The sequence below is a fragment of the Chiroxiphia lanceolata genome, chromosome Z (assembly GCF_009829145.1).
Source record: "Chiroxiphia lanceolata isolate bChiLan1 chromosome Z, bChiLan1.pri, whole genome shotgun sequence".
Classification (NCBI taxonomy): Eukaryota; Metazoa; Chordata; class Aves; order Passeriformes; family Pipridae; genus Chiroxiphia; species Chiroxiphia lanceolata.
Genome location: NC_045671.1, coordinates 67516562 through 67660740, shown reverse-complemented (window position 1 = coordinate 67660740; position 144179 = coordinate 67516562). Strand labels below are relative to the sequence as shown.

Genomic DNA, 144179 nt, shown 5'->3' with positions numbered 1-144179 from the left:
TTTCAGAAATATTTATTTTTCTCTCAGATTTTATTTTTATTGTTGTTTGTTTGTTTGCTTCATTTTTCTTCTCTTTGGAGTAGCTGAAAACTGTGGAAAACAGCAACAAAACTCCTGAAAAGTAAAAATACCACTGCTGTTCAAAGCCCCAAATCAAAACCTTATTGACATTTCTGAAATACTTACACTAGAAAAAAATTGTTTATATTTTCCATTGAACTTTCAGTCCAGAATGAGCACTGACAAGAAGCTGGGAATCTTTGTATCCACATATCTGACCATCTGCTCAGCTGGCACTCTTCAGATGGTCCCCATTCTTGTTCTCTCTCTGTCCCTACCATTTACATCCAGCATCACTTTTATTCCTGTGGGTTTTTTTGTCTCAGTCATCTTCTGGACCATCCAAGTTTGTCTGCTTTTTTCCCTCCACTCATTGACCTAAGGAGCACTAATGTTGCACATGTAACCTCAGACATCTTATAATCATCATTATAACTAGAGCTTTTGAACTGATTTTATTAAAATGCAACTCATACAGAGAAATGCACTTAAGATTCCCAAATCATGCCTACCTGAAGCCATGTGTGGTATCTGGCTGGTTGTGGTGTTTACAGAACAGTTTCTGTCAGTGTACCCAGAACACCCCTTCATGTTAGATTTCTGCCTCTTTAATGACATTTAGATTTGTTTTCAAAGCTTATTTATTTTCTAGACATTTCAGTTGTTCTGCCTTACATTTTAATGGCTTAATGAAAATAATAGGACCTAGTGCCATTGTGCCCTCTCTTTATGAGCATTTAGATTGTCCTTAGGGATTTCCTTTATGTAAATTACAATCTTTTTTCATTTGGCTTTTACTGCTCAATTTCTCCCTAATGAGATGAAACTTCCCCCCCCCCCCACTGCTTTGGGATATTTTTTAGCATTTTTCTCTAAAGGCTTACAATTATGTGGCTGATTCAATGACATGGAGGAAAAATCCAGAGATTCCAATTGAACAAGAGTTTTATTTCCTAAATGAGAATGCAGATCCTTTTAACTTCAGCCTGTCTTGTTCAGATTTGTGATGTTTCATAGAAATTTGAATTATGCAAGCCTTTCTCTAAAGCACTATTTCAACTATCAGTTGAAAGTAGGTAAAAAATGCCATGTGTAAATAAAGGGTGTCTTTTTCTTGCACAAAAAACACCCTTATGCTTTACCTAGTTCTAGTTACATTCTGTCCTCTACCCCTTTCTCGTATACTGTGGTATCTTTCTGGTGACACATTCAAATTCACAAAATATTCGTTACTCATATGAAAGTGCTTTTCCCATGCCTACCCTATGCAGTATGCTTTTCCCCTCAGTTTTTCACATATTTGCAGTAACCAGTGAATTAGAGAGCTGTTCTTGGGCCATTCCAGCACAGTGAAATTGATGGAGAACACTGAGCTGCTTTCATGCACTCATCCTGAGTTAGAGAGGCTGAGAGACACAGTATTTCCCTTCCTACTTGTGGTGGAGTAGTTCTCTAACCAGAGCTGGAGTTCCCTATAGAGAGAAGAAAGCATTGTGAGATGAGCTGGGTAATGCACAAGCCTCCCAATGTCTGAGGGAAGGAACAAAGCTGCTGAGGAAGCTCCAGTCAGTGACCACTTCTCAAGGAAGGATATATTTAGGAAAGCGCACTGAGCAAAGGATCTAAGGTGTCAGTTCCTGGCAGGTGATGCTCAGGGCCCTCCACAGTATGTGGGCTGGGGTAGGTGTTCAGGCAATCTTTGATTAGATTTCACGAAGAGGTGGGTGAGAAAATGGATATTCTGAAATGGCACAGAGAGCCAGTCTACATGGGAACATCAATCTTCCATGCCTGATTAGGAATCACTGGGCGGTTCTCAAATTGCATCCTGGTACAAAGGCTTGATGTCGTGCAACAGGGAAAATGGGTGAAACCACTGCAACCTTAAGCACACTGCCCATGTAACTTCTACTGTCATGTGTTTGTTCATGTTTTGGTTTCCTGTGCTTCTTACACATCGAGTCTTTCCTGTTGAGAAGGACGAAAATTGTCCCTTAAGCTGTGATCTAGCTTAGTACTGACTTCATCAGTGGCTGCCCTTCCTAATATACAGGCAGTGATGTCTTCATCTTCTCCGTATAGGTGTTTGGTGGATTCACATTTGTGAGGGCAGTGTGGAAACCATTCAGCCATGTCTGTTTGCCAAAAAAATCAGCAATATTTAATTTCTACAGAGATGGGTTCAGTTAGAAGTGTCCTGAGATATGAATGTATTTTTATTTAGGTTTGCCCTGGGATTTCAGTAATAATTATTCTTTTTATACAGCTCATGCTGCAGGAATTTGTCTTTATTATTTTTAAATATTACATACGACCAATCAGCAATCAAAAATTTTTTTCTTTCCTTGAACAGGTGGCACCAGAATCTTCTTTTTATCTGTTAGAACCAGAATCAAGTCAGTAATTAGTCTATAACCTTTTTTCCTTTTTAACGGGAGGTTTCTTTGTTTATGAATTACAGATATTCTAACAATCCCATTGTTTTAGAAATCTTACTGTAGACATTAACACTGGGAAATTGATTTTTCTTTTCTGGTCACTGCAAAGGCAACCCAGAGAGTTAATATGATACGGTGAAACAGAAAAGATAGAAAGGATGGGTATTTAATAGGAATGCCTGGGGTTGAGGAGGTATGAAGAGAGAACTACAGAAATTCATGTCTAGGCAGAAAAAATTCTGAAAATTACAAGGAAAAAAAAAGGCTACTGTATCTAGGGTTGAACAGTTCTGAATGGAAGTTAACAGCAAAGAATTATAGTCCCAATGTCATTTATTCCCATTAGTGCTAGATACATCTCAAGAAGTTCTTTCTAACACTGGCGAATGTAATGTCTCACAGAAGGCTGATATGAATAAAAATGCTCCTTTCCTTTCCATTCCTCCAGGATTACTCTCGTCAGGCATGGATATTCCTAGGAAACCAGGTGCTAGAGTGACTGTAGGGAGGGATGATTTACAAGTAGCAGTTGTCTCTCTTCCTTCCACTCCCACGGTTCTCAGGAAAGCTGCTTGCCTGAATCCTTTGTAACTCACGTCAGTCATGATAGCATGGTTCTGTGGGAGAGGCAGAACCGAGTTCCTGGCTATGGTACCTCCTTCCTGACAGATCCAGATCTAGAAGAGGATGCATGTGTACAGCCTCACATGTGATGACACAGCCTGCTAACAGCCCTCATGGAACTCGCCTGTTTGATATAGCAAGAGGCTACTTCAGTCCCAGGTCCACCTGCAGTGACTTGGCTTGCAACTATTAATATGAATCCCTCAAGTCACAGGACAGTGAAGTATCTGGAAAGAATGTTAGCAGGAAAACCACTTCCATCCTCCCATTAAAGGTATTCACCACTGTCTGGTGGCTGGGGAGTTCTTTTGCAATCACTGGAGAGCAGGTTCTCCTGTTCTTTGCAGGCAGTGATTACTGCTGTGGTCCCACAGGCCCTTCAATGAGATGCTTAAAGCCTTCCTTGCAAGCTCAGTGCCCCTGAAAGAGTTAGTTCCAACACACTACCAACACTGTGAATCTCCAAGGTATATTTGCTTGCCCGCAGGTACCCACCTCTCTCAGACAGCTGTTTTAAGATTCAGTCTCTCTACAAAGGGAGCTTAAGTGGGTAATTTGTAGCAGATATATGACTTTCAGACATCTGCATTTGAACCAGTAGAATCTTCACCTTAGGAAATCTGTAGCCAGACACTGTGCAAAGAGTATCAGGATCTTTCTCTGATTCATGGAACAGATTGAACACCGGTTTTCATCTAAAATGACTATACTTTGTTGTGGTGTTGTTATAGAACAATGCAGCTTATATCCTCATTTCCTAGGGAATTGCTGAGTCAACTAAATAATGGCTTATGGATGTTTTCTGCATCTACAAAGAAAAAAAAAAACAAATGAAACAAACAAACAAAAAAATCCCTCAAAATATGACAAAGGATTTTGGGTCCATCTCTGAAATGTATTTGACTCACTTCAGGCAAGTGAGAAAGGCATAATCAGTGGTCCCAAGTTGTTTGAAAGGTAAGAATGGCTTCTCTAATTATCTTCAGAAGGAGCACACATTTTCTGAAGATGTCTCAGAGTCATGAAAGATTATTAAGAAGAGACACACCAGAGTGCATCACAGCTGGAAATACAAATGAATTAAAAGAACTTGGGAACACCGCTCCAATGCACAAGTGTTTGAAATGGTGATTGTTGCCAATGGGATGCTGAAGATCATTGCCTAAAATAGTTACCTCTAGCCGTGGACAGTACTTGTCCTGGGATTTGAGAGGCACATCTGTATTTTGTGTTGATGGGTATGAATGAGGGTGTATCTAAAATAACATATCTAACACTGTACAGAACTACCCCAAAGAAGCTGGAGCAGGAATCAGTAGGCACCATTGGCTCAGTGCAGCACCATGGGCCAGTTTGAGTTTCACAGTAAGTACTCATGTCAGTACCATTTTTCTCTAAGGATGGGTGGATGATCAAGCTTCCTGTAGAAGAGGCAGTATTATTGATGGCAGCTCCTGGAGCTCCTTTGAAGATCAGAGTACATAAAACTTGCCACTGTGGCTTTTTTCCTTTCTTTGCACCAAAAAATTGTATTTTACTGCCTTTATTCAGATGTTATGCTTCAGTTTGAGCTGTATGCTGTAACACCAGTACCTAGGCTGTGACTTTCTGCAGCATATGTCGCATAAGAACAAAACTAAGCCTAATATGTAAAGTGTTTATTATGACTCTTATTAAGACTTAGATAGAAATCATGATAGCAAGAAACTATTCTTATACACACTCCTCTGAATTCCAGCCATTACCGGCCTGTTTGCGAAGTCATCCATATGCAAGTAGAATGCGCGGTTATGAATAGACGGGACAAACATTGTCTCTGACAGAAAAAAAAATCCCTAGAACTAAAGCCTTCTGAGTTAGCAAAAGAGAAGGAAGGGACGTGTGAAAATGCACAGTCTAATACTACTGTAGTATCTTCTGAGTACGAAAGTGCCCCATTACCAGCAATTCGTAGAGTTCTGAAAGACTGAACTAAGACTTAGCTGCTTGGAGCCATTTCCCACGCTTGCCTTCAGCATTGGAGAAGACTACAGTTCGGTGGTTATATTTTGTACTTGAGTGTGTCACTAGCATTTACTGTATCTGCATATATTCCACATGATGCCGTTAAAGATTAATTAGATTTCTGAAAATAAAGCACGCTAGGAAACAGGTGCACAAATATTGATCTCTACGCAAGGTGCAGAAAGACAACTTATTCTGGATACTCTGGTAAAACTTTTAAAGCTGTTCAGAATCCTCACAGTTCATGATGGGAATATAACATTTTTGCTTTCCATGATTGATCACAGGTTGGGGTAAGAATTAAGAAAACAAACAAAAAAACAAACAAAAACCAAACAAACAAGAAACAAGCAACCAAAAAAAGGTAGACAATTTCTGAGTATCCAGCTCTTCTTCCCAGGGAAACCTTGTGAGCGTGCTCAACCCTGGGAAATAACAGCAAAACAAAATTATGATGTGTCATTAAAGGGAAAACTAACCCCAGAAAGATTGCCTAGCAAGGACAGAGGAAGTCAGTGTCCCTGACTAACAGGTGGAGTGGCTTTGAACTGCCCTTGAAGTTCTAGCTTCTAGAAAGAACATAGTCCTATACTGGAAATGAAAGTGAAGCAGTGGAATCAGTTTTAAGAAAGGAAGTCACAAAAAGCATATGCGGATGGAACAAGGGCTTAGCCACTTGAACTTGTTTGAAAAAAATAAATATTTGTCTGAGGCAAACACAAAAGGCATATTGTTGATCATATGGCAAGCAAGGAACAGACTTTTCAGTCTTCTTTATAGGACAAGCAAATACTCTGAGGGAGAGGAAAGAAGGGAGGAAGGGAGAGAGGGATGCAGAATGTAGGCCTTCCAGGCTTTGGAAAAATGTCTTGTTTACTGAAACTTGGAACCTAAAGGCATCCTTATACTAGCTGCAAGACTAAAATTATCAATTGTATTAAAAAGTTGCACAAAGAAGCTCAATCTAGGGGAGCAGAAGTCTTGTGTCTTGCCAAATCTTATACCTCTGGACTGCTATATGACTTCGACTGGAGGCAGGTGGGGACCACTATGTCTTCTAATATTTCTTACATCCGGTATAGACAGAAAACAATCAGAGAATATTTCATTTTTCTCAAAGTATAGTGCTCCATGCTGGACACAGTACTGCAGCTGAAACCTTTTCCCCTCCCTTAGAGTGTCTACTAAATATTCCTATTAACATATCCCAAGAGAAGACCACCAGAGTCCTGATGCTCTTTGTGAGCTAGTTTCAACCTCAAAACCCCTAACATTATACTAGCCATATGGTTGCCTTTTTTCATATGTGACATTTGATTTGTTTCCCTCAAAAATATGTCACTTATCTCTGTGGCATTTCATCTTGTTGGCCTCAGGCCATCTGTCCAATTTGTAAAGATCATTTTGAATTCTGATCCAGTCCTCCTGAGTGCCCCTTTCAGTCTGTGTCATCTACAAGTCCTGTAAATGCACTTACTCTTCATCTTCCAGGTTATTAATGGAACAATTGAATAACACAAGGCATAGAACAGACCCCCATGGGAACCAATTTGCATCTCTCTCCACAAATTACAGTGAATCATCAGTAACTCCTCTGACTGTCTTCTAAAAAACAAACAGACCACCCCCCAGCCAGGTGTCTGCTCCCTAGAGAGCTCACTAGAGCCGTAGGTTCACTGTGTGCTAACAAGGAAGTTATGTGCAGGTTTACTGAAACCGATGTGTATTACATCCACTGAGTGTGCCCTTACAAGTGGGGCCAGCTACTTGATTCCTGGCAAATGCCTTTTACCTGTCTTTGTCTTCCTTTCCTCCGCAGTGAGCTTCGTTTAGTCCAAAATTCCGCGGTTTCTGGAGCTGACGTTGGAGTGATCATCTCAGAGCTCTCAAAGGTCAACTTTTCCCTTTTGCAAAAGTGGATCTGTGTTTGCCCTGTCCACAGGGCTTTGCATTTCCTCTACTACTTCTCAGAAACAGTAATCTTTATGATTATTTTGTCTGTTTCCTTCAGCACCCAAGGACAAGTTTCTTCAGACTTGCACAGTTTTCACAGTATTTTTATCCTGTTCTTTTCCTTACCCTAGTACTGTTTTTCATGCCTTGTAATGTTGTTTGGTGACAGTTCTGTGAAGATGAGAGAGAGAGAAAAAAAAAGTGCAATATTTGTTTGTATTACCCATCATTTGCTCTCTTTTCCCATGAAGTAACAGATCTGTACTTTGCTTTGAACTATTTTGTTCTTCTTGAAAAATGTTTCTCATTGCTTTCTCAGGTGTCTCATACATATTCCTCCCTGTTTATATCCTGGTATTGTAGCTTTTGAGCCTCTAGGGTAACGTTTGTAGTAAATGGTTGCACTTTTCTCCGCAACTGTGAAGATTTCCATCAGTGGAAAGGAAATTCTCCTGAAGATAGGCTACCAATAAAAATGCAGATGTGATGCTACAAAACACCAAAATGTGACAAACTGATAGGGCAAACGTTAAGTATAGTGCATAAGATCATAACTGTGTGTCTTGTAAAGTAGTAGAACAGATCTCTGAGAGGTAAGACTAGAACATACCCTCACCATTTTGCATTCTCTTCATGTTTCTGTATTACTTACTTCCCCCTGATTATCATGTGGGCTGGTATAACCAATAAGTAGATGGGAAAATAAGAGAACTTGAGGAATTTGGACAAGACACTAATTTTTCTGATGTGGTTACTCTTTCAGTATCGTGTTTCTAGGCTACAAACTCAGCTCCAGCCAGTTCACTAGGAGTAATCACACACAGTTTCTCTGTAAAGACAGTCAAATATCCTGAATGGCTCGATGACATAAGCATTTTATGTCTCTCTGAATGTGATGTTTCAGGCTAATGCATATTGCAGGCTGTGGAATTTCAAGTATAAATTGTTAATCAGAGTAACTGGAAGCATTTTAGGGCTGTGACATTGATGGAGAAGTAATATCTTCAGTTTTTCATATTAATTGAAGCAAATTAAAGACCGATCTTGTTGTTGGCCCAATGTTAAAAAGTAAACACCCACAAAGTGAAAGCGCAGATGGCTTGTAAGCCTTGTATGAGAGAACTGGCATTAATTGCAAGGCTGAGCTGGAGAAACTGTTTAAGATGCCAACTCTTCAGCAGATTTTCTTGTTGCATGATTAGGCATTACTAATAATTACAAGTCATTCACATCAAACTTGATGTGAAATAGGTTTCCACTAGCATGGTACCTAATGGGCAGAGGGATGAGTGACACTACCTGACCACTACAAGGCGCATTTCCTAGCTGTCAGCACGTCTGCAGATGCTACAGGTTCACGAAGCACCAGAAAAAATAAACTTTTCTTACCGAAGGCTTCTTGTACCATGTGCTTCCCTGTTTAGGAATTCTGGCCTAATGGCCCTGATCAGCACATACTGGTGATCAGGAATGACTGTATGTGAGAAGACTTCTTCAATCAAATCAGTTTCTGCTCATGTGAATAAGAATACGGAGACGGTGTTGTCATGTTCAGCAGGATCATGTCTGCTAATCTACAGAGCCAGCAAACTGACATTTTTATTTCTGGGGAATAAGTATGGGGATTATTCCAGATGACTCCTCTATGGATTTTCATTAAGATTCTGGTCATTTGACATCTCTGTTACAGAGTAGGCAATAGCAGAAGACATGTGTATATACTTGGCTGACTTCTGTGGCGTGCCTTAGTTGGTTTAAGCAAGTTTGGAGATACGTGCTTTTATGTAAGAAACCACTTCTCTGTAGAATCAATTTCTTTGTAGACAAGACAAGAAACTAATCATAACTGACAATCCATTAATGTTCAGAAGTAAGGATAACTGATCTACATTATGACTGAGATCATTCTCCTACACTGCTCCTTTCAATGAAGCGGTATTACGCATGGGACATCTTTTACTGCAATTGAAAATTGTTAGGAAAATACAGTATGTTTGCTAGGTAAAAATACTCTTACGTCTGAATTAGAAGAGCTTTGTCCCCATTTGACAACACTGTTTTGAACACGAAGTCAACTGCTGCTTTTTTACTGGGATCTGAGTAGTGCCCACAGGAAGCAAGAAATAGGATAAAAAGTGTTTGACACTGTCCCTCGTGATGGATGCCCTTGTCTTTAAGTTGGAGAAACCTGGATTTGATGGATGGATAAAGAACTTTGTGGATAAAGTGGTGGATAAAGAACTGGCTGGATGGCTGCACTTAGAGTTGTGGTCAACAGCTCATTGTCCAAGTGGAGAGCAGTAATAAGTTTGTCTCTCAGGGGTCAGTTCTAGGACCAGTGTCAGCAACGTGGACAGTGGGATTAGGGCACCCTCAGCAAATTCACTGACACACCAAGCTGTGTGGTGCAGCCAACATGCTGGAGGGAGGAGGTGCCAATCCAGAGGGACTTTGACAGGTCTGAGAGGTGGGCCAACGCAAACCTCATGAAGTTCAACAAGGCTAACTGCAATGTCCTACACCTTGTTCCCAGCAATCCCAAGCACACCCACAGGTTGTGTGGAGAAGTGACTGAGAGCAGCCCTGCAGAGAAGAACTTGGGGTGATGGTTGATGAAAAACTCAACACAATCCAGAGATGTGCACTGGCAGCCCAGAAAGCCAGTGGGATCCTGGGCTGCATCAAAAGGAGAGTGACCAGCAGGTTGAGGGAGGGGATTTCCCCCTCTACTCTACTCTCTGAGAATCCACCTGGAATGCATACAGTTCTGGTGCTTACAACATTAAGAAGGACCTGGCACTGTTGGAGCCAGTCCAGAGGAGGGCCACAATGTTGATAAGAGGACTGGAGCACCTTTCCTATGAAGACAGGCTGAGAAAGTTGGGACTGGTCAGCCTGAAGAAGAGAAGATTATGTGGAGACCTCACGACAACGTTCTGGCACCTGAAGTGGCCTACAAGGGAAGCCGGAGAGGGACTCTTGGTCAGGAACTGTAGTGGTAGGACAAGGAGTAATGGGTACAAACTGAAAGAAGGGAAATTTAGGTTAGATGTTACGAAGATATTCTTTACTGTGGGGGTGTTGAGATACTGGAACAAGTTGCCCAGGGAAGTTGTAGATGGCCCAGCCCTGGGGGTGTTCAAGGCCAGGCTGGGAAAAGCTGTGAGTAGTCTGGTCTAGTGGAAGTTGTCCCTGCCCGTGGCAAGGGGGTTGGGACTAGAAGATCTTTAAGGTCCCTTTCAACCCATGTGATTCTATGATTCTGAGATGGGAAACCATTCAGCTTTGCCTCAGGTAGAAGCAAAGGTACAAAGCTTCACGTCTTCTCTCCTGGAAATTCTCTTTATTGGAACAGGCTGCCTGCAGCCCTGGAGATCTCCTTAATTCCCTCCAGCATTTCTGACTACTGCTAGACTGGTGCATCTGCTTTCAGGAAGTTCCAAACTATCTGGTTTTTGTCTGGAGACAAATGAAGAATGATAGCCTGTAACTTCTGGCTCTTCTACTTAGTCTATAGGCACTTCATCTTCTCCCTTCTGTCAAAAAAAAAAGCAACCTGAGTCTCTGGTCCTGATTTTGTCTTTAGGAAGTCATAATTTTTCTGCTGTTGTGCAGAGCAAGACAAAGGACTCAGTGAAGCAAGGCTAAGGCAAATATTTTTTTTTCCTGATTGCTTCCAGTAGGACTCTCCTCTTCCTCCTCCCTACAGCCCTCAATGGTTCATGGTTTTCCCTTTTCCTTTTTTTTTTATTCCATTTCTCCTTCTTTTTTCCTCTATCAAGCCCTTAGCTACTACCAAGAATTTATGCATTCAGTCCCATTCACTCCAAAGCAATCGGATAGGAAAGTGCTAAGATGGAAAAACAGTTCTTGATGACAATATCGTAACAGAAGCAAAAAGAAATTATTCTGGAAATGTTCCCCTTTATCATATTTCTTCATAACATCTGTGAAGACAATCTTCACTCGAGGTTCCCCAAGGACAAATTTAGCAAGCATGCTTCAACAGGAAGGGAGGAAATTGAGAAGTGAACCTTGGAGTTATGGAGAGTCCTGCCTTGCAGATTAGGTCCATGGGGAACTATTAGACTATCTCAGCATCAAACTAGATGTCAGGTGTTCTTTTTATTACTGGTGAAGAAAAAATCTTACTGTAAGAAAAGTGCAGGTTTCAAGGAAGAAAAACATCTTCATGCTTAATTGACAAACTCCATTGTTTAGAAAAGAAAAAAAAAATCAAGGGAAAGGGTATGTGTAATATTTAAAACATTATTTTTAAGCTACGGGGTTTCTTCGAAGTTTGACTTTAATATCAAAAGATTGCAAAATCAAACAGAGTATTAAAGTCATTTATTTGTTTGTCAGGCTCCCCACACATCAAAATCCCAGATACCATTGGTCATAAAAGGTAGAAAAATTAAGGGGAAGCAGAACAGCCCTACAGTTCTACACTAGTTGCTTCTGCAACTGAATGAATACAGTGTTCTAGTATGAAGGGAGGCTTGCAATTCTCTGACCGAGTGCATCACACCAACATGTGCAGATGTCCAGCACTCCCTGGCTGAGTATGCTTTACCTTTCACAACAAACAGGTAGCCCCTTTTTACAGAGTTTGGGCCAGATTGTACTGGGCTATTTATGTTTGGCATTAGGAAGGCGCTTCAGAGCACTCATGTGGTAGGGGGTGCTAATAAAGCACGGTGAGCAGAGAATGTGATGCTGCAGGTGCTTTCTAAGAAAGAAGGTAAAATGGCAGGACTCTACAGACAACTTTGGACAGAGATAAAGAAAGTCACAGGGATAAATGGCTGAGAAATGTCTTGAAATACCGAATTCTGAAGGGGATGGGTCTAGAAGTATCAGTATTTCCTATAGACTGTGTTGACCTGGTTATGAAAACTTCATTAATTTTACAGCTGTTCATTTACTAGCACTAATGGAAGGCATCCATAAATACACAAAACTAAAAGGAAGTTTAGGGTTATCCTTACGAAGATATCAACAAGAAGGTAATTAAACCACCTTTAACTCAATGCTGTGCTTAAGGTAACACATAGGAAAAAAAATCAGATTCATAACTTTGCCATGAAATGGAAGAAGTGTCAGCATTTTTGAGATGGAAGAATTTGAAAACCTCAGAAATTTTAGGAATTCAGTTTTGCAGCAGAACCAGTTGTATTCCTTAGCAAAAATTTCTTCTGAATGAAAAATAGGCTTCTTCTTATGGCAAAAGTTTTCTGTTCACAACTTCAGAACTTTTTTATGCCTTTGTTTGGGGAAGAAATACGCAATCAAAAAAATTCTGACCAGGAGTAGCTTAAAAATAGCGAGATTTATTTCTTCTTCTCTTTCATACTATTAAATCAAAATGCTGTCCATGTAACTATGTCTTTTGAACGTTGTACTCCTCCTGCTAAAAGCATAGATCACCAGAATTTCCATGTCTCTTGAAGGTACAGAACAGTGAGGTCAACCAGACAGTGTGTAAATTAGCATCACATGTAAGACATAGCAAACAAGACTGTTTTCCAGCAAAAAGAACTGGTCCAAGAGAGAGAAGAGCTGACATACTTTTAATCAGGGAACAATGCCCAACGCAAGTTATATAAATAGTTTGTGATATATTGGCTAAGCAGCTGAGTCTTGCTACCTGATTGTGATAAAAATGTGTAACAATTGTGTCAATTAGACATCCATAAATCATCGGTTTTAAGCTAGATGCTGGTGGCAACAGTAGGAAACAACTGATTGGATCTCTGCAAGCAGTATCTTATTTTCTAGAAGGAGTTAAATGAAAATTAACTTGGAGCAGGCTAACGAAGTGTGTCTGTGAAGTGTGCTGTGGAACACTGTACCAGCTGAGGTACTGTGTATCAGAACAGCTTTGTAAAAAAATGACAGGTTTTTTCCTTTCTCTCATATCAATATTGATGTCCTCTCTCACACGGGAGAAGGCTCCAGTCTTCAGATCATGTGCCTTAGCAGATGTTGAGAGGGCCATTTCTGTATTGGTTTTGGTTCTTGTTCTTAATGTTCCCTGTTAATGGAACTGCTTGGAAGAAAAAGAGTATTTTCTTTTCAGCAGTAAAGAGTTAAATATCGTGTTGTTTTTTTTCAATAATGTCTTGATGTAATTAACATTTTATTTTCCTGTCAGTTTCCAGGGGGGAATTTCATTTTGCTCCGGTTTATGGGAAAAAGAAACTTTTGACTGGCAATTTTCCTCACTAAAGAGGACAGAGTAAACCCTCAAATGGCATGAAATATTTACCAAAATAAAGCTGAAATATTTACCAAAAGAACAAGAACACTCTTGATGCTGCTGCTGAAAAACTGCAACAAGCACATTCCCTTTTCATGTTCTTTCATCCTATCAGAAAACTCAGAAGGGAATGAAAAGTATTGTGGAAGAATTTTCCCTGCCTTTGATAAGCTTTTTTCTACTAACTCTAAAGTCCAGACAATTTTTTCATTCTAAAGTGAACATTTTTAATGAGTTCAAAGCATTCCAAAGATATTAATGTTTCTGGGGTAAATCTGTCAAAGTGAAAGGACCTGCCCTGGAACTTACTTTGTTGAGCTAAACCAAACTACCTGCCATGATAAACAATGCAATTATGCATGCACTTAACAGTCTTGCATCTGATTTTTTTGAGAGAGTGCAGATCCCAGTTTATTTCAGCAGAATGACTTCTCAGGAGAATACCCATCTTTTGAAAGAAATGCCACTGGAGAGTTCAGGAAATAATCTCTGGGCACCTGCTGCTTCTCATGAAGTTCTTTGACTTGCTCCATCATCCTAGAGGCCAGTTGAGGGAGACCTGAAAGGTCAATATGCCTTTGCTACAAGGTGACTTTTCTTGTCCCCAAGTTCGAGCTTCACTTAGGAAGGCACATGTGGTTGTACAGTGGTTTCGTATCTTGAGAAAAATCTACAAGTCCTTCCTTCTTGTGCTCAGCATTGCACATAACACATGCCCTTACACTGGAGTCTAGGAGATAGCCTATCCAAATGCCTTTGATATTTCAGATTTGCAAGTCCCAGGAGTATCCAAAGCAGGAATCTGGGCATGATTACCCACTGCATCTTCCTGCCTGCATGAAAACAAATGCCTAGAGCAAAGTCATTCAACAAGGACTCATCAAATCTGTGTTCTTCCACTCTGGAACTGGAAAATGAAAATAGGCTGCCCAGGAGTAAAGGAGGTTTTTTCCAAGCCACCTCTGCTTGCTCACAGATCCTCTTTAAGCAGAAGCTGCTGCAAGCAGGAAGCATGGACTGAAGCAGAGGGAAATGCGTCATAACCTTGATTTGGGGAGCAGACATCCCACTTGTCCTGCAGTGCCCCTGTTGAGCATAGCAGCATCCCTGAGATAATTTTTTTATCCAGTACAAGTGGGATTTACAAGGATAAATATCTGATGGAATCTTTTTGTGTGAGCTAATGTGATTAATTCATTTGGTTCCCTATAAAGCCTGGCACAGGTCTTCTGAGACCGACATCTTAGAGAACTCTTCCCTGTGAAATTCTGTGATGATAAGTCATTAGGGAACCAAGCAGGAACAGGTGGCAACAGCAGTTTCTGCAGCTGGGCTTCCAGAACGTTTGTGGTTAATATTATTTTGATGTAGCAGATTGTTTCTTTTTGTATATTAATTTTAAGAAATATATGGCAAACTCATCCTGATGAGTACTTTTAAAACTCTCACACCTGAGCAGTTCCAGTTCAGAAGCTGAAACTGAAGAAAGTACTTGGATTTGAAGAACAAAAAAACCATTTAGATTGCTGTCACAACCTTAGTGGGTGGCGACACACTGACATGCGTACATAACTTTGGAAGCAACATTATGGCAAGAAGGAAAATGTTACACTTCCCAAACTGACATGGAAATGATTGAAGCTCTGAAGCCTGTTAGAGCTTAATTTATCAGGGACTCCACCTTATTGTTTCCAGGGAAAAAGCAGTAGATGTTTGCTCAAGGAAGAGATCAGCATTCTGCTGCAAATCTACTTCCCTGCACTGAAAGATGAGAGCAAGCCACAACGATATTGATGTCACCAAGTTCTGAGAACTGTGTAGATGCAGTGTATTTTGGGGCACAGCTATGAAGCCAGCTCTTATTGAGAGTTTGTTTGACTTCTGTAAAGCTATCAGGAAAGGAGTGGGAAAGGTAGGATAGATAAGCCAATAGTGGGGAATTTGTCAAACAGTGAGTAAAGCACGGATTTTCTATACTCAATTCTGTCTGTCTCACTTTCAAAGTGCAGAATATGGTTTCAGTTCAAATGTTTCCAACCATAGGATTTGTCCATAGCTGGGTGCAGGTTATAAACTTAAGGTAGATCAGATCATGTTCACCTCTTCTAGGCATAGGCTCCTAGTCAGTGCTAATCAAAGCTTTCCCTATGTTTTTTCTAAAATAAAATAATAATACAAAATTACCTTTATCAGACAGTGAAAATATCCTTCCCTTTAATGGTTTTAAGACACTTTAAGCTGTTTTTCAGCTTTAACCTTTGCTTCACTACAGCTGAGTCAGAGGATTAGCATGGTGGACATTGCAGAAAACTAGATAGGTCTGCATCCCTCTTCTGGGAGAATGCTGTCCCTGCTGTGCCTTCCATAGCCTGCTTTCTCCCGGCAGGCTCATTCAGATGATTGATTGAAAATGCGTCATTCTAAAAATACATTGGTTTTTAAATCTTCTTGCAAATTCAAGATGATTTAATAGTGCAAATACATCACTGTGACAAATTTAATTAAGAAAGAAAAAAAAAAAGGCAGATTAAACCGATGTCTTTCCTAAATGATATGAAGTTACTTTTAGCCAATTAAATGATGTCAGCTTTTGCTAACCATTTTCTGGAGAATATATACAATTATAAAAAAGGCCTCTCCAAAGATAGCTCAGGACCTGCAGAAAATGTTCTCGTCTGTGCTGAAACAACACCCTTTAAACTCTAATTTAGAGCTTTAGTTTTAAAGAGTACCAGAGGACTGCTGCTGCCTCTTTGCAGGACTGCCACTACCTAAAAGTTTTCACGTGCTAAGAGTGTAGTGATTCATTGTATCCTCAGAAAGTTGTCTCAGATAGGTGAGATTACCTTGGAAATTATGTTGATCGGAATATAACAGCATGCTGTGTCGGTTTGCTTTACAAAACCTTCCTCTTCTTCCTTCTGTTGTGTGAGGAGAACTGATCACAGGTACTGCTCGAGACAGAATTGGCTCAGTCTCCACTACTTAGCCCAGCAGGAGCCCAAAACCATGTTAAACCCTCAGGAAACTAGGACTGGAGGAGGGAAAGAACAGCCCATGAGAGAAAGTGGATTTTTAGTAAGCCTCCAGGATTTACCCATGAGGAAGCAGGGCTGAAAATGGATTCAGAAAGAACCCATAGCAGATCTGAGAGCAGCAGACAGCAGGGTGAGAGCTGCTGAGGCAGGAGCTCACAGCTGTGCAGCCGAGGTAAGGCATGTAAGACTGGTATCAATCCTCCAACAGTTTATTTTTTTTTTCGGAAAGGGAGCTCTGAAAAGCAATGAACAGTCAGAATTCTTAATTGATTAGAAGCTTACAGCGAGCACTTAATAGTAGCAGGGACTAACAGTATTTTTAATCCCTATAAACTTGTTCATGTTTTTAATTCAGTTAATGCATGAAGACATGTAAAAATACTCGTCTACTGAACTCCTCCACGAATCTGTCAACACCATAAACCAAGTTTAGAAAAGCTGTAGAAGGAAATTTATCCAAGGATTACAAAGTTTGGAGATGGTTTCAGTTCTATATAATCTTACCTTAGTACCGTGTTTGCAAATTATGACACACACACGAAATTAATATTTGACACAAAAATTAAATACAAATCAATTAATTAGTAAGAGAAAAATTTCAGTAAGTTACTCTGCGTTACTAGAGATACAAGAGATTTTCTACTTCCATCTTCCCACCCCACACTCTATAGCATGGCAACTCAAGATTCTCTCTGTGCTCTGCTGTACTTAAGCTGTGTGATTCTATTCTGGTATTGTCGTTTCTTAATGTGCTGCACATTGTAATGCACAATAAGCATGCACTGCCAGAGTTTCAGCAAAAAAACTTTTTGTTGATTATGAATCTCTCTTTTTAAAAAGTCTTAATATTATTAATTACAGACCTAAATTTCGTGCTCATTCTTTTGTAAAAATCCTGTCTTCCAGCATGTAGCGCAAAGATGAGAGAATATTTCTCTAGATGTGGAAGCACCCCCTTGAGCATTATGATAGCTCTGAAAGCTTGATACCCTCATATATTTTGCATTTATAATTCCTGTAGATTTCATATGAATGTCTGAAATCCATATGCAGCCTCCTTCTGATAGTTCCTGCAGAAGAAAACTTCTTGAAGTTTCAGCTGGTTGTTTTTCCTTGCAAGAGGAATCTAATAATTAATCCATGCCATGGGATTTAAACACCCAGTTTCTATGGATTTTAGTTTGTTTTATTTTGAAATCAAATTCAGCTCTGCTTTGGCAGCTTTCTTCTTCAATGTAAATAAACATTTGTATTATGATTTATATTCTGGGAGTGTTTCATATTCCCAGGCACCTGAAACCACAGTGGTACCCAGCACCTAATCAAAACAATGTGAAATTTCTAGATTCAAGGTGAAAGTAAACAAAAAGAAGAGGTAGAGAAAAGCCACCTATATCCTAGTCTGGTGACCTAGCTCCCAGCCCACTCGTTTTCCTCCACGATAGCGACACTCCATCATTCTTCCTCTGGGATCCATTCCACCAGGACTGGAACAAGCCAGTTCTTCCCCAGGGCATGAACATTCCTCTTTCACTCCTGTACTCATTGAGTTTCTTTTGGTCTCAGCCACAGAGTGTTCTGAGAGCTGGATGAAACATCAAATGCTGAATCTTCGCTTTATTCTAATCATACCTTTTGCCAGCCAGGTCTCAAAGCCAAGAAGATGTTCATGGAACAATAAGCACTCATATCACGTTTGTCACTGTGAAAGGAGACTTTTGCAAGCAAGAACACAGTGTTGCGACATAACTTTAAGGGTTTTTTTTTGTGCTGGGATATTTTGTCTGGCATTTGTGTCTGTGTATCTATGTGTGTTTGACTGATTGCACATTCTATAGCAGCCTTTTCTTCCAGGAACTCCACAGGCCTTGTGGACTTGCTAGGCTATTTGAATAGGTCAAACTCACTCACAGCCAGCTCTGACAAGTGCTCTCATCTACAGCTTCCTATTAGCTCTGCAGTATTTATTCAGTCTTGTCCTTAGTATGAGAGGAAGGTTTTCAAGCTGCATGTGTTGCTGTGGGATTAGTTCCTCCACTGCTGCCATTAGTTATAATTGTTAGTTTCATGGAGTTCTTTGGCAGTGACAAATCCACAGTTGCCTACAGGTTTTCATCCTCAAAGATGTGACTGCAATTAAAATAAGACCTCATTTGTTGGTCTGACCTGCCGTTTTGGATTTTTTTTTTTCCTTTTTCCTGAACAGCTTAACTTTTGTCCAGACTCAGAAGTAACTGCAGTTCTTTTAAAGTACTGATGAGCTGTAATGCCATGTTTCAAAGCAATGCCTACCTCGAATGTTGTGCCCCCTCTGGACTCATTTCTGTGAAGATTGTTACTAAAATATCAGTGCTTGTGAGTGGCTTTTGCATTTATGAGTTATTTTTACACAGAGTGGACATGTTACTGTGTATTAGCCAACACTATAAGCATTACCTTTTACTGTGTGCTTGGTATGTGAGAAAGGTCTATGGCAGAGTTTAAAAAATAGTCTATTAGTTCAATTCTTACAGTTTTATATGTAACATTAGTAGAAAGCATCCTGTGCTTTACAGTTATGCCCAAACTTGAGAGAAAGCAGGTGAGTAATTGCCAAGTGGGTTGATAGATCTGATCTTTAGGGAAAAGGCAGGGGAAGCATTGCTAGCTGGGGCTTGAGTTTGCTCCTTCTCAGCTTTAGAGCATGAGTTCACAGAAAATGTGAGGGACTTCAAGGTAGGAGTAACCTTGTTATTTTGAATATCCTCATCCTGTGCCCCACCCCATCTCATATTCCTTTGCAAGACGTGTACTACTTCAAATAATGATTTTATTTTCTCTATTTTGTCTAGTTCTTCTTGCCAAAGAAGACCCAAGCTGCGCCTACTGAGTCACAGAGATATAACAGTGTATTCTCTTCTTAAAAAAACATTTCCACAGCAAACCTGACCACAAGAGGAAATTAAGAGCAGGGAACTATGGAGGGTACCCATACTCTGTGGAGTCAAGTCTCCATAGTTTACCATAGCTGTTCATCTTGTGCTTTAACCTTTCACAAAAGCTCAAGACACAGCTAGAGTTATGTTCACTGCCAACATGTCCTTGGAAGGCAATTTGTCCTTAGCACTTAGACTGCAAAAGCTAGTAGTTTCCCAGTGCTGTCTGGTCCTTCCTTTTCTTGTCTAGTCACACTGTCATTTGTACCACATTCTGGCCACGCTGCTGCCTTAGGACGGCAAGTGTTCAGCCACTAGCCTTGGTGGGATTACAGCTTCTGTTTGGCACAAGGGTGTGCTACGGTCACATGTCACCCATGGCCTGGCAGGAATGTGTTTGTCCATAAACACAAGGAATCAGTGAAGGCTGGAAACTTTTTTGAATCAGGTTGATTCTCACACAGGCACTTATGTTCTGCTCATGAAGTCATCTGGCATGACGGCTACCACTTGCAGTGGAGCTGTTGTGCGGGCAGTTTGGCACTACGTTAAGCACCCAGCAGAGGCTGTCAGTCGCAGAGAAGATAGCGGGAGATTCTCCAGAACTGTCTTAAACCAAGCTATTTGCTAGGCAAAGATATGACATCTTACATTACACTGACATCTAATAGCACTGCTAGGTCTTAGTGGTGTCCCTGAGATGGCATTCCAGTTGCTCTAACAGTAACAAAAGGTGCTCCTGCATAAATTGTTCAGGGTAACCTGAGAGCTGTCATTGCAAGGCATGATGAGGTGGAGATTTTCTTCCATTGTCAGCATCACTCTGGCCTCCACTGAGACCACAGTAGAGAGGACCTTAAGGGCCCATGTGACATATTTTAGTTAGATCCTGATGAAGGAAGTCTCATCGGAGAGGGTGAGAGAGCAACACAGTTGTGTTGAGATGATGCCTTCTCACATGATCTCAGTGCCACTCAGAGGGGCTTTGAACTGAAAGACCTGGCTTTGGATGTAGTGTATTTCTTGTTTAGACAATTCAGAGTTCTAGGCATTGGAGGGTTTTGTCAGATCAGTATCTCTGATTCCACTGGGAAATGGTAGGGAGAGGTCACTGTTTGATGAATCAATTAAAATTAATTTCCCAACAGCAAAGCCAGCTTCGGGCTCATTAATATGGGTAAATTTCTTGTCGATCTGTCATTTCTCATCACATTAATACCATCCTAAAAGCATGTAAAGCTTAGGTATAATTAATTCTCTTGAAGATGAGAGTTGTTCCTTTTTTTTCTCTCTGCAGAACATGGAGGTCTTCCTTGGAGAAGCATAAATAGTTTCTTCACTGTCAAATGCCAAAGTCTATTGGCAATAGCAAGGCAGTCTGTGAAAGATGTAAGCTTAAGTCTCTACCAATTAATGAACCAGAGCAGTGTTAGATGTCTGCAGAGACTTAGGGTAGACCACAGCCAGACATTCTCTGCCAAACAGCAACACACTGGGGAAAAGTTGATGTGCATTGTCTCCAAAAAACAACCTTACAGATGTTGGGTTTTTTTCTTACCTGAACACTCTGTGGTAACCTCACATGAAAGTGCTGCATAAGCCTGGGTGAAGCGCTCACTCTTTGGAAAGAACTGGAGCCACCCTGTGAGGGAAATATGTTTCTTAAGCCCACCACACAGGATAAAACAAGTCTTAGGCTCCTAGGCAAAATGGATGCGTTTTGCCTAACAGCATGGAAGCTCAGCAAGAGCTCAGATGTCCCATCTGAGAGAACAGATCTGTTTCAAATCTCCCTTCTTGGCTGGTTGATGCTCAGAAGCTGGGAGAAGACCCCAGGTTCTCACCAAATGTGTTGATAACCAAAGAGTCAGGATTCCATTAGGCAGATCATTGAAAAGAGTGTGGAAGGGTAGTAAGGAAGGAGGTATGGAAGCAGAAAGCAAAGTATGAAGGTACTGTATGCTGTCACTGACCTTCTTGTGTTCCAGTGACTCTTGGGGAACCTGCTGGCACAGTGTGTAGTTTCTGGAGTGATCTCTCAGAACAAACGCGGACATCAGCTTGCCAAGCTGCCCTTGAAAGCCAAGCTGAATCGTCTGCTCTGCTGCCTGAAACTTGATCTTCACCAGCTTTTTTTCTGCCTGGGAAAACCTCTAGCATGCCTGAGATGGCTGGCATGAGGGACAAGAGAACAAAGAAACTACTAATGTTACAAATTGGTAACGGTGAAGGCAGAGGTCCCAGCTCCACGTCAACAGACAGGCACAGAAGGAATGAACCCTGCAAACAACGTGGCAATGGAGATATGAGACATTTAGTGCCAGAGTGGAGCTGGTAAAAAATGTTTTCACTCATTTCTGCTCTCTTGACCCAACAGTACCGTCCTGCCACAGGAGATCTGCTGGACAGCAGGCTCCTTCTAGCAGGCCAGTACCTCTACCCTAACAGCAGGTGGTACCATATCTGAGATCCTGGATGTAGCTCAGCCTGCTTCCATGGGGAACTGTCTTCACTGGAGACTTCCAGTCTCCTGTCTGACAGTGACTACAACAAGTCACATGACTACGGGTCATCACTCACAATGAACTCTGCATTTGTTCAGCCCTAAGCATTGCTTTCCATGCTGACTGCAACCTCTCCTGGGCCCTCACTCAGAGCTACTAGTGGGAGAGAGGCAGGAAAGAGACTTGCAAAATTTTCCCTCTTCATTAATCTCTTGCATTACTTATTAATATTAAAGTCTTAAGAGTTTTATTCTTCATCTGTTTTCATTTTTTTTAAAACAAACCAAAAAGCCAAGAATTTTGTTTTCATTGTTTTTCATGGAACATCCTTGGTCTTGAGAGACTATGATAATCATAAATTTTAAACAATCCTTTTCTAACTCAAAATAGGCTTGGCTGCTGCAGCTTGAGCTTGTCAAATACACTGCTGTATCTGACCCTCTCATACAAAAATAGGGTTTGAGGGAAAAGTAAATCTCAGATGAAAAAAGTATTTCCATCCCACAGCCCTAGCAGAATTCAGCTTCTCTGTAAATACTGAAGGTTCAAGAAAGCATGGGTGTTTGACATCACACGCTCCAGCCATTTGCCTTTCTCAGATGTACTTTTACCACCTATCTCAAACAGCCCGTAAAATCTGAAGAGACAGGCTGTAACAGAGTTATCTTCAACAAGGAATATCCCAATGCAGTTACATCCTTAGTTGTTGGTGTTTTGCAGGGGTTTTCATTTGTTGGTTTGGTTTTTTTGGGGAGGGTTTTGGTTTGGGTTTTTTTTAGGGGGGGGAGTTGGTTTTTTGGTTTGATTTGGTTTGGTTTTTTTTAAAAAAGGAGGGATGGTTGGAGAGGGAGAATGAGAAATTTCGGTTGGGATTTTTTAACTGGGGATGTTGATAGTTGCCACAAACCCCCTGGGATGCCAACATAAAGAGCAGCAATGTGCCAGCACTGTTCAGTAGGCTTCACTCAAGTCCCGTTTTCAAAGAGAACTTTATTGGGCCTACATTACCCATGGTACGTCAGGAAGAAAATTAAATCAAGCCATTAAAATAGACTTAATCAGAACAAACCATGGTGAGTATCTTTGCACACAGCTTTCCATTTGGAAGTTTAATTTCTACCTTAAGTATGTGAAGGCTGGGAGCTTCCAGTAGGGCTAATCATTGCATCCCAGGATCAATGTCTGATAAATAGATCACTAATGCATCTCCATAACTGGAGTGATTTTTCACCAGAAGCACTCATGATGTGCCTGCTGATTTCTTGTCATGTTCTGCTCTGGAGAATATTTTATCTGACAAAGTGTACTTTTAAAATGGTAAAAGGTAGATTGCACCAGCGTAACCACTGAAATGTATCCTTCTATATTTTTTTTAAATAAGAAGGCAGAAACCGGTTTGAAAGAATAATTTACCTCTGTTGCAAAATGAAACCTGTCAAAATCATCTCCTTCCCTTCTTTGGTACCTGAACCTTCTCCCCAACAACACTGGTCTGATATGATTATTCTGGTTCCCTGGAGTTGGCTGTTTCTTAGGGGAACCAGTGATAAATATTTTCTTGCCCTGTCATCTTCCTCAAACATAGACCTTTCATGGAACTTAGAGCAGATGGAGAGCCTGCCCTGGAACTCACAGCCTGCAGTAGCATTAGCACGTGTTAGTTTTGGCAGTGCTGGGCTCAAAGTCCGAGTAGGTGTTACATCATGTAACATATGGGTTGATTCTCTGTGACAGCCCTGTGACTGCTTCTGTTAGCAAAAAGAACCCAAGAAAACTATATCAACATGCAGTGGTCCTAAGGAAGAGCTTTCCTAGGGGAAAGGGTATCAGCTTTTCCTATGAGATATATGGTAATATCTTTTTCTAACATGATGCAACACTTTCATGCTGAATATAACAACAGCTGATTTGTCCCTGAGCAAGTAAAATGAGGCTTAGCTGTGTGTAACTTGCCATCCAAAGAGTTTTATATATATCACAAATTCTGGATCCCGAGATACATTTGGTGTCCTTGCAAATTAGTGTTTTACCTTTTTTGTCTTAAGATCCAAACATATTCTCATTAAACCTTAGTTAGATGACTGTTTCTTTCAAAGGAGTGTTGTTTTTCTCTTCTAAGGAAAACTAACTCCTAATAGCAAAACTGATTTAAAATTTTATAATCACCTGCAGATGTCAAATCTCACCAGTGTTTTTGACAGATGAAAAAATGAGCATATCTATTCAAATAGCATCCATATTTCTCCTCTAGTCTGTTACCATTATATTTGTATACCAGCAACCATACTTTGATTTCCAAGTGTAGCCTTGTAGCAATTTCACAGGAAAGCATTGCAAACAATTTATGAAATCACTGGGGGTTTTTATTGGCTGTGATTCCATTTTAAAAGAACATCATACCATTTACCCATATCATGCAGGAAAAAGTACCAGAAAAATAACAAATTAAAATCACACTCACAAAGTTTCTACTTTAAATCATCTTCTAGTGCTGCATGCATCTGAAAGAAAGCTGGGGAGCATTTTTGCTAGAAAATGCATGGCTAAGTTGAATTTTGCTGTGTGTGAGAGAGAAAGAGAGAAAACAGGCAATTTTTTAATGACAATACTGAAACATTTTACTAACTCAGTGCATGAAGAAACAGTTATCTCGATAACATATATTCAGAACAGATACAGACAACTTTCAGATACATAAGACTTTACATTTAGATCACAACAACTAATTTCTAACAATGCTTATTCTAGCACAGTAAGCTTGGCAAAAAGATGTATTCAGCAGCATTGGTATGGTCTTTTTTGATGAAGGAGAGGGGCTGGGAAGGGTCTAAGTCAATGTATGATACTAGAAACATAGACAGAGGAACTCCAAAGTGATTTAGCATATGATCTTACATTTTGTTTTATTCATTTTAAACACAAGAGTAGCATTCATAATTAATATTGCAGTCTGATTTCATATGGCTTTCTCTAAATACAAATGTGATTTTACAAGGTCAATGGCAAACTAAATCATTTACCCTCCAAATGTGAAGGCCCTTTGACTATTTTTTACCTAACCAGTAAGGTCTTGGAGTTGTGAGGGAAAATGACTGCAGTGTCTAGCCACCAACCTTTCTGTGTAAATAAAAACCTGTTATAAAATTAAAATACCTCATTTACCTGAGATTGAACAGACCAGTGATGCAAATAAAACAATGCCATGAAAAGACAAAGAGATATTCAGAATCCAAACAATGAACCATGCTTCTCTTTGGTCTTGTTTAAGTGCTTCATCACCTGCTTGAGTGCCGAGAGGAAAACTGTTTGAGACAATTCTTCTCACTTCCATACATGAGCCAAAGGTGTCTGTGTACCTTGTTGCCAGTTCTGAGTGGGAAGGGAAATAGATGGGCAGGAGAGAGGGGAGAGTGCCTGCTCTCGAGTCTCTTCAGCATGGCTTAGGCACTTCAGGGACAGTGGAATGACTTGAGGAGAGGTCCACAACTCATGCAGCATGCCAAGAGTCACATGAGGCAAAACCAAGCAAAACCTACCCAGCACCTACGATAGATCTTCTGTCATGTTTCTAATTGAAAGGAAAGGAAAATGGGAACTACCAGCTCACACCTGGCTGAACTGTCTGCTGCCCATAGAGGAAGGTTTGCTGCAGATGTTGAGGTAAGAAGCGATGACGTGGCTGAGCTGGGAAGCTCCCATAATGGAAAAGACTCAGTAGACGCTATTTAATAAGCCACCTTCCCTTTCCCTTCTGCTCTGTGAGTCTGGCACAAGGCCTACCAGACTCAGCAGAGAGTTCCTATGGACTTCTTAAGTGTTTCAATCCAGATGTTCACACAGCTCAGGAGCTCAGCTCACAAAAGGAGTATTTTTAATGTTCTGAGCCCAGGGATAGCAGTACCTGCTTAAGAAATTGGAGTACAGGCCGCACAAGATCCTGACTTGTGGACCAGTCATTCAGTGGCACAACTGCTGCGGCAGTTAGACAAAACTGTACCAAACACTCCTCCTTTATCTCTCCTCTCCCTTTCTTCTCTAATTTCCCAACTGTCCACACATATGTGCACAAACATGCACATCAAGCTGCCAGAGAGACTGTGAAAATAATCAGTGATAGCAGTCTGCAGGGAGGATGCCAGGCAGAAAATTCTGACACTGTGTCAGGAACAGTATTTGGTGGATGAGGAAAGGAGTCAAGGATGGCGTCAGGAAAAGGTGAACAAGCAAGTGGTAGGGAAAAGCCAAAGCAAAATGGAGCAAGTTTATCCTCTTTATCTGCAAGAGTTCTCCAGCACAAGGCCAGGGGACAACATGAAGGGACACGTTTCTTTTAGCAGAGGCAGATATCTGGTTCTCCTTATGTGTTGGAGGATGCAGGCCACAGAGATTAATGAGGGCATTGCAAAAGCATTGATGTCTGTATATCAGTGTGATCTAACTCAGGATATTTAACTACCAAAAAGGGGCTGAAGCAAAGATCCAGCCTCTGCCTTGTAGCTTTCAGGGGTGCTCTGTGGTAGAGCATCAAAAGGAGCTGCTGCCTTTACGACAAAAGGAGGGTTTTCAATTCTTTGAGGTTTACTTAAATAGGCTCAGATTACTAGTTGCTGAGTTTGCATGGGGTGAGTAGGGCACTCTCCCTCGAAAATGGTAGATTGTTCAACACTGCTGTGCTATATCCAAGCACTTACTCACAGGGCGTTCTGGGTCATTAAAAGTCTTAAAAGGGAGACACTCATCTTGCTTTAAATGAAAGTTAGGATAGGAAAGGCCCACTGACATTACCCAAATGAATAAAACCTGCTATCTCTTTCTTCTGGATAGTCCTTGGCAGCCTGTACTTGAAAGACCATGTCCTATTTGCAGATCCAGCCTGAAATAAGTTGCATCTTTATCAGCTTGTTCTGACTTGTAGATCAGTCAAACTTCCTCAGAGTCCACCTTGGATTCAGCAGAAACTTACAGTCAAAATTATTTGGGAAGAAGCAAGGACTATAATACCTGAATAAGAACTGGGTGAGGAGGGAATGCTGTATGTCTTCTCTTTCGTAGCATTTTTCCCCTATTAAGAGAGATGGGGAAGGCACAGAGCTCACAAGCTCACTGCCTTAACCATGATGCAGATTTGTTTTGCTTACCTGAAAAGATGATAAATATCTTCTAAAATTTCTTATTCAGGAAAATACTGAGATGTTTGCCCAAACTCAGTTCCACTGAACCAGTGCAACAAAGAAGTTCCACTGAAGTAAAATGCTTAATTTAGGTACACAATGAAGTGTCTGAGATTGTTTCCTTTTTATTGCCAGCTAAAAGTGTGTGTTGGCTTTCAAATCTCTTCCACATATTTAGGAAATTTTTATTTTTCCCAGGACAGGGATAAGCAATGCTAGTTCCAACAGAAAAACCCTCATTTCTTTTACAAGACCATAAGACTGAGATGGCATGATCCTCTCAGAGCATCAACTACAGAGACATAGCCAAATGCAAAATTCCAGGATTAGCTCTTCAGATGACCAGCCAGATACCTGATCATGAGAATCTATGTTCAAAATAAGTCTGTCTATGTATTGAATCTATGCATGTGCTACCAAGTCAACATCTCCCATAGAATTTTATTTATCTTTTGTAGTTACTTCATACCTACAGTGCTGTACTGAGAAGCCCTCTGTACCTGTGTCTGCAAAAGGCAACAAAAAAATGGTGAGAAAGAGACTTCCTCCCAACCTATTAGCATCAAGGGATACCACACACTGCACTAATATTAATGAGCTCCTGCACAGTACTGGAGAAGCATCCTCACTTCATGCCTTTATAGCAGGCAGAGACCGAAACCTACATTTTGCCATTGGGGCAGAAAAATAAGTGACCTCCCCAAGGCAAGGCAGTAATTTAGCATGATACATATCAGGCATACCCCGAATTTCTGGATCTCCAGGGCCATAACTAACACTTGAGCCACAACACACACCCACACACTCCAGGAAGAGGTGGGCATGACACAGCCACAACAATATGCTGGAAACCCAAAAGCCCAGCCTGCAAACAAACAGTGCTGGAAATGCGAGTGTTGAATACGGTATCGGGCAGAAAGAGGAAGGTTAAACAGAGCAGCAAATGTACTTGGTCATTGGCTTCAGAGGGGCTGGGAAGGTCCTCTACCAGAGCACCATGCACTCTCCTGTGGTCTCAGCTCTCTGTATAGCAACTGTCTCACCAATTTGCTCTTTCAAGTTAAGTGTATGGCTAATTCCCAAAGCAACATGAGTCTTGCTTAGATTCTGAGGCATTTAACTTCTACAGCATCTGAGGGCAGATGACTCACTTCTTCCACAGTTCTGCATGATGTCAGCTGTGTAAGTCATGCATGATTTACTTTACAAATGATCTTTTATTTATGTCAGCAATGGAATTAAAACTGAAAAGCTCTGCTTCCATGGGATAACTGAGATATCCCTGCCAAGAGCAGATGTGGTCAACAAAAAATGGCTAGTGTGACCTAATCAACAAGAACATTATAATAATGACTAATTATTATCAAAAATAATAATTAAAAAAAGATAATTAAAAAAATTAAAGAGGCCACTGTTCATACTTAGTGAACGCTCCTTCTTGCTCTGGATGGAAATGAGATTGTTCCTTTTCTATGCTTGATGTGCAGTTGCCTTATTTAACATACATAGTACTATGGCTTATAATAAAAGTTGTGTAGTCTGCAGCTTTTTAATCTTTACATCCATTCAGAGGCATCTACTGGATGTGAGACTATGTACAAAAAAGGAATGGATAAGTCTTGGGGTGGAGGAAAGGGAAAGAGGCTGATAGAAGGGAATGGGAAGCGAAGGGACTCCTAGTGAGCAGTAGAGGGCAGAGGTGGGGAGGGCTGCATGATGGATGGCAAGATTGTAAATCCCCATTGGGCAAAAGAGAAATCCTTTGCAGTACTGTTTATGCCCATCTAACAGTCTGCAGCTATTACTTCTTGAACATGTCCTGCAGGGGCCCTGGTAGGTATTTGATGACTGTGTCTAGAATGCTCTCTTCTTCCTCCTCCTCCTCATCCCCACAGCCAGGAGGGATCGCCTTCTTTGGGCGTGTCAGACTCCCTTCAGCATTAGCTTCCAGTGCAGCCTGGGCCTCTGCTTCCTTTTCTTCCTTCTTCTTTATCCCATACTGCAGGAGAGAGATAACACATTGTCAGTCACCCACTGAACAGGATGGCTGACAAAGCCAGCCATTGCACATGGTGCCTCATATTCTCCAGTATGAGCATCACTGTTAATATTCTCATTTTGCTCTTTTACACAGACACCAAAACCCAACCTGTCCCTAAGAATAGCCCAGTGGATGGACAGCTTTCACAAGACAAGATAGTCAGCTGCTCAGATCACTCAGAAACAAGCACGTGAGAGAAACTGGGACTAGGTAGCTGTGGGCCTAGTAAAGAGAATATAAGCTCTGTGTTAAAGTTTTAGGGTGACATTCTACTGGTGTTGATCCTCCTCTCTTCACTTAACAGTCTGATGCTCAAATCCAAAGCCCAACATGATTCTGAAATTCCATCTGCAGCATTTTATAGTAAAGGTTTATGGATGTGGTAAAACTTCAGGGAAAAAATAATTATCAACGAAAGAAAGCAAACAGGACAGGACAAACAGGACTGCAGTGAAAATGACAGCTTCAGATATTTTCATGTGGAACATATGCTATACCACTTCATCCATGTTTTCTTTGTATAAGTGGGACAGAAAGAACTCTTTGTGAAAATAAACCTTCATTAGAAACTCAGCTGGCCCATACCATTTGAAGAGAAACATCCTTAAGCCTGTGAGTAGAACAGATACCTGAAATTTGCTACTCCCACTGAGAATTAAAGGCACGCCACTAAGACATTACATGAGTAACCAGAATCTCATTTTATGATTTTACATTCAAAATGCTATATTTAACAGAGAAGTAAAGATATGCATCTGTGAATCTAGGGAGAGAAAAGCTGTAATATCTCAGTTCCCACAGTGACTAGGACATCCTTTCCAATTGCTAGTTTGAACGCATGTCCAAACTAGGAAAACAATTTCTGCACAACCAAACCTCCTCAGTCAATAGTCTTCACACATTTCAGTATTTCTCAGGTTACGCTGATATTTCCGTAAGTGTTTGCACGGTTCTGAAGGTTATGGTGCTACAAAGTAAAAACAAAAAAATCCACTCAAACTGTCACGTGCAAATCTACAGGAACAAGTATACCTGCAAGCTACCCTCTATTACAGAATCATAGAATGGTTTAGATTGAAAGGTGCTTTTAAAGGCCATTTTGTCCAACCACCCTGCACTAAGCAGGGACATCTTCAACTAGATTAGGTTGCTCAGAGACCTACTCTGTTTATTCAGACCAATTCAAATTTAACAGGCTGTTCCCACTTTTTCTGATGATAAATGGAGGTTAAACTTTCTTGGTACTCTGATCATGATGCAAAGTCAGGAACTCCCCCATTTCTCAGCGCCCAGCTGTGCTGCAAAGAGGCCAGCTGCACATTTCAAGGATAATTCTGGTCCCCAGGCCCACAGCTCACAGGCTGGCAGCAACATTCTTCTGCTCAGTCTTTTTACCTTTTAACCAGCTGCCTTCATGGCTGCTTACGTCTGTTCCTGCCCTATCAGCTCCTCAGCCACCAGTGACATCAAAAGCACCCGCACAATTGCTTACAATCCTTTCATTTCGGCTACATTAGGGAGGAATTTGACCTTTGTGAGGAAGAGGAAAGGCATTCAAATTTGCTGTAGCAGCTATCAGTTTCAAAATTACTGCTTTGTAGAAGCCATTCCTTTACTTATGCCTAAATTTTAATCAAAGTACCAAATAGAATTAAGATTGTTCTTAGCACATCGGAGCTATAAACTAACTAACTTAAACCCATGCAGAGGCCAGCAAAACATTTTGCATGAATAAGCTGGAAAAGAACATCAAAAAGAAAATCAGATATTATTTGAAAAACATTAAAGAACCATGCTGGTACCATGTACCCAATATTTTCAGCTATCACTGATATGGTACTACTGAATAGACATGAAGTAGATGCTATTTTCACTACTTTTTCTCTTCATTTTTCCAATTAAAAATAGTCCAAATTGTTTACCAGTAAAGTAAAAAGTGCACTCCTGCTATCATGACTTTCTGATTTCAAAGGGCTGTTAGGTTTGACTAGAAACATTTCCTTCCAAGCATTTCCAAGCAAAGGCAATATTTTTGCTTCCTTTCTCCATCATCATTAATATTTAGGGTGACAGCCTACAAGGTTGAAGCCAGTAACTTCAAAAACACTCTAAATCAATTCTTTCAAGCCAGAATGTTCATTAGGGCCATTTGTCTTATGATTTTTGCACCTACTGGTCAGACCAGATTTCATGAGAGAGATGTTAAATGATGTCTCCATTTATACCTGGGACAAAGAAAGCATTTGATCAACCCATAGTCACAGGACTGCACACCACAGAGGAGATTAAGCACAGGACCCGCTACCATGCAGGGGGAATGGCATGCAATGCTAGACTGTGGTCAGTCTGTATGGCTGATTGATACTCACTCTCCTGCTCAAGTCACAGGTAGATGTCTCTAGGTGATCCCCAGTGTAATTTGTCTACAGACGGCACCTTCCTATGCCAGCTAGACAAGAACAGCAGTGGGGACAACAAAAATCATAGCAACACACAGGTTACTGTGCTTTCAAATTCTCCATCTCGGAACAAGTATCAGCTCAACATGTGTTGATCCTCCAGCTCATGAACTTGTTGAACAAACATCCAGGCCACGGGAAACTGTGGAGCAAAAGCAACCACTCAAGCGCTACTGTGTGCTAGGACAGAGGGAAGCTCAAAGATCACATGAAGAAATTAGCACTGTACTTGTCAGCCTGTCCTGACATGTTTTCTTAGGAAGCCCCTACTGATTGCCGTCAGAGAATTGCACAGTCCCAGATAGACAGACCTTAAATTTTACAACTTACAGCCAGTCTTATGGGGCAGCTGCGGAATCTGGTAATATATTGACTGGAAAGAACTTTCTCCCTGTAAAAGGGCATTAAGGACAAACAGATTCTACTGTTCCAGCTTACTGACACTAATGCCAAATACAGAAATTATTTTTTCGTTCCTACCTGTAGTAATGCTACAACATGTAGAAAAAAGAAATTTTCCCTAGTATATATATAACATTCAAATACAAATTTATTTTGGACATAGGTATTCTCCTTTTGGAGAAAGATGACATTACATCAAAAACAATTTAAAGGACCAGTTATGAGAATTCATCTAGACCTGGCAGTATTTTTATTTTCGTAATAAAAAAATGTAAGCTGTGATGTTTCATAAAATTGCATACTTTAGGTTTGTAATTGTTTCAGAGGAAATAAAATTATACAAGGAAAATATTAATACGCGCAAAAATTTTAAAGTAGTGTCTTCACGTGAAATCATTTAGTCAACAAAAAAATTTTAAAAATATGACTAAAAACAATCTTTCCAGTGTTCTGACTTTCCTAGGGACAGGAAATATTACATTCAAAAAAATTTGCTTCCAACAAACTTGAAGGACGAGAACAGTTTCATTTTTATCCAACACCACAAAATTTGATGTTGTATTTGTATCATGATGTTGTATTTGTACCATTGCCTACTTGGCCTGCACTCATGTATTCACGTCTTCTACCATATGCAGAATCATGGACCCAACCCAGCCAGACGCTGAAACATTTTCAATATGTATAACACCTTGCTACTCCTAAAATCGTTACTATGCTGCCACATGCAGATTGTTTTCACTGTGTACTATGTTACGGAAATACTGGCAGGAAAAGACCAGACTTACCATGCTGCCATCAACTTCCTCCCCATCTCTTTTCTTCCCTATTCCTCCTGCTTTTCACAAGAAGCCAAAGTAGGTGCCTGAACTAGAAACATGCTGGAAATTTGATCAAACTCTAATGATATTAAGAGTGTCAAGGAGCCGAGGACTGTTGAGCCAAGGGGAGCTGCAGGTAAAATGTCAACCCACCATAAATATAGTTACAATTTCCTATAACAAGCTAACCATTGCTACTAAAATGAACATATTTATCCAGCAAATATCTAGGCCACTGAATGAATGAACACTAATAACACAGTTGAGACACTTGCAGAACTAACTGCCTATCTTTGGGTCAGGTATGGAACTGGCTGCAGTATGACAGCTGTAATCAAGGTGCAGGTGAGTGGTTTTCTTTGGATCAGATTTGAAACTGCCTCCTTTGAAGCACCTGGAGAAGCTAGTGAAATACAAAAGGAGTTCTGTGGGGGACGCAAAGAAAACTCAAAGACTGTATGGTGTGATCAACAGAAGATTACTAGTGCAGAGGATCCTGGAGTCTGAGAACAAACTGCTGCCCAGATGAACGGACATTTCCACTGACAAGACAGGCAGGATGCCTCTCCTTTGACTTCCATACACTCTATGGGGATTCAAAAGACCAACAGAGTGCTGACCTTAGCAGGCTGGGTTAACCACAACACAACAACAATAACATTATGCTACTAATATTTACCATGATTGTATGCTCCTAAGATTATTATATTTACTTGCTAAGATTATTATAGTAACTCACATAATTGTATCACTATTGCCATGGTTGAACTATGATCTTTTACAATCTCTATAAACCATTAAATATCACTATGTATATACTTTATATAGTCCCAGTTTCTTTCCTCAATGAATATTTTCACTGTACGCTTTTCTTTGCTCCTAGTTATCTGTGCAAAAAGGGAATGAGAACTGGTGCTTTTGGGGCTACACACATGTCCTGCAGTACAGACTTGAAGCATCAGCTGTTGGGAACATAAAGAAGATAAACAATGGCACATTTCAGTCATTTGGGCAGAGAAAGGAACTATGTTCCCTTGGCTAACTTGACATGTTCACAACTCTAACACACAGCTCAGCTAACTTAGGGTGTGCATGCGAAGCCTACGGCACGGAGTAGGATGCACACCTTGCTAAGGCAAAGCCATGAAGGCAGAGAGAGCTGGGATTTTGTAATGGTACAGCATGTCCTAGGTGGGTCTGTCTGGCCAGCATGTTTCGTGGCTGCCAATCAAGAGTCCTCCACTATGGCTGCGTCTTGGTGATTGAAATCTGGAGATAAGCACAGAGGAACCAGGCAACACAGCTGTGCACCACCCACAGCACTACGGATTGTTCATGGACGGTTGTTTTCACTATGGCAACTGGCAACATTGCTCTTCTTTCCCTCAGGAAACAGCTTCTCCTCCCAAGGTGCTCTGAGAGCCTGAGATTGGCCTTCAGTCTATACCTCAAGAAATAAAACCACATATCAGATAACACTGAGTTTTAGTTTCTGGGAAAAGGTTAGCATTATGAATGATACTGGTTACATCTCTGTTCAGGGAGTTTTTCTTCTCAGTGATTTTGTGTAGCTGCAGGTGGTATTAAATCTATGTCTGAACAGATGTGGGATTACTATTTTATTTACTAGCTAAGGTTTGAAAGGCTAGTGAGAGATTTAAACGCTTATTCCTTATCTTGCTTAATATACTAATTATTGGAGACCTTGCCTATTCTTACACAGCCCTGTCTATTAAATTTCATTCCTATTCTAACTCTCAGTACAAAAAAACCAAAATAAAACGAGACAAAAAACCAAACCCAATCAAATAAAAAAAAAAACACACAGCAAAAAAATTTTCAGCCAGACTTGAAAGCATATGGTTAGAAAAGACACTAGGAGGGCAACACACACAATTTCACCTCAAAGGTTAACTTGACCTGAACAAATAGTTTTTCTTAGAGACTTCAGCTCATGAAGAACTCTCAGCTGCTCTGGAACTTAGCTACCCTTTACAATTAAAACACTTCTCTTCATGTCTAAGCCGATTCTTTAATAAATACCTTAAACAAAGACAAAATCTGGAAAACTGAAAAGACAGAGCTACCACAAAAAGATTTATCTTTCATGTGTCTTTTGGGGCTGTATTTATCAAGTCTGCGAAGTTCTTTTTTTCTCTTCAATTCCCAAAGAGAACATCAGCCCAATTTAGATCTTCCCATCATTAACTCATGGTATTTTCTGCCAGGAATATATGTAGGACTGAAACAAGTTGGGAGCAATAGGTAGGGTTTAGTTCCACAAATGTGAGAGTCCAGGGTACAGAAAATTACTCCCCTTTTATTTGATTTATAAAAGCCTGAAGCCTTTCTACATGATTTGTTTGGTCTCTCTGTGAGTGAACAGGTTATCAAACACATCTCTGGCTTTAAGTTTCAGGTGAAAGTGAGGCAGTTTTGATTCAGAGGCTTAGGAAAGTATTTGCCCATTGTGATGGACTGTCATCTGTTTCTGAATTTTTTCCTGATGCTACAGTATTGGTTACAGATCTTTCTGCAGTAAGAGTGCTGCTATGTGTTTGTGTGGCAACAGAAACAGCCTCTTTTTCCTCCCCTACATCTATTCCCCACAAGCCCCTGAGTTGGGGATGTGGCGGAATGAGAGAAGGGTTTTCTACACGAGGTGACAGTGCTGAAAGTCAGAGCACTGGGTACTTGGTTCTCATGACTGTTTGAAGAACAGAGCCTACTTTGATGTAGATCTGGTCCAACAATGTGCCCTGGCTTTTTTCCCACCTCAGGTCTCTTGATTTCATTTTGTGTGAAAATTTGCTCTTTTTGTTTGTTTTTCCTGGTCTACTTGTCTTTCCGAACAGCTCATTTATCCCTGGCTTGAGGGACAGGATTAGTCCCCAGAAAACTTGTGGGAAAGCCTTTTAATACATACGAAAGGAGGATACTATCTTTGTCTCTTACATTTATCCATTTCAGTGCAAGCTCTGCCATGCGCTGTTATAATTACACAGATGGTTTCACGCAACTCAGACATGCTGACCCTGGATAACCTCTGTGCTTCATAAGGAGTAATGAACAAAGAATCACAACCTGCCACATGGGCAACCATGCCATTTTCAAGCTGTGGTGGAGAATGAAAGGTATGAGAGAGAGTACTGGGTGTCTCAGTCCCTGCCACACCATGGAGGTATGTGTAGGTGTGTGGGTGTGGTGTGAGTGTAGGTGTGGGTGTTTTTTTGTCTCCACAGACCGCTGCATAGCTCTGCTGACCTTGTCCATGTGTTAGTGGAAGAGGACTGATTAATAATGGAAAGAACAAGGCAGAGTCTGGAAACTGCAGTCCTAAATTGCGTTGTTCAATTGCGTGTGAGCCAAACAGGAGCATAACTCAGGAGAGAGGTGGCAGACAGAGAGAAAGGAAGACAATAAAACTGTGGATAGAGGACACCCAAGATGCACAGGCAGGGCTATGGATATATGAGCAGCTTCTGCTTCATGCCTCATCTCTCCCGGAAAGGATGTTCCCAAACCATCTCTTCAGGGACTGTCAGAGTTTTTCAGCCAGCTTTCCAGCAGAGATCATTTGTGAAGCAGGCTTCTGTCCTTTGAGTCCTTTACCTCATCCAAGGTTCCATCTCCCCACAAGTTCCCTCTGGCTACACATGCCTTGCTACTCTGTGCTAGCTCAGGCTTTCAGCCCTTTCAAAATCACAGCAGTTCTTCATTCATGACCTATCTTGTTTCATGTCTTCCCATATCCTCTTCAGTCTTATCTCCCTTTTCCTCTCAGGCGGCTCCCATGGCAGATACATAGAGGCCTGCAATTTTCCTCTTGCACCACAAGCGCAGATCAGACGCAATGTGGACTTCAAATTACTCATCTTCATCTGCCTCCCATTAGCATCTATTTCTGGTGACACTGGGTGAATCTCGCTGTTTTCCTTCTGCCCCACGGCAACACTACTGTCTAAGAACCATGCATCTGGTTTTCGTTCTAACTAGCTGCAGGATTGCAATGCATTCCAGTTGGAATACCCAGTGATCTATGCATCCAAGAGTAGTGGCGCTCTAAGCAGTAGGTAGGAAATTTGCTTTTCTGAAGCTCCACAACAGACAGAGTGCAATATAAAGCACTGCTCTCTCTCAGAGATCTGATCAGTACTCAAGAAGCCTTGCTTCTTTACTTTCGATTGGAAACAACATGACATCTGTTCATGGCTTGCTGTTTAAGTGAAAAACAGAACTGCATCAGGTTCCTGGTTGCAGAGGCCACTCTGAATTTTCTGCAAACTCACATCAAAGGGAATCTTTCCGTTGGTCTCAATGGAGACAGGACCAGACAAACAGCTAAAAGAGGAAGATCATAAGAACACAGAATGTCTTGGGTTGGAAAGGGACCTTAAAAATCACCTTATTCTAACCCCTCCGCCATAGGCAGGGACACCTTTCAATAGACCAGGGTGCTTAGAATTCTATCCAACCTGGCATTGAAGACTTCCAGGGATGGGGCATGAACAACTCCTCTGGGCAACCTGTGCCTTACCACCCTCACAGTAAAGAATTTCTTTCTAGTTTCCAGTCTAAACTTGTCCTCTTTCTAATTATGGCCATTCTCCCTTGTTCTATGCCACAGTTAAGAACAAGATGTGGCTGGAGAAGAGGTCATATGGAGGTAGGGCAGCACTTTCCCAGGACAAACATCCTTGTTCTAGTTGCTGGAGATGAATGCAACACAGTACCACACAAGCACAGGAATGAGGCCAAGAAGTGAGCATGGACTGTAAGGGGGATCAGGACCATCCAAGACCTCCAAAGCCCTCCAACCCATTTCCAGAAAGGTGTGGAAGAACACACTGCAATGATAACTAATTTGCATAGAAAGCAAGAAGCCTGTTCAGGGCAGGGAAACCTATCTATAAAAAGGTACCCCCACTAAGCCTGGGCAGTGCTCCAGGAGCCCAGACATCCCATCAGTTGGACTGATGCTGCAACCAGGATTGGTGATTTCTTTCTTTCTTTTTCTTCTTTCTTTCTTTCTTTCTCTTTCTTTTTCTTTTTTCTTCTTTCTTTCTTGTTCGTTCTTTCTTTCTTTTTTCTTCTTTCTTTTTCTTTCTTGCTTTCTTTTTCTTTCTTTCTTTCCTTTTTCTTTCTTTTTTCTTTCTTTCTTCCTTTTTCTTTCCTTCTTTCCTCCTTTCTTTCTTCCTTCTTTCTTTCTTCCTTTTCTTCCTTCCTTCCTTCTGTTTTTTCTTCCATTCTTCCATTCTTTTCATTCTTTCTATTTTTTTTTCCATTCTATCTCTTTCTCACTCGCTCACTTGCTCACTTGCTCTTTCTTTCTTGCTCTTTCTTGCTTGCTTGCTTGCAGATTCCTGGAGAGGTCAAATTCTGCTCTTCTGACATCCAATTATAGGAGCCATGGCACCCCCTCCCTGTGTTGCCAATAAGATCATAGCCCTGAAGGCATGTATGTATCTCTAACTCCTCTCATTTCTTCCCCATGCTGCCTGTGTTTGCATAGAAGCAGATGGGAAACATGGTTTGGTTCAATCTACTACAGATGCTGACTCAGTTGAAGAAAACTGGCCATTCTGCTCACTGGTCAACTCCATGGTTTTCCCAGTCAAAAGCTTTTTTCCCATTACTACATTCAGGTGGTGTGAACAGCAGTTTGTGAACAAAGTTATTACTCTTTGGAAAACAGACACATGAATTTTTCAGAATACTCAGTAGAAAACATGTTTTCATTTTCTCTGTGTTTTCAAATATGTTAACCTTCTTCCTTTTGTATATGCAGCATCCATATTAAACAATGCCTTACAGCAATACAGTCAGCCTCAGTGAGAGGAATGACGTTTTGAAAGTTTCAGGAATGGAGATAATCAAATTACTACTCACTAGCAAAGTTTCCATCTTGTAATCAGAGAAGAATCTCCAGAGTAAGAAGAGAATATCTGACTTATGAAGAAGAGCATAGGATCAGATGCTCCACAATACTGATTTTAGGTACCTGGAGAGTTGACTGAAATCAGTGCACTGACTCATGACCACAGGGCCCAAGATAAGTACAGTATATATTGTACTCCTAAGCCTGTTAGGTCCTGTGGAAAATCTCTCCCCCAGAACCCAACCTGCACCTTCAGTTAAGAAAATCTGGGTCAGTTCTATACTTCAAAGCAGCTAAAACAGTGTAAGAAGAAAGAAAAGTTACATATTCCACAGTAACAATTACAGTTGAATTGCTCGTAGTTTTGCTCCACGATCACCAGGATGGGGTCAAGCTGCAGAAGGTTCCCATGAGACCAGAGGCATCTTCCAGTGATGCAGAGCACGTGTGCTCCTGGCCAAAGCAGGTTATGATTTCTGCTGTCTCCAAAGTCTGCATTTAGTTTTCTACAGAAGCCAACGGCAGAGACTTGGAAATGCACACATGCAGTTGCTTGTATAAGTTTAGAAGAATTTATGTCATGGCTATGTATCTGACAGCATAAATAAATCCATAGAATATATCTCTGTTTATGTGCACACTTCACAAGATCAGAACATGGAGTATAAGCTGCTCGTCCTTCTTCCTGCCTCCTGCAGTTTTTTGCTTTGCCAGGTGAAAACCTTTCTTTTAGTACAAGGCTGGCAAAATTATTTCCTCCGAACACTACAGTAATTTAGATTAGACATAACATTTCTTTTCCATAGCCTCTGTTTACCACATGTGAAAGCTCTTTTTGTTGTTGTTGCTGTTGTTGTATTTTTTGTTTGCTTTAGGGTTTTGGAGTTTATTTTTATTTTTGCATTATTTAATCTTATTTTGAAAGCTCTAGTCCAATCAGTTTGTCTCTACAAGAACCTTATACAAGGGCTTCAGTGGATAGAGAGTGGTTTACTGCAGGATAAGGAGTCTCTTTTTTTTTTTTCTTACAATGCAAAGCTTACTGGAGATGCAGATAATTGCCAAAAGAAATATCATTTGTCCTCTCCAGGGGAATAGGGAATTCATGGTTTGCTCACAAAGCTTAGAAATTATTATCCTGCTTTTCTAGGTTTATGCTTGGTAGGGTTCAGCACTTCATTGCCTTATTGATCACAAGCACTTTGGCAGACTTGAGCTTTAAGCCAGATGAAAATTCAGCCCTAAATTGCTGATACGTTTAAAGTTCAGCTCTTAGTAGATAAACTATGTGAGCTCTCTGCATCTTATCTCTTTGTAGATCCCTAGAAGCCACTAATGGTAGATTAAAAAACGAAACAGTTTCTGAGTGCCAGTTTTGTTTCTATCATGTTGCATTCATTTCTTTGTGCACATGTCAGCTCTTCCTACTATGAAAATTTAGGTTCTCCTTGGCATTTTGTAGTACACTAAAAAGTGCCCTTGCACATGTAGGAGTGTATTATCAGTAAAGAAAAGTGGCAGGTAACAGAGCTCATCACAGCAGATCAAGAAGGAACTTAGAAAGGATTTTGGAAGTGATATCCCTCTACATGATTGGAAGTATGCTCCAGCCACATTTATGTTCCCTGTAATTTACTGTAATTCAGCACTGTGAGGGACAGTCATTTAACTCTAGTCTCCTATTAGACAGTGGATTTGAGGGAAATGAAAAAGATTAAATTCTGCCTAAACAAAGTCAACAGATCATAAACACAGCTTAATTGTTACACAAACAACAACAACAAAAAAAACCAGAATAGAGCCAACTAACAGTCCCAGATATAAAAGCAGCATTCATATCGCTACTGCTGAGAATCCTGAAGACTAACCTGGAATTTAGTCTTCTACACCAACATTTAGGTATTCATCTGCAATTTTTCTCAGCTTTCTGTGAGACCAGTGTGGGAGACAACTAATTTTTATTTTGCAAACAGAGAATTTAAATAAGATTTACCCTTCTAAAGGGGCTGCAGTGAGTCTGCTCTGAAACAGAGTCATTGCTTACAATGATGCTGCACCGACATAAAACAAGTTCCTTTCCATGCCATTTTCTTAAGTTATACTGTCCTCAGTAATTCCCCTAGATCGATAGGATGAATTTTACAGGACAATAAACAGCCTCAAACTTTTCAGTAGAAGTCTTTTTCTTTCAGAAACCCATAGCAAAGTTTTCAAAGCTGACTTTGTTTAAAGCACAAGATAATGTAATTCAGCAATAGTAAGAGCTCAGAAGAGATTAGTTAGGTGATTATCTTTAGTCCTTGCTTTGAGAGTATTTAATTGTTGTCATCAATTCCGTGAGGATTCTTCTCTGTGGAATAAATCTTGCCATGCCCCATTACAGCAAGGATCTAATTAGCACACCCACCCTGCTAGTACATCTGTGGAGACCAAGGTATTGTCACAAGCTCAGAGCCGAGACTCAGTAAAATCAAAGATAGTTAATCAATTAGTTCCAAACCTTTGACATATGCTTCCCTCCGAAGTACAAAAAGTACTTTTCAATCCCATTAACTGGCAACAGAGATGAGAACTGACATCAAAATTCTTTAAAAATAGGAAGGACGCTTTTGATATCCAAAAAGAGCAAGTAGGAAATTATGAGTGTTTATTCCCTCTTTAGAGGGACATGAAAAAATGAAGGGTAAGTTACTTATTTTTCTCTAGCCCTTTTTGATCTGTCACACCAGCCTCTTCCTTATGTAATTCTAGATAGGTTTTTTGCTTTCCAAGAGACTGGGGAAGTCATGTCTGTAGTGAATGGAAGTTGACAAAGGAAAATACCTGGTTCATCTTAACAATCCAACCAAACAGCAGTAATGGTGTTACAGTGCTAGAAGGACCCACTCAGGCTATCTAGTGCTGCAAGGTTGGGTTGCTATTAAAGATATGGAGAACTGCTTTCACCTCTAAACAGCCACTGCATAAAAAAACTCAGACCATTGCAACAGCAAGCAACCAGTTTGGGCTGATGGCTCAAAACCCACACTAGAGATGAGTTGTTGACCTTTTCTCATAATTTCTCTTGACTGGTCGTGGTCAGAGAACAAATGTTTAGCATTGTCAGTGACATGAGCAGGGGCAGATCCCATGAAACTCACAACCCACATCCAGCTAAGAGCTATACAGAAAAATGGAGAGATGAACCTTGTGCAGAAGAGCTTGCTGTCTCTATTGTACATTTCTCATAGGCATGCCTTTGCTTTATGGAAACAAGACAAAGGCATTGCATCTCACTCCTACCAGCTTCAATTACTGAAGTATTGAAAGGAGCTTTTTCAAGGGAGAACAGTTACTATAATAATTTTCATAGGTTCTTGAGGTCTTTGTTGGGACATGCAGTTTTTGTTGCCCTTTCCATATGTGCAGGCCCTCATAGCAATTCAGGTATGGAACAGCTGAAGGGTTAACCTCTTTCTGCTGGGAAGCATTCACCCTCCAGACAGTGAATCAAAACAAGAGTAACAAGCCCATTTTCTTTCCCTCTTCCTTGATCTAACTGGGTGCTTTTGATACAGCAATGAATGGGATCTTTTGCAGTGGCATGTTGGGTTTTTGTTGTGTCCATGTCAGAAAGCAGCAGCTCAAAGCACTTACTTATGGGCGAACTGATACCCAGCTGTGCTCATGTTATCCTCCTCAAGCTGGGCAAATGTAGGCTGGCTCTCTATTTTAATGTTATATTGTCTGAGCATTTTGACACCACTAATGAGACTTTCAGTAGCCATGTGGGAAGGGTGAGAGGCAGGCTATAAGGGCAGAGAGAGACCTTAAATCACATCTTGTATGATATCAAGTGGCAGGGAGGGTTGGAAGAAGATACACCAGTAACTGAGCCTGCTTGTAAGTGTGACCATGCACATCAACAACATGCTCAGCTGATCATGCTGTTCTGTGCCCTGACCACTATTTAGGATCTTCCCATCATAAAATACCTGTGCATGCCCAACAAAGCCATGAACAAGTAGGAATCCTATTACTTCACAAATTTCCATCGCTTCAGGCCATTAATGAACAGTTATTCTTCAGATGTAAAAAAAGAGTAATTAAAAAGATCAATTAAGAATACACTTCACTGAGCTTTTTTTGGACCACGTGAGCTTTTTTGGATCAGCTGTTTGGGATTTTTGGCCAAAGCCTCAGCCTATCTTGGTAAAGGCCTTACTTACACAAATTGCTGCTAGGATCCGGATTCTTTTCATGTAATAGCTTTGGCTGAGAAGCTGAGAGAAAAAAAAAAATTTTCAAATTTCAATGTTTGTTGCCACAAGAGAAGTCCTGTGTCAGTGGAAGTGTGTCTTAAGTAGTAGAGTACTTAAAAAATTCCTACCATGTACCATGCACCATGCAAGTATACACAGAAGCCGCCAGCACAAATGCAGCGACACAAACAGAAACTTTGATACTGAGAGAAGAAATACTGTTGCCTTTGAGAAGTACCCAAAGGAAAGGACTTTTTGTGTGCAGAACAGAGAAGCCATCAACAAATTCACCCCAATCTAAAGCCAGGGCAGAACAAATAAATAGGAAAAACAGAAATGATGCTCTGTGTCTGAGCTGGCTCAGGAGTGAAAGGAGATGTTGTTTCATTCCCACTTAAGGACAACTCCTGGCACCATGTCAACAGGTCAAGCAAGTATATCACCCTGTGATTACCTTTCAGATCTTGCTTAGCAGATGCTGACATATGTGAATTCTGACACTTCTTGATCTTGACCTAATGTGCTTTGAGAGTGGAAATCCATCATCTGCAGGATTTTTGTCAAAGGGATTTCTAGAGTGTGGGAGGATAGGAAGTTTGCACATTGGCAAAAAAACTGTGTGCAGATTTTTAAGCTGGGCACAAGCTTCTGATTATGGAGTACTTTCAAAGAGAGTGGGAAATATGGTGTGCATTTTTTTGCTGATAGAAAATTTCCCTCTTATTTATATATTCATACATTCTGGGCATCCTTACTGGTAACAGCTTGCCTGTCACTTTCCCAATGTGGCAGCTTACTCAGCCCCAGTTCCTGCTCGTTTGACTTTGTTCTCTCCATGGAACGAAGCTAGCCCCTCCCACACATGTGCCAGGAGGAAAAAGCATGAGCCTTAGAGACATACGGTCTCTGATTTTATGAAGGCAAGAACAACCCACTGACAGCATTATAGTAGCTGGCTCTAAAAGCACCTGCTTTGCTCTCTAGATTACCCATCAATATTCCATCACACACCTGCTTCCCAGTACAGCCACTGCAAGCCTGAGGACACTGTGTTATTATTCAGTAATGTTGTGTGAAAATGTTATTTGCCTGGCTGTTCAGGCTTGTGTTTGGAAAATGACTTTTCTGGGGCACTAACTTCATCAGCCTTTAGCAGAGCAGGTGTGGGGCTCCCAAGAGAAGAAGGTGCCAGCTCATGCCAGAGGAGACAAGGCAACACTGTAGACAATGAAGGATGTAGGAAGCAGGAAGATGATTTGCTTCAATGAATTTAATTAGAAGACATTAACAATATTTTTTCCACTTTACTTCGTGGCTTTTCCTGCTGGGATATCATCTGGGAAGTATATTCAAAACAAAAAAGAAAAACTCCAGACACAACCTCCCTTTGAACCGTGCCTTAGAAGTGTTGGGCATTTCTACAGTACAAGAGACAAAGTCTAGGAAGCCACACAATAATGGGTTTATGTGTCCAAGTGCTGACAGCTGGGGTCTAAGAGGTGTGGCCTCTACGAAAAGAGTTTTGGGGCTGCCCTGTGCCAGACACAACCACCTCCAGCTCTGGAGGGAGACGTGGACTGCAAACTGGTTTAAGGCTATGATTAAGAGTAATTAGCACAATGATTCACAAGATGTTCTCCTGTTTTGGGCACTCCTCTCCACAAAGGCTTTGCAATGAATGTGTTAATAGAAGAAGCTCCTCATGAGTGAGCACTTGCTCATAGTTTGATAGTTTCAAGTTAAGCATCTGTTTTGAGCTCTTCTAGTCAGTGGTCAGCAATACATCCCCTTCTAAGGCATGCACCTGGGATATCATCCTTTGAGGTCTGCATTTCTCCCTGTTGAGTGCCGAGGAACAACTGACCACCAGCTCAGGTGGAGGCAATGAACAATTTGATAGCTAAAGCTTGATAAGACAAACTCATTTATGAACCTGGCTATCCCTAAAATGATGCCAGATATTCCCGAGGCTTCCTCCTCGTCTGAGTTTGTGTCTCTCTCACTCTGAATTGTGTGTGTACCCATTGTGAAGTTCTTTAATTTTTTTTAAAAGCAGAAACTTAACTACCTATTCTCATTCTGACTGATTCACTAAAATTAGAAAGCACCAAGGTTCTTCATTTTAATCCATCTCTCTCTCTCTCTCTCTCTCTCTCTCTTTCAACCTCCCTTCTCTTATGCATAATCAATTCCTTCTGCAGAAATGGAAACAATCTGGGAATAAATTTTGGTTCTGTTAATGAAAGCTGGTAATAGCTCCAAAATTTACTGTAACATATAACTAGTTCCAATGTGTGTTATGTCACACACTACCATTCCACAGCTAACATCTAGCACAAAGAAAAAGACTCTTTAAAAACTGAGGCCAAACTATTTTAATTTAGTGCTGATTGAATATACTTCTTGGCTTTCTCAAACATGGATTCAATTTAAATGTAGTTTCAGGACAGTGTTCCTGCAATTCTCATTTCCCTACAAGAAGACTTTTTCATTGCATACAAGACTCTAGCTCTTTTTTAAATGTGGAGCCTATGCCTTTGAGCAAACCTAAGATCAGTTTCACTAGCTCTGCTGACTAATATGAAGGACCTTCCACAGAGTTAATGGGTGCCTAGTCAGGATGATAATATTCCCCACCTGCACCTCAATTAAGAGATCATGCCCCAAAAGATAATTTCACCCTCTGCTGAATTTACATTTCCCTGAATGTACATCAGGAATAGATGAGTTCTTGTGATACCAAGGCTGATGGCCCACCTCACTAACTATCCCTCTTTCCCTGTGTCATCTACAGACCTTTTGCAGTGGTGCTGCTAAGCTGGATAGTTCCTGTCAGGAAAAGGTCAAGGAACCAGCCTGGCCTGTTTTTCTCTGCACACCCTGAGCCACAGTGCAGTAAGGGTCATCTCCCAGCAGCTCTTCTCTTTGGGTACTGGTCTGCCACCACTACTCTCCAACAATCTGAGGCCCTTCCAGGCTGACCTCTTTATGGGAATTTAAGACCCACGTCTTAAGCTTTGAGTGGCTGCAGGGCATTTAAATCTCGCCAGCCAGTTAGAGTTTTGGAGAAAATTTTCTGCTTCTGGGGAGAATTAAAATTTTGCTGCAAGAATGAAGTTGCATCAGGTATCACTTTATGATCATGGCCAGGCTTCGCGAACGAAAATTTGGGAAGGCTCTATCCATATTTGTTACAGATCACTTTATGACAGTCTGAAGAAATGCCAGCAGTTGTGTGTTGGGACAATCTGTGAAATGGAACGCTGTGTCTGTTTCTTGCAGCATAGACAGGGAAAGAACAAGTAGCAGGGCCCGACTGGAAGAGAAAGGAGCCTTTGGCAGAGTGTGTGGAGGTCCATATTTGCCAGAGTCAAGTGCAAGGATGAGAGAGCACACTGTTGGGTAAAAATATTATCCCCTCAGTATCCTTCTGGTATGTAGTATCTAGAAAACCACAGTGACTTTGTTTGTCTTCCAGACAATACATCCAAGTTTCCAAAGCTCTATCCCAGTGTCCCAAGTTCTTCCCAGTCCCACTCCCCTAGCAACAGTTTCCTTCACTGCAGAAAATTAAAATCATAACAAAGTCTTCTGCCAAGCTTTGAGCAGAGCAGTTGTGTTGTGGTTTGAACAATTGACCTATTCAGGCTCTTTTCTTTCTACCCTACAGCGTGATATAAGGCCCAGAAATATCACCTAGAGTAAGGATGAATCAGAATGAGGTTTAAGTAGAAAATATCGATTTGTAGTAAAGTGATTTCTGTGCCTACCAAAAATGGAGAGGAGAGAAGAGGGGAGGGGAGACATAGTCACCAGTGTTAACAGCCCAGACTTGCTCTCTTCTTCAGTAGTATGGATAAGTCACAGTCTGGACTTATAAAGAAAAGAAAGGAGAAAAAAACACACAGATCAAAATTTGTATCAGGAATGCAATGGCACAGAAGAACTGTAACGCTGTGTTAGATCAAGGGTCCAGTTAGATAGCCAGAAGTTGCTGCTCTGAGAAGGATTGTAAGAATTAGGGTAATATTACATGATCCTGTCTCTGACAACTACTTTCAACCATCAACAATTTAGGGACATCATGAAACTAAGTTTGCATTTCGGTCACCACATTTAGTTCTCCATATGTGATGTTTCTTCTTTTCTAATCCTGTTATATTTTTCATTCCAAGTCTGTTGAAAGACTTCAGACATGATGCTTGAAAATGGATGCAGCCTGCACATAGACCACTGCAACACACCTGAAACTGTGACAAGGATTTCATAAGCCCTGCAAAATCTTACATCCCTTCTCTTTCTGTGGTAGACATCTCTTACTAGGCCTCTCTGTGAGAATTTGCTGAGACAGATGCATACATTAGTGTTACAGCATCCCACCTCAGGTTCTCTTTCAGCCACAGCTAGACATTGAACCACTGCATTAACATTAAATTCCAGACAGCATCAGAGTGAGTGTCGTGGGTGGACGTGACCATTCTTTAGTCTGAAGGAGCACTTGTTCTCTAACAATATTATTATTCAACCAAATGTGGAATAGTTAGATACCCAACTAATACTTCATTGTATGCATTCAAAGACATACAAATACAGCTAACTCTACAGCCACACAGAAATCTGAGTTCTACCTTTCTTCAGATTCAGCAAAGAAGTCTGAGACCTGGAGGAAATGCATGCTAACTGGTTTCTCTTGTTTAAAGCTGTAGTGCAAAGCTGGGACAGCATATGCTTAGAGAAACATTTTGGTGCACAGGCCACCCATTCTGTGTGTTTTCAACTTTTAAAGCTTTTTGAAAAATCGAGTGACTCTTCAGTATTTAGTGAAATCAGTTCTTTACAATCCCTCATTTGTCTTCTCTGCCTCTTCTTTGGGCAAAACTGTGAATGTTTTTCCAGTGTGTGCATGTCATGACTACTGGTAATTTGCAATTGGTAAATGAACCAAAGAAACTCATCAGCTCTTTGTTACATTTTCGAAGTGTATATTTAGAGAATAAAAAAAGTTCTTGACACTTCATGAAATACATACCAGATAAACATAAAATATATCCTATATATTTACCATATTATTCTTTATGATTTAGTTAAGCACTGTCATAGTAGACTTTGCTGGTCTAAAAACACCATTCAGAACTGACTTTCTAATTTAGCAGATGTATTTATTTCTAGTTGCTATGTTTACTCCTTTCTGAGGTAACTTCATCAATGCCATTTCCCAATTTACATTTTATAAATATTAAAGGCACTGGGGCCACATTTGATTTATTACTTTGTGTCTTCTGATAGTAATACAAACTTTTATTTCTTAATATAAGATTGCATTTTCAACTGTGATTTCAAGCTAACTTAATGCTCAAAAAAAGATCAATCCATTCCAATTAATATTAATTAAAGTCTCTCAGTGATTTCTCTGAGCAGCGGATCAGGCTTGGGACTGTCTTATTTCTTCTTTTCATCTCTAATAAATTGAATAATTTTCACAAATATTACTCTGCTAATCTCCTCAGAGCATTTGCACAAGGCAGCCTGTTTTGCCTAGTCTGCCAAGGATCTAATGTACATGATTGTTTTGCTTTTCTCCACACCACATGAATAGTATCTCAATTGGATTTTTTCTCTTCTTACAGTATTGGAAATCAGTGGGATTACCTTCTCATGCTGAAAAGCCATACAGTTAAGCAGACACAGTGATTCAAGGAACATAAATTGTTTCCAGCTTTGCCACTAAATTGCTGTATCATCCTGATGATGTCACTTAACTTATTTTATCTCCATGTTCTTTGTCTTCTCTCAGCTCTCCTGAGCTCTTCATGACCAACTTTTTTGATCTTCTTTTGCACCACAAAAGTCAAAAGTAGTAGTTTTGCTATTGGCTTTAACAAAAACTCAAAGGGCACAATGCTTTTGCTGTTTTGGAAGAAACTTTCAATGTCTGATTTTTTTCTTCCTCACTGAAATTCTTCCTTAGATAGGACTTCATCATCAGGCCATAAACATTCAGTTCTTCTATAGCTAGATCAAACCTCTTTCAAACGGATGTATTTTCTTCAAAGGTCTTCACCATCAGTGTTTCCAGCAACATTTTCTTCTCTGACAGTGGGATGATGGGACGTTCAGAGCTACCCACAGCACACTTCTTTTGGCTGAACAGTGATTTTGCTTCAGGTCTATAATGCTTCTTTGGCCAGAACAGAGATACACTTCAGGCAGTCAGGTTAAATTTATCTAAAATTCATCCTGCACCTGTCTGTTCCTCTAGGAGAGGGAAGAATTTGGTCAGGACGAGAGTGCAAGCTTTTACTCCCTTTCCTCTTCTCATTCATACTAGGAAAGGGGAAAAGCAACCTGAAACCCACTCATATTTCATAAAACTCAGTGATTCATTTCTGGTAGCATCAATGGCTTAAAGGTAGCAAAGTGAAGGGGAGTCATTAGCAAGCAGAGCTGTGCTCCTACCCTAACATCATCCAAAACACAAGTAAGTGTTTCATTCTTTCCTTTAATTAGCTGAAAGAATGCAAGGAAATTTCCAACAGTAGGAGACATTTTTATCATCAAATGCCTTTTTCCCCTTTTCTTTCTTTTTAAAAGGATACATAATTTTAATGAGGTTCAACAATGGTTCTCAGTAAAGCTGCAATTTTTGAAAGAATTGGATCTGCCTTTACTTCCATCACAGGCTTGATGGCTGAAATGAAATCCACAGCATTGTTACTGTCACATGATGATTCACATGGGTTTTTCATGGGATGTTATTACTTGCTCTTAACCTGTCCAGCACAAAAGAAAATAGATTTTCTGCTCTTTCTTTACACAGCTGTCTATCTCCTTAATAAAAACATTCATTAGGTCTCAGGTGAAGGACTAATCATTCACAAGACTGAAAAGCTACCTATTTGACAAGGATTCTGTTGGCAATACCTTTATCTCTTTAATATGTATTTCAAGCTAAGAATTAAAAAGTGATAACATGCCAAGTCTGAGAATGTCCTGTTATATTATGAAACAAACTTCTAACCTTGTACAAGAACCAATTCTTCCAAATTCAGATTAAATGCAGGCTCACTGGTACTACCTATCTATATTTCTTTTTCTGATGTATCCACCCAACTGGCCCAATATCTACTATCTACAGTACAGGTCACCCAGGTTCCCTCTTTTCACATCAGTGCTGTTATCTGGCACCGTCTTTGGCTGCGAACGACTTTATAAAATTTTCACCTCAGATGCATTGTTTGTGTCTTCTGTACCTGGAAAAAAATTTCAGCACTAATAGCAGTTGGGCAGAACTCATTTAATAGCTGATTAATATTACTGGAAGTATTGTTTCTTAGGCCATTTTTTTTTAAACAAACATCTTACTGCCTTTAATTCTTCCAGTTCTAAAGTTCTGCTTCTGCTCCTTTTCTTCCTTTACAAATTCTGGTACACTTTATGATCTTGAGCATATTATTTCCTTTATTCCAGTGTATTTTCTATTTTTAATGCTGACTTTTTTTCCCTCCAAACTATCAGGATTTTTTGTATAATGAGGGCGTTCATGTGATAAAATTTGTTCAACAGTTTCAAATTATTAATTATGTTTTCCTAGTAAAATATGATCTTCTAGCTCATTTAGCCCAATATTGTTTTGAACTTTCTACAGCCACCCATCAGAAGTATCAAATAATTGTTCCTTGCTTATCTAAACTTAGCTTTGCAAACACGTTCAGGCCATGATCCCTTGCACCTGAGACTCATCCACCCTTAAGTACTGAGTTGGATTCCTACTTATTTGTCAAGATGAGGTCTTAAGATAGAATTTCCTTGTGAAAGCAACACCTCTTGAGCTAGGAAAAATATTTCCAAGGATGTTTTTAGTCCTGCAGTAGCAAGTATGCAACATATTTCATTTTAGTTGGTCTCCCACAAAAAAGATTTTTTTTCTGCACTTTCTAGGTAAGTATTTAAGATCCCTGAAGAGCTGAATATGCAGTTCTGTGCTGCAATATAGTTAGCCAAAGCAGACACAGCCCATCCTGTATGAGAAGCATGAGAGTACCAGTTCAGAAATATTTGGGACCACTTGCCTCAGAGCCGCCTTATGAAACACAGGTAACCTCACCATGTCAGAGGAAGGGTGTGGAATTCAGCATATGGCGCCACGGAAGGCCTGACCAAAGTTTAACCTGACAGGTTTTCCACTCACTAGTAAAGGATGTTTCTATTCCTAGGCAATTTGGGCAGCAGGTACAGCAAGGTGGTGGCACGTTGTCCAAGCTGCTTTCTTGCACTGGAGCAGTGTGGACATCAGTATGTAGGGAACCACAGGGAGGGACCAGGCAGGGTGGAAATTCTCTGGCCAACCAGGGACAGAGGTGTTTGGCAGAGCACTATTTTTACATTAGTTTGTAAGCACTACTACTGTTTCTATACAGAGCACAAAGGAGAGCCAGGAACCGCTCACCACCAGCCAGGAGACTGCAGAAACACGGAACCAGCTCATCCTCCAAACTTTATACAGAGTAAAGGAGACCACGGTATCATGCCCACGGCCTGAAGTACAGCTATAGGATATTTATATCTCAGGATTGTAAGGCTGAGACACACAACTACAGCCTCTGTTGTGTTGAAGCTCTGCCAACAGCACTCCATTTCTGCACCTGACAGAATCCAGCAGCTCCTGTCAGGCACAAGCCTGCTGTTCAGAAACCTGCTGAGGACTAGGAGTGACCACCAGCTGTATTAATGGCTTCGGGAACAAGTGGTAGGGACCAACTGCCATTTGCACACCCATTGAAGCTTCTTGCATAAGTTAATGACATAAGCTGAGTGAAATTTGTCATGACTTAAATAGTCGAAGGACAAAGAAAATATTGTCAACACTATTTAATACATAGAAAACATCTCCAATCATGTAAGAAAATACCACATATGATATCAGGTTACAACATTTTATTATTAGTTGACACTTAGTGATATTGTCTCAGGAAAGAAAAAACACCTCCAGGCTGTGTGAAAAGCAATCATGGAGCAGAAAGGCTGATACCTTGTGTCAGATTAACCAAAACCATCCCACAGTTAAACACAAACAGAAACAAACAAAACAAGCTTAACTATCCACATAGAAATCATGCAAAGCTTCCTCCTTTGCAGTATGTGCCATATTCATGGCAAAACAACCCTGCACTTTTCCCCAGAGAATACTTCCACTGGTTCAGAACAAAGAATCAGAGCACACCAGCTCTCACAGATTCAAAAGAAAGGAAAAACCAGGTTTTAAATAGAAAACACTAAAAATGTTGGGCTTAGCATAACAATACCATTGTTCCTGTATTATTCCGTAAATTTGCATTTAAACAAGTTAAATACTGCAGGATATTTCTCTGCAGTTTCTAAATAAAATTATAAATAAAATTGTCAGTTATTTTGAATTTTAGATAATATTTTGATTTGAGGTTGGTTTTATTTAGGTGAAAAAATACCTACGCATGCTTTATCTTGTTTAGGATTATTATCACCAGCCTACTGTGACTTTGAATTAATTGGAATTTTTTTTATTTTTCTTTCTTTCTGCTTTGGGGGTGGTGTGGAATCCAAATTTGATAAGGGACATAGAAGAAACTTGTACGTATTCCTGCTATGCTCTGTGATGGTCTTCACAGTGGTATGTCTCCTTAAATGAACACTGTAGCATAAGTGATAGGAAGCATAACAAATTTAAATTCTGCTGTCATTATTAGGGTAGCAATCTATACCAGAATGATTAACAACACTTCTCTGTTATACAGTATTCTTCTCTTAGCTGTGGTATCATCTTCCTTTCTGCCTCCCAGATGCACTGGAGGTGAAATTATCCTTATTCTTACGTGTTACTTCACCTCTCACCCCGTCACAAAAGTACCACCATAATTTCTGTTTCAAAAAGTGTGAGGCTGCTTACTGGGGTGCAACTTACTGCACCTCCCAGACAATAAAGCCACTGTAATTCCTGAATTTTCACAAGCTACATAACTACATATAACACAAGTTTCATAACTACAAATGAGGTTCTTGCCTTTGAGTTCTACTTTTGTAAACCAGGAACCATCAGAAGTTTTAGCCACTGTGATTAGGACTATACTGCATGCAAGACTGGAGATTTTGAAAGCTGCATTAAAAAGCTTAATTGCTAGAAAGTGCACAGATTACCCTATTTAATCAGACTTGTGAAAACAGGGTTGTGTTCTATTATCAAAGTCATGATAAAGCAGTCCAACATAGCCCTTTGTTAGCTCTGCACCAACTTATAAATTAGTCTGTTTCACAGGCATCCTGTTGTGCAGCTTCCAGTTTGATTTTTCATTCATATTGTGAAGTTGTTCACTGTGCCCTTGAGAACAGTAAAGTCAGGGAGACCTGGCATTTCCTATCAAGGCCCACGTGCCTTAATAACTATTATTCCGCTTAACCAACACTTCAGAGCTTTCAGGTTTGATTTTAATTAGAGGAGCTGCAACATTTTTAGTATCTTTTAAGCAACTTCCTTACTTCACAATCATCATGCCCTGATTACAGAAGACTGGGAGAACAGGAACTGTGCAATGCTGTTTTAAGTTAGCTGCATTAGGAAGTGCTTACCAACAGTTAAGCTTTGAATTTTTTATTTATTTTAGATTTCTTTGTCAGAATTATGTACAAACTCATATGTGCACAACAATGCAGGGTTTACCACATTACTTCTGAGTCATCACTGAGCAAATGTCAAGAAATCCTCCTAAAAAAGCAGAGTTATATTTTGTGTTAAAAGCTTGCAGGGTGTATGTGTGAGATAACGGAATTGATTTAATGCCTTTTGGTGCTATCAGGACAGAAAAAGCACCTTTAATGGTCTCTCTGCACCTGAACCACCCCCACCCTCTGTAAATCAATAGTTGGTTCCTCAACTCTACGTCACATCAGATTTGGGAGAAATTGATGAATTTTTCCATTTAGGTTTTGAACTAAAAATTCAAATTTCTTTCTAAACTACTTCCCACTACTAGAGGCAAACAGTCCATGACAGTCAAATAAATAATTTCACTAAGCTTGAGGTATACATTTTTCATTTCTGGGCACCCTTACTAAAAGCAGATGACAAATCACAGTCTTTCATAGAGCTATTGTGGTTATGCCAGTGCTCTTATTCATGCTGCCCTGTGGTTAAGAGACTTGACAAGATATATGTCATAGAAATAGGTAGGGAGGAGCTTCAAATTATCATCTCCTGCCAGGATTTCAAATAGTGTTTTTTGTCTGCCTCAATAATAGACACAAACAATATGGGAAAAATGCAAGGAGTGCCCAAATCACTGGGATTGGAAACCAGGATGTCTCAAAACTGTCCAGTTGGTGAGACTTCTTAATAAATATAATATCACAGAGCATAAAGCCTTTCACCAAAGAAGTTTTGTCAAGGGTATGGTTTCATAACCATCTCTAGCAGATTTAAATTATTTTAATGGGTTCGAATTCTGCTCATTACCTGTCATGTGGTACCTCTAACATACATGGGTTCAAGCGGATCATTAAACTGAAGGCAAAGCACCTTGACTTTTGTCCTTTGCCTGGGGCCTCTGTAAGGGCTCTCAGCACCCAGAAGTCCCACGTTTGCCCTTGAGAAACAGCTATGTTTTGCAGGGAAAAACTGCCTGTTGGAAACCCAGGACCAGTCAGTAGGAGGAAAGGAACACAATCTTGTTTGGTTTAAAATCTGATTTTGCATTTGTGAGCCAAGTAGAGATAAAAAGCAGTGCTGGGAACATGAATTGACCATTTTATGTGAACAGCACAAGTGAAGAGCCAGAAGGCAGAAGAGAAAAATTAATACAAATGTTGGTCTGTTGAGTTCTCCCATAATCTGTGATTGCTTTTGTCCTATCACTGTGATGGCTTTTGCCAACCAAATTCACTCAAAGATTCTTAGAAAAATTATTGATAACCAGACCTGTGACTCCAGCCTCTGAAAGGGCCCAGAGGATACATAATGTCTTTTACACAGGCTCTAATGTGACATGTCAGAGTGAGAGGCAGATCACAAGTAGCGTGACAGGCCTTTCTCTTTGACCCTCACTGAGCCTGTCAAACAAGGTTGAGTGCTAAGTCTCCGAGAAAATTGACGCTTAAACAAGAGACCACGGATACCTGCCTATGGAAAGAGCCTTCAGAGTAGCCCTGAGCCAGTTAGGTTCCTGTTCCTTCCCTAAAAGTGCCAGATGCCCTGCAGGAACAGAAGCATCCTTATCTCTGGGCATAGCTTGCCAGCTTCTTACTTGATATTCTCCCACTGCGTGTTCAAAGTGAAGCCCTGAAGCACCCCCTACCTCTCTCTACTTCAAATCCACTTCTAAAGCATATGGCAGGGCAGAATTACCCTAAACCACTTACCAAACACTCAGTCTGAATAACAGAAGAGTGGACATTAATGCAGAAGCAGACCAATGCTTTTCCATTTGTTTCTGTTTGCAGATCACCCTTCCCTAGCAAATGTCATGAAGGAGGAAGAGTCACTTTAACCATGCATGGAATTTGACAACAGCACACCATTTTCCTTTGGAACAACCTGTAAGAAACATAACATACACCCTTATCCCACCCCCCCCACCCCGAAAACCATTATTGGGGGGATGGGATTTCCACCTTTCAAATGCCTGTAGAGAGGTGAGCACACAGCCTCAGTTCCTCCTCTGGAATTTGTCTTCTTTCTCAAGACAAGGGAGAAAGGCAAATGAAGAGCAGAAGCACACATCAGACTGAGAGACTACTTCGAGAGAACATACAGGTTATTGCCTATTTTATTGAAAGTTAGGAGTGAAAGCTGGCTCTCTGTAATAGCACGGACAGATTTGCAAAGGCTGCAAGACCACACACAGGAGGCATTGTTGGTGTACTTCTTGATTTACAAAGCACCATCCATCTTTTAGGAGTTAACGAAAACAAGCATGCTTCTGTTTTACAGCATCAGACTGACGGGGCACTGTGTTAAGCCAAGGAACCGTTCTCTCAGATTTCCAGAAGGCTCCGTGTCATGTTTAAGGCTTTGTGGAGATCCAAACATGACTCAAAAACATGTTTCTCTGTTTCTGCTTTAAATCTTCTCATTCATCTCTCCTATGAGCTGACCAGAAGCAAAAACACTTGCAGACAAGAGTTGCAGTAGTAGCGATGAGGTATGGATGGAGACTGTATCAGAAGAGTTGTTCTCCTAAAACTTGCAGTCTCACTTCCAGATCAAAGTGTGCTAAATTTAAGCCACAGATTTCAATTCCTACCTTGAGCTAAAACCCCATGTTATATGAGAATAACTCAAAGTGGGCAGTGGCAGAAAAGTCTTCCTTCTCATTCAACAGGAGACTAACTGCAGAAAGTGGAGGTGCAGTCCTTACCCCATTGAAGGCAGTTTACTAGCTTCTTCCCTTCTAAACAAACCTAATAGTCACCGCAAATTACGGTGCATGGAAATCTGTGATTACGATACCAGAAGACAGGAGGTGAGAAAATATTCTAACCCAATATGCAGCTGGACCAAGCACACAGAGATTGAAGCTGATCCTCTGCTTCTCTGCAACGCTGTTTTTCCACTTTTGCCTTTGCAGGCCAGGTTTACAGTTTAAATTGGTGTGTTCTGCCTATGGCATCTTAGCCACTCGTTAAACAGGGGAAAGAAATGCTTTCAGCACCACCCACAAGTCAACAACCAGTGATTCAACAGAAACCTCAGAATGTTGGAGAACAGTTGAGGAGTTTTCAAGAGAGGTACACTGGGATGCCTCTATCTCCAAAACAACTCAGCAGCAGCTGGAATAAACTTTCAATTAGGCATGCAAGTCCTGATTAAAAAACACCTAGAAGCTCCTTTGTGCTTTCTGCACTATTCAAGGGGAAGTTTATCAGTTGCTTTTCCCACATCAGGCATTTACTTGGATTATCTTTGTGTTTTGATCTCTGGCTGAAGAATCCCTCCTCTAATTTAGAGTCAGCCTGTTCAACAAGGAGAATATATTTCCCTACAAATAAGCATGACAGAAATAATCCAGCAGCTGTAAAATTACAGCTGAGATCCTACAGAACTACATGGTGCCAGTTTCAAAAGTAAGATCAGCCCTTTTATGGCTCTAAATTTCTAATGAGCTGCTGGGAGGCCTAGCTTGGGACCAAAAGCACAAAAGCACAGTGCTCAGAATAGGCTGATGCTATTGTGAAGATCATGTCAGCAGTTCCAGGAAAGGATGGGGAATCTGAGTGTGGTGGCCTGGAGCTGAAAGGCTGCCTTCTTCCTCCCTTCATTGTAATCAAGGAAAAGAAATTCCTCTATGAAGTCTCCCACTCAAATAAATAACCTGAGCCTGTGCTCCCCAGCAGGAGTAGACATAGAGACAAGGTTGTGTTGAAAGCGAAAGGAGAGTACCCTAAAAAACTGTAGCCCATTGAATGACGAAAGGGTGAATGTTTCCCCGCTTCTCTCCCAGCAGCAGCCAGTCTGTCTTCCCCAAACTCTCACATGGTCAAAGGAAGGCCACAGCCTTCCTCCTGCATCAGCAAGAGGACTGGCCTGGCCTGGAGCCCCTGAGAGGGTACTTTGCACTGGCGTCTGCTAAGACTAAGTTAGCTCTACTCATGAGTGCTTCAAAGCTGGACAACAAGGAAGGAAAGAGAACTCTCAAGATCCTTAGGAAGGCCATATGAATTTCCAGTCACTAGAAACAGGGCATGCAAACCATCCTTTCTTTTCCCCGCTTAACCATAAGCAGTAAGCATCTAAGGGAAATGAAGACACACAGCAGGCAAAGGCTACACAACTAGGACAAGCAAAGCATGCTTTAAACTTTACCACCTTGTCCCATGCATGAACTCAGATCCGGCCTTATATGAGCCCTTCTTTCAGGCATGAGGTGACTAACTCTCTCTGACAATCTTAAATCCCAGGCTGATGAAACTGAAAGCAATGCCAGAACAGATGCAGAACTTCATGGTGAGGCCAGCACAAAGTCACAGCTTGCTCTAAGGAAGCAGCAGCATTTCAAAGGCTGAGCCTGCCTCTGATGACTTTCATAGGAAAAGAATGATACCTCCATTAGCTGAGCCATGGAGGCATCAGGCTGCATTCTTAAGCAGGCATAATTCCACCGGTCTCATTAATTCCTGGTGAGTTATATGATCGTTCAAGACTCAGATAACAAACTGCCAATAGAAGAGACATAATGTAGCTATTCCCTGATTTTAAGCAGTAATGGGAGCTCTTTGGCTGCAGCAAAAATGGAATAGACCTTTAAATCCTGTTTGGTGACCTGCATAGTCCTTGAATAAGCTTGACTTAAAAAAGAATCAACAATGGTACAAGCCCTCCCCCTTGCATCTGATTTATAAGCAAGGAAAAAAAGTTCCATGAAAAAAATGCTGTAGCTGTACTTATTAGAGGCAACGGTATTAATAAAATTACTCTCACAAAATTGTCTGCATTTTGAGGCTGACACAAGTAGCATGATCCAGAAAGATTCAAAGGACAGAGTGTCTACTTTTAAAGATAAGATGAACCAAAAGATTTGGACTGGCTGTGTTGGAAGAAAGCTCAGAGCCCCTCCAGCCACTTAGCCAAATTTTATACCATCCTGACTAAGTTTTTTTTCCATCAAGGAAACAATATTTTATTCCCCAAAGCAGCAGAGCAGCTCTGCTTCTTGATGTTATCCTATGTTGTGATTTAGCCAAGAAATGATTCTGTGTAGCCTTAGCTCTAGTGGCTAAAGAAATTCCAAGTGGGCAGGTGTGGGCACGGTAACCACTTCTAGAGACCAGTGACAATGGGGTCATGGGTCATAAAGACTCTGGGATGGCCTCCATTTCTAAGTCCTTAACTTCTGTCTGTCATGATCTGCTTGTCTGTGGAGGTGTCCTGGTTTTCAGGTAGAGAAGAAACCCCATTTATAAAAGGGGTAGACTATATCCCTAAGCCTCCAGCTCAGGAAATTGATTCCCTACTCAAACACTGCATGATTTTGGGTAAGCCACTCAATTTCTCCACCTGTAAATCACTCAGAGTAATGTTAAGTAAAAATTAATAATAACCACATTATTAATTAAATTATATAATTAATATAGTATTTATTATATTGCACATTATAGAATCTATCTAATTAATGTGTAAAATATCTAATATAAATAATTAAACTAAATACCAGTCATCAAAAATTACATTTTAGAGATCTCTTGAGAAAAAGCCCTTCTCCCTGTGTAGCTTGGTCGTGCCAGCTGATGTGAACAAGATCATCATTCAGCCACGCTTACAATCACAAAGAGGCATCAAAAAGGCAGAAACAGTGCTAAATGGTATTTCAGAGGTAAATGCACAGTTGCAATAGTACTGGAAATAAACTTGTAAAAGTTGAGATCCATATTTGGTGTCGCTTCAAGTACATGAGCCAAATGTGTGGAGTTCCAATGAGTCACATCAAGGATGGCTTGAGACACTATTCAGATACCTTCCCTAGTTAAATTGCAGCAGTAATAACTGTATGTCATCTGCTTGGGTTTATTTTGCACCCAATCCTGAATGGGCAGACCCTCTCAGCAACGCGCGTGGGTTTTGCCAGTTAGGTCAGTAAAACAAAATTTAAGTGAGGATTTCATCTGAACGACTGTACAGGACACCCTAGTCAGTGAAAAACGGCTGTATTTCAAGACACATTTCAGTAACTTCAGAAGCATCACCCAGTGGGATCTCGTTAGCAAGTATCCAAAGTGACATCTACTGGTATAGATTTGGACTAGCGTGAAACACAGAAACCAAGTTAGAGCAAGGCAGAGCTGCACAAAGAAGCAGACTAATGAGCCCCAAAGGAACTAGTGGAGGAATCAGCACCTTCTGGGTTCTGCTAAATAATGGAACCTCTAACTATTATGGAAGCACACTGCCAGTTTACTTCCAAGTTCCAATGGTTTGCTGAAGGTGCTTTCCTTTTATGAATCAAAATAAAAGGCCTAAGGTTACAGCGCAGGAAGGAATGCACACAGCTTTTCTCATCGGGGAAGTTCTGTTAGTTTAATGCCAAGAGATAAGGCCTGGCTCACAGTTTCGTTCAGACCACCTAGAGAATTGTGTAGATATAGGTGGTTGGATTCACACAGGCCAAGACATGTTGCATATCCTGGGACTTCCAAGGGAATATAAAGACAGAACTACTAAATTATGTAGGAACAGAGTCTCTACAATCACTCTGAAGATGACCACCTTTAATAACGGCTTGGAGGTCCTTACCAGGAACATCAATCCCTGTTCTGTGCTAAAAAGCACATCTGGGAAAGCATCATTCTCTCTCAACTTGTAAGAAAGACTGCTGAACTTAGACATACCCAGATAACTTTATTAACCTTTCGCTTTCTGGTTGTGCTTCCTGGAGACCAGTTTGTTCACCCTTTCACAAAAGATAGCAACTGCCTTCCACACAAGGGGACTTTGGAGATACAAAGCAGAAAATTAAATCTTGTCTGGAATTTCCAAAGGTTGAAAGTGGTAGGGAAGTGGGTGACTTAGTAAAATTGCAAAGGGCTGTAGTTTGGGAAGAAGTTTGATGCTAAAGATCTGTACTCTAAGCTACGGAGAAAACTGATAACAGAAACTCAAGAATCTGGCTGAGAGGCAACACAGACCAGACAGGACACTTTTACATACAACTGGTAGGGGGACAAGCTCTGGCAGAAGGTCAAAAGTCTAGTCCAGGTCAAATCACTGTATCCCCTTGGAACCCTCCAAATACCAATATGAAATGGGGTTACAATGTCCTTCAATCACCCTGCAGATGTGTTTCTTTCTTTTGAATCTGCCTAGGCTTCCCGCACCTTCTACCGTCTTCAATAACCAATGAATCAAATGTGGCCAGAACATCACAGGATGCTGCCCTTGCAAACTTCCTCACCCAGAACAGCCCATGATTTAATTTCTGCAAAGAGTGCAATTCTTTTCAGTTTTCATCATTGGTGCCATTATGACTGTTCCACTCATCCATTCCACTTCATGGAAGGCACAATGTAATCCCTGTCTTGAAAATCATCACACTGGTAGTGTCATAGCCAAGTCTTTTTCTTTCTCATAGCTAGAGGGCCTGTGACCCAGTTGTAAACATTTCTGTCTATACTGCAAATAGAATCTGCACTGAACTAAACTAAGCAGAATATTTTTTCTTTGTTTTTTTATCCTGAATTATAAAAATCTACTGTAGAAGCAGAAGAGTCCAGTTAATGATACCTCTCCATCTGTGCAATATATATAGATCTCTGAAAATCTATTTTAAGGTTCCCACACTGAACAGTAGCCACATCTTCATTAGATCACAAGTGCTGGATAAAAACTCACATCACTGGTTTAATATCAATTATTTAAATTGGAAGAGATCAGACAGAATCTTTGTGTTCATTGAGACATGAATTTTATCTTTTGAATTAGAGAACATGATTCATTGCTGAGGAAAACATTTTCTTTGAGATCTTTCACATTGTGGCATGCAAATAATACAATTTCAGCACTTTTTTTCAGCTGTCGATAGTCTCCAATGAAAAGTGTACTATATATTTCTTCCTCATGAGGAAAAACTGCACCATCAAAATTGTATTTTCAGTCAGTGAAATTTCAATCCATTGTACAGGGATTTTTAAAGCCCTTGGCAATATCTGCATCTGAAGGTATACAAGAATGAAACAAGAATGTTTAGCTAACAGTGGGAAGCTATCCTATAGCAACAAAGTTTTACCAAACCTAAGCTTGGAGTTTAGTTTCAAAGGTCTGATATTGCTGAGGAACACAGCCAATTCACATTTTGCTATCTCTCCTGCCCTACGACAGGATTTTAACAGCTATGCACCAGTTACATAAGGAAATATGCAAATGAAATATTAAAATTAAATAATTATATTATGTTGCATGCTGATTATCTCACATAAGAATCTAGGGCTGCAGCTATAAATCCTGACTGCATTTTAGTCTGAGCAGTTTAGTTCTAAAAGGAAGTTCAGCAATCAGATTTTTAAAAAAAAGGCTCATTATGAGAACATTTTCCCACTGGGGAAGATAAAGACATTAGCTTAGGACTGCTCCTGTTGCCAGCAACCCAAATGTTCTTACTTTCTTAGAAGCAAATTCCAATACCATCCACCTTAAGGCATGGAAGACCAGAAAATCACAAGTCTTAAATATCCACAAAGAACTGAATATTTTTCATGGTTTTCTGGGACACAGTGTACTATGTTCAGCTCTGGGGACTCCAACATGAGAAGGACATTGACCTGTTGGAGCGAGTCCAGAGGAGGGTCACAAGGATGAAATGAGTGCTGAAGCACCTCTCCTACGAAAACAGGCTGAGAGGTTTGGGGTTCTTCAGCCTGGAGAAGAGAAGGCTCCAGGGAGACTTAGAGCAGCCTTCCAGTACCTAAAGGGGCTACAAAATATTTACAAGGGCCTAGACTGACAGGACAACGGGGAATGTCTTTAAATGGAAAGAGAGCAGGTTTAGATTAGATATCAGGTAGAAATTCTTTACTGTGAGGGTGTTGAGGCACTGGAGCAGGCTGCCCATAGAAGGTGTGGATGCCACATCCTTGGCAGTATTCAGGTCCAGACTGGATGGGGCTTTGAGCAATCTGATCTAGCAGAAGGTGTCCCTGTCCATGGCAGGGACAGTTGGAACTGGATGATCTTTAAGGCCCCTTCCAATCCAAAATATTCTATAATTCTACAGACAACTCCAAATACTGCAGAGAATCTTACTGCCTAATCACTTAGAGCATTTAATGGCACAATATGAAAAATAGGAAGAATTAGTGGCTCACATCCAGAGACAGAAGGACGTACACTTAAACAGAACAAGGACTGCACATTTTCCTGCTGTGTGATATGCTGCCTGCAGGAACAAACACTAAACCCAGATTTCACCATTCCCTATTGCATGCAAAAGGACAAGAAGTCCTGAGCATTTCTTAGTGTGTCACTGAGGATCACTGATGCAATAAGTTGTTAACGTTCTCCTGCCATCAAAGCTTTATTCACATAATGATCCTTCTGCTTTTATACCTTGGAAACACAAAACACTAAACAAAACTCTATCCCTCACCCTGATAAATCTCAGAGGAATCCATGCTTGGGATAAACTCAACTATGTTAGTGAATGCATAAAAATAATAGCAACAGAGAATTAAACTCCCAAATGAGGAAATTCATTATATTTCCCTCAGAATTTCAACACTATATAGTATATGAGCTTGAAAACACACACTGTAAGGCATGACAGAGATGAAATACTAAGCATCTGCTTATTAAGAAAACAATTGACTTTGTCTTCTGCAATGGGAGAGCTGAGGTTCCTAGAAGCATAAACATATGATCATGCACTGTGCCACAATCTTTACACAGCATCCAACAAAGTCAATTACAACCGTAGAGACAACCTTAATTTTTCCAGCATTTTTAGAATTTTCCATTTGACACCTTTCCATACTTTTCATGCAGATTTCATGCTTCAGTTGAAGGATGGGAATTTCTGTCAATATAACTAAACTTCTGCTTCATATAGAACATGAATCCTTAATAATATAAGCACAAGAATCCTTACTAATATAACTAATTTTCTGCTTTGTAGCACATAAACCAAAACCATGTGCTGTATAGCACATGACCAGCACATAAGGGTGGTCAAAGACACGATGGGCCAGAGACACTTCCCCCTTTTACTCTGAGAACTGAACTACTGAAGAAGTTCATGCTCCATCTCAAGCATGGACTAAATTCAAACCTAAATTCTGTCTTGAAGTCAAGACATCTGGACAGAGGACCACGCTTACATCCTTTTTGGTTTAAACCCATCATTGTGAGGATAGCCCAGACCTCTTGCTACTTTTCAGCATGGGTTCAGCAATGCTGACTGCCTAAACATGTGCGAGGTTTTCAGGAAGCCAGCCTATGGACACTATCTCATTAACAGCCAAGACAGGTAGAGTGTTAATAACAAAGCATGGACTAGGGTTTCCTTGGGACTAGGTTCTGCAACAGTGGTGGAAATAATTAATTATGTAAATAAGTAAGTACAGATTATTACATGAAGAAAATAATTAGCTGAGGTATGCAGGTGTACACAGACACAAACAAGCTCATCTGTTTATAGAAGGCCATATTCCACCCAAGAGCCGTGGAAACAAGAGCTGCTGCAGCATGGCAAGCTGATAGTGCTTGGTATTAGCAAGGTAACAGAGATATTAGCTATCCAGAGCCTCATCTACCAGACACAGGGGCACTGAAGGCCTCTTGCCACTCTTGCCTGTGTTGGTCAAGTGTGGCACCTCTTCCCAGGGACAGCTATAATAGGGCTCAGAAGATCTGTGAGGCATTAATGTTAAGACCAAGAACAGATCAGATCAGAAGGCAAGCTACATACACATCTCTTGGGGTAGGGGGAAGCTGGAGTGTACCCTGGTTATGTTCTTTACATTCTTTCAGTCCATTTTCACTATCAGGTGCCGGACTACACTGGGTAGAAGCTTAGACAACTGGTAGTCTAGTTATTTCAAAATGTCATGTCCAAATATCATTCTTAAAAATTAATTTCCAAATGAGAGTGCAGCATATTTTTTACTGAAAAAAATATCTGATTTCTGCATAATTCATACTATTCTTTCCCTAAGTCATTTCTGTGCCCAGCTGCCATGCTGGGCTAAGGGCATATGCCTCTCAATTTAACAGACTGGATTTAAAACCAGAAGTTAACACAAGCTGTGGCATTTGTCATTATTCCTTTCAAGCTTGCCATAGTTCCCACATTTCCTGAAGCCCTAAACAAGAGAGTGCATTCATCACATTTGTTGGAAAGCCAAGGCAAAACCAACAAACATCATCAGTTTGTCCCTTCTGTCAGCCTCACCCAGAATGTTATTAACTAATTGATGAACATGCGATTTCATGGCTTGTTTCCCCAACATCCTGCAGCTGCACTAAAGGACTAACTTTGTGACTGTGGGTTCATGACCTAGGACATGCACTTTCAATCCTGTATTCTGTGTAAATAATCTGTTCCTACTCATTCACTCGACTTAATTGCTCATTTCTCACTCTTTCTTGTGAGAAATGAGGAAATATCATCATGGAGCTGTCTAAAACTTCAAGTGTCCTGGATTTAATCCATACCTGTTCAAAACAACTTGTGTATGTATACATACTAGACAAAACTTCTGTTTCAGTTTTCTCCTTTTATACATTTTTGCTTTCACTGGAGTTGGCAAAGAAATTAAGGTAATTTCTAAATAATCAAGTAATGAAGGAAATAATCCAGCTATTTCTTTGATTCTTTCAACATTTGTTTTGTATTTCCAACCACCAATCAACAGTACTTGAAGACAGAGCCTTGGATATAATCAAATCCATCTCTTTGTCAGGATGCAGTAATGTCTCTTTCATGAATTCTCAAACATAAAAAAAAAAAAAAGAAAAAGAAAAATACAGCTCCTTTCTACAGCCTTATTCATCTTTTCTGATTCTGCAGAAAAACACCATCATTTTTCAAATGCATGCTACCTGGATCACTCACAGGAGAAAGAAAACCATAGGAAACCAAGCCCCTCTGTTTTCACAATACTGGTGTCCTGCCCAAAGCAGGACCTTCTGATGCTAATCTCAAAGGTAGTCCACCACACCATTAGAAAAGCTGCAGTCCAGAGCCTTGACTGAGGCCAGACAATGTTCCTCCAAGTATTCTTGTTCTCTCTCTCTGCAGACCCAACTCCTTGCCATATTGCTCAAGGATTCAAGGCATTTCCAAGAGACTTTGCCACCCAGTACTCAGGCAATTCGGCAAAGTCTAGATAGCTGCCAGCATCACAGGGAAATACCCACTGGCTGGATGCTTGACTCAAGCTCGGGCTACATCCTACTCATGAATGTGATCACCTTGAAATTATAACAATGTGCATCTCAGACTTTTTAAATGCTTGTACAGCAGTTTGCCCAGCAGTAAGAAAAATGCAACTCCCATCTACCTCTAGGAACACTTCAATGGTCTGGCAGAAGAGATAGTGACCAGTGGAAACAGGGCATTAGCTCATTTGCCTGCAACTCAGAAATTCATTACTTTTTCTTTCACCCTCCTGACGCATGTAATTGTTTAGAACCAGTTCCACCTATAAACATATATTAAACATATGATGCACACATTGATATGCTTATATCAGTATACTAAACTCTCTAGATATATAGTCATTAAATACATTATTGCTGGGGTTGTTCACCCTGCAGAAGAGAAGGCTCTGGGGAAACCTCATTGCAAACTTCAGTACCTTAAGGGGATTTATAAAAAGGGAGGAAATTTTTATACAGGCACGTAGTGACAGGACAAGGGCAATGGTTTTAAACTGAAAGAGGATGGGTTTAGACTAGGTATTAGGAAGAAGCTCTTTCTTCAGAGGTCAGTGAGGCACTGGAACAGGTTGCCCAGGGAAGCTGTGGATGCCCCATCTCTGGAAGTGTTCAAGGTCAGGTCGGATGGGGTCCTGAGCAACCTGATCTAGTGAACGGCATCCCTGCCAATGGCAGAGGGCTTGGAACTAGGTGATCTTTAAAATTCCTTCCAACTCAAACCATTCTATGGTTCTCTGATTATAAAACAACAAATTTTGACCAGGTAGAGCTTCTGCATCTCTCTGTCTTGTAACTAGCACTCTCCTTTAAATAATCATATTATTTATTAGTACCAGGCTCTAAACAAACCTTTCTCTGGCAGAGTCACAGGTAGACAATTTCCTCCAAGTCCTTTCTTTTCTTAGAAGCATAATCCCAAATTCCTTATTTGCAGAACTATTCTCAGTAACTCTTTCCAAGATTCACTATGCCACCAGAGAAATTCATCCCTACTCGGGTTTCCATCATGAGGATTGGGTTGGAAGTTTGGCCCAGTGCAGGCATAAGGAATAGTGCACAAGATTAGAAAGTTCAGTGTGGCAAAGTAATTACCTGGCTCTATTCAGGTGTTCAGGGAACTAGTCATAAATCATCTGAAAACAGCTGTTCTCCACTGGGCATTGATTTGACCAGTGTATGCTGAAAGCCAGACACCTACCTTGTCTCGAATCCCTTGTCTCATAACTTCTCTTTCAGCCTCCATCTTGGCATATTTGGCTTTCCTCTCTTCCTCTTGTTGCCTGAGGGCTTCCTGTCGTTCCTCTTCTTTCTTGGCAGCATCTGGGTCTTTCTCCTCATCTCCACCCAGCATCTTCCCCATGTCTTTGGTAGCCCCTGGAGAAAGCACAAAAGAAAATAAGCCTTGTTAGAAAGCAGTGAAAACCACCATGATGCCAGCTTTCTCCTTCCCCACACTCAGGACCATCTTTCACTCGCTCTGCATCTGGAAAGGTTTCACCTTTCACTGAGGAGGCAGCACACTCTGCCCCGGAGGTAGGAGGTGGGCAAAGCACTCAGCCTGACCAGATGAGTTACCCAGCACTGGCAAGAGAAGCACGGCAGCAAAAGGAAGAGACTACATCTGTAGACTTGCATGATGGCAGCATAGTTGGTTTGCAGTCCTGAAGGGGACAAGCTGCCTACACAATGTTTTCACTTCATCAGTTCAGTCAAGTGGCTGAAGATTGATTTTGAAGGGTCTTTAATGTAATAGGCAGGTAATACCTCCAGAATGAAATGACACCAGGGCTAGGAAAGGAATTTGAAATCTTGATTGCAGGGATGAGTAATCACAGCCTTAATGGTTGTCAGAAATTACACACCCCATGGCAAGTAGGACCACACAGCACTAACAAACATTCAGAGTTGTTGACGAATTCTAGGCTCTTACCGTGTATCAGAAAGAAACAGCATCTCTGCTTGTCTCTTATCTGCCCTTGGACACCATCACCTGTAATGCTTAGTATGTAAGTAAGATCCTGGCTCTGCCTTGTCCTTTTTCTAGCCCTGAATACACATTGGTCCCAAATTTTCAATCTCTGTGTGTTCCTGAGACAGCTTTTTGCTGTTGTACAAAGCCCTTGCACAGTCATTCCTGCATGCACAGACTTCCTGCATGCCCTCCTGTCCCTACAGGGCTGCATAAACCCATTCACCCTGTATTTCAGAGACACTTCTATTAGCAAATCGCTGTCAATCATTCAGCTGGGCAGGAAAGTGGATGCTGGGGAAAGGGGAAAGCATGTACTGTGATACTGCATCATCAGAGCACCAGAGGGGTTGCAGCAGGATCAAGCCTGGTTACATGGATGAAGTAAAGACACATGTCCTTTGGAAGCTGCCTTGTACCTTGCCTGGAGCAGGAAAACACTTCACATCATTTACTAAAATAGTCTTCTTCACCCTGGAAAAACGCTGGAGTTGGCTGGTTAGTTGCAGTCCTTATTTGCTGAGTCAGGACACCTCCAGATTGGCTCGCTGCTGGCTGAGACTTAACTGAATTAATCTCAGACAGCCTTGTTGTAACGCACAGTCACAGGCACATACCTGTATCCATATTTATCATCTCTCGTCTTACAAAGGCTTAGGCTGGAAGGAGACACCATCAAAGTCCTTCCAAATAATTGTTGGTTTGCATTATCACAGGTTTTCACAACCCCTTATGTCTCCCCTATAAATTACCTCTTTGGTGTGTCAACTCTGTTTGGAGGACTGTGTTTGTTTTTGCTTTCCACATCAGTTCTCCGGATAATGATGCCAAAACCTTGGTCCTTAAAGGCAGAAACATCTGCAGCCTGTCAGAATGATTCCTCCTGAATTGCCCCAGTGATCACAGAATCACAGAAGTATTCTGAGTTGGAAGGGACCCACAAGGTGATCATCATTCAGTCCAGCTCTTAAGTCAGTGGCCCATACAGGGATTGAACCCGTAACTTTAGTGTTATTAGCACCAGGCTCTAAACAACTGAGTTATGGTAGTTATCAGATTAACTATTGCCTCTAATAAACACCAAAGAACTTTGTAAGAGGTAAGCAATTCCTTTTTCTCTCCACATTTCTTTTCCAGGTCAGATGTTTTCCCAGAGCTCTAAACTGAAAGCAACCCTGAATCAAAAACAACCCTCCAACCCCCCAAAATGTGACAGAGAAATGTCCCCTTTACATCTCCCACAGAGAAGCATGGGGAAACTGAATTCTAAGCCTCACAAGATCGGGGTGTTATACACAGGGGTTTTTTTGTCAGGTGAGAAATAATAACAACAGCAAACATGACTGTCTCCATTCAGCTAGCTGAACCACAAGCCTGTTGACACTTCCACTGTTGGGAAATCTGTCACTAAAAACAGAAAGACACCCAGGGACCCCAAACAAACCCCACCTGGCATACTCACGGTCCCTATCTACTATCAATGTTCCTCTACTAAAATTTTGCATCCTTCTTTGCAAGGTCAGAGCAGTACAGGAACTCTTGTATATGGAGGGTAAATTTACTCAGACCATCTGGTGATTTCTTTCCTGTAACGCAAGGAAGGCTAACTGAAATTGCAAGAAAGATAAAATTTCATAGCAAATGCAATGCAAATGCAGCCTAGTTGGGTCACACATTCCTACTGCAGGAATCTCTCTAAGCAGCCTTACTGTGTATACATCATTGATCACCAGTGCCACTAACACTGTTAATTTCTGGACCTCCTTGAACAGATTTTTTCCACTGATGATCAGTGGAACTGATTTGGGTGCAATAATCTATCAAGTTTATCTCTTTTTAGCTTCTCTCTACCTAGAGCTTCTCAGACAGTACAATACACTAGTTACTTAGGAAACAGAATTCAGCAGCAGAAAGAGACTATTTTTTCCCTCTAAGCACTAATTCTAGGCTATCATTAAGTTATAATGTCAGCTCAGCTCATCATGTAAGAAACAAAATTGCATAACTTCCTTTTATCTCTTAGGCAAGAAGAAGATTTTAAATACTTTAGCATTGATTTTGCAGTTATTCAGCACACAGGACACTGAGAACAAGAAGAATGCAGTTTCAGGATCCTCACAGGCTCTCTTAATTCACCTCTGATTTCAAAGTCACTTCGTAAATGTGCAAAATGCTGCACTGTGGTATCACTGTTAACTGATTGTAAAGAAGTGTACTATGAGAACAAAAATGTTACACTACATTTCAACTAAGGTCTCTTGTAACTTCTAGTGAAGAAAAGCTTTTTTTCCATCTCATTTGTTCTTCATCCTAAACTTCACACTTTGTTGTAAACATTCTCTGGATATCATCTTCTGTTCTTAGCAGCTCAGCACTGAATGCTCGAGAGAACTGATCTACATTCAACTGAGGTGCTGCTGTTACAGGCACAAGCAGAAGGAAAGAGCAGTTGTTCTGTCCTCAAGCCTACTTTTGAAGCTTTCAGGGAAACAGAGGGGAAGGACACACACACTGAATCTGTTCATATGATAAGCCTAGGTCTTTTTGTCTTCTTTCACATCCCAGCCACGACGTCTACCTTGACATAAAGAGAAAATAGAGACCGCCACAGTAACCACTAGTCAGTGAGGAGTTTCAATCAACATTATTTTTAACATCTCTAGACAAGGCTACAGGAAGAAACCAGAAATGGCTAAAGCTCCAGGACAACACGTGCTGTCACCGTTCTGGCTACAATAAACAGCCCTGTCCACAAAGGATAAAAAACTTCCATAAGGGAAAGCATCCCAGAGGTGGCGTGTTTAGAAGACAAGTGGCACGGCAGTTATTTCAAAGTAATAGTCCTGTCCTTGACCCATATGGGCTAAATAGCTAGACAATCAGGTGTTAAACCAAATACTGTGAGGGTACTCAGATATGAATGGGCTGGTTTGGCTGAGGTAGAGTTAATTTTCTTCACAGTGACTAGTAACAGGCGGTGTTTTGGATATGTGCTGAACACAGTGTTGATGAAATAATTTTTATTACTGCTGAGCAGTGCCTATACAGAGACAAGGCCTTTTCTGCTTTTCATAGTGACACACTGGCAAGGAGGCTGGGGGTGAATTAGAAACTGGGAGGAGACACAGCTGGGACAGCTGACCCCAGCTGACCAAAGGGATATTCCAGACCATATGACATCATGCTCAGTATATAAAGTGGGGGGAAGAAGGAGGAAGGTGGGGCAGGATGTTTGGAGTGATGGTATTTGTCTTTCCAAGTAACCATGGGGCCCTGCTCTCCTGGAGATGGCTGAACACCTGCTGGCCCATGGGAAGCAGTGAATTAATTCCTTGTTTTGCTTTGCTTGAATGTATGGCTTTTGCTTTCCTTATTAAACTGCCTTTATCTCAACCCACACATTTTCTAGCTGGTGGGGGAGTGAGCAAGCAGCTGCATGGTTGCTGGCTGGGTGTTACAACATACGGTTTCATGTGAGTTTTGCTGGTTTAAGTTGTCACCAGCCATCTGAAAAACAGTAATACAGTTTGTCGGGTACATGTGGGAGACATTTCCCAGTGAAATAGCTGAAAAGCAGGTCACCTGTCTGGAAAGCAGTTTTACAATAAAGGCCTTGGGGTCCTGGTGGACAACAAGCTGACCATGAGCCCACAATGTGTCCTTGCAACAGAGAGGGTCAACAGCCTTCTGGGCTGCAGTAGGAGCACTGTTGTCAGAAGGTTGAAGGATCCTTCCCACCTACTCAGCCTTGGTAAGACCAAATTTGGAGTGATGTGTCCAGTTCTGGACTTCAAGATACAAGTGAGATGGACTATTGGAGTGAGAGACCAAAGAAGTGAGACAGCCCTGAAGAGGAGACTCAAGGATCTTGGGTATAAGGAGAGTCTGAGAGAGCTGGGACTGCTTAAGCTGGAGAAGAGATGGTTCAGTGGAGGTCTCAGCAGTATGCACAAACACCCAACGAAAGGGAATGAATAAAGAGGGAGTCAGCCTCTTCTCACTGGTGCCCAGTGACAGAAAGGATCATACGTGCAAACTGAAACACAAGGAATACAACTAAAAAATAAGAAAAGGCAAATTGAGTTGAAGAAAGTGTCTGTGGAGTCTCCATCTGTAGAAATATTTAAAACTTCATAGGTCACAGCCCTGAGCAACCTGCTGTAGGTAACTCTGCTTGAGAATGAGATTGGACTAGATAACCCCTGTAGATGACTGCCAACCTCATATACCGTGTGACCCTGTGAGACCTCTCAAGTAAGTGGTTTAAATGGTATCTGAAAGAGACTGAAGTGAATTTTGCAAGAAAAATGGTGAAGAGCACATACTTAAACAGATCCTGCATCTGAACTGAAGAAAAGTAAATTCTTAAACTGCCTGACCTCTGTTGCAGGAGCACCACCAGCTACGATCTAACCCTTCAATAGCTGACTGACACCAATCCAGCTTTCACAGAGAAAACATAAACTCACAGAATTAACTTGCAGGAGCAGTGTTGACTTTGTTACTTGTTAAAAAAAAATATATCTTCTAAACAGGGCGGGCAAAGTTGCAAAAGTTACAGTATTAGAATTTCTAAGGATGACTTATAGAGAAAAAGATATAACTTAGGCATTCTCAATTAAGCAAGGGATGATGGAAATTTGCACACATTGTTGCTTCAGGTAAGGTAATCAAGTGAAATCAAAAGAATTTCCTTTGCACAAATCTCATTGTAAAAACATAGCACCCCATACCTGTCTTTCAAAATGCTTGTGTATGTGTATGCACAGACCTCAGAGGATGTTGCAGAAGTTCCCACTCTCAATTACAGGTTTCAGAGGAAGCAGTGAGAGGTTTACCCAAACCAGTCATGTACTGAGGAGATCTCAACTTCCATTTCATGACAAACTAGAAACCACCACTGGGCTAATATTGAGAATGACCCTATAGGTGTTTTTTTCCAGGTTGAAGCAGGTACCGCATTTTATAATCAGTTTCTGAAAGATGTCAAACACTCTTGATGGCCTGTCAGTTCTATCTCATTTATATGCATCAGAGTCAGTGTTCTTATCTCTCACTACGCCACGCACATTTGATTTAGTACAGTTAATATCTCTGAGCTGTGAAATGTTCAATTCATTCATTAGCTTGCAAGCCTTCTCTGCTGTTAAAAAAAAAAAAAAAAAGCACACTTCCCAGCTGAAATCATTAACATTCCCTGATGGACCTTCATTCATTCTCTTTCTGCTCTGTGACCTTTCATGAAGCCTAGAAGGAGCATGAACAATTATATTCCAATACGTAAGTGCACTTTATGCCAAATAGCTATTAAAATCATAAGATGACACCTTTTCATGTTGAGAACTACAAGATGGTGGTACACGATGAGATGATTGAGACAAATGTATAATACATATGTGCAAAGACAGAAGCTGGGGGAAGGTTATCGGGCTATCTCTGACCTGAGGTGGGTAAGGCTTTGTGGCAGAGAAAAACCTAGTTTCAGTTCCACACAATAAACACCACTCACATTCTGTATGAGGTCGGTTTCCCCATCATTCTACAACACTCAAAAATCAGTGAAGCCCTTCCGTCACTGTGTGAAGACACACAGGCCCTTAAGATAAGCTATTACTTCAGTCACTCATAAAAGCAATAATCCCATTGATGGAAAATAGATTCTCCAGAAGTGTAGTGAGTTCACCTGACCAGGTCTTACTGAAGATGAAACCACAAAACTGGCTCAAATAACAGAATTTTTCTGCAGTATTTCAAACGTAATTTATATGACAGTGTTCTTACACAAAGCTTTACTTCAGTGTGCATACGTAATTAAGTAGCACACCTGTAATTGCAAATATCTGATGATGCAAAGGTTGTGTAAGCAGGGCCACTGTGTCCGGATCAGCCTGCCCCAAAAACGTGCCTTGAGCTGGGGTCACACCATCAGACAAACCCAGCTCATCACCCTGCTGGCCCAGATCCCTCCAAAGGCAGAAGTTAGGTTTTCTCTCACACATACTTTATGCAGGCATGAAGTATAAACAGGCATAAACAGGTACCTTGAAGGAGCATTCTCCCTTCTCCATCCCACTCTGATGCCTGTGTCCACTGCAGAAGAGTACCAGGTCACGAGTCCTCAAGATCCTGTAGCTGTGTAAGTAGGGGCCTGGAGGAGGCATCTTTGCCCCTGAGACCAAGACACACAGCAGGCATGTTCCTGAGATTCCTTTCACCTAACACCTGCCAGTTAAATCCTGCTACAAGGCAGCAGGAGGGAAAAGCAAAAAGCTGGAAGCAAAAGCAATCACCAGTCTTCAGCACCCAGCACTAAGAGAATATTCCAACAGCTGTGCCCCCACTGGTTACAGGCAGCTTGTACAGGAAGAGAAATCAAAATTATGCGGACGTGGTGGGGAGTGATTCTGGCGCATCAGATTGAGCTGCCAGATGAAGAGTGCAAACCTGACTAGTCTTTTGGAGAAATCATTATTAGTCCAAGATACCTGGAAGGCCACCAAGTCTTCTACTTGTGCTGCAAAGTGTGTGCAATCTTTGTTATGAAAACACCCTGCCTTGCCTTCAGCCATATTGCATTAGTATGTATCAGATGGACTACACAAAAACAGCTAATCATTCACCGTGTGAACTGCTCTTTGAACTGTTATACAAATCTTTTCCCTAAAAAACTAGATGATGCTTTTTACGACTCAGTAATGGATTAAGAGACAGGTCAAGATTAACAGGATTAACAGTGATTCAGATAACAGAAGGTTCTGCTGCTGACTGTGCTCCAGAGCTGCTGTATACACCTTTGAGATGTACTCCCATTCCTCCTTCTTAGTAATTCTGTTGATCTTCACTTTCTGCATTATAAAGCAGGCACTTTTGAGCCAGATCTACACTGGAAGAGTGTAGTCCCATTTTCAGGGGAACACTCCATGCAACCCCACAAGCAGAAACAACTTCCTGTGTAACGTGAATGCAGTTCCTGTTCTGATAAACAATGACTGGCAAATGCTTGTCTTGTCCTCCTGACCCCTATGACCCAGCAAGGATGCAGCTATATATAACCTCTGCAGAAGTTCCCTTCCTAGTCCATGGAGATCTACTCCAGCTACTCACAGAGCTTGGGATAGGATTCTTCAGGCCAAGTTAAAGCACCTAATTTAAGAGGAGAATTTTCCTCTGGACTTGCTGGCCTGATTATATCAGGTATCTACTGATGGAGAAGAAAACCTAGGTCCTTGTTCACGTGAGCCCAACTGCACTGCAGCATCCTGGCACTAGTCACATGCAGCTTGTAGTTCCAACAGAAGAAAAGAACATGAAAGCATATCTGCTTGCCACAGTATTTATTTGCCTGGAATTTATGATTGTTCCAGTCCCACTTCCCTGCTTCACAGAAATTATTCACTTCAGCACACAGAGAACAGCTGAATAATAAATTGCTAACTGTTCGAATTTCTGCTGCTCTAACAGATTTCCTAAATTAATCCTAGTGACACATTCCAGACCTTCTCTGTTGCCTTGGAACATGACAGTCTTCCCCATGGTTTATGGCTGACAAGGATGACAAGTCTACCCAGAAAGCCCAGAAACATCAGCCTGTCAGACAATCCTGCTGATTGGAATCGCCCCATTGTTTTAAAGAAAAGCTAACAGAGACTGGAACAAGACACTACAACAGTAACTTTGGTGACGTGTTTATGATTGTTTCTCAATTGGCAGCAGGCTCAAACCTATCTAAAGACAGCTGTGAGAGCAAAGAAGTCAGGAGAACATGACTTCTACCTCTGGTGGGAAGCAAGTCACCTGTATCTGCTGCCATGGAGGGGCATTAAATGCTGCTCTCTATGTGGACTTCTGCCTCAAATTTCTCATCTTATATCTGGGCTGGAGGTGGACTAGATGATCTTTCAAAGGCCTCTTCCAACAAACTACTCTGTGACTCCTTATCAGATATCTTCAAAACATTATGCTAGCACCAAAGCCAGATTAATTTGTTAAATAGTACTAAAAGCAAGAAAACTTTTTTTTTCATTTAAAAAAAAAAAACCCTAATACCAAACAAAAACCAGAAGCCCTTCCGCTTATTTTCTTAGTGTACTTCAAGAAATGTGGATGCTTGGTAACAGCAGCACCTGTGCTGGGGTGCTTCTTGGTAGCTAAAGTGATTTCAATGGGATGGTACTATACCAGACAAAGAAAAATGCTCATTGGAATGTACTTTTACTCAAATTAGGTGCTTGTAAACCTCATCTTCCTGAAAACAATCAAGTTATACATGAAGAAAGGTAGAAATTTTAACATATTTTCTGTCAATGACTTGTCATGTTTTCTCAAGCCTGAGTGTCAGTAGGCAGGTTGTGAGTAGGGGAGACAGGGTTTTCATGAGAAGCTATGGAACTTCCATAGTCAAGAAATACCAGTGATTACAGATACACCACACCCAGTAAAAACTCTTTAAATTTGGTTTGCTCTCAGCAGTTTCTTCATACACCCACAGACAGAAACATAACATATACACTCTCACTCACACACAAACATTGTATCTGCTAGCCAGACTAGCTCTCTCTCTTCTCTCTGCAGCTTGGATTATTTCAATTCCATGTGGGAGTTCCATCTAGGATGCAGCACTGGTGGAAGAGACAAATCTATCTGGAAGAAAAAATTCAGACAGTAAAAGGCAAAGTCTGCCTCCAGGACATGTGGAACAGAAGATATCAAAAGCCATTACCTTCCCTTAATTAAAAAAAAAAAAAAAAAATACAACCACTTCTGAGATGACTGCTTCTGAAATCATCCATGTCATAACCTCCACAGGCTTATTAACAGGTTTGACATCATATAACATCATTTGAGGATTCTTTGTCAATGCCTGGAAAGTACAAACCCATACCCCTGCAGAACAGGCACAGTGTAATTTGCAGTGTCTTTGGAATGGAGGTGCAAATGAAGACTTCAAGGCTGCAAGGCTGAAGCAGTGGCAGAGGAGTGTGGTTTTGGCTTACATGAGAGGTGCCTCAAAGCCCTGCACGTGCACTGGGTGAATTCTCACCCAGGAGTCTCTGTGTCACGTGCTGCAGAGAGTCAGGCCATTCCCTCCTCTGAAGGCACTTGACAAGGCAGTCCTGCCTGCATCCCTCCCGAAGCTATGACTTGGCTGACCATGCCCTGCCATGCATTCCTGGGCTTGCCCACCACTGTGGCTCTCAAGGGTGCTACTATCAGGCTGTGCTCTACTGGCAAAGAAGCCCTGCAGCTGCTACCAGACAATTCTTATCTCCTACTTCCCCCAGGCTTTGATTCACACACAAGTTAAACAGCGCAGTCTCCCTTCTCTCCCACCACATACACACACATCCCCGTAGACTTCACAGCCTTTCCACTGGAGCAACAGTGAAATTTTAGGACAAGGCTTTCCTGAAATGAGTTGACAACATGCTTGCTACCAGCAGGCAAGCTTAAGAATGCAGCACTGAGTATCCAAATCTGCTGAAACAGATCTGCAATGGATAGATGTGCTTTTCTGTTTCTGTAATTTAGAGCTAATAGCAACTGTAGACAGAATCAGATCATGGAAGAATTAGCACATTCTGCCCAGTGCTTTCTAAATGCTGTTGCCTGTCCAATGGCCTTGGGTCTGGTTGCTAGTATGGACCTCAGCAAAATGGTTGCCTGGCTTTTTCAATTATTCCATTGAAAATTAGTAGTCCAGTAAGTGAATTATTTTCAGAAAGCTGCAAAAATTAAAAAAGTATCCAAAAGTTGAAGAAGCAGTGCTAGAGCAGTTGGTCCCTTGTAAGTCCAAAGCTTTCAAGAGATCTGAGATGTCAAAATTCTGCTATGAGAAGCAAATGACTGAAGTCACTTTCAGTCCAAGACACATGCATTTATTTGTAAAAAAGTAATAAGAAAAATCACAATGGCAAAGCAGTCATTATTGTATTACATTGTTTTGTATTCTAGGAGACTGGAAATGCAAACAGAAAGCTGAAAATATATTTTAAAAATAGAGAAAAAATAAAACAAGAGACAATTCTTTTAATGTCTAACTTATCGGAAAGGTTTGCTGAACTGCTGTTCATACTTCAAGTCTGATAATTAGGTAAGATGTGTGAGATTATTTTCAAAACCATCATAGTTTGGTTATTCTGTGATTGTCCATCACCTAGAAACCTTACAATCCTTATCCTGGAAAGAAGCAGATTCAGTATGAAATGTCTGACCTGCAAGTCCTTTGAAGTCTGTATCCATAAACTTTCAGTTTGTGAAGTTACCTTCACAACCATGTAGAATCTGTGTGTCAGAATGGAACATGAGTGACAGAATCTGAATCCATAAGCCCCCTTACTCAGTAAACACAACTCCTATATTTGCCCATTGGCTATTGTCTCTTTTCAGATACACCACACTGGTTTAGCCTTTAGTGTTGATTAACACAACTCTGAACTCCCCATCATTATCTTCCCTTCTTCCAAAGTGGCTTCACACTTTTTCCACTGCCTGGAAACACTTTTCAAGAATCTCATTACACAGTCTGCAACTCAGACCTTTAAGCACCTCAACAAAAATCTGCGTCATAGACAGTGAGCAGTAAATCTCATCTGACATCCAGAAAAACCATCTCTCAGGACTAAGAAAGTCCATTTCCTTCAAATACCTGAAAAAAACCAAGAAGTATCTTCTATTCCCAAATCAATGCATGTATCGTTTCTGTTGCACTTGTTCCTACCCTGGAGATAAGCCTTCCCTTTCACCCCAATGTTCGTGATTCCGGGTCCTGCAAGACCCCTGTGGGTAACAACCTCAAAACAAAAGCTGGTCTTTCTTATTACATGGACAAAAACAGATTTGTAACACAGTTCCTAATGTAGGCTTTATCACTTTTTGACAAATTCGAGGCCACTGACATTATCTGACATTACTGAAGTTTGTACTTCAGCTTTACTCTAAGTGTCTCTTTCATATCCTGGTGTCTTGTTCAGTTTCCATAACTGAGAGATGTGTGAGAGATGCACAGTCCCATTTGAATATGCAGATCTCAGTATAAATGTTCTTAAAGGAAGGAAAGTAAATTTTCTTGCAGAATTTTATGGTAATTTACTTCAGGAGACAAAAGCCCCACTGTGCTGTTGAACGCTCAGGGAGCAAAGACCTTTTGCAAGTCACCTTGTAGCTTTGATTGAACAAGATGTGCTTGTTCTATTTTCAGTCTTCCATCAGTAGCTCTTTCTCTCGCCCTTTTTAATATATAGGCCATGCCTTCTATTGATCCATGCACTTTTCAGCATGGTATGGAGTTGCTTCAGTGTATAGAATTACTCAGAAAAGCTCAAGGGATCAGGAGATAATTGAGCAAGAAAAATAACTGATGTAATTTCTGTACTTTTTACTTTTTATTTCAGGAGAGTCAAAAGAAAATTGAAGGGCATGAAACACTCTTGAACCAGAAGAAAATGTTTTTTGAAAACTTTCCTATAGAAGAATTTAAAATGCTGCCTCATTTGAGACTTTACATCCTCATTTAGGGATGAAAGATGAGGAAAACAGGTTTTTAATGGTTTCCAACTATATTAACCTCAACTCACAGAAATATTACATAAGTGAAAGAGACAAAAATGCAGTCCTAAAGCAAAAAAATATTTTTACAAACGCCTATCTAGTGAAAAAGACAATGAAGCTGTTGTGTAAGACTGTTGCTCTGACTCCTTGAATTCATCTTGATTTACATGTGAAAAGTTTACTATGTAAGCAACACAGCCTCATTCACCCTGCATTCATTACTTGTATGAACATGGCCTTATCTTGTGCTCTAGTGGAACTATTGCAAATTATGGTCAGCATTGCTCAGGCACCAACTATAGCCCAAGTAAACTTTTTTTTTTTTCCTTTTAGGAACTGCTGTCTATTGTTGTAAGTCTACTAAGTCTGTTCTCCAGACACACCTTGTCCCTCTTGCTGTCCTGCATAATGGAAGGTACAGTAGCAGGGTACAAATCAGTCCTCCACAAGTCTTTACATGCCATAGCCACATCCGTTGCCTTATCTGAGCAACAGAAATGTCAGGGTTTGAAATAGGGGACAGCCATGACTCTGAGGGGAGAGCCATACCCAAAAACTTGACACTACACTATGGTATAGTTTTGCCCTGGGCAGGGAGTATAGCATATGGTTCTAAATACTCTAGGATCAAATCCAGCACAATCAGCAGGGATTACATCCTGCTCTTCTATAAGCATTTTAAGGTAAGGGCAGGGGTATGCCTCGTAGTCATGAAGAAAGGACCACCATACTCACTTGGTGTATAAAAAGAGTACTTCATAATCTGAGATGCCAATATCATGTGAAAAAGCTGCATTTTTTTTCTTTGTGTGGTAAATAGATATTCTATGCAGCCACAGTCTTTTCATTGGACCCTTGTACTCACAGATTCACACCTGAATCATTATCAAACAAATTGTTTCACAAGTGTGCAATAGTTCAGTGGTTTGTAAGCAGCTTAATGCTGTCATGGAAGCATCACAAGGAGGTCTACTACCTAGAGGAAAGATGACTAGCAAATCCTCCTATTCCATTTTTTTCACAGTCCATCCCCTAGGGACTATGCTGAATATAAATACGACTTACTATGTCATTACTGCCAAAATGCAACCAGAAAAAGTGTAAAGCAGACTTAAGAATGGACTAACTGGAAGATAACATGAGACTTTGGCAATAGCTGACTCCGAATGGAAAATTCCACAGCTCTGAGCTTGGTCTTTCTGTCACCTGTCCTCTAGACTCAGGGAGAATCCACACACAGCACGTTAACTACACTGACCTCTCCTTGCTGTGAGCCCAAGCACTGCAGTATTTGCATTAGGTAAGAGGAGACAATACTTTGTCAAATGTCAGGACAGTATTTTTGGTGGCCACTCCTGTATCTGACCTAGATGTGTGCTCATAATAGTAGGTGATGCGTTTTAATGAATCTAAGAGGTATTCAAGGTAGGGCCTCTAACACACTCTTTTCCAGTCTCTTGGTCATGTTAGCAGTGCTGCTGAACCAAGGCATTCCCAGCCAGCTGGGAGCCCACTGGCCACCCAAGACTTCCAGGAGAGAGCAAAGTAATTCCTGAGCATCTCAACACAACGGTGGCTATCTACAAAAAGTCAGCAGCATCCAGAGTCAGAGTGTTTATTGTACACTACTAGTGCTGTCTCTCCCTACTCCAGGACAAGAGAGAAAATTACAGGCTTTTTAATACCTACTTTCTATGATACAGTGTGGAATCACTGTCCCCTAAAAACCTGCCATCCATGGTTCTATTACATCACTGCTATTCCCCACGCCCACAAGCCCTGAGACTCAAGGGAGCTCAATGACCAAATATAAAGCTTTCATCATGAAAGCTGAGACCCCAGGGCCTTCAAGCTTCTTGGATGAGCTAACACTTCAAAAAGATACTGGCGCTAACTCCACTGTCACCAATGCAGTAAAGCCACATTTCCAAAGTGAAACTCAGCTGACAAGCACAATACATCATTTGCTGTGAGGAAACTAGTTCACGGTAATTTTTTTGTACCCTTAGTACTAGCTCTGGAATCAAAGGTCACTGGAGCAAGGCTGATATGACAGCATGGTTGGAATCCCTTCAAGATTGCAGCTTGCTTGCTGTTTAAAACATAATCCAGTGTGTTGGCTGCTGTACTTCCTGACATGTAATGCTGTAGTCATACACATAGACATATGCAGAGGAAAGGAGGGAAAAGCTTTACAAAGAGAAACAAATACTGGTCCCTCCAACAGCCATCGAAATATATTTAGGATCCCCATTTACAACCCAGAACTGCAGGCCTAAGGAGGGATATCAAAAGGACAGGTTTTCAGCATTAGATGTTCAACAAATGCTCTCCAGAAGAATCAGGAGGAGGGACTGTTATTTTCGATTCATCTGCAAGCACACCTGCAACTGGATTCAATCTCATTTTTGCAGACAGATGGGCTGCAACTCCAAGATGCTGCCCATTTTTTTCCTGTGAAAAGCTGAGAGCTCACCATTCACTCTATGATTGGGAAAAATTATTTTAAAAAATATTTAAAGATAATATATTCTCAGCTATAGGAAGTAAACATCTTTTAAATTAAGTCAAAAGAAAGACTCTAATCAAAGTTTAGAAAGATCTTCTAGCTATGGAAAACGTTTATCATTCTTCACTAACAACAATAGCCTGAAGTGGTAACCTAAGAGAAGCACAGTGCATTTTTTCGTGTGTGTTTATGCAGCCAGCATCTGTCATGAATAGGTGCATGTTCACATAAATGTGTAATTTAGACTCCTTTTGCACTACGGGAAAGGTCTCTGCAGCTTGTCAAGGTAAGTGAGATGACACAAAAGTAAGTTATCAAGAATGACAGGTATGGGACAGCCTGGCTGTGAAAACTTTTCACTTGGAGTGAAACTTTTCAGTTAGTGAAAAAGACACTTTGCTGGAGCTCTTCAGAATTGGAAATGACTGAGAGAAAAGACTCTTCACTGTCTTTTTAAATAAAGGAGATAAGCAGGACCTCAGGAGGAAGCAAATTTCAAACAGTTAATCTGAGGAAAACTCTGAAGAAACAGAAGAACGTGGTTGTTCTTAAAGCAAGTAACTAACCTGTGAAAGTCCTTGCCTATGAATTTTCATGGCATGGAGGGAAGAATAGAGAAGCTCAAGAAGAAAAAAGAGGGCTGCTAAATATAAAAAAACTACTTTCTGTTCAAGAAGTTCCTGAACCAGCATGGTTGGAAGCTGGGAGAACATTTTGGGAAGCAGCATTCTAAACTTCCTCTATACTTATAGCCTTCACTCAGAGCAGCAGGATGGGGAACTCAAGTGACCCATGCTTTGATCCTGTTGCACTACTGTTCCAGCCTAGATTAGGATTAAGGCAAAATTGGAATTTACATCTACAGGTTATCTGTTTTCAGGCTAGGGGCAAGGGGATGAATGGCAATTGTGGCCTCTGTGATAAGAGTCCTGAAAAAAAGAAAGAAAAAGAAAAAAAAAAAAAAAGAAAAATAAGATGTTAGAAATTCTATTACAATTTCTGGAAGCTGAGGCACATCATCTTCTCTCATGTCACATCAAAACATGATTTTTTTTTGTTGCCGCTTATTCCCCTAAGTGAAAGCAGCCTGTGGGTGTTTGTGTGAATATTTTTACAATGTTACTACATGACATGGATAATTTCTTTGGTGTTTTAAGAGGGCTGTTACCATTAGAACACTTAGACATTCCAAGTCTGTTTTACAAGCAAGATCCTTTAGTAAGTAAAATGAGATTTCACTAAATATAACATACTTGATTCTGTTTCTTTCATAGATGGGAAAAAAATTCCTTCGCGCCACAGGAATGGGTTCTGTCAAGGGAAGGATGTCTCATCTCATGCTGACATCACTTTCACAGATGAACTGAGTACTGAGACACTAAAATTGAACTAGCCCTTCTTGTCCTTCAAATGCACTCAATTCCATTGGGATGATTTTGTGCATCCAGTTCAGGAAGCAACTGCAACCAACAGTAAGGATGCAAAATGTGAGGAAGATGTATTGACACAGCTGAGATGGATCCCATCTTATGATGAGAATAACCTTCCAGCTTCCCTTTTTTCTACTTCACGTAAGTGAACAACGTGTGGATGAGAAATGAGCCTAAACTATGTAATAGTCACATAACCATCAGTGAAGGAGAAAAACAGAGCTAGACTGAAAATGTTATTGTCCTTTAACAGGTGGAATATGTCTGTGGATGGGTTTTTGAGTTTAAGAACATAAGCATACTGCTCAAAGTCATCAGCTCTTTGGTTACAGACATTCAAATTAAACATTTGGTTATTTATTTCACCTAGTAATTCAAGTGTACAAGTAACACAGGCACTCAGGAGAGGTGTCTGGGAGATAATATCCCCCATACCAAATAGAGCCATTTTACAAGTTCATATCATTTTGTTTTGCCTTGGGAGTTAACACATTGACTTTCTCTGCTACATGACAAATGTGCTTCTACCAAACAAGAAGCTTTCAAATAACTAGATCAACAAGATGTCCAGGATTGCTTCAGGCTTTTGGAATTCAACCCACAGACTAGCACTGTTCTTCAGTGTAAAACTGAAGGTCACAATAGAAATTAAGTAGAAATTAAGTATGCCATCAAAATTTGTAGCAGACAAGGAGATCATTCCAAGCCAGTCATCCCCCTCTTTGTTTATCCATAAAAAGAGACTTACACTTGAACAGAAAAAAGGTCAGTTGCATTACAACTCCATTCTTTTGCAGGACCATAAATATATCTTCTTTAATCCCAGGAAGTCCAGAAGTTTGAAAACAGTTCCATTAAAAAAAAACCTCATCATGTAAGCCTACCATTTCAACGGACTACATTTTACTTCACCAGTATTTTTCCATTAGCAGTTGTCAAACTTCAGCTGTGAGGGTTCATTTGTGATGTACAGTGTGCTGTCTATATGAAATACAGCAAGCAATAATCCTTTATCTCCCCATCTGCTCAGTGACAGAATTACAGGGCGCCCCACTGGTCATGCTTTGTCAAACACTGACACAAGTACTTCTGATTTGAATTGCAAATTTTGTGGAGCTATTTATCTAATACAAACTCTCTTCAAAGAGGTGTTTGTGGTTAGTAGTCTCTTCCTTGAAGAGGGAAGAAGGGAAATGTGCATACTCAGGAATTTTATATTTTCTATTTTATTTAGGCATTCCCTTATGTCTCTGTGCATGAGAGTGACATTTGACTGCTGATCATACTTTTGTACTGAATGCTGCACTGCAGCGTAGCTGAGATATATGGATGCAGAAACACTTGCCATGACAGAGCCTGATGCCCAAAACCTTCATTTTTGAAGGGGGGGGCAGAGGGGAACAGGTAAAGAGTCTCCTGCCAGACTAAAAATTTCTTTGTTATTCATCAAATTATACACACTAATTGAGATTTTGCCTGCAGTCACAGAGTTGGATTAAGCATTTCCATCCTCTCAATTCATTCCTCTTACTCCATTTTTACACTGTAATCCCAAATGTCCCCGTTCAAATCTTTGCAGATCTTCCCTGAAAATGCGAGGCTACCATAGGCTGCCTGATCAGGGGCAGCCTGTTGACAAAGCCTGCTTGCTTTAGATACAGGGGAGCATCATGCTTGCAAGCTCTTATCCTGATGGGGGATTTCAACCACCCAGTCATCTGCTGGGAAAGCTGGCTGTGAACAGTCCAGAAGACTCCTGGAGTGTGTAGAGGACAACTTGCTGGTCCAGGCATTAGGCAAGCTAACCAGAGGTGAGATGTTACTGGACCTGGTGCTCACCAAAGCTCATTAAAGGGGTTAAGGTTGGAAACAGACTGGGCTGTAGCGACCCTGGTTTAGTTCAGGATCCCAAGGAACGTGAGCCTGGCAAAGAGCTAAGTCAGGACTCCGAACTTTGGAAAATGTTTAAAGAGCTAGTGGATGAGATCCCCTGGGAAACTGTCCCTAAGAACAGAGGAGCTGACTAGAGCTGGCAACTCTTTAAAGCCACTTTTCCTAGAGCACAAGAGCTCTCCATCCTGATGCACAGAAACTTGAGCAGGCAGGGCCAGCTGGAAACACACATGGCTGAGCAAGGATTTACTTCTCAGACTGAGAAATAAGAAGGAAATGTACAGCCAGTGGAAGCAGGGACATGGGGAGAGTATAGGGATACAGCTGAAATGTGCAGAGATGAGGTTAAGAAAGCCAAGGCATTACTGGAACAGGATTTGGCAATAGACATGAAGAATAACAAGAAGGGATTCTATAAGTGTATAGGTCAGAAAAGAAAGACAAAGGAGAATGTACCCCCACTGATAAGCAAGAAAGGTGAATTGGTGGCCACTGATCTGGAGAAGGCTCAGGTAGTCAGTGAGTTCTTTCCCACAGTCTTCACTGGCAGTCAGGCTTCTCACTTTCCTCAAGTCCTTGATCCTCTGAGTGGATGTTGGGGAAATGAAGTTCCTCCCACCATAAGTGAAGAGTAGATTCAGGATCACATGATGAAGCGGAACAGCTACAAGTCTAGAGAATCTCCTCACATGTACAAGGGAACTGGCTGCTGCTGCCAAGCCACACTACATTGTATTTGACAAGTCATGGTGATCAGGCAAAGCCCCTAGTGACTGGAAAAAGGGAAACACCTTCCATTTTTAAAAAGGGGAGACAAGAAAATCCAGGGAACTACAGACCAGTCAGCCTCACCTATGTGCCAGGGAAGATCATGGAGCAGATCCTCCTTGAAGATATGCTAAGGCACATAAAAGACAAGAAAGTGATCCTGACAGCCAGCATAGCTTTACTGTGAGAAAATCATGCCTAACCAATCTGGTAGCCTTCTATGATGGAATTATGGCAACAGCTGGCAAGGAAAGAACCTACTCAGACCTCTGTAAGGCCTTGATATGATCCCACATGACATCCATACCTCTAATTTAGAGAGATATGGATTTGATTTCTTATCCGCTACCCAGTGGATAATACTGACCGGAAGGATGCAGCCAGAGAGTTGTGGTCAGTGGCTCTTTATCCAGGTGGAAGCTGCTGACAAGTTGTGTCCCTCAGGGCTCTGTCTTGGGACTGGTGCTCTTCAGTGTCTTCATCAATGACACAGATGATGGGACCGAGAGCACCCTTAGCAAGTGTGCAGGTGACACAAAGCTGAGCAGTGCAGCTGACACAACGGAAGGAGGGAATGCCATCCAGAGGGACTGGACAAACTTGGAAAGTGGGCCCACAAGAATTTCATGAAGTTCAACAAGCCCAAGTGCCAGGTGCAGCACTTGGGTCAGGGAAATCCCAGATGTGAGCACAGACTGGGAGAACAAGTTATTGAGAGCAGCCCTGAGGAGAAGGATTGGCGGGTTCTCATTGATGAAAAGCTGGACATGAGCCAACACTGTGTGCTCTGTAGTCCAGAAGGCCAACCACACCCTGGCTGCATCAAAAGCAGCGTGGACGGCAGGTCGAGGGAGGTAACTCTGCCCCTCTACTTCGCCCTTGTGAGGCCCCACTTGGAGCACTGCAACCAAGTCTGGGATCCTCAGCACAAGAAATATGTAGACCTGTTGGAGTGAGTGCAGAGAAGAGTCACAAAGATAATCTGAGGGATGCAGCGTCTCTCCTAGAGCTGACAAGCTGACAGCTAGAGTTGCTCAGCCTAGAGAGGAGGCTTCAAGGAGATTTCATTTCAGCCTTCCAGTACTTTTAGGGGCTTATAAAAAATGAGAGAGAGGGACTTTCTGTCCAGGTAGATAGTGACAAGACAAGAGGCAATTAAACTGAAAATTTTAAACTGAAAGATGGCAGGTTTAGATGTTAGAAAGGAATTCTTTACTGTGAGGGTGGTGAGGCACTGGTACAGATTGCCAGTGAGAAGCTGTGGATGACCCATTCCTGGCAGCATTCCAGGCTGGGTTGGATGGGGCATTGAGCAACCTGATTTAGTGAATGGCATCCCTGCCCATGGCAGGGGGTTGGAACTAGATGATCTTTAAGGTCCCTTTCAAACCTAACCATTCTAAGATTCTACTGATGGGAACCTACAACAAAAGAAATTGCTGTATTGAGGACTGTTGTCATCTACCATTCATGGAACCACAGACTGTGTTATTTGCTTCACAACATGTGAGGCTGAACACAGAATTAGATAATTTTTTCAAAAGCCTCAACAACCCATAGCCAATTAAACTCTTGGTTTCTCTTTAAAAAGCAATCCTCTTTGCTGTGTACAGACCACACACATATTGCTAGGACTTACTACACTCAGACATTAATTCCTGTCCCTTCTTTTCCCTATCAGAAGTTAACTTCCTAAACTCTCCAATGTCAGCCATGTGACTGCAATGCAAGGTGAAACTAAACCGGGCAATTTAATTGGTTTGTAAGGCCTCAAATGTCAATGAAGCAGCCCAAATGACACCTTTCTGAGCCTTCAGTATATTCAGCTGTACAAGGAATCTAACCATGGAACAGGCACTAGTATAAATGTCTTTCCAATCCACTGTTACTCGATCCCAGGTCAGCAAAAGACCAGGTTAAAAGAGTAAAAGGCACTTTCATATAGAGGCTGATTGTGTCTTTGAATGCAGTCATAATGCCAGCATAATTATGGAAACATACCATTCAGCAATTATACTGGTATTCTTTCATATTCCTCACGCAATTTGTATTTGACACCACATTGCCAAGAGTACTAGGACTATACAAAATACAGCTGCCTGATAATAGACTTGATTTACCTTTATTGTATAGTCCAGGTTACAATAAGAGATTCCTGGTAAGTACTAAGTGATTATTCTCAAGAAGAGTTACTGTTGCTAGATATAGTGACTTCCTGCTGACCCAGGCACCAAAACCACCGCTAACATCCACAAAAGGATGCCAAATTATTCCATAAGACTGCTCCATAAGGAAGCATCCAGTCTTGGTGCCAGTAGCACCACAGACCATTCCTGGCACCATGTTCTTCCCAGTTTCACCTCGATTATAAAGGACTATCAAGCTACAATTTTTCACAACTAGCTGTGGCTTTATCCTTGCCAGACTAATCAAGGGGAAAACATGTAATCTTCTCCAAAATGGAAATATTAACAGCAGAATGCCTGTACAATGGTAGGGTTTGTAGAGACTGTGTCTCACAGAAGACCTTTGTTAAAGTAAGGTCAGAACAGAGAGAAGGGCCAGGATTTTTGTGATGTACTGGGGCAATCTTCAGAAGAAGCAATGCAGCTTCTTAACCTATGCAGGCCAGAGTGGAAATTCAGGCTAGTAAAAGTCTGACTCATGCTGAAGCAAAGGTTATAACAAAAACAGTAAAGAGACATTCACCGACTTCAGTGCATGGTGGAGCAGATTCCATCTGTGAGCACTACTAAAACGACAGACTTCCTAATCACAGGAAGCCTACTGTGTATGATGCCTTATCAGCTGAATGGAATTCCCAGAGGAAACAAAAGTGCAGCCACACACACACACAAATGGTGACTGCAGTCTGAAGTGCCACATTTTGATACTTCTGCTTCATTTAAACCACAGTACTTTCATTTGCTAACTTCTCCTGCCACAATTTTTGGGTTAGACTACATCATTTTTCCAGTGCAGAAGCTGTCACTATTGAATTTTCCTCAAAACCTTTGGAGATAATGCCTCGTGCCTTGGGAACACTGTCCCTTCACAGGTTTCCCAGACCTCAAATTACTCACCAGAGAGAACAATAACCTTCAAACTAACATGTAACATAGACCTTTATTTACAGAAAAGAGTTTCTTCAAACTAGTTTCTAGGTTACCACAGCATACATGCTCTGTACTGTTCTATCTTTTCTGCTTTTTATAGAATTACAGAATACCAGGTTAGAAGTAACTTCAAACATCACTTGGTCCAACACTTGCCCGACAAAAGCAAGATGGGCCAGCATCCCATCCAGATGAATCTTAAAAGTCTTCAGTGATAGGGAACCCATCACTATCCTGGGGAAATCAATGAATTGCTGATTGTTCCCATTGTGGAAAATTAGAATCTCACCAGGAGTAACTCGTTTCCTTCCCCTTCTTTTCCATGTGACTCCTTATAAAAAGGGAGTCTCAATCTTCTTTCTAGTCACACTTTAAATACTGGAACATGGTGACAAGGTCTCTCCTAAGCTTTCTTTTCTCAAAACTGAACAATGACAACTCTTTCAGCCTTTCCTCATATAGCAGGTTCCTCTGTTCTTTGATCAGCTTCGTGGTCCTTCTCTGGAAAATCTCCAGTCCTTCCATATATATTTTTCATAGAATCATAGAATCATCTAGGTTGGAAAAGATCTTTAAGATCATTGGGTCCAACCACTAACCCAACGCTGCCAAGTCCACCATTAAAGCATGTCCCTAAGTGACACATTGACATGTCTTTTAAATACCTCCAGGGATGATGACTCCACCACTTCGCTGTTCCAGTCTGTTCCAATATTTGAAAACTGTTTTGGTGACCAAATTTTTCCTAATATCCAATCTAAACGTCCACTGGCACAATTTTAGGACGTTTCTCCTTGTCCTGTCCCTTGTTACCCGGGAGAAGAGACTTAGGCCCACCTGACTACAACCTCCTTTCAGGCAGCTGTAGAGAGTAATAAGGTCTCCCCTGAGCCTTCTCTTCTTCAGACTAAACAACCTCAGCTCTGTCAGCCACTCCTCACCAGACTTGTGCTCCAGAGCCTTCACCAGCTCCACTGCCCTTCTCTGGACTTGGTCCAGCACCTCAATGTCTTTCTTGTAGTGAGGGGCCCAGAACTGGACACAAAACTCAGGTTCTCATCAGTGCCACATCCTGCTGGCCACAGTATTGCTGATACAGGCCAGGATGCCACTGGCCTTCCTGGGCACCTGGGCACACTGCTGGCTCATGTTCAGATGGCTGTTGACCAGCACCCCCAGGTCCTCCTCCACTGGGCCATTTCCAGCCACTCCATCCCCAGCCTGTAGCGCTGTGTGAGGTTACTGTGGCCCAAGTTTGGGACAGTCATACAACTGGACTCAGCCCTGGCTGGAACCTCTGCAGAGCCTTCCTACCCTCAAGCAGATCAACACTATTCTTCTGTTCCATCTCATTTGCTGCTGGCAAAACACACAAAGCCTTGAACATCTTCTGGGCTTGACATACTGGCTCTTTTTGTCATTCACGGACACATCTCAAAATGTATTTGTTCTTAACAAATTCATGAAAAATCACAATCTTCCTTCTTGCCCAAACTGTGAATTGAAGGGATTGCCCCTGATCTGTCTGAGATTTTTTTTACTAAATAAACATCGGTGCTGGTTCGTTTAATTTAGCTGGCAAGCTCCATCAGACTTTCTGCTGATCTCCCTCCATTGTCCGTTTGGTTTTTCTCTCTCTGTCATTTTTCTTGTCCATAATATAAAACATGAGCAAGGTCTAAGAGAGACTTCACAAGAGCTTTATTTACAGTTTAGGTAAGGTAAGATTTGCATGCAGCAAGCAGAGAAATCTACTCTGATTATTAATTTGATGTTGCCAAAAACTAATTTATTGGTACAGCAGCTTACCTATCAAGATCAAAAATCCATGGAATGAACTTGTCAACATTTATAACTGTAAACTGACTGTCATAATAGCTCTAAACATCATCCTGTTTCTGGGTTTTAAGCTGCATCCAAGGCATCAATCAACGAACTGCAGTAGCCTGGTGCTGCCTGATCTACCACTAGCTGGGCTGTAGCTCACAATATGCAGAGCACAGTTTCTTTTCAGAGCCCCCAGATTCCACCAAAATTTCCAACCTTTCTTGTGAAAGATGCCTTTCTTCAGGTACCTTAAAAAAATACCTGGTCTGAGTCTAAGGGTTCTTGCAATGTAGTATCCAGGATACGCAAGGAAAGAAGATCCTTTCTTACACACTTGCATGGAATCTCTCATGCTAGCCCAAAGGATAGAAAGCTGCTAACATTTACTGTCATACTGTTCAGAACATATTTTGATTCTAACGCTGCACAGAGGTGAGTAAGGAGATAAGAGCAGATGAGGAATGCTTATCTGCTGTCCTGTTCTGAACACGCTGGAAGTGCAGCCTCATTTTAAAAGAGGCTTGTGAGTCCATGGCTGTAATTTGAATACAGAATTCAGTTGTTTACACCACAAAGCACAGGAAGGCCCTTGGCTACAGTTCTACCCTTGGGAAGAATGCTAGGCCTGTGTAAGCTGTGATTTTCAAGTCCATAGTTATAGTACATCCTGGTCCATCACTAGAGAGTGATCATTTTGCTGCCTCTCCCAAACATCCAAGGAGAAACTGGGAGGCTGAGTACAGGTCCTCCATCTTTCCTAGGCTGGGCAATCAATCCACTCCACCAACAGCAAGATGAACATGTGAATATGGGCACAGAATGAGAGCCTTCTGTTAAGGACTTTACCATGCACCGCTCACAGATTCTGTGTCTTTGTACTTGCAACATCCTAGCAAAGCTGCAAAACCTTTCCTGGCTAATTCATGCATTGAAAAGACCAGCTAAAAAACAACTGGGCATCATGCACTTGGAAAGGAGATTGCAGATAACATGGGCAGTCTTGGCAAATCTGTGTGCAAGCAGCCTTATTTCCCTCTGAAAGCAGTTACTTAGTACCCAGCCACCACAATAAAGCAGTGTGCCACCACAATAAAGCAGATTTTTTGTGGTCTCTATGGCACCTTTCAGGGTCATGGGCCCAGCTGGAAAACCAGCAGCATGGTGATTTGCATCTACTTTTTTTTTCAGTTCAGCACAGGCTCACCAGCTCTTGCCCTGCCAGTCACCTAACAGTGCACATTGTAAACCCATGGCTTCTGTTTAAAAGGACATTCTGAGTTTGACCTAGGACTCAGTTTTGATTCTGTTCTTTGATATTCTAATCTATTCAAAGACAGCATGCAGTGTCTACTTTCACATCTTTCAAAAACCAAGGTATTGTATCAGCAATACTGCAACTCTGTCTTGCATGTCATATCATTTCCAGATGGATTTGGCTTAGTATGACATGATGCACTTTTAAGAAAATGTATGTTGACTGGCACTGATTAAATCACACAAACTGAAGTAAGCACTTACCTTCCTTGTGTCAGGCATTTTCTTGATTTTTTCAGATACAGATGCAGTTGGGTCACCCTCCTTCCTTTCAACAATTAACTGTGGAAGTAAAATCAGTTTTCTTCTGGACTTTCCACAGAATTCAAAAAACTTGCCAGGAAAACACCATCTTACTTTTTCAGATATTTCCCAGCAATTTTGAAATTTTGCCAAAGTTCTCATCTTCTTGGGAAAGACTTCACCAGTTTTATGCATTGTGACTGTACCATTTGTTCCAGTAAAAATACCTACTGAATGCATTCTTTCTTGTGCAGAACACTCAGCAGCTCAGCTGTCATTGAAGAAACCAGGTGTAAATCTTTGCCCGCTTGATAATTCTTCATGCCTCCCTAGGCATATGAGTTGATTTGCCCTTTCTATGCTAGGTTGTTCCATTTTGCTCATATATCACAAAATTCACTTTAATTTATTGCCAGAAAAACTTCATTGGAAGTTTTGCTCAAGGATACTTAGAGCACACACATACAATTTTCAAAAGTAAGGCTGAATGGTGATCAGGCTAGAAACATGAAGCTGACATTAAGAGAAGTATTTGTTTTCCAAGACAAAATATTTGATGAACTGTTTTGAATTACTGTTTTTAACAGTTTTATTAATATGCAGAAAGTTGTTTGCACAGGCATCCCTTTAAAATGCACACATTTCCATCGGTAAGAAGGACTAGTTATATTAAAACAAAACAAAACACACAAAAAATCAAAAACAGACAGTGACAAAATCTATTACCTTCATTTTTTCAGCAACTAATTCTGATGACAGTCAGGGATGGTTCTTCCTTTAACCTCTGATAAGAACTCTATGCTAGTGAAGTTAACAGTCTTAAAAAATGCAACTTGCTGTGTGACAGATTTCACCCAAACCTTCCCGAGAAATGGAAAGTGTCAAGTACAAAAACTTTGAAAGGGAATTAAGCTATCCTGGATTCCAGCTGATTCTGGAACAAGTATGTCTACACACACAAATATTCTCAGATGAGCTGTTCTTGAAAAAGAAACATGCAGATACCTCTTAAGAGAAGATGTATTTGATTGTGTTTCTTTTTAATAATTTGCAGAGTTTGCTTTCAGATAGTCATCTGAATACTAAGACATGCTGAAAATATGAGTAGATCTGCAAAACCCAGGTCTAAATGTCCAGAAGAGAAAACGCAACAATTCCAAACTATGTCAGGGGCTGGAAGAAAAAAGACTTGTAGGTCTCCAGTCTTATGAATGCACAACTACGATCACCTGAAAACATAATGCTATGCCAAATCTATCCTACAGAAATGCTTCATCACAAATTGATTTCATATGTCCACCTGAACATTTGAATTAAAAATGAAGTTTGCCCCCAAAAGAGTAAAGACCAGGACCCTTCCACTCCCTGCTCCTATTGCAACATCCTTCACAATAAACCAACAGAAAGTCTTCTGTGTGATCTTTTAGCAGTAGACAAGGGCTGTCACATTACACTGACCAATAGAAGAAGAAGACATGGCACTGGACAAAGAGAGATTGCAAGGAGAGATGGAAATAAAGCCTGCAGAACTAACGTAAAATGTGCTGGTTTCAGCTAAGGACAGGATTAATGTTTTGCAGTAGCTGTGATGTGGGGGAGCCTGCAGCAGTGTGGATGTGGCCAAGACCTTAATGTTATTCTATACCATTTTATGTCATTGCCAGCGGAGGGGGTTGAAAGGGACTGTCTCTTTCCTGAGAAGGGGAGCAAGTGTGGCTTAGGGGACCCATCCACCATTATTTCACTGTCTTGTCTTGGTGAGCATTTTGTATGTAAGTCACCCTCTCTTTGTACATTTTCATTATTAATATTGTTTCTGTTACTCTTCATTTTCTTATCTCATTGCTGTTTCCAGTAAGTTGTTCTTATCTCAACTTGTGATCTTTGCCTTTTGTGCCTCTAACTCTCCTCTCTGATGACCTTCCAGCAGAAGAGAGGGAAGACGAAGCAAGTTGAGCAGCACATGCTTTTTGGAGTCTTCAGGGGAAGAGAGGCACAAAATCAGAGAATACCATTCCTAAACCACAACAAATGTCTATTGAAACAGTGCCAGACCTTGCTGTTTGAAGATGGTTTGGCCTATCAGCTTTCATCTTACTTCTCTTTCTCTCCTTCCTTTGCCCCTAGCGATAGACAAGGAAGAAGAGGGCAGCAGACTACGGGAAAACCTCTGGCCCTAAAGTAGGATTTTGGTGACAAGGGTTTTGGTAGGAATTCCAGGGCCAGCTCTATCATGCACACTGTCTGCTCAAGACTAACTTCTCATCTGTCCTACCACAGGATTTGCACAGGGTGGGCTGATAAAACTAAGGTCTGGATCACTAGCTGAAAGTATTAGGCCTGAAGCATTTCAAGCATTAGTCTAGCATCTTTTGGCTGTTACGCTGAACATTTGGGATCTCTAGAGAGGATTATGCTGTATGCATGGCCAGAGTCACACTGGCAGCAAAGAAGTCTTGATGAGCTCCCCAACTTGCTTTTAATTGCACTGTTTCTCATCTATATCCCAGCTCAACCATTTTACTTCACACATCTCAAGGACAGAGGCTGAGGTTTCACACTCTGTACAGAAGACATTGGTAGAAAATCTCATCATGTCCCAGAACATTTTAATGACATTGGGGCTTTTGGAAATCTCAGTTAATGATTGATACCTTCAGTTTCTAATGCCAAGCACAGATCAGATCATCAAGATTTTTCAGTTTGATACTGATAAACCTCTGCATCCCTTGACTTTCTGCTGCCTTTTGAGAAATGAATCTTTCCGAAAACATAAACCCAAATCCACATTCTTTTTCTCTGCCTGCATTACCTGCTAACATCATTTTTCCACCAAGGATGATGGTACAGTTTATACAGTGAACTGCATTGCACCTTGTCTCTTTTTTCTGTGCTAAGTATTTCAGTTCAGTGGTGATATGAGACAAGCTGCCTTTGAGTTTTCCCCTACTGTACCTTGGGAGTTTCACAACCACTGCCGTCTCACTGATTCATTCCTTTTTTTAAATTGAGAATAATATCCATGGGGAAAACCAGGGCTTTCCAAGCATGGCATCTAGTAAAAGACACGGCAAAAAGTCCAGAATACCTTCCTATGACTTGACCAACTCCTCTTCACTGGCTAAATCACAGAACATTTCAAGCTGGATGGGATCTCTAAGGGTGTTTAGCAAAAGCCTAGCCTAAGCAAGACTAGCTGCAAAGTTAAATTAGGCTGCCTAGATCCCTGGCTACTCACATTTTGGAAATCTCCACGCAGAGAGATACCACAACCTCTCCCTTTAAAATGATTTTCTAAATGAAGAAGAGCAAGAATCATAAAAGTCTTCAGAGAGTGCTTGCCCACGCAAAATAAGTGGAGGGCAAAGCCCCTTCCTGATCCAGATGTCTGGTATTCTCCAGTATCAAGGCTTCTAACATCCCTGACCAAAGTATAGAATCATAGCAAGATCCTCAATAATGCTTTGAGATATTTAGATCTGTACCATGTCCCCTGGAACCTTGCACATCTTTGACTCCCTTTGGAGCAGTGCTGTGAAGCTCTGTTTTGAAATTATGGCAGACTGGCCGACTCTTCATCATGGTTTATTTCTGAAGGTCTTCACCCTTCTGTGGGGACCTGTGTCGCTCCTGTTCCCCATAATTTAGTGACATTACTTGTTTTTATCCTATACAGCTGTCTGTCATACTTAAGAAACTGCTATTATTCAATGTGCCTCCCAACTCTGCCTCTGTCCTTCTTTTCTCTTCACGCTTTGTAGATAAATTAAGGACTTGAGATCTAGGAACGGGATGCGAGTCTCTCTTTTCAATTTTCCCTCTTATTGCTCTCAGACCTGGTTTGATGCTGACATGCATTCTGCCATCCCTGAAACATAACAAACAGCAGGACATAACCAGCAGCACCACATTTCTCACAGAGTCAGTTACCTACTCAACTGCTTAGTGCCTCAGAAGTAACACTTGTTTGGGAACTGAAAAGATGGCTCAGCCCTGCAAGAGAGCTTCCCACTTGTTCTCCAGGATCCTGTCTTCTTTGCAGCCTTTTCCTTTCATCTTTGCTAGTCCAAAAACATAAAGTCTACCTGATTTCAATTTTATGTTCAAATATTAACAGACTCAATGTACCCTGGAAAGATAAAGTAAGATTATTTTACTTGATTCTGTTTAAAGAAACAGGAGAAAGGCTCAGCAACTTACAAGATTGCTTGGGCTTGTTTTTTTTTCCTTCTGTTACAACATACAGCTTTTAGGCATGAGCTCTTAAACTAAATATCATACCAGACATTGAAGAACTAACCCTTAAACACCCAGAAAACCATTAGACGAGTCCCTGAATGAAATTTGCTGGAGTTCTACTTAATGAAAATCTGTTCTGTGCTTCACTGGACTTCCAAAAGCTCTCATTATTTCATGGTCCATACAACAGTGATTCTGCACGCTACCAAAGGCTTATTCCCTGGGACTTTCCAAGGAAATACAACATTTCCGTGTGTAATTTCTTAGAAAGAACGTCTGAAAAAGAAGTTAAGTCCACATTGCATCACAGATTGTGAAGAGAAAGCTCTTACAAGCTCATTTCAGGTCTTCCATGATGTTGATGCTACTTCTTCCACAGCTTCAGTGGAATTCTAAGAAAGGACTAAGCTTTTAAAGTGCTAGGGAGATAGTAGCAGGCAGAATTCCCACCTTCCACCCCTCAGATGTGTCTTCTTTCCGCTGCAAAGCAGGCCTTGCTAATGTAGAGGTCAGCAAACCATTTTCAACACAGCTCAACACAGTCAAACTTCTAAAACGTATAAGGATTTCTGCTCTGTATGAGAAGCCATCCAGAAATCTTGCAGGTGTGGGAAGGGTTCATCAGACCAACCACATCTCCCATCCTTACAGTATTCAGTCTTCTGTAAAGACTGCTTTGCAGCCAGGTAAAATCCATACAAAGCTTCATCTCAGATCTGGCAGTTCAGAAGATCTACTGACAAGGGGCATGGCAGTGCAACACTCTCTGGCCTCTTGAATTTGGCTGCCAGCAATAAAGCATCAAAAGGAATTCTTGAAGCTCTGAGGGTTTACAGAGTGGAGAGAGTCCTGCCTAAGCAGAAGAGTTTTCACCTCAAGTCATTCATGTCTGCATATTTTCCTCCTGATACTCTCACTTCTTCTTTATTTTGCGCCATCCAGGGGTATGGCAGAAGGCTATGCAGACTTTGCTACATAAATAATGACAGAACAGCCTCCAGCAGTGGTGAATGGAGAAGGGGGCACCGTGTTACTTTTGGTGTTGAATAATGCTGAAGCTAATTTGACCCACCAATCCCAAAGTTAAACATCCTGATAGTGAGATGAAGATGTGGCAGACCTCATGAAGGACCTAGTAAAGGAACAAACAAGTGATACTATTGATGACTTATCTAAAGATGCTGAGCTGACACAGTTGGCCTAGAGACAAATGACTGACAGTCAGTTAGTTTACACTATAAAAGCTCAGTCCCACTTTAGCAGCAGGTTCTTCTAACATAATCTTTCTGGAGTGTGTGTTGAGATTCCTTCCTTGAGCGGGAACACCCCTCAAGGTTACTCCTCAAGGCTGAGCAAAAGAGATTACCCATGGTCATTAGTATGGGTGAGAGACATCAATCTCTACTTAATAATTGGGTTTGCTAATTTTAATATAATTGCTTCAATATAATTGCTTTATTATAATTGCTTCAATACTGCTTCAAAAATAGTGCACTATACTTTACTAGTAGTTACAGCTACCTATACTGTGTAGTAAGTAATTCCAATTAAGGTCTCTTAGTTCAATCATTATCATAATAAATCATTTATATTTATCTAAATATATCTGGTTTGCCATCCTTAATCCTGCAGGACAAAGTTGTATAAAGATTCAATTGCACCTATGTAATCCTTTAGACTCAAACCATTAACAAAGTCTGGGGCTAAGGCTGGATCCAGCAGTAGCTAGACTCCTCTCTGAGAAGGAGTTTAGAAACCAAGAGGGTCCTTTCTGCACCTCGTAACTAAATAGGAGGGCTTCTCTAATCAACTTTGTCTGCAGCTCCCATTCTGCCCGTGACAAGCAGGGAGAAAATGCAAAGACAAAGGTGAGAGTATCTGAAGTCCAAGCTTTTAATCTGCCAATTGGGCCTGTGTCAATGTCTCATACACTTATCCACCAAGTAAGCTGAGTGGATCACTCAGGCCTGTACAAGGCTTAAGGTGTCAGTACAGTGGCCTTATCCATACTCACACCACTTAGTCTTCTAAATACGTGGGATTTACGTCCTGGCTTTGAAATCCTAGATAGACTCAAGGCCAAAGTGAGAACAAGCTGCACATTTATCAATAGCAGATCTCACAGGATGTTTGATCCAGAGAAACAGGCTTTTCAGAAAATGCTTGCCTTTGGAGTGTCCCGTGCTGATCAAAAAGATGGCAAGAGATGAGCATCGCACTAGCATTTTGTAGCAAGGAGCTATGTGTTCCCTTAGTTGCCAAGCAAACAGATCCATAACAGCTCTGTTCTCATTCAGCACACCTCCTTTCAAAATCAGAAAGAAGATCCTCTATATTTTTCAAAAGGGTAGAAAATGGTGGGAAGGTAGGACTCATTGAGTGCTCAGCATTGGCAGAGGTCACCTGGACTCTAGAGTGCAGCACAAGGGGGTGAGCAGACCAATGCCCATACTAGAGTCAGCATAAATTAATGCAGATATGCTTCTACCTCACAGAGAAGTCCAGGCCACTAATTACTTCTAGTTCAATACAGGATAAAGTGACCCAGGTATGACATTAACTTTGTCTGTAGGCTCTTATGGCTCATTGCAAAAACCAGCCATAAGAGCCTGAGCCAGCGCTGTCACTGGAGGTTGCAACCAGCACTTTCTGCAAGATTTCCACGCACAGGAGGCTGATAGGGGCTTGGAAAGTAAATAGGAATTTACTGCAGCAATCTCTCTGTGTATAAAGAAGCACACACACAAGCAGAATGCAGGCAACTAGTTTTGTAGAAACTCATTTGCTCATTAGTGCAGACAAGGAGTGACTTCAGTGCTGCTTTGATATGCAAGTGGATGCCAGTGCTGCTCTCTGGCTTATTAGCTGGGCAACATACCTGACACTTTTTCTGCCTCCACATAACAGAAGTCACACATGTCTCTCAAATGAGGCATTTATTCTCCCCACCTCCTACACCTTGAGCAAAACAGTGTTCCCGGGTGGCTGTTCTAATAGCTTGTGTTAATCTTCAAGAGCAAACAAGTACATCAAAGTCGGATCTTCCCTTTCCCACCAACAGACAGGTTCAGCCCAGGTCTTCAGAGGATTTGGGAACAAAACCTATTTTGTAGCAGTGGAAGAACTTATCCACCAAAGTGAAATTCTGTGCCTCTGAAAGTGACTGGTAAGACAGGAGCACAGCATCATGCACAATAAAAAATCCAGTCTTGTCTTCAGAGTCAGTCGGTTTTCTGACAAAAGAAACAAACCATGGAGAAGATGAACTCTGCAAGTTTTATGAATGGTAAAAATTATTCTTTGTTTCCCTGATCATGCAAGAGGGCTGGGAACCTGGGCCTTAGATGAAATGTAGTTTCTCTTTGAACTCTGGAAAAAAAAAAGAAGTGACAGTCTGGCAGTTCTTAAATTTCTCCATGGCATGAAGGCTGTGATGGCTGTGAGTCAGTGAACCTACTGACCAACTTTGAAGATTTGAGCGACATCAGTTGATTTCCTGGTTAGGCTGTGAGGCCTTGAGGTGCTTTCCTCATTATCTCCCTACTTTAATTTCAGTCTCTTCCACTATGGAAATCAGACCTGAGCAGGCCAAGAAAAAAACCTAACTGAATTCAAACTAGCAGAGACAATTTGCTTTTCTCCACTTTAAATGAGAGAGAGAGCAAGCAGTAAGACTAATAAAGAAAGCTTTGCAATCTAATAATAAAATATTTCTGTATATTCAGATGTTCAAAGAACTGTGGCAAGGTCCTGGTTACCAAAATACAGTAACACAAATAATAAGCAAAAATAATAATATTTCAATCAGCATTCCTTAATAAGATATTCATAAACCAGCTGGTTTATATATCTGGAGGCTTTCTCCACATTCAAGTGATTACTTGCTACAAAACCATTACTTTTCAAGGGAAGTCTCAGAAGCAGCCAAAAGCCTGTTCATGCTCAGTGAAAATCTCTGGAATAGTTGAAGCATTGTCTTTCTCGGAAAGGCATCCCTTGGCAGGGCTGCATAGGTCATCTTCAACTCCTCAGAAAAAAACATCAACTATACTACCCTCTGCATCCTTTGGTTTGGTGTTTTGTTTTGTTTGATTCTTCCCTGACTTTTAAGACAGCTTCCTTGGGAGATTAATAATACAACACTACCCTGCCTTATATATTTATGCCACACCAACCCTCCTTCTGCTCTTCCAGTGGCAAAGGGGGGACATGCACAGTTTCAGCCCCATTTTCCAGTTGCAAACAGATTAGATGGAGCAGGCCCGTCAGGAGCACCAGCTTTCTAACAGTAACCCAGCTACTTTTCATATCCTCTTTGTTCCCACTCCACCATTTTCTTTGTTCTTTCCTTTACCGCCCATCTGTATGGTCAGTTTTGGCAGATAAAGAAAGGCTGACTGATCTTCTGACCATTGCTTCTTGGGACAGTAGAGGCCATCATCTCTGTCCTTGTTGGTGCTAATTTCAGTTCATTGATCTTTCCTTATCTTCTACTTTTTATGTAACAAGTATCTTCTAAACTTAACATGGCACGATTGAGAAGTATTACTATAATACATGGAGGCCTTGTTTTGAACAATTTTAATTCCATCAGCAAGTTCTTCCTAAGAGCATCAAGGAATTATTGGCTAGGTATTACCTTCCTGTCTAGGAACAAGACACTGTGAAATCCACACAGCAATGGAGCCAGGAAATACTTCCACTCTCCTCATAATCAGCTAGCAATGTGCCTGGTGCTGACTTCACTCACTGCCATAGAAAGAGCTGTGGCAGGAGCCAAGCTGGACTCCTGATTTCACACCATGATGACTTACCAAACTTCACTGAATAACCCTGGCAATGCATCTGGGCTCTCAAAAGCCTTGGAGATGACATGCCAAATCAAATTAGAGAACGTTGCAACCATTCCATCAGAATAGCCATCTACCAAGGGAAAAAACTAAACCCCACCACCACCCCTCCCCCAAAGCCCTGAAATACTTCATAAACACATTTCAAGATAACAAAAACATGCGACACCAGGTGCACTGTATGGCAGAACTCAGGCAGAACTCTACAATCAGAGCAAGAGTTCCCTCTCACAAGGGCTCTTAGAGCGACATTTGGAAGTCATGCCTCATTTTAACAGTCAGCTCATCATAGATCCATCATCATAGCTGCATACTCTTCCTTGTACCCATGACCCACCTTATCAGAAACAAAAGGGTCAGGGGAAAAAATTGAGTGTAACTTGTACCAGGTGAAAATGCATCATCCAAAGTGCACAGTAGAGAAAAGCAAACATATCTGAAAGGGAAAAAAAAAATCAATGGCAAACAAACAACTGGAAAAAAATAAGTTCTACAATTCCCAAAGAACAAGTTAATTATTACTAATGAAGTAATTAACATCTTTTTAAAACCTCTGAAAAAGTGAAATTGGCTATGCAAGTCCTAATTAATACTGTAATAATTTATCACAACCTAAAATGAGAAATCTTTGCTCCTCATTAAAGCAATAATTCAGTAGAATTTTGTCAGGGAAAAACAACCATGGGAAATAGGGCTGGAAAAATCCCAAAGAAATCAAACACTCCATTCTCCCACCACGGCTAGAAAGCTGTTTCTGCATCATTTTATCTGATGGATTGTTTTTTCATCTGTTGTTAATTCTTCAGAGGAAGAAATGCTACCAGAACCCACCTCCACTCTACCAGTCATCTGAACCCTGTCTGCTTTCCCCCTCCCACTCCCTAACTCAGCATGGAGAACAGTTTATCTCTTCCTTCAGTAGTAAATACTGAGATGTTTCAAGCCTGACTGCAAAGTCGTGGGTACTTCAACTTGACCTTCCTTAAGCAGGAGAGCTGAAGATCTCAAGAGGTCCCTTCAATTTCTTCTATCCTGTGCTTCTGAAAGTACTTCTGTTAAGAACAGGAGTGCCAGCAGGCACTATCCTTCAGGTAAAGGTTTGGTCCAAGGCACAGCACTGTGTTTTTCTGAAATGGAAAGAAACTACTGAAGACTTCATTACTGCTCATTCTCTAACAGTTATGACAAATTCTGTCAGACAGATCTTTCTCTATATATTCATAGAGACAGCTCTTCCAGGAAATTGCCTCAGTACAAGATACTGTGTTGGTATGTGAGCAAAAATGGAGCTCTAAAAGGCAGCTGTCATCTCCATGTCCACTTCTACAGCAAGGGACTGTGCTGTCACTGCTGTGACACCCCACCTCACAAAATGAACATAGGACGTGACCCAGAGGACAACTGTGCTCAGAGCTGAAAAGGCAAGAGCCATGAAGGACAAAGAAAGAACCACAAAGCCTTTTCCTGAGTGCTAAAGAAATTTTGGACTGTTATTTGTCTCATAAATAACAGTTTGCTGTGTGCCTGTAATAACAACTAAAGCTTCCAAGGCATTCATTCTTCAAGTTGTTTTCCAAGTTTCAGGTGCACTTCAGTACAGATTAGTTACCATGGAAAACCAAAAAAACACAACAAAACCAATATTTCTCTTTTCTATTACTATTTTATCCCTTGCCTTCCTGTATATATTCTTCTCTTACCACAGTGAATTATGAGCACACTGAATGTCTAAATATAAGAAAGGGATTTTCATTTACTGCGTATGCAGAATTTTCCTAGGGATGACACATAAAAAGCTGTAGGTCAGGATAATTTGTGTACTAGGAAGCCATAAAAAGCTGGATACTTATGTTTCCTCAAATCTCTTATCCCCTTTATGATCCCACTCACTCCTCCTGAACATCAAATCTAAATCATGTTTTCTTTTCCTTGCACCCTGGTAATTGAACTGTAAACTGACACTTTTTATTCTATCAAAGCATCCTATCAAATGTAATATAGCACTATTTTACGAAAGCCAAACTCAGAGTTCTCCCCCAAAACTCCTCAGTTAAGGGCAACAGGTAAAAGAGCACTGCCAGTATTTTCAGCTGCCAGAACTCATATGCACAGACATAATGTTAAGGCAAAAGCTGGAACCTCTCTGCTTCAAAAGAACCAGAAGCAAGAGAAATTAATTTTTTGCTGCGACACAGGACACTACGACCTGCAGAACAATGTGTCACTGATGGGATTTTCTTTGGAGGAGAATACCAAATTGGAAAGCACAGCCAACACCGTTTCCCTGAGACTCTCCAGCAGTTTGACAAGGACAAGTGTAGGCTACAGACTGCAGCTGTTTTATAGGTAAAAACCATCAGTGCCTACACCACAGAAGTACACTAGCATCTCCAATGAACAAAATTTTGCCGTGCAACGTCTTCATGGAACATGTGGAAACGGCAAATTTAACTCTATGGAATCATCTTGCAAGTTTAACACCATGAAATTAATTTACAAATGAAATATTTCTGTTTCCAATAGAAGGATGACTACCATCCTGGGAAACCCTTTCTAATATAACTTATTATACCTTGGCTACAGGTATAATAATATAATACAGGTAAAATTGTTGCAAGGCAAAATTACCTTGGCCAGAGGAAGGCAAGAGAATCAAGTCCTATAACCTGCATAAAAATAAAGACTTACTGGAAATAAACAAAAAAAAATACAAACAAAAAAGCACTTGTGCATTATACACTTAGAGACAGATTTTTTCATTTTTAATGTCAAAAGCATTCTTACTGTCAGCTCAGGCCAAAAAAAATCAGCAAGACTTGACACGTCCCAAGGCCCATCCTTATTCTGAATATTTTACAAATATCTTGTACTAAAATTGTTATACTGAGTTGGGTAACAGAAGAAGTCTGAATTCTCAGCCCATGAAAGGGTCCGATGACACTTAAGTCATGATTTAGCCAACTGAAGAGTGTCTTGGAATTTTGTTAGCTCTCATGACCACCAACATGATATTAGTCATAAGTCCGGTTTTATCATCTGAGAGAGGGCGTTACAAATAAATTCATGCTGGAAAAGGGGGGTGGGGGGTGGGGGGTGGGGGGTTACACCATCCTTTTTTTTCTGAGAGCTGAGGTCCAGATATTCCACAGCCACTGCCTTTAGCACTGCAGTCATTTAGGGTCAAAACTACTATGAATGCCCCAGAATTTCAGCTCTTAGGCAAGTTAACACACAGTTTCTCTGCACTGGGGTATATGGTAGGAAAGCAAAAGGAATTTCAGTTAGCCCATGCTACAGAGCCAAGCACTCCTCCACGCAGAAGATATTTGCTCCAAAGAGGTGGCTCTCACAAAAAGCACCTAAGAGGAAAGCTGCACCTGCCCATTTTCTGCTCTTATGTAAACACTTTCACTCCTCAGGCTCAACCATTTGAATTATCTTTCTGCTGTCAACACAAGAGCAGATCATTTTTCTCCACTGTTTTTCATTGATGCTAATTTTTCAGACTAACTTAAAAACTGTAAATAACAACAGCAACAATGAAAATAACAACAGCAATAATAGTTTGAAATGACCAAGAAGGAACTGTCCCTTTCATCCAAGAGATAGCTAATCTGTTCTTTTTTTGTTTTTCTTCAAGCACTTTCTTTCCAACCAAACAGGTGGGGCTGTGACCTGGGTTCCTATCTCACGTCAGAATTAGACTTCTAAAAAATCAAGTCATCCTACCTGAGTAAGTCAGGGAAAGAACAAACAAGTGAGCCCTAAGCTGATTATCCCCAATACATTCTTATTTGGTTGCAAAATTAGCAGCATCACTCAATCTTCTTTCTAATATCCGGGGATGCTCCTATTAATTCTTCACTTTGACAGCAGATCATGGACAGATGATTGGCAAGTGATGAAGTTTTCAGAACTCATGCTGCTGCTTATTTCTTACGTCAGAAAAATAATTATTTGCTTAGGTCCCTGAGCATTTTCTATTGCTCCTTAACTGACCTACTGAATAGAGACACCTTTGCAGAAATAGAAAGGTTTCTGGCAAGTAAATAAATAAATTCCATTCATTTATGAAGGCTGAGCAAGCCTTGTATAGCAAGAAAACTGTTCAGAATCTGTGTTCTTGGTTGATCAGACTCAATTACTGCTCAGGATCAGAACTAGAGTTTTCAAGAGTCCCTTTTCCTACAAGAGACTTTCATGACTCTTTGCAAGTCTGGTCCAATGGCACAGCAACGTACCCTATTTCTTTCACAAGTACTCTCAGACTGCTAGAAGATAGTGTGAATTCTGCCTGTGAGGATGCAATTTCCACTTTTGATTATGCAACTGTCTTCAATAACAGGTTCTTGAATGCTTGAGGTGTGCACAGGGAATCATGCACCTCAGAAAAATTCCTTTAGGTGTGGGGTCATGGGACAACAGACCTCCTTGCTGCAGAAAAATGTATTTCCCCATTCTGACTTTAATTCCTGAAATCATCTGAAAGATCAAGTGAGAGTATGAGGAGGAAGATCCAAAACCCTCAGAAAGAAATGGATCTTCAGGCAACATCCAGAACGCTGGTGAAACGCCTGCATGAAGTGCTGTGGAAACTAGAAGGTTCCACAGGTTCAAGGATAGGTTGGGCTCATGGTGGATAATTCCTCTGAGGATCATTAAATACAGAAAACCCATTTATCCCAGGAAGCCACTAGACTAAAAATAGAGAATGAGAGAGACAAGAAAATATTAGGGGAAGTTACTGTTTTGCCTTATACTTAGAGTTCCATAAAATATATACCTTTGGCCAGCACTGGTGACAGGATGCTGAAAGATACAGACCATTGGTTTGACACAGTATAGACCTGCTCTCCTACACACCTTCCTGGTGTTTTGCATCCTGGAACAGTAAAAAGGCCCTGCTGTGAGCAGATGATGTGAGACTCTGGTGAAACAAACAGTGTGAGCTGCCCACACCACACATAGGATCAGAAAGGTCTATATTTCTCTCCTCAGCCTTTTCAGAACTTAAAAAAACCTACATATTAATTTCAGTGGTGGAAGATGTAGGCAGAAGTCTGCCTACCTCTTTGCAGAAAAGGACAACCAAAGCTAGCATCTAAATGACAGTAGGCAACAGCTCTTTGGTAAGATTTTCTAAATATTATATATTCTAATTACACAAATGGACAGCCAATGAGTTGCAAATTCCACAGTAAAGCCTGCCTAGCACAAGATCTTTTAATGCTACCTTTGAAGTGAGTGATTTACAGGAAATGGGCTAGAGATTTCAGTGCTGACTGCAATCAACACCCTTATCTTTACAATGAGCATGATTTATAGCAATTTTATGCTAATAGCTCTCACCCATCATTATCACAAGAGAAAATATATGTCAAAATTCTTTATTCACCCCAAATCACACAGCACCCAGGTTTTCCATCCAGTGTCTTTGAGTTTCTGATTGGGACGTACAGAAGCAAAAGGCACAGCATGCTGCACAGAATTACTTTTATAGCCTTTTAAGCTCTCCTCTTACTTTGGACAGCTTATAAAATGGCAGAGCTTTGTTTGTTTAAAATGACAAATGCAATTCAATACAAAATGCAAGTTTGGGGGTGGACATCTAGTTTTACAAAACTGATGAATATCAAACTTTTGTCCCTATTCAGATCCCATATCAAATTAAATTTTTACATAAATCCTCCCTTGCATCCCCAAAAAAGAACCCTCATGTTTATTAAATATATATGGATTTGAAAGCCACGGCTAGTGCAGGTTGGACAGTGTTCTGGGGTAGATCCCCACCACACTTACCCAGTTGCTGCCTTCCCAACCCATCCATTGTTGGAGGAAACACTGGGTTATACAGTCCTTTCATTTATCTGTTAGAGTCCTGCCATTTAATAAGCTTTTGAATTGACTCTAAACAGTGAAACATACTACATACACTTTTAGTGCACTCACTGTTCAAAAGGAAGGATTAAACTTCAGCATGAGGGAGTACAATAGAAGTTGAACCTTGAGGGAATTCCAGTGATGGTAGGTGCAAAGCAGCTGCTAGGAACTAACATGAGCTAGGGCACAGAAACAGAATTTACTGCATTAGGATTTGTCTGGCCAGTGCTTACTCCAACTGGATTTGTAGTGAGGATTTTCAGCTTACATGATTGGAACTGTGTTGGTTTCAATGAACGAGGCCAATCCCGCTGCACACTGAGCGGTGCTGAGTGCCACAAGGTGGTATCTTTCTTGCTCAGCATTTTTTCACTTCCTATCAGGATCCCCTCTGTGTTCATCCCAAGTCTATTTATAACAAATGCTTTCCTATAGGCTGCTATGCCAAATACCAAAAACTGCTCCCACTCACAGCAAGGCAGAAATTCTATTCCTGTGTAATTTATTCTGTCTTTACATTTCTAACCTAGAGTACAGTGCGGATTCAAACCATTTGCAACCTTTCATCATTTTCAGATATAATGTGTGTACTGCAGTCATCTTCTCTCATATAGATTAGTCAGCTTGCATCACCAGTAAGTGAATGTGTGTAAGGGGGACACAGAAGGTGCTGCTTGTGAGAGATGAAGGTAAAAGCTGAGTTCTTGCGCTATGTGAACTAGCCTGCAACTCTGTGAAGTCGATATCAATGGAGAATATGCCCTGGTGATTAGAGACCTGCAATCTATTTTGGTACATGTCAGACGAAGTGCAGGATGGGTAACCTACATGCACAGTGAAAGTCAAAATTGTAGCTCATCCCCCAGAAAAAAACCTGTCTTCAGACATGTATCCTTGTTCCATAAAACTTTGGACTCGTTCTGGCTGACTATTACCATAATCAGTTTTTGATCAAGGTGCCATGTATATCCTTCCTCTTTTAATACCCTCCATTTTTTTCTTTTATTTTTTTTATCATTTCCAACTAGATTTTGGATCTATATAAATTTTCTTCTTCAGTACTCAAAGTTTCTGCATGCGAGTTGGTCCCTCTCTCAAATCCATAGCAGGCTGCTGTAGGTGTCCCGGTCATGGTTTGCCTGAGATGAGGTTCTGGTGCATCTCACACGAAAATAAATTACAACAGTAAGACAATGCAGCACACACATTTTGATTAATATGACAATTACAGGATCCTCTGAAGGCTACAGAGCTCAGTGTAGTGTTACACCATATAATTGTACTTGTCCCAGGAAGGTTTCTGTAGCAAGGTCTTGGTAACAAATACTGGCAGATTCAAGGTGCTTTTTATTATGGAAATCATGGAATATTTCTAATGTGGCACTGTTAAGCATTAAAAGACATGTTCAAAAAAAAAAAGAGTCCTCATGGCCTCAGGCTTGCCTAGCCTTCCTCAGTTGAAGTGGTTTGATCCTTTTGTAGTTACGGTTACGTTTGGTTTAACTTTAATAGCAGTTTTTCTAATGACCAGGTGGCTATAGCTAATTTTGCTTATTCTTGCTTATCTGTCTAGAGTAAAATCATAATTTATAAAAAGGTGGTAGGAGCAGGCAGTTATTTTGTGAATCTATGAGTTTAGCATAATTTAGCATATTTTATGAGAAAACAGATAACAGGGGCCTTGAGAAGTGGAAACACAGGATGTTGTACTGAAGAGCTGATGTGAGCCATAAAGGTGACCAGACAAAGACAGGTACCTACTGAACCAAGGGCTCTCCACCCCAACCTCCCTGACAAGCTCAACACTGTGATGAACTCATCAGGAGTTCAAGATATTCCCACTGAGTTCAGTGAGAGCCCGCAGTATTCCTTATAAGCCCTTCAGAAGCTGAGACGTACTTGATGAGATATTGCTGGCAGAACAAAGAAACTGCAATGATGAAAATAAGGTCCTATACTCACTTGTGTGTCTACACCAAAGCCATACCAAGATTAAGAGGCTATCTACCCAAGATGAGTTTCTTTGTGGGAACTTCTCTACATGACATGTCCCAGACTGGACCCTCACTGGGGATGCCTGGATGACTCCAAACTCCATGATGTGGATCACCTATGAAGAGACCCTTTCCCATCACTAGTTAGCCTGGGAACAGTTTAGTGAGTGCTGTATAGGCAAGACCTCTGTAAATATATATATAGTTGAGTATAAAGGTAATGGTCATAAGTATTTACTTCCTTCTGGTAACTTTGCAATACCAACTGGTTGCCCAGAGAAGGTGAGGATGCTCTATCAGTAGAAGTGCTCAAAGTCAGCTTGGATGGGACTTGAAGCAAGCTGATCTAGTAGAAGGCAGAGGCATTGAGAATAGATGATGTTTGAAAGTCCCTTTAAATGCAAAACATTCTGTGATTCTAAGAACTTGGTGAAGGATTCCCAATACTGATGATTCAACCATCCCTCTCAACCAGATCCTCAGGACCTCAAGGAGCAGTGAAACAGTAAGCACCACTAAATGGGGTAGGAAAATAGATACTAGAATGTGTGTAGGAATAAGGTCCCCCAAGCTCTGTCCAAACGTAAAGAAATAGTATAAAAATGAGTTAAAAATGGGTAGATGTTGAGCAGAAGACTCCATCATAATTTCTGATATCTGTCAACAAGCTGAATCTGTTCCCTCCACCCCAAGGGACGCCTATTTGGTAAGAACCTATATATGTACTGATTATCTCAAGGTAGCTTTTACTGGGGATTAGAGCCTGTTAGCACATTGCTTAGAATTAGTATATTGCTTTAAATATATTTTTGCAGTCAGATGCTATCACCAGCAATTCTCGAACATTAAACTTTCACAATTTTATTTGTAAAGAGTGTTATTCTGTAGACTGTTGACGTGAGTCCTTCAAGGGCACTGGCAGTTGCCAGCAGTGGGTAAAGGTGTGGAGACCCAGGACAAGTTTGGTGTGTGACCGTGGACAAGTCAGTCGAACCGCCCTCTGATCTAGTGAAGTGCTTGGTGAAGGGTCCCCACCATGGGCCGCTGACAGGCTGGTTGGGCACAAGGGTCTCAGCTTTCCCGGGACACTGACAGACTAATCAAACATTAAGGGTTTGAGAAAATCTCTCCTTTTCGTGTGACACCTGTGCCAACCCTCTGTCACTGCACACACTCAACAGGACAGATGAGCACTGGGGATACAGCTGGTCCTCGGGATGGCAAATTCACCCAGTTCACAGCCCAGTAACTGGGCTTTACCTTGAGCTTTAATTCACTCTTCTGTGAAAAACAGTAAAGACCTTTCCATCCTTTGGAAAATACCTTACAGTCTAGCAGTCCTAAGGAAGCAGAAACCATTGCTAATACTGAAGAGATGTTCCAGTGCACGCAGGAGGGATGAGGAGGGTACCTCCTACCTACCTCATCCACCTACCTCATCCACCTCTATGGCTGACAGCAGTGTAAGAAATCTAGCTGCTTTATAAACAAATGGTTAATTGTGCTGCTACTTATCAAATGAACTGAAAAACAGTGGCTACTAAGTCCCAGGAGGATGGAGAGCCTCCAGACATTGTAATTACAGGGTATCATATGCTCCCCTAAAATGCAAATGAAAATATAAGTGTCTCTGCAAGCTAATGAGACCCTAAGCCTCAATTCCAACTAGAAGCTGCTTATCACAATTTTAAATCTGCCATGCAAAAGAACCCAGAAGCGCAGCTGTATCTAAAGCAATATTGGAGACAGAGGACTAATGCAAAGGAAGATGGGACATGACCTAGAAGCATGGCTGCAAAAATGTGTGACTGCCCACTCTTCAAATGGGCCAAACACCAAATGTTTAAAATGAAGGGTGTACAGGGCTTCCTGTTGCCAAGAATAAATGCCAATGGCTGCACAAAACAAGGCCTAAAGACTCTTATAAAGGGAGGTAGCAACTGATGACTGTAGCCAGGATCTCCTTACAGGTCTCAACACATCATGGTTCTCACTGTTGTTCTTGCCAGCTCTCAGCAGCTGTGCACTCATGTTCAGCTTTCTATCATGCACAGATCTCATTCTAAGCCAAGACAACAAAGAAGGAGCAACCATAAAGACTTGGCAAATTCTAGTTTCCTCATTGTGTGCAGAAAATTATAGAGCCCCAACCTAACAAAGGGGCTACACATGTGCTTAATTTTAGCCCACGCTTTTTACCTTACTGACCATAATTGATTGTATTTCCAGATTAAAGCTACAAACCGTTACCTGGGATCACATCAATTCCATTAATCTCCATCTTCTTATGCTAAACATTTGAACTTTTCAGCTGTAGAAAAAGTCATGCCTTAACATTGAGTAAAATATTACACTGTTGAGGCAAGAACCAATGAAACTGTTAAAAGCTCATGGGGTTTTTTTCTCTCCTTTAGGTCTGTAGCAAGGTTGACAGACAGTGACTTAGTGACAGACAGTGACAGATGGAGAGAATGGGGAGAGTTGGGGAACAGGTAGCAGCACCAAAATAGCTCTTTGAAGCACTGTTTTTGCTTAGAGGCTAAAACAAAGTCCAAGCTTCAAACATGATGAAAAAGAGAGAAGACCACTAATAGAGAAAAATTTGAGTGCTCTTGAGGTAAACCTTTTTGTTGATTGTCATGCCTCAACTATGACTACCACTGCAAACAGGACAATCTGATAAATACTTAAGTCATTTCCATTCTGTTTCTTCCTTTTGCAAACACCACCAAGAAATTTCCAGCTGTACAACAGAATAGGTTAACTCATTTTGTGAATTTAGTGCATTGTTCTCCAGTACAGAAAGAATTCTTCCCACCACTATGCAGTCAACCTACACACAAGGGGCCACTACGCTGGCCATGACTACTGGGGTATCACACCTCCTCCTAAGAGCCAGCATGAAAAAAAGATGAAATGCCAATGCTGCTAGAAGAAAGCTCAAACATAGTCCCAAATTAGCACACGTGAAGATTGCCATGGGTTTAGATACTTTTTTTTTTTTTGATAGAACGGAAGACAATTAAGAAGATCTGTCTGCCCCTGTAGGCAGGAAACAGGAAGTGTTGTTAGACTGGTGAGCATATTCAAAATGCATGTGCCACTTATAAATTTATGCCAGTCACTCTTGTTCAAGAAAAGTACAACTGTCTTGGATAGTCAGAAAGAGAGGCAGCATACCTTATTCACAGCAGCTCCAGGCAGCTGTTCAAGGGACCTACTCTCAGTACTAGACACTGCACTCCTTTTTCAGCTCCTGTAAACCATGCTTCTCTTCTTGTGAACATGGCAATCTCAGGTATTTTCCCCCATATCCTCACGTCTCGTTTTCATTATATCACCCCTGCTTGAGATCAGCCTCTCGTTGATTCTGACAAGGGAGCCACAGCACGTAGAAATGGCTCATGCTGGTTATGCCTTCCTTTCCATCAAATACAAAGCAATGTCCCCAAAATACTTATGTATTATGCATACTGCCTGTTGCATATCGATTTAAGGCTCAGATGCCTCCTACTTTAATATGAGCCCAGTACTCCTTTAAGAGGACTGTCATACTGATGGAAGGTTTTAGTTTGCTCCAAAAGAGACCAACATCCATCAAACCAGACTGCAGAGCACATAGAGAGAGGTAATAGCACAGTGCTAACAAGCACTAACCTCTTCCTTGCACCTATAAAGAATGCAATACTTTGGAAGACATAACACAGATAGCAACTTGGTTTGTTGGTTGCAGAGGAACACCAATCACAAACCTTACAGATGCTTTGCCAGCATTATTATCTAAATTCTAGATCAGGGGCATGTCTCAGTTCCAGGATACCCACAGCTCTAAGGCAACTAATAATATAAGACCTGTCAGACACCACATTCTGCTGGTAGGATACCCCCTCATTCCACTCAAAACCTTCCCTAGTCCCACAGTCCCTTTCTTTGTTCCATTTGCCTACCAAACTTTCACAGGAGCAAGCAAAGGAATAAAAGAGTAAACCAGTGAAATGAAGCAATTAAGCTGACTGCTGTTTAGCAGACTTGAAAGCAAGTACAGACATTGTTTTCTTTCTGCAAACATTCTGAGCCAACTTAAATTGGGTCTGTAGTTGTGACCTTCTCCCAGGAAGAAAACCCTAATGCGAGCCATCTCAGCTAATATGGGCATCCAGCATGGATGGGAAAGGTTTCTATGGTTAAGGAACACTGCCTGTGTTCTCTCCAATCACCTGAAGGAAGACACTGCCTCTTACAAGTCCCATGAAAGGCCAGTTACTACTGCCTCTTTGAGGGAGTCTCAAAATCTGCCAGTTAACTGTGTTGGTTGTATCCATCAGTATGTTTGCAAAACCTGTCATAAAAAGGCGTCTGGAAGCTGATGTACAATTGATTTGCTGTCAGGTTGGAAGGATGTGCAGCAGGCAGGGTGTTCTGCAAGGTCTACCCTTCATTTTAATTAATTGCTTGAATGACAACATGGACATTCATCCCATTGTAGCACCAGAGTAAAATGCAACCTGGGTGATGTAAGAAAGTAACAGATTCGTGGCTTATTAAGAGACAGAATAATTTGCGTTGCCAGGGGGAAAAAAAGAGCAGCTTTCAAGCAAAGAAGCCTTTCTGCAGTTCTGTATCTAGATGATGGCAAGCAAAAAGGGGCTGCCCCACAGGGCAAAATTAACATTACAAATCCTCTCAAACAATGGAATGAAACAGACAAGGTGCAAAAGGAAAGTTGTCTACTAAAAGAGGAATATTCAAGTGCACAAGTATATGAATACTTCCTGCAAGGGACTCACTGGCAGTTCTGCTGAAAAGGAGATGACAGATATCTAAATTACTGTCACAGCTAAGGCATGGAATACATGAGATTACATTTGTCTCGCCTCTACAATTATAACAAGATCACAATGAGGTGAAAATCAATGCAATGTGCCAGGAAATATCTTATATTGTAGATTAAAGATAAGAGCCACTAAATACAGCTCTCCCTCATCCTGACACAGGGTGTTTCAGGCAGAAAATCTTCCCAATGTTCTGAGTGATTCTGTTCTGCTGAAAATGTTTAGATGACCTTTACCTTGTTTTTTTTATTAGTGGCCAGAATATATGCCAATGCTGTATTTCATCCTCCTCTAGCAAAGAACCACCACAGATCCTGTTAAAGACTTCATTATCACCTTTTGGGTCAGAGAAGGAACACATGCTTACTCATAAGAAGTTGTAAATGTTCCCCAGAGGTACTGAGATCTGCTTGAGAAAGATATGGGTTTTAAATGTTAAATAATGAAACAGTCCCTAGTTAAAATGATTTGTGTTACTTTCCATTGTCAAACTGGTCTATCCATTTGAGCTCTGTAATGAGCTCGGTCAGGAACTTCAGCTGGAATGTTACACAGACGAATCTGTCAGAAGTTAATTAAGCTGAAGCTGAGATAACGATGAACAGCTTTTCACAACAAATACATCCTTCCACCAAAACCAGTTCAAATGTCTGCATCCTTTGTTGTTGCATGGCTAACTGGTCTGTAGCACACAGCCTTGTATCTGTGCTTACGCTTACCTGTCTTGCATAGACCATGCAGCAGTGAAACCACAACACCTTTTTTTTTCGGATAGACTATCACAGCTGACGTCCAACCTACTTGTGCCGTGACACTGCACTGGAACACCAAAGACATTGCCCCAAAAAGCAGTAACAGCATCACTGCCTGTCCAGCTCTCACACATTTCCTCTCACACATTTGTCGCTATAGGCACAGTCTCAGAAGCAAGCCATGTTGGGTTCAGGCGTACATTCTGCCCTCTTCAAATAACTAAACATAACCATACTAGTACACATAAAGGCCAGTGTAGGTATCAACCAGACTGAGCTTCTCAAAACCCAGAGGCCTGATGACAGTTCATGGACAGTGTTGAGACAATGTCTAATGACTGACTGCCATTCAGAACCAGAAGTCAATGCTGTGTCAGGAACGAGAGAGAAAGAATTAGCTCTGCTTCTGACGGTGGGCTAAGGTGATGGCGGACAGAGAAAAAAGGTCTTGGCTCACAGCTTCTGTTCCCCAATATCCTTCAGGGGCCCAGAATATGCCCATGTCCAGACAGGACTTTGCATATCTCCCATGAAAAATTATGTAATCCTATCTAATCCAGAAAGAAAGAAAAATCCATGGATAGACAATTCTGTCTCATTTACCATATTGGCACAGGCTCATGACTGCAGAGCCAGCCAAAAGTGAGCCAGGTGTCCGAGTAGCTGATTACATGTGTTTTGCTCTCTATCCTTGAGCAACTGAGGCTGCAAGGTTAGGCCAGCTTCTCCAAGGAGCAGAGAAATTATGCCAGTGTTCTTCTCTCCTCTTGCTGTCCCAGGGTGCACTTCTTGCTTTAGTTTTGAGAGCATGGAAGTGGATTCAAAGGAGAAGAAAAAATCCCAACAAACCCTGCACTGCCCAACACAACTAATTTATTATTTTTTAAAGGGTAGTTACTGCTAATTTTAATACATGTCTTAATGAAGACTGATTCATGAGTTGATTCCGTTATAAAGGCTTTGTAGGTAAAGAGACTGGGAATAGGAACCTTGTTAAAATAAAGCTCTACTGAGCATTTTGCATTTCAAGACAGTTACCTCTTATGACTTTCTCTATTTAATTCTCTAATTAAAAGGTTAGCAAACATGAACAGTGAGAATTTGACAGAACATAAGGAACTTCAGGTCTCTCTGCTTAAGCCCTGAACTGAATTTAACTACTCAGAGACCATCAGTGATATAATCATGGCAAGTCTCCTTGATTCCCTGGTACACATTGCACATGGAAAGGACATTGTGGGGAACGGGGAAAACCAGGGATTATTCTCCTACCTCTGAGTCTACTGTTCTTATATAATCAATACAGTCAAGGAAGAGCTTCTTCTTGCTCATATTCAATGTCCTATATAACAAATGGTGTTCTGCAGTTAGTGTGTGCACACTAGTGGGAGGCACAGACAGGTCATCTTCTCAGCTAGGCAGCTTAGCAAAGCCAGCTGGGTAGGTTTTCTGTGTTGTTAGAACGCATCTCACAGATGGAGAGGAAGTGTACTGTTCAGCACAGAATGGCTCTTCAAAGGGTGCCATGGGCATTCTGGGAGGAGAGATATGCTGGAACTGAGGTTCTGAGCAGACTCCACCAGCTGTGGTCCACGGAGCAGCACAGCCAGCAGCAGCACAGGGTAACTTGCCACTATGGACACAAAGTCCTGCAATTACTGCTGGAAGCTCCGAAGCACACCCCCTGCATAAAGGAGGTCATTCTCTCCCCATCACAGTCAGGATGTCCATTTCTGCCAAAGGTCATTCTTTCTCATTAAAGCCAAGGCCACGACTTTCTCAGGAAAAGCTGCACAAACATTGCCCCAGTATAAACTGCTACAATTCTACCATGACTCCAGTTCACCATGAAATTACCAGGTCCCCATAAGCACAGCTAGAACCAAATCTCATTGGATGAAGGTTTCTGATAGCATTAACCCCTACACATATGCTCTACTGGCAGTTGCACCAGCCCCTTCAGCAGCACCATGTGAATATTGGAGCCCTGTAATTCAGACTGCTGAGCTGTGTAAATTCACGGCTATCATTTATTTGTCTTTGTCCTCCCTGCTGGGCCCAACAAGCAGCTGGCTGTAAATAGTGGCAAGCACCAGAATCTATGCACATGGTTGCAGGAAAGAAATTGCAGCAGTCCAAAGAAGGGTAACAGGTTTGCTGATGGATATCTCAACAGCTGAGCCCTTGAACAAGAATTATTGTTTCATTTCCCTCCTTCCATCATTGTGATGGTCCTGGTAGATCACCAGGAAGAACAGACTCCAGCATTTCTATGAAGCACAGAAAGAGGTTCTGACCATACCAAACAGCACTAGCAAAATGTCAGTACATCCATGCTGTTACCTCCCCACCAGCTGCACCATTAAAAAATGTCTGTTCCTAAGGAATACATGAGAAAGGGATGCCCAGCAGTGCCACACAGATAGACGAGGGTGATCTACCGCTCTGTGCAAGGCAATAACATGAGCATGAATCACCAGGTGCCTTCAGAGGGCAGCTTGACCAGAGCTTTTGTGATAAGGAAGACAGGTAACAAAGCATTATCAGGGCTAAGACCTGCCTGTCTTTCTTTTATGAAATATGTAAAGCATTCCTGATCCTGGACATGACTAAATAAACAGGTCCTCTCTGTGCCTCCTCAGGACACTGCAGCAATCCTGACATAGTTGAGACAAGTGATGCCAATGATATCCTTCTGCTAGGGGCTGTATTTTAAATGAGAAATACCACACAGGTAGTCTGATTCTGGTGGAAACATCTCAAGAGACTGCTCCTAAGCTCTCCTGCTAAGTGGTTGTACTGCTATCTTAGCACAAAAGTAAAATGAATAGAGATAACATTCTGACAGAAGGGTTCATGGAATGAGGAAAAAAAGAAGACTGAAAGGCAAGCCAATGTCCATGTCAGTGCATGTTAGCTATTGAGAGGAAAGAAAATTAACCATTAAAGTCACCACAAAAGCACAAATAGAGGAGGTGCAGAAAAGAATCTGAAATCATGTGTGCTTTCAAATTTCAAGTAACAGAGAGACCATTTGAAATTAAGTGTGGCCTTCCACGTGATGTCAGTCACCTTTAAGTCAAGGCCTTCTAGGGACTTCAAGGTCCTCAAATTACATGACTATTATCTTCTGTGGTATCTCTGATTAATTCCTCCCAATAGAGGAAAATTTCCCTACAAAGATAAATAGCCCTTCATTCTTACAAAACGTTTGAAGACAGTGCTGTCTTTCTCTTTTGCTCTAAGTGAGCTGCACTTGGAGCAGACCTGGCCCTTGTCATAACCCATGAGCTCAGCCATAGCTTCATACACTGTCTCCCAGAATATCCACATACTGCTTCCTTACCAATCCATTCCTTCCTGATAGGGAAGTTCAGCACAAACACAGGAAGAACAATTTTCACAGGCCCATCTCCCTGTGCTCTTCTCTAATCCCTGAGGAAGTTCTTCTAGCCCCAAAATATCAAAGGCAAATTGATACGGATGGATTCTTCTCTCATGTGTTGCTGAAGCCAAATGATAGTCTTGCTTGACTGTGAAGGTGGCAGCAGTGTGAAGGCACATTGCTCGGCTGCAGGTGATGCAATAATGCAACAAGAAACCATGCTAAGCATCCAGCCCAAGGAAACAGAAGGTACTCCTCCCAGTACTTGGAGTCCACGCATAAATCTGATGCTGGGTTCCAACCACAGCTTCATCCCTGATCTCCCCAGAGATATCTGCCTAGGAATGTAATTGATTCTACACGTCTTCAGGGATCATGAGTTCTTGTTGGATACTTTTCCTCCCTGAACTTCACAGGAAGAGGAATTTTACTTTCCAGGTTGCCCTGCACTGAACAGATTTGCTTTTGTTCTGTTCCCTGAGCATTAAGTGAGAGGAGACAATAGATGAGGAAACAAATACGACACTAAGCCAAAGTCAGCTTCCATTAAATACAGTATTTTTTAGCATGGACCACATGCTACCTGACTGTCATGTCCTTAACCTAAAGGATAATTCTGTTACCAAAGACTGTAGGATGGGAGTTAGGTCACCTCCTTGGTAAACTCTACCTGGATGACTTATTTACTTTCCTAATGCCTCTGATGATTTATTAAAGAATTTGCAGGCACATAAAAGTTAGAAATAATGCACAAGATTTAATGTGTTTTATGCATTCACATCAAACAAAATATGAACCATGCTGTCCCTGTATTTGCTGACTTTGGGCTTATTTTGGATTTAAAGCTTATTTCAGATCTTTTATAAACTAGACCATTACCTTTTTTTTTTTTTTTACCATGAAATACATACTTTTCATTAAATCACTTTTGCATTCCCTGCTGCCAGGCAAAGCTATTGCGAGATGTCTGTCACTCAAAAGCTACTAAAACCAATGTTTGTCACTTAATCCTAATCATAATTTCCAGTTAACAAATAAGGCAAAAAAATAAATTACTTTATCAGCTTCAGTTCCCTTACATTTGCTTTATTCCCAGCTGTACCACAACCAGCTATAATTGAGTTGCAGTTTAATCAACTAAGTGGGCCACCCCGTGAGGAAAAAGGGAGGGGAAAAAAAAAAGGAAAAAAGAGAAAAAGAAAAAAAGAAGAAGAGAGAATCTAGGTCACTCTGTTCTCAGGACAGCAAAATAGATAATTGCTTCACTCTACAGCATCCATGCTGTACTTGAGGTATGTTTGAGATCTTATGTAACTAATGCCATCCCTAGGTTAGCCAGACCCTCCCTAATAATGTGCCATAAAAGCCTCTTCTATGCACATCCAGCAGTGAAGGTGGCAGATCTGACTTATCCTTTTCAGACTGTGTGAAAACAAGGACTATTCCAACCCACGAGATTCTGAGGGGATTTTTGTGACTTTTTAAAGAGAAGGGTAAAAAAAAAAAAACAAACCCTGTGATTATTTTACTTGCATCTGCAAGAAATTTCTTGAAATGCTGGTTTTCAGCTGCTGTAGATTGATGCACCTCTGTCAAAAAAGACATGTTTAGGACAGCTGAAATTTGTAAATTACATTATGCTGTGTCAAAGCAGTGCATATGAGGGCTCAGGACCTCATTGTGCATAATCAAGCATTGAGTTTCACTTGTCATCCAAAGCTTGTCTGTGTTGGGCTAGATTATCTCAATTGCTGTCTTTTATTTAGAACTAATTTTTCAGCACATAGAAAGGACCAAGTACAGAACATTCTACAGTACAAAGCAAAACATACCTTAAAGTGAGTCCTAAATAAATGTCAGACAAACAACCACATAAGAACCAGCAATAAGGCAGCATGCCTACAACAGAGAGAAAAAAAATAATTGTTGTTTCTAACTCAGGGGAGCCAATTCACGATAGTTGACTGGAGGAAAAACAACATTGAAACTAACACACTCTACATTTCAGCCAGGAATAGGACTCAAGATGTGAAGCAAAGTTAAAACTGTAACAACTTGGACTTCACCTTGGCCTGTGTGGAAGTAGAACACTCTCGTCGGTGCTGGTGGTTGAGAGGACGTGTTTCACCCACCTATTTTAAGCAGCTGTTAGTGCAGCTGCCAGCATAGCAGGAGCACATGTATACTACCTTGGAGGAGAGGCACTGAGTTCCAGGCAGAAGGAGTACCACCTGAACAGTTCTACCAGATGACATTTGAAAAGCAAAACCAGAAGTCCCAATCAAGCACCTTAGCCAGGAGGCAAGTCATTGTCTCCATGGCAGTAGAACTTGGGACATATGACCAAAAAGGCGTTAAAGAACAGCTTGACATGGTGTTCAGAAAGATGTGAATTGCAGTGGAATGTCTGCCTGGCAGAGTGCTCATGAGCAGCACAAGATGCACAGTCAGCAGAAAGGGGTGGCACATTCCACTTTTCCTCCAGAAGCCAACATCCCACTGCAGCAGTGATCTGGTGTCCTGCCATTTGCCTCTGTGCCCTTGCTGAAGGTTTCCTTTGGACAGGCACCCCTGAAGTCATCAGGCAGTTTTAAGGTGACCTGGGTGAAAAGTTATCATTCATGGTGAGGGAGCCTCACAGTGAGAGACATTTGAGCCCAAGAGATATGCATATAAAACATGCATCTTCTCCTGAGCGCTAGGCCAGCACCAGTCACCCTCCAAAATCATAGGTAAGAGATCTAAGTAATACTGTAATTTGAGCCTGAGACCATAATACTGAGATGGCAGACAGCAGAAACATAAAGTGAGGAGCACAAACTGAGTCTAACAATCTGCCAGCACAAGTGGAATAACAAATATCAGTACTGAGGGAGACAAAATAGCTTATTCTCAGACAACAGTTCAAAACTGGGAAGAGGTTCCAGAGAAACACCTAGTGCTTAAATTATTTATTTCTTAACTGTAGCATAAAACAAAAAAATTACCAATCATATTGAAAAGAGCTGCTTCCACGTAGATTGCAGGTAGATACCATGGTGGGAATTTCAAGCTACACTTGTTATATGCAACTCAAAATCCTTGCCTGGGCTGAAACACTGGGCTGGAAAAATACCCAGATTAGCCAGCTACTCTAGAAATTACTTTGTAAATCCACTAAGTCCTTTCAAATAAGATCACTTTCAATCTGAATCCAATAGTTGATTTCAGATCTTCCTCAGAGCACTGAGATCCAACAGCTGGCAGACCTCTTCTCCTGTCATACAAACACAAAATGGCTGAAATGTTTTCAGAAAAGGCAAAATTAATCACAGTTCTGTAACAAACTCACCCAGAGGAGCACAATGCTGCTTCCCACTAAGCTAAGTTTGACTTCTGGACCTCATTGTAAATTATCACGTATTGGAACAAAATCAAAATTTAGTGTAAAATCTAAACTGGTTTTAAGGACAATTTTGTTATTATGGACAGTCTTACAAGTGAAGACTCAAAGATGTCAGCTTTCTATAGAGGTACTCAGGACCAAAAATCATTTCATTCCTTACTGGCCCTATCCCTCTGGCACGTACAGTTATTTGAAACCCAACCCAAGACCCAGATTCCATTTCTCCCTGCTTGTCCAGCAGCAGACTCCCCCAGAGAGCACCTCTCTCCTCTCCCCTAGTCAGACACTCTAATTACTGATTCAAGGATGCTCATGGCCAATTTATTCACATTATTCTTTTACTAATATTGTCCTTCAATTTAAGTAGTTCTTCCTTCACTGCAATGTTCACCTCTCTCATATATTTAGAGAGAGTAGTGGTGTCCCTCCTTAATCTTTTTCCTCAGCATTTTAATTTATCTCCATGTAATTATAAATTTCCTTTCTCATGCTCCTTTTAATCTGTCATTTTTGCAGATTGGCTGACATGAAACAGAAACTTCTGATATTTAAAGAAAAATACAGAGGAGAAAGTTGCAATAGGCACAAGAAAAGTGTTTTAGATATACAGAATTAATAAAAAAAAAAACACAAACAAACAAAAAAACCCCACTCAAAATTTAAAAAGATTCATCTGTTTCTAATGGACTCTGGATTTTTATTAAACACTCTCCCACACACTTTTATTCCCAGCTAGAACTGCACAGCAGCAACGATACAGATGTGCTGGCAAAATACTTTCTTCTTCTCTTCAGTTTTTTTTTGTTTGTTTGCTTGTATTCTGTTCAGGTTTTTAAAATAAAGTTGGGGTTTTTTTAATGAAAAAGTAAATCTAAAGGAAACTGCAAAGAGAAATTGATTCATTCACAAAGAACAAAACATTTCACTTAGGTTCAGGGAAGACTAGCACGCATACACTTAACTCCAGCATAAAATAAATTGCTGTCAGAGATTAAAAATACATTGTTTTAGACACGATGTCTTAGTCTCATGCAGTCTTTCAGGTTCGTGATACGCCTTCTTTTCTTAATTACTGAGAAAAAAAACCTGTGTGTTTGAAAGCTTTTAATTGAAAAACATGTCTTAGCAAAACCTTTCCAAAGTCCTTTTACAAATTAAGATTTTGATTAATATATATCATATAATATATTAATATATATTATTTTCAAATAATTCAATTGACACACGCACTTAAGACAGGTATTGGAACAGAGATCAGGCAGTACCCACGCAGTTCTGCCCCTTCAGGGGGGCATGCAGAAAGTCTCACACTACATGCAATAACATGGTGGCAGGGAGGTAGAACGGGCAAGAAGGTTTCACTGCCAATACCCAGTCAAGAACAGACCTTCAAGTCCAGCTCTGGACTTGAAGTTCAGCTCTCCTCAGCACCAAAAAGCAGAAGACGTGTCAGGAGGAAAAAAGAATGCTATTTACTTCCCATGAAGGGAAGGGCAGTGTTCAGTGGCCCATGAGTCTAGTTGACTCTGTCCTGTTCTTGGGATAAGGGATCCCATACTGCTTTACAGGCAAGGGGACTGGGAGAGGCACCATCTAACCTAGAGATCAAGTGACTTCCCCAAGCATACCCAAGGTTCTCCCACAGACAAGGCCAGCAGTTGAGACAACCATATTACACTCAGTTACCTTTAATAGAAGGTTCAGACCTCTATTGGTCAACTTCTCCTGAGCTCACCAGCAAAAAAAAAAAGAAGAGAGAGGTGCAGGGACATAGAGATACGGCAGCTCAGCTATTTTCCTAGGTATTGACACACATTTCTTTCCCTTCCTTTTTCCTTTAATTGTTGTCTGCCTTCCCCTTTATTTCTCCAATTCTCTCTGGAGACTGGAGTCATCAAAATAGCTCCCCCATTCCCGAGTTGGGTTTAGGTTTTTTTTTTTCTTCACTTATTTTCCTCAGAAGGTAATTCACAGCCATTTGAATCCCAAATTTCTGTTGATGATGTTGTATGCTTGACATTCCTTCAAGGTCAGTATCACTGCAAATAAGCCACAAGACTCAAATCATGCTGCAAAAACGTAGGTAGCTACTAAGCAGCTTCATTCTTAGAGGTAATAACAAATTCAAATTGCAAAAAAAGATGCACAAAGTCAGCAGATTAAATTTGTTGTTTGTGTTAATGCACTTCTGCAGTGACAGCATCCACCCCACTTGCAAGCAGCTCATTTAAAAATACAGGAGAGAAAAAAAAAAAATCAATCCTCGAACTACACAGGGTGATCATTGATTTACACCTAGGAGAGAGACACAAATTGTTTGGAGTATTTTGTTTCTAATATGCACTGTGACTTGTACCAGTGATAGATCACTACTAACCTTTGCCATGTCCATAATTGCAGTTGTTACCCTTTGGCAAACTACATGGTCATCTGCTCAGTAAGCTGTGGAAACTTTCAGCCTCCTTGGCAATGTTCTACATCGAGAGACATGTACTCCAGCCAAAAAAAAAAAACTAACCTGAAGGAAACATAACTGACTTTATCCAAGCTCTCAAAATCAAACTGTAGGTGAGGAAGTATGATGGCAACCAGCATAGTATTCAAAGCAATAAGTTAGCAAATGTTTAAGGTTCTGTGTTGCCTTGACCAAGCAGTTGATTTCAGCACATGGAATGAGTATACAGAAGCTGTGCAGAGGTGCAATCTTATAAAGAGGTACATCCAAGGCTAAGGCAGAGTGCTTTCTGCCCCACTATTGAAAGAGGAGAATCAGTAAACTTGGAAGAGTCCTTAGCATGCTGCAGCTGTTGGAAGTGACAGTAGAAACTGCACCTTTGAGGGATTAATGTCCCAGTTACCACTTTATGAGCCGTATCCCCTCTCCCAGGGCCTGAAAAACTATGAATTCTCACCATAGATAACATAAGACCCTGTATTTGTCTCTGGGTCTCAGCACTAGCCTCTATTCTCTCTCTTTCTTCTCTGAACACTATCACATAATGTTCACAGAGTGTACCTTGACCATCAAACAGAAGAGCAAGCATTTGCATGTAACCCTCTGACATGAGCAACACATTAGAGATCCATCCTTTTCTTTCTGCCAGACTTTCCTGCTTATTGCCATTTGTATTCCAGGCCTCCTCAACAATTTGGTGGACTTCAAAAACTGCTGGAGAAGTTCTTATCTCCATGCATCTGCCACATGCAATTTCCCATGCAACCATCTTGCTGCTAGTATGGATTTTTGCGCTGATGGCCTTGGGGTGTGCCCCAGAATGAAAGAGACATTCCTGTCTTCTGTGAAGGCAGGATGTCTGTCTTCCCTTAATGGAGAGCCTTTGCAGAAGTTACTTTTGGAGCCCTGTACTTTACTGCAGTGCTAACAAATACAGGGCATACACTCTTGACTAAACTCAGCAAGATTTCTAAATCCAGATAGCCCTGATGGATTTGATTTTACAGCTTTATTAATCCAAACCTTTCATTTCTAGTCAGGGAACAAGGCTCTCCCAGTACATCACCATTCATATACATCAATCTCTCCTAATGTCTGTCCTTTTGCCAGCATATGAGCAAGCAAATAGATCTCCACAACTAACACTTGAACTACATTCTGAACTTCCGCCTCTTTAAGAACCAATACAAAGGCAAACCAGTAGCTTATATTTTCACCATCCCATTTCACTGGGAAGGTCTGAATTAGTTGCAATGCATCACTCACTAGACTCCTTTCTGGCTCCAAACCCACTGCAGCAGAGAGTGTTTCCTATGCAACACAAGCCAAAATTTCAGCACTGACGAACTCTATTTGTGCCAAAACCATGCACCTGGCAAGAAAATACCACTTTTCTCTGCTTCAATGATGAAAAGAAAAAAAAGGAAGTCAGAAAGATTCAGGTGTAGAGCAACACATATTAAAATCAAAAGTAAGCAGAACTTCCTTTGACGTGGATAGAAAACCAAGGAGAAGCATCTTTTTCTCTGCCATGAATGAATCCTAGACAAACTACTCAATATAGGTGGAATTTCTTTATTTCTCCCTCTCTGAGACAGGAAACTTCCTGCTCATCCATGTCACTCTAGTCCAAGCAGGCTTTCAGCAAGCAGAGGCTCAGCAGGAGAAATCTCAGTTAAGCTCTTTGTGGGACACCTCTACAGTCAGCTGAAGGTTACACATTTCCTCCAAGGATACTAAATAAGCAACTCTGCTCTCAGCGCCTGCTTGCAAGTAAGACAAACCTAAGTAAGATTCCTGCAGACACAGTTGAGAGCATTTGTATGACTCTAAGAGCAACAGACCCAACAGAGGCAGGCAAATATAGAAGGAAGGTTTCTCAAAAAAGGCACAGGAAAAAGGGACCTGGCCAGTTTTTCACCTCCTGGTTTGGATCGTGGATGGAATAAGTCATCTGACCACCACAGCAGTTGTTTCGTTGGTATCATCTGAATAGCAACAATTTACCTCCTTGGAAGATATCTTGCTCGTTCATGTTAATGGGAATTCCTGAAGAACAAATTAAGCCCTACAGGTGCCATTGTAGGATCTGGCACCAAATAAATTAAAAAAGAAGATTCAAGGCTGGTATAGATTCATCAGCCTTGAACAGCATGTCTGTTTTGGTTTTGTGGAAGCACTGAGACACCTACACGTCATTTTCCTTTCTATCTTTGTCTTGGCAACAGACATCATGATTACATTCAATCAAATTTCTTGAAGAAAATCTCTTTGCCAGTAGTATACATTAAAAAAAAAAGTCTATAACATAATTCCTTGTGAAAAATGTATCCATCAGATAGGCCACCTATCCCAGGTTCCTGCATCCTGTCACTGGATCCCAGAAAGAAGAGATCAGAACCTCCTTCACCACTTCCCCTCCTCAAGAATCTTTAGAGAGCAATGAGGTGACCCCTCAGTCTCCTTTTCTCCAAAGAAAAAAGAAAACCACAAAAAAACAGGTCCTTAACCACTCCTCAGAGGATATTCCTTCCAGTCATCTCCCCAGCTTTGTTGCCCTCCTCTGGTCGCATTCAACTACCTTAAAAACGTTGTTAATTTGTGGGAACTGCAGACAGTACAGGGAGAAGTTAGATGAGAACAAAGGTAGGTGCCCCCCCAACATCTATCACATGCTACAGTGGCCTTGACTCCTCCTGTCTCTTGTCATATTCTTCAGTCTTCATGATTTGGATGCCCCTGACAGCAAAATGAAAGACTTCACGTGCTAAAGGTTTCAAGGATCAGACAAAATAGATCCCAGAGGTAAATATCAGCACTGTTTGTGCACCATGACTTGGAGTTCTGCATTACAGTTTCTGTCCTGCTACAGAACTTCATATATTAACACAAACAGTGGAGCACAGCCTCGCTGATGTATGAGGTGCCAGAGCAGGATGGAAGCTCTGCAGAGAACCAGAAATGTGAGAAACGAAAGAGTGCATTGGAGAAGGAGAAAACAGAAACCACCGTGTTTATTTCACAGTCTGTTCCCCCCTGGACAGGTCTGTATTGCCTCTAACTGCACTCAATCTAGCTGAGTTCTCCAGGATAAAGCAAGAACTTAATCCCCACACCACAAGCTACTAAAATGAGGCAAATGCATCAGCAGAATATACAGAAGGTCACTGCTAAGACGTATAGTTTTCATTCAGGCTTATCTGGTATTCACACATACATCTTCAGTAATGTGCACTTAGCACAGGGGCTGCTTTTTCTGAGTTTATGGACAGTGACTTAAATCCCATTACCTCCAAGAGTGTTTAAATCTCTGTCTACCTTTAAGCAAGGGGACTCCCTCTGGACTATGTTTTGTTCTATACATAGCTGGATCAAAGTTGCTGGTAAAGGACATGAAGCAGGCAGCGCCTCCCTGCTGACATATTCCAGATGGCAATCTGGCTGCATTTGACTTCTGCCTACAGTATTTTAAGAGTCTTTATGAACTAAAACCAGTGTCCACCAATTCTTGACAGCTAAAGCAATGAATGTGAAGTAGCAGTCCTCACTCTACTCTAAAACAGAAAATCATGCCCATAATATCTATCACAGTGATTATCTGTCCAGAAATGCAGAAGTTCCCTTCCTTCTAATGGGGCTTGCACTGCACAATGAATACAAGGGATGCTGGAAGCAGGAAGAAGAAATATAGACAGTACTACTCATACGAATCATTATATGTGAAAGGAGTTACGTGATTTATGCACAGTCTGACATTAGGAAAAGTCAATATTTAAGGCAGGCATCCCAAACTTATCCCATCTAGTTCTTGCCATTTCTCCTATTCAAGGCAATTAAAGTAGCACATTAAAAGGGATCTGCACAACATATAATACAGAGTTGGAGCTACTGTGTGTTCTGTTCATCTTCACAGCATTCTAGTCTGCAAAATGCCGGTTCCTACAGCAAGAAATCTCTCTCTCTTTAAACAAGGCATGATTCAAATTCTGACAAGTCCTCCTCCTTTCTATAGGCTTTCCTCTTTTCTTTTCATCTGAAAATGCCTCAAATCCTTGGCCCTCAAGTCAGCCAGTAATAGAATGACACCCAACAGAGCTTCATGAAGTTCACTGTCCCCTATTTCAATCCGCTTTCCCTATCTGTTTGAAGAGGAAGTGATATGTTGCAGTACAACATGGGATGTTCCTTCACCCTTTGCTTTCACACACAAACTTAAGAATAAATAAACAATGCCCACTGAAAAGATTATAGCTAAACTTCCCCAGGGCCCATTTCAGGTCCTTCACTTCCAGCTTCTTCCTGGGAAGTCAAACACATTGGTCATGATGACAGTAGTCCAGAGCTCTGATCTGGCTTGGTAAAGAGCATTTCTAGCATAAAATACAGTCATGAAATCACTCTGATTGTCTTCATTTGGTGAACTATCACACAGTTCCTGTGAACAGGAGCAGCAAAGTGACCAATCAACCTATGTCAATGTCTGCTGATGCGGCAGGGTCAGAGGTAAAAAATATCCCTTTGCTGTTACTTCTGTGGTAGAAGCAATGGCTTTAAGCCTTTAGGTTTCTTCTTGCTATTTTCTTCTTGTCTTACACAGCTAATCAGCATCATGACCTCTCTATGGGTTCTGTCACTGTCAGACAACAAATGGAGTGACTGTCATACAGAGTGTTGAAAGGTCTGAGAAGTACCAAAAAAAAAAAAAAAAAAAGGCCACAGTAGCAAATTGGCCAAATAAGCTAATATTTTCCTGGACCACAGTCTCCACTGCTAATGAAAGGGTCAAGGATTTTTCCATTAAGGGGACAGGGATTTGGAAAGACACATTTCAAGCTGGTCAAGCTCCAGGCACAAAATGCTGCCAACACCAACAGCAAAATCCCGGTGCTGGCAGTACAGCAGAGGACGACCTTCCATTGCACAGAAATAGCAGGCTTTTGCAGACCCCCTTTAACAACAAGTCGGGGAAAGGACACATGCTACTTCAGCAATACAATAACACGTCAAACTGATTCCACAAAACTTAGATCTCCTAACCACACAGACTTCAAAACAAAGCAACTCTACCTCACGTAACTGCCTTTTCTTGCTTGTTAACTTAGCTCACCTACCCTTCAAAACACCTTACTCCCTTCTTCCCTTCTGACTGGCAAAACTCCAAGGAAAAGCAAATCCTATCATTCTATGCCATTAGAGACAAGGGTAACATCTTCAAAGTTTGCTTCAAAGGCAATGGGAAAACTCTCACAGAAAGTGTCCTCCTAAGGCTACGGTTACTGCTAATTAGCAGAGAGTGAGACCTCCTCTTCCTCAATTAGGTGAGTGAGGAGGCAGGAGAACCATGATGCTTCTCTTTCAGCACCTCCTCTGATCACTCCAGTAGGACACAACCTGGTCCCAAAGTCCTCACATGCTACGTAGTCCTATCCAGCAGAGAAAGGTCAAAAGCACCCCACCTGCAAACCATTCTCAAATCCAGGCTCTTAGCTATCATAAGCTCCAGTCTAAGCCCCACTTTGGTGCTGGACACTGGGAAGAGAAAATTACATACCCATTATGCTCAGTCGAGGACACCCAGTTGGCCCTCAGCCTCTGTGAGTTGTCACCAGCTGAGATAGTTGAAGGGTTAAACTATCATAGCTGTAGGTGGTCTGCAAGCCGTATCTATAGCAAGTCTGATTCTCTGTAAATTAAGGGGGACCTTACTGAGAAAATTGCAGTACTTTTTTTTCTTTCTTCCAGGAGTGCCAGAAGAGATTTTGAAAATGAGATAAAAACTATTCAAAAAATCTTATCAGACAGCCAAATGAATTCAGAGATGTTCCGGGAAAAGTCGCATCAAACTAAAATCAAAGAGCCATGAAATCCACCCAAAGGTCTCCCTGAAAGTGAGGATAATAAAAAGGTCACTAGCAGATCACACCATGTATCCTAGGCAAAGCACGCTTGTCAATCACTAGAGGTTTGGTGCTTTGCTCAGTTTGAGCATCTGCCTTTGTATGTCAGAACTGGCATACAAGAAGAGTTCTGGTCCCATAATTAAGGAAACAAACTATAACTTTTAGTCCTTGGCTTGCTGTACCACTGTGGCCAGCTTACATGGTTTGCATCAGCTTGGGCTTTAACTCTTGTGAGAAACGAGTGTCCAAAACGACCTTTACCTTCCATATTGCATTTGCACTGGGAGATCCTGTTTTTCTTCATTGAAACTATTTCTAATTTAAAACTAGGACTCTGCTTAATGAATTAGCATTTCCTGGATTTTCCCACTCTGCAGAGACTTCTTCTTTATTGAGTAAGTGAGCAAGTTCCAGACACATTAAGTCATCTGGCAGAAGAGCTGGTGCCCTGGGCAGCATCTTGAAAGGCATCAGGAGCTCAGACTTCACAAAAAGATGCCTTTCGAATTTGCCTTCTCAGCAAGTCCTATTATCATACAATATCAATCCTGACTGTGGCATGCAACACTATATTAGAATGAATGTCTGCCCAGAGTGAATGCTGTTAAGCACGGGCACACACTGCTTCCAACACAAGGTTAAGCCACTAAGCTGCAAAAGAAGACACGCATCTCAACTGATACTCCTTTGCTGCAGCCCTCCTCCCCCTGCCTTTAACTGCAGTCTCTAAGCAGTTATTTCCCTTTAGTGGATTCATGGATCTTCAGCTGCAGTGGCTGTATCTCCAGTTTGCAGACACACTTGTTCATTTCTGTGCAAGCAACCTTATTAATACTATAGTGAATAGTGCAAAACCTGCATGTCTCAGAACTATTTCTCCTTCAAAACACGCACTGTAGAGTAATGAAACGTAACACTGCTACCACACAAACAGTTATCTTCTCACATAGAGATCTTCATATATTTCTATTTCATGCAACCAAATTAGTCCCTTTTTCTCCAATTTTATCTTCCTATTCAAAACACATCAGCTAAAACTTGGGTTGCTTGCTCTGTTCTCAGCTGTGAGAGTTTTGAACCCCTGGTGAAAAACACCCACCACTTGCAAAGATGAAAACACTTTTTCCATGCCAGAGAGTCCTGCAGTACATGCTGAAGTTGTATATGACATCAATATCACCACACACTAAACATTCACACAGTCCCACAACTCTACAGTTTCTTCAAAGGAAAAACAGTGGAAAATACACACATGAAAAACAGTACAAGAGAGAATGACTTCCTCTGAGGCCAACTATTCCAGTTCCCAATAGCAGCCAGCATTGCCCCAGTGACAACATTGCTTAGACCCAATGTTCAGGTCAAGCAGCCTAGAAAGGCAGCAAAACTGGCAGAATGAAGAAACCTTATTCCTAAATGCTTATGCGTTATTTTCAATTTCCCACACAGACCTTTTCTGTTTTCCACTATTAGGTTAAAACAATCCATCATACATGGAAGCTAATATACTGAAACACATAGAAGTTTGGCCTCAAACCCAGGTAGGGTGTGTGGGGGCACTTTACTACTATTTCCCTCCTTATTGTGCCAACATTCTCATTAAAAGTAACTCTCAAAATACCAGGTGCAAAAATTTCTGCTCTGGGCGTGTTTTGTTCAAGATTTGGCCAGTGTTTGGGGCAAAGATGAAAAGAGGGCTTACACACACACAGACAAAATGCCACTCTTTCTTTGGGTTTACTCTCCTGAAACCAGTCTGCAGCCTTTATAATGCCAGCCTCAGTGGCATGGCATGAAGCAAATCAAGACCTGCACACTGTACAGCAGGATATGCAGTCAGTTGGTAGGGTGCCAGATGAGGCATGACCCAGGGCCTGCACACCTTGTGTGGGAGGCCTCTTCTCTGACATGGGGATTTGGTCTCTGCTTGTTGCTGCCCTCTCCTGCTCACACTCTTCAAACACTTTGCTCTGGGATCATGAATCAGTGACAAGCATGCTCTTCCAAGTCCTCGAAGAGCTCTTCCAGTTGCAGATCCCACCACTGTAGACCATGCCCTCCCTTGCCAGATGCAAAGGGGAGGGGTGGGAGGGATTCAAGGCTCCTCATATGCCAACCACACTTACCTCCTAGAGCTTGTTTCATAACAAAATCCATGATGAGGGCTTTGGGGTGCTCCCACCTTCACACCTCACATGCACAGAGACCAGGAATCCTTGGAGGGCAGCCTGCAAAAAGGCACAATCAAAAGAGGACTAGTGTCTCTAGGAAAAGAAAAGGCTGATACCCAGTCTTTCTCAGCTCTTTCTCCACAGCCTTCCCGCCCTTGTCTGAGAGCAGACAACTTTTCAATTCTCCATCCCTTCGGGCCCTGTTTTGCACGACAAGGCACCTGAGGAGCAGAGCTGTATGCTGGTGAGCGGCCACCGGGTGGGAGGAGGCAGGGGAATGCAGTGGTTCCTCCAGACAGGGCAAGTGGCCGGGATCAAGCGTGGAGGAGCAGTGCGGTGCCCCTCCAGGCTTGTCTCCTGCAGACGGGCAGGAAGGGGTTAAGCCTTTGAACTTTCTTGTTTCCCCGCCTGCCTCTCGCCCGCTCGGCTTTCAGAGGGCTTGCTCCGGAGTGTCAGCTCCGCCGGGGACCGCCGAGGGGGCATTTGAAGGTGAAGCGCCCTGCGAGTGCCCGGGAGGACAAGCGGAGGATGCCGGGGCGACCTGGGTGCGGACGCAGCGCGGGTGGCGGGATGGAAAGCTCAAACGCGGGGCAGGGCCCCCCGCCCGAACCCCTCGGAAAGCCCCCCAGCGCAATGCCAGCGAGGGCTGCAACCTCCGCAGGATGAGCCGGGAGGGCTCGAGGCTGAGACCGGCCGGCCGCAGGTGCAGCTCAGCAGCCCCGCCGCGCACGATGCTGCCTCCAGCTGCTGGCCCCGGCCACCCCCGCCCGGCTCCCGCACCGGGTCACAGCCGTGCCAGCACCCGGGGGGACCAGGGCTGTCCCCGTCCCCGTGTGCCCGCACCCCGCCTCTCCTCTCTGCCCCTCCCGGCGCGGCCCCGCGCCGGTACCTCGCTCGGCGGCGGGTGCGGTGCTGAGACGGGCCGGGCCGGCGGCGAGTGGCTGCGGCTCCTCTGCTCCCCGGGAGGCTCCGGCCGGCGCCCGTGAGCCTGAGGGCTGCCGGGGAAGTTGCGGGTGCAGTGTGGAGGAGAGGGAATGACTCCAGACCTTCTCCCTACTTTTCGCCCGCGCCCCTCTTTTTATCACAGCATTTCCGGACCATCCCACCGACACGGTCCCTCCTTCCTCCTCCCCTCGTTGCGGGAGCTGGACTGTCTCCCTCCCCCTGCCTCCGGCTCCCCCGCCCCTTCCCTGCACCTCCCTGGCCCCTCGGTGCTCGCCGCGGAGGAGGCCCCCAGAGCTCCCCTAGCCCCTCGGAGGGGTGCGTGTGTTTGCATGTCCCCCACCCCATCTCCGACTGTCTGCAGCAGCCAGTGTCCTTGCGCTTTGCCGTGGGGGAAGGAGGGGAGGTGTCAGCTCGTTGTTGCATTTTGCAATCGCTTCCTTGCATCTCCTCGGGAGTCAGTGTGTGTGCCAGGGGAAATCTCTGCAAACACGGCTTCCTGCAAAAGCGGGAGGGTGTGGGAAAGCGTTCTGCGTCCTCTGTTCTGAGTCCTTCACGGGGATCCCCTCTCATTCCCTAGGTCCTGAAAGGAGTTGGAGAGGCAAGGAAGAAGATTGGGAAGGAGCAGACCCTTCTCCTCCCTCCTGCTTCGACTCGGATATACTGTGGCCGGAGAAGAATCGCCGGCTGCACGTCTCTGTGCTTTCGCTAACCAGGTTGGGGGGAGGGAGGGGAGGTGAAGTGGGGCGGGAGGGGGGAAGAGGAAAGTCACCTCCCTGCGATTGCCGGTTGAAGGACGCGAGTGCAGCGATCCGTTGTCCAGCCCGGATTCGGGACAGCATCTGAAGGTGAGGAGGAAGGAGCTGCGAGGGCTACTTGACAGATTAGAGCGATGCCCTCTCACCGGCACCCACCTTTAGGGATACCTACCGCCGGCCTGGAACAGGGTGGGGAGGGGACGAGTCCTGCTGCTGAACCACCCTCCTGTCGCCAGCAGGAGAAGTGGGACAACAACCCCCAAAGTAACCTATGTGGGTCTGAAAGGAGGGAGGGGGCTAGGGCGGAATGGTGCTGGCAGTAGTGTGAGCCCGGGGATGGGGGAGCAGCGGCGCCTGCATTCTGGGGAGGCGCTGGCACGGCCCGTGGGCGACCTCCTCTGAAGGTCAGGGAGGACGCCGGAGCTGCACCTGGCACCGCTGGGAAAGGCGTGTAGATCCAGCAGGCATGACAGAAATCTTTCCCGGGGCAGCGATGCCGGCCACCGTGGCACCACAATCTGTAAAGCTCTTGAGTGCCAGCTGCAGATGCGGGATGCAGACCATGCTTTTAGTCTCAGGACAGTGCCTACCCACACGGGTCTGCCTCGGTGCCCCATGCCTTTCAGTGTTTAAGAGGTACTTGGACAATGCCCCTTACAAAATGCTTTAATTTTCAATCATCCTCAAGTGGTCAGGCAGTTGGACTAGATTATCATTTTAGGTCCCTTCCACTGAACTGTTCTGCTATTCAATTCTACGAGCTCCCAGAAAACCACTTTTGCAACAGACACTGTTGTCACTCTAGGAAACTCAGCTGGGTAGGCATGTGCTACACTTTTACTAACAAATTTCAGAAAGAAGAAATTAATACTAAGAAGGAGTGGAGAACCCTCTTCTTTTAAGCCTTAACTCCTCCCAAGAGTTTGCAATTCAAAGGACATAATGCCATATTTTTGATGCTCTCTTTTCCATACATACCATAGGAGTGTCTCAGCAAAAATTACTGTGCTCAAGAAATTAATCTAGGAGACTGCTGGAGCTGTGTGCCTAGGTTCCTGTGCAATTAACACAGTATTTGCAAATCTATATTGCCTCACCAAGTGCCCATATAACTTTAAGGAGGTCTTATAGTTTGGTTCTGTCACAAAACACCTCACATTCCTCCTTCATCACATGATTGCTGTTGAAGAGAAGGGCAGTGTCCCCACCCCACACTATTAAACCTCCACATGCACACGTTGCTCTTATATCCTGGAGTTCAGGAAAGAACAATTCAAATGCCCTCAAATACAAGGATTAGGGAAGTGTGGACTAACAGTTAGAACACCTAGTTGCCTAAAATCACCTTTCTTCTTCATGTTTTGGATCATGCTGCATCAAGTAACTCCTGTAGCAGCCAAGGGTCAGCACAGCCAAATGAGGTTGCTGAGAAATCTCGTGCTTTCTGTTCACAGGCTCCTTACAAGCTTTGCAACAGCAAATGTCCTCCTTTGTGTGCAGAGAATAGTGATGTCATCCACAGGGGCTTTCAGAATCCAGGAAAAGAATGAGCACATTAAGTCCCTGCAAGGTCCGTGAGCTTCTTTTTGACCTTTTTAGAGCTGCTGGTCTCTCTCCACAGCCAGCTGACCCTCCAAAGTTCAAGTACCCATTGTTCTGTCCCCAGACTGCTCCCACTTCTTCCAGATTATACAGCTGCCACAGAAAATTGTGACACATGAGACAGTGAAACCTAACTCTTAACATCAAGTAGTTCACAGCTCCCTCCTCTTCAGGGGAACAAGCCACAGGATCATCAAACCACAAACTCCATTGAGATACTTCTAGTCTCAACTTCAGCATCTTTTCCTTACCCTAAGCGTCAGCTTCCAAATAACTGCCACAGGATGTACCTTCCAGATGAAAACCTAATCACTTGTGAGCCTGATTTGGGTGCCTCCTACCCAGGTGATACCCTGACTTTTCAGTCAGGAGAGTTCCCACTAGTACACTCCTTGCCATATGAGGTTCAGGCACAGAGGCAAAAAAGAGCACCACCAAAAAGAGATGATGTCCATAGATCTGTGTCTCAGAAAAGCTTCTGGAGAAGGCAGATACAACCTTTCCTCAGCTTGCTCAGAAATGCAGCTGGACAGATGAACTCATGAGGATCTGTTATGTTATTTATCTGGAATACACAATCCCTGCTACAATAGAAATAACAGCTTGGCCAGCCATGGTAATGATATAAGCAATGCCATATGTATCTTCTTTCTGATACTGTATAACGACATACTGGGCCCATAATAGTTTATGACTATAAATCTGGCATTAATGCAATCTAATAACATTTACTAGGAGGCAACAAATCTCAGAAATAGCAATGTTTTCTCACCTGGGTGAGGGTTAGCATTTTGTATTTGTACATAGCACCTGTCCCAGCACCATGGACAGAGGAGAACTGCTGCACACACTGGCAGGTTCTGACACCTTCCAAACTGCCCAAAATACCAAAGCCACTTCTTATTCTGGTTTGTACTGTCAGATATGCCTGATCCTGCTTGTGGCAACAGGCCTGTTCTTCCTTTACAGAACCAGAAGAGTAGGAATCCACTCTGTGACCTTGCTTGGTGCAGATGAAGAGTACAGAAAACTCGGTGCAAATGTCTCCTCCATGGAGCTTTGTCCACGGAACTCAGCCTCCTTCTTTGGCCACCAACTGGGAATCTGTGCTTACAAATGTCTTTGTAAGAAGGTGGAACAAGTGAGTTATTGATCTTGGTGACACTTTCTACAGAGAAATGGATATCAGGGTCTCCAAAAAGAAGGAAAGTTCTATTTCTGGAAGAGAAAAAAATTTAAATGAGTCATGAAGTTTCATTTCAACATCTTTAAATGCAATGTTTGATTATTCAATTCCATATGGTGTTTGGCTGCTAAACTGAAATCAATGCCGTCGTAAGAACGATACTAATAAGAAAGCTCACAGACCAAGTATGAAGGTTATGGAAAATACTTAAGCTGCTGCCCAAAATAAACATACTTTGTGTCTTATTCCCTTTATTTCCCCCCCCCCCGTCTTATTATCAGCTCTCACTGTTGTAAGTACAGCACTGTTCAGTGCACTGCAGGCGAGACCTGTACAGCAGCAAGATGATTAGCTTTTTATCGATACAGCTACCGAGACAGAGGAGCCAGGTACTTGCTGAGGGTAGTTTGTGTACGGCAGTTGCAATTCATTCAGTGGTTTAGTTCACTGAACACAAATCTACCGTGTGCTTCTTCTTACTGTCAATTCTTCAGCTGTCAATTCTGTCCGTCAAAACATTTCAGAATTCATATATTTTTTTGTCTCTTCAAAAGTACTGCTTTGTTTCTTGCTGTTCCGTTCAACTTATAGCAGGCTTTAAATAAGCCCTTTATTTCCCAACAAAATAGAAAAAACCCCAATATAATATTCTTTTTAAGAAGTGGGTGTTTCCCTTCAGCCAAAACTGTGAAAGGACTTTTCAACTGTTTTTGCTAGCTCTGAAGAAAAGGTCCCTTGAGATTTCTTGAAGATGACCTTTCTAGGTGAGCATTTGGTGCCACAAGACCAGGTTGTAGCTGCCTGCCCTTACAAAAGCTGAACCAAACACGTATTGGTTGCTCTGTCTCCATGACATGCAAACAAAAAAATGCAAATTACATTTTACTTTTTTTTTTTTTTATGAACACAGGTGCACCAGCCTAGTTTATGAACAAGCCCTTGGTAAGTTGCCATTTACACCTTCTAGCTCCTGGTGGTTTCTTGTTTGTACTCTCCCTTTGCTACTCCCTTGTTCCTCTAGCTCCATTCCCTTCTCTGTTTGCTGTTCTCTGAACAAGTTCTTGCCTTACCAGTCAGGTTAAGAGTCCCATCTCAGTAGGGCTCTGATTCCTGTGGAATATCCTATAGCTCTTCAGGACTTACTGCTCTACATTATAAGGTTTCCTTGGCAGACAGAAGTTGTCCATAAAGCTGAGAATTCATCTTTATCACTGCAATGATGAAATAATGATGTATCTATTCAAAACGTATTAAGTTTATGTCATGAGATTATTATTTCAAGTATTTTGGCAGGAATTTTTCCATCAGAGAATAAGAATCATCCAAATCAGAGTATTCTATGGAAATGTGTCAGTTTATACAGAAGTTTAAAGGCAAATAAGCTAAAATTTTTTTACTGTCTTGTATCAGATGCTGTTGAGACATTCTGCTTCAATATAGCAAAAGTGCTGCACTTTGTCAATGACCAGATCATTTTGCCTTGACTCTTTGCTTCTAGGAATACATGTCTGTATGAGAAGTAAACACATAACTATAGTAGAGTACCTCTTTTTTTCAGAATTTTTCACGTCATGGAGGTGGGGGAAAGAGATCAGTCTTTTCCCCTTTGTTGCAATTTAGAGTGCAAGCAAGATTCAAAATATCAAACATACTTCAGAAGAGAATTTCTATTTTCCCAGGTAGTTCTGTGCCTCACCTTCATTTATTACTCTGCTTCTTGGAAAAGAAAATGAACAGAGGGAAACAGCAGACTCAGCTTAGATTCTAGCTTGGTGTCAGATGCTGTGGCTGTGTAAAAAGAGTAGTCCCAATTTCTGAATTCAACTTAGAAAGGAGCTACTTACCTCAGTAGGTAAATTTCCCAGCCATAACGAAAAACTTAATTGTTTAATATTTTAATCTTTTCATTAAGCATAAGGTGAATGTGTGCATATCTTTACATGCTTCAGACACTTGTAGAGCAATTACTCTTAGGTGTGATGTGCGATGCTGGCAAGTTAAGCTGTGACAATATTATGCTCTTTACACTTGGATGTCTCTGAAGAGACTATAATAGTAAGATGCAAAATAACAGCTCAGAAATCCTCATACCATCCTATTTCAGACTTGAACATGCTCTCCACTGCCTCACTTTGGTAAGAAACCTAAGCATGTGATGAAATAATTTTCTAGGTAGAGTGTATTTGCTGAATCATATTAGGGAAATAGCAATACCTGAAAATAACAAACCTATGTCATCCACAAAAAATAGACATTTATGTCACCTTAGAGTGAGGTTGTGGGGTTTTTTTTACCTCAATGGAACTGTAGAAGGTAATTTGTAATGTCACATAAATAAATAAAATTATCCAACCAAGTCATTCCCTGCCTTTACTGGCATGATACTTCTGCCCCTGGTCATTAAGTGTCAGTCAACCAACAGCTCCACAGAATTGTGGGAGCAAAGTTATATGCAGGTAGCAATGCTGGAGATTCTATCCCCTCAGATTGCACAACCAAACACAAGGTTTATCACACAATGAGGAAACCCACCTACTAGGGCATATATGGCCTTACACATCAGGCTATTCTATCATCAGCTTCTCTCCACGAGGCTCCAAGGACATCCACTACCATCCCTCCTCCTGCTTCATCCTTGTATTGCCAGCTGATCATATAAGTCACAGTCCCTATAATGTTTTTCCTTCTGGTATTTTTTTAAGACTTTCTCTCCTCAACAAGTGGTACAGTTTCTGACAATTGCATTTCATCTCTCTTGCCGCAAATATCCATTTGTGCACAAATCGGTGCAAATGCAGTTAAAAAGTTGCATCTATTATTGATTCTTCTCTTACTAACATGTTTTTTACACCACATCTACTAAACCTGTAATATTATCCCACTGTCTTCTTGGGCTGTGGCAACTAGTCAGACATTTATTCTGACCCCATAGCTTTTATGGCTAGAATTGATTAAAAAAAAAAGAGCTAAACTTTTTTGTCTTTCAATTTCCACATCTTCCCCATGCCCAGTTCATGCAAGTGAATCCCTTAACAAAATGGAGAAAAGTTAACTATGCTATACAATATTAGTGGAACACATCAGCTGTGACCCTATTAAACAGTCACAAAATGGGCAGCTGAAATGACAGTTTAGTAGCCATGATAAAGTTCTTACATCTAACTATGCTGAGTATTAGACAAAAATGGCCAAAACACAAATTCCAATGTAAACTAAAGCACTAGGGACTTAAACTTAATAGACTGAAATAACTGGACTTAAACAGACGCTTCCATTAGTGCATGTGTATAGGTGCTTTGCTGAATCCAAATTAGCTCCTCTAGGCCTGAACGTCTCAAATGATGAGTATCTGTGAATACAAATTAGGGGATTCATAAACATAATCTCTAAATTTAACTCTTACATGGGGCCTTTCCTTATGATCAGTCCTTCCTAAAAATTAGTAACAAAATAAATGAGAAAATTCACTGTGTTTAGTGAATCTTTGGGGGATGCAGACATAAAGAGGAAAATGTCCTGTGCTGAGAGTCAAAGCATTTCAGAATTCAACTGAATGCTTAATCATTAATGTTCCTGAATCTTTTTGAAATACAAGCATTGTTCCATACGCTTGTCTGCCTTTTAATTCCACAGTGCTTCCCGCTAATTAATTACGTGCCATTTCCCATCTAATCCCGTTTTGTAAAATTTAATCTTCAAATGACGGCATTTATCAAACACATAATACCAGCTGATGCACATCAAGCAGAGCAGATCTTTATGCTTGCAGATAGAAATGAACACCTCAGTCCAAGCTCTCTCCTTCTGTGCCAGTTATAGTTTAGCAGAGTGAGGTCATTTACCCACTCTCTGAATCTGTCCAAGCATGAAGGGCAGGGCTGGGGGAGCAGAGCTGGAGAAACCTTGTTGATATTTATGCTTGGCCCATGGAGGACTGAAAAATGTGTGTTCAAAGCCAACTTAAGCAATCACACAGAAAACTTTGTTTTCCTATTCCATTTGTGCTGTTTCTCAGGTTTCAAAGCCACCTGGGAATGGTGGCAAATTCCCTGCTGGGGCTTCCTGTACAAGTCGTTGTTTCTTTCACTCCCACTCAGTCCCTACCACAATTACACTTTGGACTAAATCCCTCACTTCAGAGAGTGTTCCCTGCTCCAGTGCCACAGTGGAATAGTGAAAAATATTTAAATAATGGGTTAGGACTCAGTGGTTAAGCACGCACTTCAGCAACCTGCCTGAAAAACAGATTCAGATCCCAAAGGAGTATGCGAGGATCAAAAGTTATTTAATGTGGAAATAGGACATATACAACCCACCTGTGCATTAATTTGGTATTGTCTATCCTCTTAATGGCTTTTTAATCCATCCACAAGTTTCATCCTCTTTAACACAGGAGTAAAACTCTCAAATTAGGAGATTTGATTAATTTCATGGAAATTGTTGGCTTGTTAGACGAGAGTAAAATTTTATTGAGTCTGCATGAGGGAATAAGTGTAGTAAAAATCCCTACTATGAAATAAAGAATCTACTCAGAAGAGATTTCAAGAAATTGGCATTATATTGAATTGGTGATGTGTCGGTGTTTTTTTCCACTTCAATTTGAAATAGTGGGAGACTCAACTGAATTAATCTTTTCCATACTCCACTTTTCACTTGGAGCTACTTCTGTCACAAAATTACTTTATAAGCTAACTTTAAACGAATGTACGCTTGCAGATATGAGATTTGCCTTCTGCTCCGTGCCACATGAGACTGCACTGTCACTAGAAAATTAAATAAAAACTAGAAATTGAACTTTGACAGGCACTAAAAGTCTGTTGCCTGTTATGTGCATAGATTTCAAATTGCCCTACTCATGTATTGAAAATTCCTTGAACAAGTATTTCTTTCACTGTTGATAAGGATACACCCACAAAGACAGCTTTACAGCACGGAGAGAAAAGGAAAGCAAAACAAGAAAGGCGTTGCCTTTCTGCAGGAGCAGAACACAAGCATCTGGAAATGAATGTGCTCCTAATATGAACCAGCAGGTCCAATATTAACAACACTGCATAATAACACAAATGCAGATAAACAAAGTTCATCAGCAAAGCCAAGTGGAAGAAGTGTTGAGATAGTTACTAAAGCAGGGCATGAAAGGAAGTTTGACCCCTGAGAAGGACAGTAGTGTATCCAGAGGAAAATCTGTCGCAGCTCGCCTTAGTGATGGGGGCAGGAATAATAGCAAAACCAGGTCTCCAAGCACAAGACCAGGTTTCTCTGGAAATGCCCTTTCAGTTTCAAATAAAAAGTGTGATTTTTAATGTCCTGCCTCTAGACAAGGCATCGGTCCCATGTGGTCCGCTTAAGAGTTTCTTTACACGGGGATGATACCAAACTACTGATCATGCATGGATGGAGTCTTCTTCGTGAACAGAGACATCGAGAAACAAGTGGGTTTCCACTGCCCAGATAAGGCCAGACCAGAGCCAGACACTGGATTTCGTCTTGCATGCCAAGGGAAATCTTGCCTAGACTGAATCATGTCCGTCATTGGCCAGCACAACTGATGTGGCTAGATATCTCTCCTGTCAATTCAGAAGTCTGTGGACACCCAAAGAAGAGCACTTGTCCCTAAAGAGCTGATCACACCTCCAGGACTGCAGAATAGGATGCTGAGAGAGTCAATATTTGCTAAGGTGGATATTGGTGGAGTGGGGGTGGGGTTAATTTGAGATCAGAGCTAGTTCCTTCTCAGTTAGCTTTATATTTACAAAAGTTCAGATTTTTTCTAGTCAAAAGAACAAAAATAATTATTTTCTGTGCTATTAATGTCTCATAAAGGGAGGAGGTTGGTAAAAATTAAGATAGGTTGGTCAGTATTTTCTGTTTACCTTGCTGGGTATTTGCTTCCTTCCCTTGGCCATAGATCAAGCTATACACATCCCAATGGCAGTAAGACATTCTTCAGGGGAAGAAAGGTTTTGAGCTCTTTCATAGGGAATGACTCTTCTATACTGATGAATAATTGTATATAGAGTATACAGGGTAAATTCTTTTGATCCTTGTCTGTCAAATTGTACTGCATCAGGTAACCTAGCTCCTGATATCTGCCCTCATAGTATGTCCTGAAGATTGCAAGCCCTCTGACCCTGAGGTCCTGGCAGTATCCAGTATTTTTGGTGGTGAAAAAGGTTGAGGTTCTGAAAAAATCACTGGCTTCAGTGGGAGAATACTGATTTTGAGTTTGTTCTATAAAGATTTTTAACAGAAAGAGAACAATTGGTCTGAAAGACGAACTAATAAAAACATGTGTATTTGTGTGCATGCACCTAACAAACAGCAGAGTAAGTTTTACATGAATAGACTGCATTAATAACAAAGGGCATAAGGGACAACAAATAAACTGCTAAATACTGGCAAACGTGTTTTTTGCATTGACTCCAGAAGATGATTGCCCTTGTAAGGTCACAGTCCGTGACCTGTCACTGACACTTTTCTTAACAGAAAGGTGGCCACACAGTTATAGCACATCCTATGCTGATCCGTTTCCTCCTATCTCAACAAGAAAACAGGCTGTACTCTTAAAATGATCCCAAAATCAGGAAACAAGGACAATGGGCTTGTCTTGTTTAGTATTCACGGAGGTTTGAATAAGTCTCAATGTAAAACAGCTGGTGATTCCTGAAGTGTATAAAAGGCCTAGACAAAAACCAATTAGTCTGACAACTTAGCAAGATAAATCCAAGAGATGCAATGGAGACTCAGGAGTGAGTGTCCATTGTCCTCTATGTCATGTGTCACTGATTTTAGTCAGAGCAGCTGGACACACTCATCTTGGTGCTGGTGACCGGATGTGAAAGTATAAGTGCTGAGCTTTAACCTACTTAGAGACTGTTTAAAAATAGTCCCTCACCCTTCTATAAGGTCTTGCACTGAATTTTGTCACATTTGTCTCCTACAGTATATATTAGTGGAAAAGTACAGAATAGTGCAGTGTAGACTTCCTGAAGCCACAAGGAGATTAGTGGGACATGGCAAGTCACTTTGGCATAGAACAGCAGCGCAAATGTCATAGTTAATTGGTGACCAGTTCCCTCTTTGGCTCCTGGCATAGGATAAAACTTTGTAATTAGCAGACAAACAAGTTAGAGAAACCTCATTACAGCTCTGAATTATTTTCAGGCTAGAATGAAATGGGTATTCAGCAGGTAAAGGTCAATCTTTCACAGCTGTACATCAATCCAGAGGGAATGGAGAACCCCATCCATTTGATTCACAAATCCCAGAAGAAAATTCAAGTCATGGTGATATATTTAGCTGTCTAAAAAGGACACTCCCAGCGATGCAGCTGAGATGAGAGTTCCTCTGACTTCATGGAGGCTGCAGCTTAAAATATCACAGAAGGCAGAAACTGAAATAAATGAAGCAGCATCTACCAAGCTAACAATAATGAGAACTTAACTCCAAAGGAAATTAACGCAACTTGTGAGAACAGTGTTAACCCCCAGCCCTAGAAAGGAGAATTGAAATAAAACCCACATGATGGCACACCTT

General features: G+C 41.4%; 1 protein-coding gene across 1 annotated transcript; it reads right to left on the bottom strand.

Annotated features, from left to right (window-relative positions):
- Window positions 1–24139: 24139 nt before the first annotated feature.
- On the bottom strand, window positions 24140–133281 carry CPLX1 (complexin 1). The gene is made up of 4 exons (XM_032676048.1): window positions 133045–133281; window positions 132111–132212; window positions 66895–67070; window positions 24140–28968 (listed from the first exon to the last, which is right to left on the bottom strand). Exons 2-4 carry the CDS (start codon window positions 132139–132141, stop codon window positions 28771–28773), a joined length of 405 nt encoding a protein of 134 aa, XP_032531939.1. The 5' UTR covers window positions 132142–132212; window positions 133045–133281; the 3' UTR covers window positions 24140–28770.
- Window positions 133282–144179: the final 10898 nt, after the last annotated feature.

What these genes read in the sequence shown, in the direction of transcription:
- CPLX1 (XM_032676048.1), bottom strand. Translation starts at nt 132,141, where the DNA reads ATGGATTTTGTTATGAAACAAGCTCTAGGAG. An exon ending in TATGAAACAAGCTCTAGGAG is followed by an intron (nt 67,071 to 132,110) that starts GTAAGTGTGGTT and finishes TGCTTTCTCCAG; the next exon opens with GGGCTACCAAAGACATGGGG. An exon ending in GACAAGGGATTCGAGACAAG is followed by an intron (nt 28,969 to 66,894) that starts GTAGGTGTCTGG and finishes TCTCTCCTGCAG; the next exon opens with TATGGGATAAAGAAGAAGGA.